The following is a 144,179-nucleotide window of genomic DNA, read 5'->3' as shown; positions in this document are numbered from 1 at the left end:
ACACAGATTCTACCCACAGAGACCCCAGGGGTAAGGGTTTTTTCCTTCTTATAAAAGATTATCTTATGGACTTTAGAACTTATTGTAATTATGTTTTATGTTTGCTCAGCTGCTCCCCCGTACCCCCCAGGGCACTGCTCTGGCAAAGCTGAAGCTAAGCTTTTCTCCTGGGCTCCCAGCTCTCTTGGTTGAGCCTAAACTCTCAGGGTTTCTCCGTGCTGATAGGCTGTTAGACTTGGAGTCGAAGAGTCCCAGCTCTCCATTAGGGACTTTCAGCCACAAAATTCCATCATCCTTTGGCCAAGGGGTGCTGGAATTCTGCCCGGATGGCTCCCCACTCCTGAGATGGATATGGTGATGAAGCCTACTTACCTGAGTTTAAAGGGTCTCAGAGCTGACACAGAACACCCTCGGCTCCTTAAATCACTGATGAGAAACTGAGGCCAATGGAAGCAGTTATTTGGTGATACATCCTGAGTAGAACCCAGAATATCTGGCTTCAATTTCATTTTATGAAGTCTGTTTACTTCATAAAATAAATGAATGGGAGATGGATCGGGAAGGCAGGGGACACACTGAAGGGCTGCAGAGCAGCCAGTCTTGGGTGAGAAAGGCAGCAAATTCAGAAGGGCCCTGCTGGGCTTCTGGTTTCAAGGTTGCCAGGCAAATTCCTGTTATGGGAATGACAGTGGAACCAGGCAGAGATGGTAAATTATCTGCAGACTGTCCCGTGAGCTGTAGTCTGAGAGTCCAGGCCACTCTCCATTCCCCAAGGCTGGGAATGAGATCCGGGCAAGGAGGGCAATTGGGAAGGAGCCCCACTTTGCCCAGACCTGTGAGCTTGGTTTTAGAGCCTCCTCTTCATCACTGCTCTCTGCGAGGTCCCCCCAAACTGCTGTGGCTTCAAAGATGAGACTTAAAGTGTCAGGAAGGAGCCAGGCTGAAACAGAATATTCTCCCAGGCAGATGGAGGGACTTGGAAGAGGAGCCTAGAGGACATGGAGCAGATCTAAAGAGGGAGGATTTGAACTAGGACAGGCTGAGTGTGCACATCTAAGCAGGTCCAATGCTGCAGGTGTCAAGAATGAGGGCTGTGGAAGACTGGAAAACGTGGTTCCTTCAGGGAATCAGTTTGTTGTGATGGGAGCAGAGGGAAGAAATGAAGGGGTCCTGATGGGGGTGGGGGTGGGAGTGGGGCAGCAAGAATTTACTATTTTAGGAAGCTGGTGCTGAATGGAAGCAGAGAGGCTTCTAAGAAGGGGTAAATGGGGAATCTTGGTTTTTACCAATATTATTAACATTTGAGACTTATAAGATGTGAGGGTTAGAGATGTTTGCATTGCCAAAGAAGGGACTTGGAGAAAAGCTTTTAAGATTAAAAAAGAAGTCTTTGCCAGTATGATTAGCAAGATGGACACAGGATACATTCTCAGCAATAGCCACCCATGAGATCTGGCCAAAGGACCAAGAGAGGACAGGGAGAGCGGAGTTCATCATCCTGTGTTCTGGGAACGCTGCCAGCTCCCCTTCCTCCCTGTGGCCTCCCATTTGTCTTGACTTTCAAGGCCCAGAGACTGAGAAGCACCTCTCGTAGAGATCTTTCCCACAGCTGCAAAGGAATGTGCAGGGAGTGGGGACTCTTGGACAGCCCTAGATTATTCCAGTCCTTATTACCCTTTAGCAAGGGGATTGATAACTGCCCTTTTATTTTCACATGGGGTTAAGTAAATAAAAAAACTTGGAATGACATTTCTGAAAGATTATCAGCTCCTCATATAAATCACACAAGGGACAGTCAGCCACTGACTGCCCAGAGTACAGAGCAGGAGAGACAAATGGAGAACTTGTGCGTTGGTATGTTAGCTCTTGTAAAGTCTTAGGAATGAAATGACAACCCCAGGTGACTGATGGAATCCCCTGAGAACCCCGCTGGCAGTGGCCTCCGAATTCCCTGCCTTGAGAATTCCATAAGGAATGAGCTTCAGTTTCCATCACAGCTTCCTCATTGTATCTTGCTGAGCACAATTTAAGCCCAGCAAGACATAGGAATGTTCCCTATGAAAACACTGAGATCTGAGCTTTCATTTCGGCAGATGGAAACGGGAAGATTTTGCCAACAAAAAGCTCTGTCTTTTGCTGCCCGTTCTGATAGAGACCAGCAGTGGGTATAAGCAGAACAGCAGGTTTCTGGGCGGAGACTCATGTCTGATCCCTCAGGCAGGGAAATGGTGGCCAACAATAGCTGGGCTCCTTGCCTGATGGCTGAAGGACATCTATCTGACCTTTGGGGAGGCGGTGGTAGGAGACAGGGCCAGTATGCAGTCGATGAGGCTGTAACATTGGCAGTCCCTTTCCATGGCCCCTCGTGGGGCAGCAGTTGCCACAGGAGCCCAGAGTTCTGGACTGAACACCTGGCTGTCACATGAGCTGTGTCTTGCATAATTTCCTCAAAATCCCAGAATGACAGTTCCCTTAGTAGTCTCCTGACCCTGTTTGTGTGTTTGGATGAGGCTCATCGATTAGAATCCCAGACGTGGGGGGTGGAGGGGCGGAGGGATGGATAGACCCAGGTTTGGGGGCAACAGAGTCATTTCCAGGCCAAGAGAGCATGGTAGGACACACAGACCAGTAGAGATAAGTGGTATTGTTATTCCCATTTTACCTCCATTGAAGTGGAATTGATAAAAGTACTGTAGTTTACCATCACTTGTATCAACGATACGCTATATGAACATATATAACATATGTTATATGAACATATGTCTGCTCAGTGATGCTGCTAGATGCTGGAGACTAGTGTGTAAAGAAATACATGCCACATGTTCCAGATGGTAGATGAGCATGTGGTCACACGCAGGCATGGCAGAAGCTGAATGCAAGCATTTCTATGGGAACCCCTGGGTTAAAATCCTTACTCTAGCTCTTTGGGCAGCTGAATGAACTTTTCTGTGCCTAGGAATCCCTGTCTTCATCTGAATCAAGAGATAATAGTGCCTTCCTTTTTGGGAAGTGGGGAGCAGGAGATCATCTATGTAAAGCATTTAGCATAGCACTTGCTCATAGTTCAATGTATATAAGTCGTTATGATCATAATTTATAATTATGTATTTGTTAGGAAAGACATGAGGATGCTAGTAGTCTCCAAGATCTTGGGTAATAAGTATGTAGAACATTCTAGGCATGCCTTGAAAACAAAGAACAACTGAAATATACTTTATTCAGATTGTCAGAGGCATTGCTTGTTTTGCACTTTCTTTCTCTGGTAAACCACCCAGTTTTGATTTGAGAAATGGCCCTTCTCCTTCCTCATTCCTCCTTCCTCCTCTCTCCCCAGCCACAGGCACTGGTTTCTCTTTCCCTCTGGATATGCTGAGCTCGTGGGGTCAGCAGCTGCTCATGGTCCTCTTCTCCAACCTATGGAGGAAGCCTGCCTACAGCATGGAGAGCAAGGGAGAGCTCCAAGGAGGCCCTGTGAGCCTCTGAATCCATAAGTGCTTGAAAGTGGTCATGCCCTGTCTGCCCCTGATTTGTGAGTCAATGGTACCCTTTTTTTTTTTTGCTTAACCTATTTGAAACCAGTTTTAATCTCTGTAAGTGAACAAATACTCTTGTATCGTTATCTGAATATATCCATAAGTTTTAGGCATATCCCAACTTCATATTCTAATTACTTACAGAATATAACAACAACAACAACAACAATAATAATAATAATAGTAACAATTCACCTGTTCCTGGTCTCTCTGCCAGCCTGACAAGAAACATTAGGTTAATCTATTCAAGGTAACAAGGAACAGCAAGGAGGTCCTAACTCAGGTTTATCTGATTGCACAATCCACATTTTCTGCCATGTAGAAACCTCTTTTCCACCCTGAGGTAAAAATGTTTTCCTCCTGAATACATCTGGACATTATGATCAAAGTCAGAGAATAAATAAAATGATTTAGCAAAATTGTTGGTCATATCCTCTTTTAGGATAAAGCTGCAAATGATGATTTCCTAACATCACCCATCAGACCTGCCAACCGAGGTGGTGTCAGTCACACCAAAGTCCTTGTTTCCAAGAGAAAAACCTGTTTTTATTTCCTCCTGGAAAACCTGAAATTATAGTGACTGCCATGCAGGGTAAACTATGAGAAAGCAGAGCTGGGAGTGATATTTGCATTCAAATAACTTGTACTTCAGCAGGGAAGATACACGCACTTATAGTAAACTAAATCTCTTGTAAATCAATTAGACACACCCTACCATCAGTGCCATGCTGGGCTATGGCACTGGGAAGGACCAAGTATCAGTGGGGACGGGTACATGTTAGAGGAAGACTTTGCAGAGGTGGAAGTATTGAGCTATCTTGAAAGCATAAGAAGAATTTCTCAGAAGCATGTGCTCTCAAGTGATCTAAGGGACAGAAAGGTAGATCTACAACATCCCGAGGTTTTCTTGCTTGCCTGCTGTCTGCAGACATTGTGCAGGGAGCCAGGGATACCACAGGGATGTAGAGAGCCCTGCCCTCTCAACATGTGATGCATGTGTCACTGGGGGTCAGTGGCTGGGGGGTGATGTGCAGAAGGAAGCCTGTGGCAGTGGCGGGTCCAGTCAGATTGGACCCGAAGGCTGAGTGGGGAGATTTCACAAGGGGGCACTCTTTAGAGGTTCCAGGGGTTGGAGGTGCGGTAAGATGGCTCACTCAGGGCTCAAACAGGGCAGGACAAGTTGTTGCCAGAGCGTTTTGAGGTAGGTTGGAGACAGGAGAGGTAGTGGGAGAATATGTGGGGATCCGATGGAGACATGCATTGAAGAGCAGAGTTAAGCTTTGGCATTTCCCATAGTTCCAGGCTCTGCTTGTCTCTCTGCCTCCCAGTGCCTGGCCGCAGCCTCCATCCCCTGCCCGTCACTTCGCCTCAGGTCTCCACTTGGGTAGCAGCTCCTTGATATGTGGATACCTCAGGTGACCCTGGCCTTCAGGTTTCTCTCAAATATCGGCAGCTACCTATACATCCTGAAGTGTAAAGAGAGCAGGTACTAGAATCTCTCCATGTGAATTCTGTCTTTATGATATCTCAGTATAAACAGAATGAGGTAGAGAGGATAGCTTTTCAAAATCCCTGGCTCACCTCTCCTGTATTGAAGGGCTCCTGTATGAAGCCCTTTGGCAAATGGGGTGGAGGGGGGTGTGCTTTGTGTATAGGAAATAAAGATTAAAACGCTAGGATTATACTTCCACGGGAAGGTGACAAGTTTTCATGGCTACCTGGGGCCACTTGGAGAAGAGGTGTGGCTGGGATACCTCCAAGAATTTTAAGCAGGCACTAGTTTTTTCATCAGAGACCCTTTCCTCAACCTGGCAGTTTATTCTCCCAAAGGGTCAAGTACACTGAGATCTGGGAGTGAAAGCAGAGAGTGTGATTGTAAAATTAAGCCACTGCCGCGTCAAAGAGGAAACCACTCTCCTTTGTCAACACTGCAACTCTGCTTTGTAACCTGCTATAGTATTTATGGTTGAACACCAGGGGGCAGAAGAGGATAAAAGTTTTCCTCAGAAGGACCCAGGTGTTGTATATTTGATCTTGAGACTCTTTCCAACTCTGTGATCTGTTTCCAGCTAACTCACAAGAGATTTTAGAGGAAATTGCAGTGTGATCTGTGAGGCACGGAGGTTATCCAGAGCAATGATTCTCAACGATTTCTCCTGGATTTGGGGTCACCAAGACCCTTTCAGGCAGCCCACAAATTCAAGTTATTTTCAAACAAAACCAAGACACATTATTTGCCTCCTTCCTTGATTTGAGCTCTCTCTGTACCAATGGTGCAAAAACAGTCGTGGTTAAAACTGCTGGCATTTGGGGCCTCCCCGGTGGCACAGCGATGAGCGCTGGGTTGCGAAGCTGCCCGGAGCCTCTGCGGCGCCGGTTCGATCCCCGGCTGCTCCCCGGCCACCAGAGGAGGGTCCCACATAGCGCGCAGACCTCTCCTGCCGCCCGCTGCTCCCCTCAGCAGTGTACTTCAGTCCTTCTGCCTGCTCTGCTCCCCACTCTGGCTCTGGTGAATTCTCTCACCCTCCCGTGCTTCTGACTGTACCCAGTGCTTGCATAAATAAATAAATAAATAAATAAATAAATAAATAAATAAATAAATAAATAAATCTTTAAAAAAAAAAAAAAAACTGCTGGCATTTGGCAGGAATCAGGATACCGGCACCAAACTGTTGTAGTTAATGTATTCATAATCACATTTGTAATAAAAACACATTTCACCTAGAATGTCCTGGATCAAACAGTAAAATTAATAATTTTTATTAAATCTCAACCCTTGAATTCATGTCCCTTTGGTATTCAGTGTGAGAAAAGGGGAGTGTGATAAGGTCGTTCTGCTACAGATTGAAATAGGATGGTCACACTTGTGCAAGTTGAATAAAATGTCCTTGTTTTGGTAACATTGTTTTTGGTTAAACAAACTGGCAAATGAATTATGGTTTTGCAGACTTCAGTATTAGAGAGATACTTTCTCAGAAATGAAGTAAGCTTATCCTTTTAAGGAAATACCTAAAGTATTGTGCTCTAGGCATAAAATTTGAGCTTTCAAGTAAAAATCAGAAATCTGGAAAACTTTATTTACCCCAGTGACCCCAACACTTTTACATTGAAGGCTTTTCTGATGGATTAGGAGATGATACTAATGAATATTTTGGTCGTTTTCTAATGAGATATGTCAAAAGTTTGAAGATTTGCATCACTCAGTGAATCACTCTTTTATTCTTTGCATGAGTTCAAAATTATTCAAAGCTCAGGATAGACCAGTGGATTTTAGTGTAATAGAGGACCGTTTTCAGATTCCATATTGTTACTAATACGTAAGACCCTAATACTTCGGCAGGTTGGTAGTATAGAAGATTAAGAGTAGAAGAGCTATTGAAATATCTCTCCCTTTTCTAGCTGTAGTATGTCCTCACTTAACATCATAGGTAGGTTCTAGTAAACGGTGACTTGAAGCAAAATGACTACTATGGGCTAATTGATATAAATAAGAGTGAAGTTCCTAGGGCATATTTTTGGTCACAAAAATGTCACTAAACTAAAGATCCAACATACGCCTAATATGAAACAACAATTTGTTCTCATTCTTTCATTTCCTAATGCACTTATTCCAGCTCTGACTAGGAGGTAGCCTCTCCTGGCAGCTGCGGGTGCAAGGCGGTAGCACCCCTGGACAGGACACCCTCTGTCACACTCCACACAGACAGTGGCTCCAGGAAACAATTGGGTATTTTTTTCCTTATCAATGTTAAAACGATGTTGACTGAACTGATGTTATTTGAGGATGTGCTATACTTCTCTGTGGGAGACTGGATTTTCCTCACCTGCTTTAACTAAAACAATATATATAATCATAGCAGAATGAATGCAGTAACAGATGAGTCTCCAATGAGTAGGCATTAATTCCAGGAGGTTTTGATTAGGCATTCAGGAAGTGGATATCTTGATTGTCTTTAATTACTGCAGACAAGCGTGGCTTTCTTCTTTGCCTGCAAGCTGTTTTCTTTTGAAAACAAAGATCTTGACCAAGATAATTTTACTTGGTTATCTGTGCTTTGCTAACAGTACTATGAGAACATCACCTTTTATTATAAATGTTTTATAATTTACAAATATCTTACAGTCAAGACAGGATTTATGCAGAAATAGTAAGTAGCAGAACCTTAACTGAAATTTTGGCTTTATGAGTCAAGGTCCTTTGCTGTCCCATTATAAAATAGTCCTCCGAGCGTGGCTAGAAGAAAGAGCGTGGAAATTAAAGGGGTCAATCAATTCTGCATTTGGTAAAGACCAAATCCGTCTCATTTAGGCAAGACTAGAAAGGGTAGGATTCTGGTGTGATAAGCGATGGAGCAAACCATTCAGATTCTTGATTCAAATGACAGGAGTTGTGGGATTACAGTGGGGGTGGAATCCTTTGTTTCAAAACCCAGCACAATGCTCCTTCCAGTTAAAACCTCAAGAGGGCGCTGGAGTATTTACTATTGATCGCCAAAGTGAAATAGCCTGATATTGGTGAGAGGGTGCTGGCTTGGTTTCAAACTGCTGTGTCTTCACTCTATCAGTTTGTTATATCTTTGTTTCAAGTATAAACAGACAAGCAGGATAACATCAGGGGAGCAAAGCTATGTATACAGTCAAAGTGATGATTGCTGCAGAACCTAAAACTAGTTTATATAAACTGAAATCTGTGTCTCCTCTATTTATTCTGTTTTCCTCCTATACATAGCTCCTTCCCTAAAGACTTGACAACTTTAACAATATCTACATTTGCGGACCTCTCTCAATTTTTAAATAATTTTTCACCATCATTATGTCCATCAAGCCTTAGAGCCTTACCTCTGTGATGACAGAAATGAGGGTTCCAGCTTCTCGCCTGTGCAAGGAGAGCGTAGACCCCTTTGAAGTTTTTCTGCCCCTCACAGTCTGTGATTCTGAGACTCGGACCTCCCCTCTGCTGAAAGTCTAACTCTGGGTACCTTTGGTGACTTTTTCACCCTTCAGCTTTGCTAAAATGGATGTGACTGCTCTTGGGATCTCAAAGTGAAAGAAAATACAGTTGCAGTTCCCACGGATCTGGCCACTGGTTGGCATTAGAAGTGATAACATGGAGTTTTTGAGTTAGAACTTAGTCAAACTTGCCTTCCTTGAAATGTATTTCAATGATACCAACTTTTCAAGCACGGTTGATTTGCAAAAAAGAAAATTGTATCTTGCTGAGTTTACAAACTCTTGGGTGGGAAACATGTTTTCAACTCTGAAAATGTGGTAGGTTACTTAGGTTACTTCTTATAAACACAAGGGTTTGCATCAGGAATAGAGACCACATTGCATGACTAAAACTGGAAATCGTAGGGAACAGATGAATCACGTAATACATCACTTCAACCGGAAAACAAGTGCATCCCACTGTTAGAGTTTACCTCAAAATGCTTTGGAAAATCTAAGAGAGCAGGGGGAATCCGGCCCAGGCCATGATTGCGATGTGATGTTCTAGCAAAGATTGCAGCCAGAAGACCAGTTATAGCCTTTTGTTCTTTCATGGGGGGTGGGAAGGATATGGGAAACAATGCTTTGGCTGTGGAGAAGATTCAAGGGAATAAGAATGAATCATCACTGGCTGTCAGGAAACACCAGGAGTTCTTTGAATGGAGCAAAGTCCCTGTGTGTCGGGGGAGAGGGGAAGAAGTGGGGGTGAATGAAGAGGGGATGGAGATTGGAGGCTGCCAATGGGACACTGAAGCATAACTGACTCACAAGGACCAAACCCAGAGGGATGAGCTTTGTGCTGGTTTCCCATGGTGTCCCTTAGGGAAGTTTTATTTTCCTGAACTGCCTTAGTGATTTCCTAATCAGCTGCCACAGCCCCCAGTCTCCACCCGTGCATGTCATCTGCATAAAAATGTGGAGAATGCAACTGACTATTTACGCATTTCCAAAAGGGCTCTGTGAAGTATGAGGCCACACGTGTGCAGCCTGCAACACACAGTTTCCAAGCTGCAGAGCAGGAATAGGCGTTTTGGCCCTAGCTAGGCAAGGGAGGCCGGAGGGTCAAGGGACATTAGAGCAGAGTCCAGGCCCGGAACTGGGTTGTAGGAGTGATTGCAGGCACATCCTGCTACTTGTGCGACCCTGGGACTTGGGATTTGTGCCAAATTCTCTATTTTCTTGTACTTATTTAGTTAATTAAATTAAGCACTTTAAAAAGCATCCTTATAATGATTTCTTTGGATCTTCTTCATTGTTTCAAAATAAAGTTTTTTAAAAACATTTTTTATTAAGGATATTTCAAATGTACAAAAAAAAAACTAGAGGAGAGTATATGAACCCACACCACTTAGCTACAATATTTAGCAATATTTTGCCTAAATTTGTTTCACTTATGTTTCCTCCACACCACGCCCCCCCCCCCAGTATATCATTAAGGCAAATTCCAAATACCGCATAATTTAAGCTGTTAAATCTTTAGACTATATTGCTAGACTTAAAAAATAACATTACCACTATCATATGTAATAAAATTCGTACATTTTAAAATGTCATTTAATGCCTCATGTTCCACTTTCTCCAGTTGTCTAAAAGACATCCTTTTTGAATTTTGAATTGTAGCTCAGATACATGGGTTTTTTTTTCCAACACCACCAAGAAATTTTATAGTTCCATTGTTTTAGAATGAATGAAACCAGGTTGAGCAATCTACAGGTACTTATTTGGGGGTTTAATTAGCACAGCAGCCCAGGAAGCACAGACTGAAGAAGCACTTTCAGTTGGTGTATTTCTGATTGGTGGAAAGTTCCAGAAGCTGTGACTGATCAAATTCCATCCCATGCCCAGATGGTCCGTGGTGGGTGGGTCCTGGTTGGCTTCTTCTCAGAGGAAGCTGTGTCTAGGTTTGCCTGCCTGTGCTTGGGCTCTGATTCTTAACCACCTCCTGACTCTGTTTTTGTTACCTAGACAAATGACTGTAAAATGTTTCATACTTCTTGTCAGTTCTCAGTGGACACTCAGTAGTGACCTACAAATTTAACTCACTTCTGACACCATCTGACACAACAGATCCCACCAGTTAGAGACTCAGTCTCACAGATTGCCTCCAGATGCCAATTGCTGAGTCCAGGTCATTTACCTGTGCTCCTAACCAACTAGATGGAAGTGTCCTATGACCCTTTCTTAGAACAGCTAAGAAAGTTTTTCTGAAACAACTGATCAAAATCAGAGAACTATTTACATATATTTACTAGTTTATTGTAAAGGACATTGTAAAAGGTACAGGTGAACGGCGTATCAAGAGGCACGCAAGGCTGGGTCCCTGTGTCCTGCATCCTACGCCTAGGAGCTTCTGTCCCCTGGAACTGTGATACCTCACCCTCCCACAGTCACCATCCAGAATTTTATCTTGTTATAAAGTTTTTGGAGAGCTTAAATTGTAGCCCCTTCTCACAGGTCAGTAGGTAGGGGTGAAAATTTCAGCCTTCTAATCATTTGGTCTTCCTGGTGAACAGCCACTTCTGAAGCCTATAAGGGGCCTCATGCTAAGTCACCTCATTAGCATGAAGTCATTTGTGCTCCAAAGTGGCTCCTTGGGAATGAAAAAAAGATATTATTACCCAGGAAATTAAAGGTTTTAGTTGCTCTGTGTCAGAGCCATGGACCATGACAAAATTAATTTTATTTTATATCACAGAGTATAAACTAGATTCCACATAACATATATTAGTTCCTCCTTCTTTTTTTCCCAAGCCATTTCTTTGTAGGAGAAATTGAGTCATAAGTTTCTGTACAATTTCCCACATCCTAGATTTGGCTCATTGCAGCCTTGTGGTATTTTTCTGAGGCCCCCTAGTTATTTTAATTGGGAAAAGATTTTCGAGACCATCATGTGGGCATGAGGGATATTCTTTGCTAGTGAATTGTCATTGCTTAATGGAATTTTCAGAGTAAACTGTGAGAAAATATAGACTTTTGTAAATGAGAAAGACTAAGTTTTTAGTGATATTTCTAATTTAAATTTAAGATTACAAAGTTTTTACTAACTTATTTGGTTTTGTATTTGTAATATGATTCTTTGCCAAAAAGTCTGGTTTCTTTGCTATTAGCATAATTACCTATTAGCTTCAGATTGCCATACATTTAAAGCAGGTTGAGATTTCTTTGCAATAATTCCACTGAAATAATATCATCTCTATGTCTCTGAGGATATGATAGTTCCTTTTTGCATAGATGTTTGCTTTCATTCCCCTTACTGTTTCTTTTTTACTTTTTCTTAAGTATGTGGTGAACCTTGACTGTTGCTTCAAAGACCAGAGATACTGAACTGTCAATATTACTAATAATAGTAAAGGTATAAAATCAAAGAAATTGAGTCAAAATCCTGTAATCTCACATTCAAATAGGAAATATCAGTATGAGCTCATTTTTTCTCTTAAACAATAAATACAAAAAACAAAAAAATTTCCTTGCTCTGTCCCTTGAGAAACCCCAAAAGCAAAGGCAATTCAGTCACAATAAGTATTCAGATTGTGCTCTCCAATTACCATTCCCCACCAAGAGCAACCAGAATTCTTCCAGAAAATGTGGGACTCAAAGTCTCAGGTAAGCCATTAGACTATAAGTCGGGGACTAATTTTTTGTCAAAGAAAAAAAAAACAGTGAAACCTCTTAAAATAAATGTATTCTGATCAAAAGGACACAAAGTCACATTTAAGAGCCTACCAATAGCCATAGGTAGGGCAGTTAAGCATAAAATGGAATTAGAATGCAACTGATACCTGAAAAATCGAGCTTATGATTTAAAAAAGCATCTCATCGGTTATCTTTTGCTAGGATGCCACCTTATTACTTAAAAGCAATTTACTAAGAAGGACAGTATCACAGATTTATCTTACCTTTTCTGTACATACTGTATTTCAAGGTAACCAAATTATTGATGAGGAAAAGGTCTTTTTAGACTATAGTTGACCCCCTAAATGATGCAGGCGTTAGGGACACTGGCCCCCATGCAAATGAAAATTTTCATTGAACTTTTGACTCCCCAAAACTTCACTGATAAACTACTTTTGTCCAGAAGTCCGACTGATAGCATACATTGTTGATGAACACATCCCTGCATGTGGTATTATCATTGTTTTCTCATAATGAGGTAAGCTCGAGAAAAGAAAATGTTACTAAGAAAATCATAAGGAAGAGAAAATACATTTATAGTACCAATTGTATTTACAGATACCATAAGTTTACATTGTCTGTTTGCAAGAAAATCTTCCAAAATGTGAACCATACAATGTATATTTCCCACATACTTTTTTCCCCTCTCCTTTGAATTGTGTTAAAATAAAATCAAGCATCATGTCATTTTCATCCATAAACCCCTTCTGAAGAAAGCAGGGTTTTATATAGATTTGGAGACTGGCTGGGTAATAGGTGGTGAGGAAGCAGAGTAGCACCCTAAACGGAAATGATGTCACAAGGGAAAGTTTGGACAGGAGATAATCATTGTATCTGCAGAATCAGGAAGACACTATTCTAGATGGAGACAAGCTTGGACAGATCAGGAGGGAAAGGCTATGGAAAATTTCAAATACCCAGCCTGTGGATGTGAGTTCTTGCAGAGAAGATTTAGCTAGAAGTTTATAGGAGGTTTCAGAGGTGATATTAGTCAAGCAGTGTTGGTGTGAGATCATTACCAGTGTTGGACCAGTTGTGAGCCCATGGGAGGGGGGACATTATTATAATTCAGCACAAGGTCCCAAATTCCTAGTGAAGGTAGAAATGGAGAGGAGGGATGGATTAGGTGCATTTTCAAGGCCAAAAGAACAGGATTGGGGCCTCCCTAGTGGTGCAAGGGGTTAAGATGCAGCATTATGAAGCTGTCCACAGCCATTGTCCACGAGTTCCATCCCTGGCCAGGGAGGTGACCCACATGACACAGCAGACCTCTCCTGTCTCCCTGCTGCTCCCCTCAGCAGTGCATTTCAGTTGATCTGCCTGTTCTGCTCCCCACTCTGTCTCTGGTGAGTCCTCTCACGCCTGCATCTCTGGCCTGCACCCCAGCTCTTGTATGCATAAAAAAATAAATCTTTAAAAAAAACAAACCCCGACAGGATTCATTGCCTGGCTCAGTGGAGTGATAAAGGAAAGAAAAGAGATGGTACAAGGCTCAGGTCTATGCAGCCTGGAGACAGGAAGTGTCAGTCATAAAAATCACAGAAAGTGAAAGAATCTCTTTGGAAGATTATAAGCTTTATTTTAGATTTAATAATGGAAACTCCAAATGTACATATAGTAGTCTGTGAGAGATATGGGGTTAAAGCTTGGTGAAAGTGATACTAGGTTTCCACATATCTACCTGATGTTGATAGTCAAGGTCAAGTACTTTTATTAGTTTTATGCATGAAGAGAAGAAAGGAAAAGAGGGCAGAGAAGACAGGAAGGGAGAGAAAAGAAAGGGGTCAGGCGAAGGCAGGGAAGAGAGGAGTAGAGGAAAGAAAAGGAAAAGAGAGGAGAGAAAAGAGGAAAAAGTCAGGAAGAGGAAGCATCATAACTAAGACAGAAAAAAGATAGAAGTAGCAGGAGAGTAAAATAGTCTCTAAAGTCAAAGAGGAGTGCCTTTCTACATTGAGGTCAGCAGCAAATTTCTGGCGGTTGGAAAGACCCATGAATATGCATGATGTCATGAACTGTACATTCACAGCACACACAAGGCCACATTCAATTTGTTGACCTTGAGGGCAGAGCACAAGGCCTGCTTGTTCCCTCCTAGCCCTTGCTCTGAAGAGAAGAAGTCTGTACCGGGAGAACTTACATTCTTGAATCAGGCTAGTTGTTAGCTGGGTCATATAATAGGCTATTTTTCAGGAACTGAAAAATTCATGTCAGCTTACAGTGATGTTAGTAAGTAGATGGCAACAAATTGGTTTGGGAGAAAAGAGGGTCCTCAATTTGATGTCGGGGATAAATTGACAAAGTCAGAACTCATTAGTTGAGAAGAACCAAAGTAGCTTAGAAGGAATGAGTTTATCCCCAATCTGTATGTGATTCAAACAGGGCTTACTTATGTGATGCGGGTGCCTCCTTTGGTGATGTCAGGGAAAATAAATCTAACATAGAACCATATAAGACAAACTGAAGACCTATAAATCTCATTAATCTTGAGAAATTTCATCCCAACATTGTATTACAAATACAAATAGAGGAGAGATACAAATACAAGCAAAAGGAGTAAGAAAATTGGAATTTGTCTTCATTATCACCATAGTCAAATGGAAGAGAGGTGATGGGGCTGTAGAAAATTGGTAGTGACAATTTAGAAAGAAATGGACTTCTGCAGAAGAGTCAATTTACCTGATTATTTTGATCATTTAAATTTTCTTGTTTAAATTGTTCCTTTTTCCTCTTCTATAGACTCTTCTGTTAACCTGTGACTTGATCAGATTCAGGTTTAAATTTAAGGGACAGAAATTCTTCCTAAAATAATGTTTTCCTGTTGTAGAGTACCATAGTCCAGTTTTTCCTTTAGTAATATCAAGATTGGTCAGTGAGTTCAAATAACCACAGACTGCTATTTCCATCATGAAGTTATAAATCAACTTTTAGCCAAATGTTTTAGCAAACACTTGACAGTTGTTGCCTAGATCTCTTGTTTCACAAGGAGTTGCAAAATGATGATTCTCTGATTATCTCTCTCCCACATTCACTGGTTGAAATTATAGGTGACCTTTGACCAATATGAGTTGGCTTAAATTCTAAATGAATTTACTGAATGAATAGATGATCTATAAGTCAAATTAAGTCTAAGAACATCCTGAAAATTCATCTGTAAAAGAAGAAAAATGGCCATTTTCTCTTGAGTGCTAAATTTGTTCTCTGAGAACCACAGATGCCCAAGTAAAGACTTCTGACAGTTGATCTAATAAAAAGTTTGTCAATATGTGCTCTCCATGCTTTATGTGGATAAAACAGAACAAAGAAGTCTGCCCCCCTGGGACTTGTATGATTGAGGAGGTACAGACCAAGGGATATGTGGTTATGAGAGATCATTGCACAGTAAAGTGCTGTGGAGTACCCCAGAGGTACCACCTACTAGGAAGAACAAGAAGGCTTCTTAGAGTTGAAACCTGAAGGATAAACAGAAATTGACCTTGTGAAAAGGGAAGAGAAAACTTTCTATCAGAGTGAATAACTTGGAGGAGAGAGGAAAAAAAATAAAAGAAGTCTGCTAAAGGCAAGTCATAGAACAAAAGAGATTGGGTGTGGTGGTTTCCTAAGTGTCAAAAGATAAGACTGGACAAAAAGGGAGGAGTCAGACACAACTGGGTTTTGAAGGCTATTTTAAGGAATGTGAACTCTATGCAAAGGGCTAAGAGAAAAGTGGTGGGCGGCAGGAGTGAGGTAATCAGATTTTACATTTTCTTTTTTTTTTTTTGGTTAAAAATTTATTTTATTAATGCATACAAGAACTGGGGTACAGGCCAGAGGTGGGGGCAGTGAAAGGATTCACCAGAGACAGAGTGGGGAGCAGAGCAGGTAGAGTGACTGAAATACACTGCTGAGGGGAGCAGCGGGCGAGCCAAGAGAGGTCTGCTGCACCATGTGGATTTCTCCCTGGCAGGCCGGGGGATCGAACTCGTACTGCAGTGGCTGCGGATTGCTTCATTGGTTGTGTGTTAATCCCTTGTACCACCAGGGAGGCCTAGATTTTACATTTTAGAAAGTTAAATCTGGTTAAAGGACAGAGAATGGATAGAAGGGTGGGAATGAGGATTCTGGAGACAGAAAAGAGCTAGAAAGCTGTTGAAGGCATTCTAGAGAGGGGAAATGGTGCTCTCATCTTGGATAGAGTAGGGGATGCAGACATTTTAGGATGGATGGTGAAGCCTTTCTTCAAAACAGGAAAGGAGGACCTGAAGTAGGTGGCTATTTGTGTGGACCATCCTCACTCCAATGACAATTTCTCCACACATCCCCCCTCCATAGCTTTTATTGGGAAAAATTTAAAAAATCTTTAAAATTCCCCTACTCCATTTTAGGAATGGACTGCAATGTGAGGAAGGGGGAAGACTGGTGGTCCAAGGATGAGGAGACTGAGTTCCGGTCTTTAAGTGCTGTTTGGATTGTTTTATCAACTCCGTTTTATCCTAAATAAGTTCTTCCATTTCTTTAGTTCATTTTTTTCATGAAGATTGATTTTCTTGAATACATGTTTCTTGGTGTGAGCTTAACATTGTGGATGAGATCCCCTGTTTGATTCACGTCTGCTTGTATGATCTGCCTGGGAAAAGGATAAGAGTTGTCTATGGGATTTGCATTCTGGAAAAAGGAAGGGCAGAATGGGTCAGCGGGCAGAGTACCTTACTGGGTGTTCTTTTGGAAGTTAGCATTTAACACTCCTTCCTAAGACAGTCAGCTACCTGCTTTGCTGTATCTAATGTGATCGAACCTCATCATTGCTGACAGACATCCCATCATTGCTGCCTGGCTGCTGTTGCTTATAGTAGCTATATCCTGTCAGTTGCCCCAGGCCCCTTTTTGGGGCAAGTTTATACATCCTTTGTGTGTATAGCACCCTGGGTCTGTTCCTACCTTTCTCAATAGTTTCATAAGAGTCTGGACTAAAGATTTATTTTTCAATTCAATTTTGTCAATCATTCTTGAAGTTATTTACAACCAAATTAACACCAATACTTAATTTTTAAATATAACTACTTTTAGGAATTTAGAGGAAACTGTAGCCTGTACTTGGTCTACCGTTTTGAAATCTCACTTCTGGCCAAACAAGTGAGGTAGTTGGAAAAAATCAACCCTCTAAGATAAATCTTTATTCACCCACCATTGCTGAAAGGAAGATAAAAAGAGCATGTGAAAATTTGGTGAAGGAGCAGGGACAATTAGTTTTCTAACCCTAAGCTGATTTCCTGTCCTGTTAATACCTGAATGAGAAGTTACACATTTGCACCCAAAAGAATACTTTTTGGTCACTGGGAAATAGGTCACTTGATGTCAGAAATACACTAATGTCAGAAAAATATCTCTTTGGAGTTTGAAATTACATAATCCCCATGAGCGAAAGTCAAGCCCTTGGATCTGGCAGAACTATTCTCTCTTGGCTGGAAGCACTTTGGATCTAGGCAGCTGGAGAATTTATGGATGCCTGAGTCCAATCCAACTGACCCAGAGCCAGCCAGGTGCAGATATTAGAGTGGGAGAAGAGATGCCACGAAGTGGGGGTGGAGCCTACCAGGCTGAGTCATCAGTGCAGGGAGGGTTTGGAGGGCTCCAGAATTCTCTGCAGGCCTTGGTGGTGAAAGAAAATTTGGGCTTTGATCCTCTGCAGGACAGGCCCTGTTGAGAGAGATTCCAATCTAAGGCTACTTTCAATTTTATGGAGAGGGAAAGCATTGCAAAGTCTTGAATTCGGAAAGAAACTTTTAAAGCTCTATTTTCTTTTAAACAGGAAGTATATCCGTCTATTCAGGTACAATGTAAACAGGAATTAATAACCTATTTAAGAAATCATTGCTTTGTTTCCTTTTAAAAAAAAAACAGTATGGAAAGATTCAGGAGGACTTAACCATTTTCTAAATTTTAAATGTGCGTGGCCTACAAAGGGGTGTGGGTGGGTGTAAAATGGGACATTTTACATTTACATCTATCTATCTACATTTACATCTTCTATCACCCTCCCTTCATGTCACATGGCAGTAAGTAGTCAAAAGCATTTTGGGATGTGGCTAAAGTGATGTTAAAGACACATTGAGTCTGAATTCAGTATAATATATTTATATAGTTTTGTAGGCTATATAAATTTGTAGGCTATTTCTAGGTGTTAATTATTTCCAATTCTCTGAATATAGGAATAGTTCCCAGAAATGCTCTTTTTTAAGAAAAATTAAAATATAACTCATACACTCTAAAGTAGACCCTCTTGAAGCAGACAATTCAGTGACTTAATATATTAAGTTGTGCAACCATCAGTCATCTAATTCCAGAACATTTTCATCACTATTCCAAATAAAACTTCATTATTAGCAACTCTCCATTCTTTCCTTCCTCCATCATCAGTCAGTTCCTAATCACCTAATCCCTTCCTAATCTATTTTGTTTCTATGAATTTTCTTATTCTGGGCATTTCATATAAAAGGAATTGCATCATGTTGCCTAAATCTGACATTTTTTATTTAGCATAATGTTTTTAGGGTTTACCCATGTTTTAAATTAGTACTTTATTCTTTTTTGTGCCTGAAGACCACTCCATTTTGTTCATCCATTCAGCAGTTGGTAGACATTTGGGTTGTTTTCAGAAATATTCTTATTGACCCAAGAGTAATCTTGCCAACATGACAGTCCAGGGTCAGTGGTAGACCACTGTGAGCACTGTTAGGCTGTGAGAGCTGTGGAGGAGAAAGATGTCTGGAAGACCATGTCAGAAGCTACCATGCTAGAGAAATGACAATATCCATCTATTCTATAGAAAATGTTATTACAAAATTGTGAAGTAAAGAGACTCTCAAAATCTTTTCCGTCAGAAAAATAAAAATGTATTATAAAGGTATATCAAGTAGTTCATTAAAATAAGTTACTTTTGTGGATTTTTGTAATTATTGATTTTTTAAAACAATGTGATTTGTAGTCTATTTTGTTTTCTATAAACACTTTAAAATATAATTTTACACTTGTCATTTGACATTTCTTTTCTCAAAGAAAATCCCTAATCATACACACACACACACACACCCCATACACACACACACACACACACACACACAAGCTGCAAGTCCTTCAAAACCAGATCCAACCTGCCCTCATGCAACACTTTCAACCCAATTTCTTTCTGGTACCACTTAGAGGTGGTCAGAGGCTTGTGTAAGGGATTTCCTCCTAGCAGTTTTACAGCAAGTTGTTCTTTTCATTGTTTTCCAGACTTTTATTGTCCATTCTTTACCTTCTCAGCTGGGGAGCCCTTTCACAGGGAACTAGGTTCATACAACAACTTTTGTTTTTCTGAACTTATAAATTTTCTTACATAGTAGTTCACTTTTATACAATATTTGATTTCTTCCCTCAGGTGTAATCCCCATAAATCTCCCACCACCACATCACCTGTGAACGGACACCATAGTCCCTAGTGCTCTTACTTCCCGTTTCCACCACTTTCCCTCTCCCTCCCCTGCTTCATACAACAAGGTTGTTAAATGTGAAAAACCATGAAGCAATGCTGCAATGGTTGGAATACTGTTCACCAGAGAGTCCCCTTTCTTTCCCTCTAGGGGAGTCTACGCCAGCCATTGGAAGGAGCGTGGACTTGGTCATGTGGCTCCCCTTGGCCAATGGGATGCAGCCAAGGGTGACCACGTGACAGGGCCTGGCAGCTGCTACTGGGGCTTGCAGGTTGCTGGGTGCGGTCTTGCTTTGGATGTCAGTGGCCAATCTGCGTGGGTCCTGGAAGACCTGCAGTTCCGACGGACATTCTGAAATCGATGTTCATTGTCAAGAGGAGCTCCTGCTGCTGACCTGCTGACTGTGAGTGAGAAATAAACGTGTTTTTTTTTTTTTTTTATTTTGAACCGTGAGATGGAGCGTTGTCGGAATCATCGAATTGTAGCAGGGACTAATAGCAATACAATTGCACATCGCCCATCTACACAGCGCAGCTAAGGTCATTTATCGCTCAGGAAGTAGCCGCCCTAGCACTCAAAGTGCACACTTCTGAGATTTTTAACAGTGGTTCCCAGTCCATCACCTGTCTAGGTTCCCTTCAAGAAAATCCATTTCTGGGTTAAAGTTATGTCTCCTTTCCCCCTGCTTCCTGCAACTGTAATTTTAAGTACAAGTTACTTTCTTGTTTCCACTCTCTTTAGTAGTATTTTTTTTTTTACATCAATTAAACTGCTTCCAGATGCAGCCCACTATACTTCCCCAACCTTCTCATTTCTAGCCCCACTTTGGCAACCCAATCAAAATTCTGATGAAATCTGGGAGATCTGATCAAGCAATTACTCTTTCAGAAGTCTAGCCTAACAGAATAATCACACAAATATATAAAAATGTATGTGCAAGGATGCAAAATATAAGAACAACTTAAAGGCCCAACTATAGGGACTTGGTTAAATGAGGTATATTGACATAATGGAATACTCATACTGCAGCCATTCACAGTGATACAGCAAAAAGGTGTTCATTGACATTGAAAGGGGAGGGTGAGCAAACAATGTATAGTATAAACTCATTTTGTGAACACAAATGTTGCTTGAGAATCAATTGAGGAAAAATAAAGTTCCCAAGAGGCTTAAATGGCATGTAAAAGGTCTCAGAAAAAAGCTAGTGGTGAAGTCAGAATATGATTTTCAGTGGAATATTCAACCCAAGTCATTTCAGCGGTTTCTGAAAAGTATGATGATGGCAGCAGCTACAAAGTTAACTCAGAGTTAAAAAAAAAAAAAAAGCCTTCAACCTGAGCATCTGTTTGAGTCCTCTGCCAGCACCATTTAGGTGGTTGGTAGAAAAATTATGGAATGCCTCACAAATCTACATGTGTCCTTGTGCCATGCTAATCTCTGTATCTTCTGGGTTGCATCTGTATGTTGTTGAAATAAGAGGATCTCTTATTTTCTACTGTCATGAACTCGCTCACTTTTGTAGGGATAGGGGTGAATCCAAATTCAGTGTTCCCCATCTGAAATGAAAATGTTAAAGTGACAAAATCAATAAAATGAAAAAGACAAAATATTGGAAGACAGACAGAACAGTAAAATTTATAGAGCTAACGTTGTTAAACAATCTCATAAATTTAAAAGATTCCAGGATAAGATTGTCAAAACCAAAGGAGGTTAAAGCAGCAGCAGAGAGTGGAGTTGGGCTTTCTCATAGCAAGAACTTCTTGCAGGGTAGAGCAGCCCTACCTGGTTTTTGGTTTACCTGTGTTCTGTGGAGCAGAACAGAGAAATCTGAAGTGGTAGAGACAATTGTGTTCATTGCTTACCAATCCTGCATTCAGTAAATCAGCTATGGTGGGATTATTTATACCACAAAAATCAACAATGCTGTAACTCAAGACCCTTTCCCTTAGAAAATGGGTAACATTTGCTTGCATATCACTGAGACAACCACAGAACTCTTCGGGGAAAAAATCCTGGGAACATCAAGCAGTCTTAGAGGGAGTTCAAAACCATACAACCCCCCAATTACTTCACATCACTGCCTCTGCCCACTACAGTGCCCTGGATCACCCCCAAAACCCACCTCCTCAAATATGGAAGAGGCATTTGAGGCCTGAAAGTAGGGTACTTTCTAAAGGAGAAGCTAAGAATGAATGAAAATCTGACTTCTTCCATCCATGGGGCATGCTGCCTCTAAACACAAAGGGAAACTTGTGCTGTCCCCTTAAACTTACAAGGAAAATATCATGAAAATTAGAAAAACCCTTTAATAACACTTGAGCTTGTAGAAGAACAAATCTCACTTCCTTTCTACTTCTTCAACATCTGCAGCTCTTTCTTGAGTAGAATTGCAGATGCTTTTTGTTCCCTTCTTTCTTTGTTTTTATAGTGTCTGGAGAAATAGTTCAGTCTTCAAAGTAGAATTAGTAAAATAATCTGGGTAAGGTGTCAATTCTTCCACTTTATCCAAATCATCAACTCCTTCTGTATTATCTTAAGTTCTCACAAGGCTCCGCACCTTAGCTGCACTTCTATAAAAAAGTAGTGACATGCTTCCCTCATTCTGACTGGGCTTCCATGGGGCAAGGGTAGGGGAATGGGGAGAGAGTGACTTGGAAGCTATGTTGAAATGACATCCTTTTTCACGGTCCACTTTACATAGTTAATCCTTTTTAATGATGTCTTTAAGTCTTGTATCTATGTATATTTGTTCGTGCTGTCTGTAACATCCATATATGAACAATTAGAAGCTCCACTTAATGGCTATAACATGTTGAGAGAAATAGACAGAGGCTCCAGATCCTGAGAAATCTTCAAAAAAAAAAAAAAAAGATCAACCCTGTACTTTTTGTGAAAAATAGTGCTTTGATATCTCCATTGTAAAAGCATCCATGAAGAAAAAAATTGGAATATATGGAAGTATAAAAAATAATAGGAATAAGAGTCCTGTCATCCAGCCATAATGGCTGTTTCCATTTCTGTCAGTTTTTCCCTAATGTCTGTTTATGTGTGCAGGCTTGTGTTTACTCCAATACAGAGCAAGAGATAGAAATGGGCAGACTTTGGGTAAAACAAAAAACAAAACACGACAACCAGACATCTGGCATGTTTTATCTGGCTCATGTAATGTATTTTTAATTTAAATTAAATTTTAACATGTAAAAATGAAGAATTTCACATTAAATCCAGATTTAGGATTTTTCTTGAAAAATTGGACCTCCATTCCCAAATGGCAGGAGCTGAAGGGAGGCAGTCACTTTCAGAAGGAGTGTGTGCTTGCCAATTTGAAAATTGTCCCAGTGCAGTTTCTTTTATTTGTTTATGCTGCCTATTTGGACCCTGCAGATATTTAATTTCGATGCCCTTGAAGCTTAGTGTTGTTTTTTTTAATCATTGCCTTCATTTTTATAGACAATTTTATATTCAGCTCTTTTTCTGTTAGCACTATATTATTAGTTTTTCTATCTGTTTTCTCCCTGATTATACCAGTGCACATACACTGGTACATATCAAGAGCATAAACATATAAAGTGGAATATATTATTTGGAATATATTCTTCCAGTTTTTTCCCATGCACATATCCTTTTTAATAGAAGGAATCATGGCATAGATGTAATTTTGTATCCAGCTTTTTCACTTCCATTACTCATCAGCTATATTCAACTTAGTTGACCTAGTCTTTCCCACCCTGGTTGGATATTTAGGTTTTTCCTTTTTTTCATAGTTATGTTCTATGTCATAGATGTTCTAATGAATATCTTTAGTGTGGAAAGCATTTTTCTATATTGAAGATACTTTTGCTAGAATATATTCCTATAAATGGATGATGTAATTAAAAAATACAACTAATTTTAAGGCTCTTGATATATGCTGTCAAATTGCATCCCAACAGGGATGTCCAGTGTTTGATATATAAATACATCTGCATTTTGCAAGAATGTTTCCTGACATCTTTAACCTCTTTAAATATCTATTGTATATACATATATTAATATATATTCATTACTGCTTTGATATAAAAGCATTGTACCTTCTGACTTTAATTTGCAGTCTTTTCCTCCCCAAGAACCTGACTTTGCCCTTTGAGGATAGCAGAATACCTAGAAAAGAGACTCCCTCATTCAAAAGGAAAGCCCTGCCACGCCCAAGTCCCTGGGGCTGGAGGCAAGGATTAAGGTAGAAACCCAGAAATCCCTAGCTGAGGCAGAGGCAGCCAGGAGTGGAGGCTCCTGAGGACAAGAGATGGTAGAAGGGTGGGGGCCATGGAAGGAAGCCCTGTGAAAACCAGAAAGGTTTCGACAGTGGTCTGTGGTCCAGACCTCATAGCTAAGGCCCCAAATAACCAAATCCACAGGATACAGATGTTTTATCTTTAGGTGTATACTGTTTTCAAATCCAAACACCTAATGAGACCTACAGTCTCACTTAACATTTTCTGCCACAGGTGATTTCTTCATTTCTTTGTTCTTTTCTCTTTAATTCATTCTACCAGCTTGAAACTCCTTTTGTAAGAGGATTTGTTCAGAACCTACTGTCCTGAGTCGAAATATTTATTTAACTTGCAGAAGCGTGGAATCAAACTAGAAACCAAGGACCATAAACCTGGACTGTGAGACATGAATTAAAAGCATCCCAAATGGGAAGAAGTCAGCATAGCTAATCAGACAGCAGAGCCAAGGGCAGCTTAGGGAGTGACCAGCATTCACTGCTTGGAGTTATTTATTATTAACATGGAGTCAAAAGTATTTTCATGTCATTTTTTCTAGGAAGAGTTCATGAAGTCAATGCTTGAAGGGAAAATAGAAATATTAAAATATGAAACCTCATATGAATAAGAAATATGCTTAGGTCTGGCAATCTGTAGTCAAACTTGTAAAAAGCAGTTGTTTCTAGATTGAATTTGAAATTTATTTAGTTAAAGGCATTTTTATTAGTTTCCATGCCTGGGCTTTAGAATTTGCTTCTTGTGATTTTATTGCCAGGGAAACTGAGGGGGTGGGAATGTGGAAGATATGTTTTCCCTAACTCACAAAATGCCAAAATAAGTATTGCGGTCTTTATCAGGGCCAGCACCCTTACTGAATCCTAGCCTGCTTTTGTATAGTCTGTGAGGAGCTAAGAAGGATGTATGTGTGTATATTTGCCTATCTATCTAAGCTTCTTCCACAAAGGTATTAATTTCCTAAAGGAAGGGAGTTCTTTTTTTCATGTGTCCTTCATCTGACTTCATAGTAAGCACTTGACAAATGCATCTTCAATAAATTATTACCCATGTATATAATATTCATCAATGTATTGTTGATATTATTTAGACTGGGCTCAATTACAACACACATCCAAAATTTATAATTAAAAATTTATATTTTAATGACTTTTCAAAAGTATATATCATCTAGAATGTATGCCTATGTATAAAACCAGTAGAAATGTGAAGGTGATGGGCTTCTCTGTTTCATTTCTCTAATCGCTGAGATATAATTAATACATTAACATTGTATTAGTTTTAGGTGTTCAACATGAACACTTGATATATGTGTATATTGTGAAATAGTTAAAACAATCAGTTGAGTTAATTAAACTTCACATAGTTTTCAGTTTTTTTCCTGTGATGAAAAACTTTTTAGATCCATTATCTTAGCAGCTTTCAAAAAAGCACTATAGTGTAGTACATCCCCAGAACTTATTTATCTTATAACTGGATGTTTGTGCCGTTTTGATCACTTTCACTCATTTTTTCCACCCCAGCCGCATCTTTGGCAACCACTGATATATTCTCTCTCTCTATAAATTTTGTTTTTTCAGATTCCACTTATAAATGAAATAATACAATATTTGTCTTTCTCTGAGTTATTTCATTTCGTATAATGCCTTCAAGGTCTTCCCATGTTATCACAAGATTTCCTTCTTTTTTGTGGCTGAACACTATTCAACAGTATATGCGTGTGTATATATGTATGTGCGTACACACTGTATTTTATTTATCTATTCATCCATTGATGGACACTTAGGTTACTTCCATCTCTAGTCTGTTGTAAATAATGTTACAATGAACATGCAGGTGTAGACACCTCTTTGACATAGTGATTTTATTTCCTGGGTTAAGGTTCCAGAAGTGAAGTTGCTGGACTATACGGTAATTTTATTTTTAATTTTTTGGAGGAAACTCTATATAGTTTTCTATAATGATGCATCAATTTAAATTCTAAAACACATAAATGTAGGACCATGTTATTGTTAGAAAGTTAGTTCATGACAGTAACTATTCTTGAATACTTAAGAATTATTCCAGATAACTGGGGGGGTTGTATATTGCCCAAGGAAACCGGTGGAGGACTACTAGAATGCTCTGGTTCGGGCTGAATTCATCAGGAGGAAGAGCACCTTTTTCTCATACTATTACATATTTGCTTGCCAGGACTTACACCCACCTAAACACTGTCATTCTTCATTCATGCTGTTGAAGGTGCTGTATAGGTTTGAAATATTTATATGTAAATATATAGCATCACTGTTATTAGGGTATATTGCTAGATATTTGTTTTATGTCTCCTCAGAGGAGGTGGAATATTTGCTGAACTAGCAACAAAGAACTCAACCAGGCAAAGAGAAGCTCTCTGTTGATCTAAGAGAACTCAAATGTTAGACCACTGCATGTCTACCTTTGCAAGATATTTTTTGAGCATTTTTATTTTATTTTATGTATTTTTTACATCATTTTTCATTTTTGCACAATGTATGCATTTTTGTCTTGGTTATAGTCCCCATAAATTCCCACCCTCCTTGTTTGATCCTACTAAAACAACCCCCCTTGTTTTGATCCTGCTCCCCACTCCCCAGTAGTTTGTCTCTGGTTTATAGCTGCTTGTTGATTTTGGTTTTAGCAAAATAGGAAACCTTCTAAGTGTCTGTCATCTCGATTTCTCCCTGACACACTCAGTTATCTGATTCTTACATTATCCTGAGATTAAGACAAGAAGTCTACACGACTTTCCTGTGTTTTATTCATCAGAAAATAAAACTGTCTTTCTCAGATTTGTATTTATCAAAACGTACTGTACTTCATGGTGATAAATCAGAAGAAATACTTGAAACTTTTTGGAGTCTTTATAAGTGTCTTGTGGCCTATGCATATATCTTATTTACAATTATTTTTCTTGACTTTGATTGTTTAATCCATTTGACTTTGTAACCTAGTCTCTAAGAAATGCTTCCTGTTTGGTGATGCTTCTGTATTAGCAAGGAGTTGAAGTTGACAGTGAGCAATGTTGTATGTAGGCATCAGCAGCAAAAGTACAGCCTGCTTGCAGCCAGGAGTTGGAATAAAAGCAAACAGGTAAGCTGTTGGCCTGGGCCTGATTCAGCTTTCAATGATCCCAGCTGATTTCCTTTTCACTTTTGGAAATTCTGCAGAAATTGTAACTGAATGTTTCTGGGCTGAGATAATGGCCTTTGTCTCCAGAAATTCTTTATGCAGAGGGCTCTTTGCTTTCAACTATTTTTGCAAAGTAATGACCTTGTCATCTGTATAAACTTGAACCATAGAGGACCATCTGTTTTCTCCATTGATAGCAAATAGTCCACAACATAAATACTGCTTAGAATACATTCAATAACCGAAGGGATGTTCAGACACTTATAGAAGAGTTTACATTGTAAATGTCTTTCTGTGTTTATAACCTTTTCAAACAACTCTGTGAGACACAGACAAATATGATCCTTATTTAACAGATGAGGAAATATAGTTGGAAGAGGTTAAATATTTGAATCAGAATCATACAAGAGGTCAGTAGTTTTAAGACTGACTTTCATTGTTGTCTTCTTGAATATATTTGGTCTCCTAATTCTTCACCAGATGGTAGTAAATTCAGTGATGTATCTTATGGAATTGTAGCTCACATTGGTTGTACCTATGACAACATATCTACCTGATCATATCTGATTTGGTTTGGAAGACATCAAGGGATATTAAAAAATTTTCAAAATAGTCAATATCTTCTCTTTCTAGAATAGGCTTCTGTCTTAATTACTGAGACTTTGTTTAGATAATGAATTGTTTTCCATAAATAGACATTTCTTTTTTAAATTTTTGATTGGAGTGTTCAACGAAGTTAGAAAAGCCATCTTAAAAAATAATATTTCAAAATCATGAACATTGCTAACTTAGTCCTACTTTACTCATATCAGAGCTATCCGAGGAGAATAAGCTATTAATAACAAGATATTTATAGTATAAATATAGCACAAAATATACATTGATGTCTGTAAGTTATAATCAATCACTAAATGATTTATTGTCAATATCATATCAAACATCAGTCAAATCAGAACAGGCATGCTTAGGGCAGCCTCAGATATCACCAGATTTGTTTATATTAGGAAGGGAATATATGGTTATTAGATTTAAATTGGAGCGGCATTTAGCCAGTGTGTAGGAAGCAGACAATATAAGAATTTTATGTGATAATCAACTGGCTTGGAAGCATTGGATATTGTCAGACTGCCCTAGATAAGTAAGGTGGGTAACATTTAGATGAGGGCATGAGAGAAACATGAGCAATGGAGTTTGTGATAAGATCCTAGTTTTGAATTATTAGGCCCTCTCATAATAGAAACTTGTTCTTTCTGCACAAATCCTATGAAGGGGTTAGCATAGGTAGACATGTCCATAGTAGGGGTTAGCCTGGTTTTTAGTTAAGAATGGTCATTTGGCACTTGGATCCAAAAAGTATGCATTGACATAATAATTTCAGTCACCCATATAGTTGATAGCACTCATTTAAGTATGAAGAGCATGAAATATAATTTATTATTTCAGTGTTGGTCTTTTCTACATTGAAGGGGTAAATCCTGTGGTTGTCCAAGAGCCATCTGGAAAATCTCAAAGATAGTTTAAATATGAAAGAATTATAGCAGTTTTTAATAACATTTGTGGTTTAAATTTAGGAAAGAAAAAAGGAATTTATATGTGGTAGGCGGTGCTTTAGGAATAATGATGCAACAGCTATAGGATTATTTGGGGTGTAAACAGTCTGTAGCCAAGGAAATTAGTTAGGAAAATATTGCAGTGGTCTAGGAATGAGGTGACAAAGGCCTCAACAAGAATCTGCATAGAGAATGGAAAAGGGACAGCTATGCAGCAGCAATGAAGTGAGAACTGGCAGGATATAGTGACTGTCTGAGAGAGAAGGCATAGGAGAAACCAAAGATGACAACTGACTTTTGATCCCAGGTCACTGGGAGAAAGAAGGGAGCCCTCGACAGAAATGGCTTTATAGTACAGTGGAGCTGAAGTGAAAAAAGACGAGGGAAAAGGCAGGTGTAACTTGTAAAGGAGAGAAGAAAAGATGTGTCTTATTCATTTGTTATCACTTTATTCCACACTGGAGCGGAAATCATTTATAAAATTACATCAAATATAAATAGATGAGGGAGTTGCTAGATGACAAAAATAAACACAGGAAATACCACATTCAGATATGATGTTGGCACAGACTTGCATGCTGTAGACACTACACTGCACTGTACTAGGGTGGCGGTGCACATGCGGCTCTAGATGGCAGAAGCGCTACCAGCAGACATTTCCCAGTGTCAAGAAAAATGACTCTGCTATTCAGTAGGAGCACAGCTCTTCATAATACTGACACTTGAATGTTTTCCTGCGTTCACATAGAGGTCACAGTGATGTCACAGATGATGTACTCTCCTATCTCATCTCTTGAGGGATTTTTGAGGAAGCAAATTTCTCAATCTCTGAATTGCTGCCAGCCTTCCCCTCTCCCCTGCTCCTTGAAGAGTATTTTAACTTTGCTCACTTAATTTCTTCTCCACCATTTAATGTCTTTCTCCCCCTGGACTTTGTTGATGACTAATTGGGAAGAAAGGGGTTTACATGGACAGCCAAGTTATGTGTGAGCTAAGGTTGGGAGAGGGAATATTTAAGGAATGTTGGGAGGAGATATTGGCTGGGAGGAACCGTGGGGACTTGAAAGCAGTACAAGGAGAACAACGTGGTTTTAAGAGGCACTGCTGTTGATTTTGTAGTGGTTGAGAACTGCTAATTAGGGATTGCTTTATTTTTGAAATCTTGGATGTTGGAGTTTTTTTCAGTGGATTCTGGTACCCTTCTGAGACTGGAGGATGGGTTATGGTTCCACTGTGGATGTAAGAGGAGCTTCCAGGTGGGTGAAGGGGCCTAGAGTCCTGCATTCTACTGCATGCTAGACTGAGGTCATCCCTGCAGAGAGGAGCTGAAAGTACAGTTTTGCTCTAATGGTTAGATCAGGGCCATCATTGGTTTTAAAGCATTGGGCCTTCGGGGCCCAAACTTCAGATTTGATCTACTTGGAGATGCAAATTAAGGGATAGTGCACTGGTGTGTGTTTCATTAGAGGTGGTTTTATTCCAAACAAAACAAAACAAAATAAGAAGTCTCAAGAAATGAACTTGAAATTGGTTTCTAGGTCAGCATATAGGCATGCCTTCTTTCTGAAGGAAACTAATAAGAATATAGGCTGGATCCATGCTCTGCATGGTTGGGATTGTCCCAGTGGCACATTTAATTATAGGATATTTCTTTGTGAGGGTTACAAAAAATAAGTGTTTCTATTTTTAGTCTCTTCTTCCCCTGCCCTCTCCCTCCCCAAAGAAGATTCTGACTGATTTCTTTTTCCCTGTTTTCTAAGCAGCGCCCTACCTTTGGTAGACCAGTTCATCTGAGGTTTCAGAGAACGGAGAGTAGGACAGTGGAGGACAGTATGTAGGCAGGGAGGACAAGTCAGGATTTTTTCCTAGGGATTTAGGAATTAAAAGACTGTAGGAACTGTAGGATGTGATGGTCCTACAGTGCTGGCATTTTTTCTGGTAACCTTACAATTTTTACAACATTATTGAGATATAATTAGCATATAATAAACTGCTCAAAATTAAAGTGTATTCTCTGATATATGTACACACCCATGAAATGTTCCCCACAATCAAGATAATGAACTTATAGATGGGATTTGAGAACATATTGCTGTGAATTGTATATTGCATTTGCTGTGTTTAAGAAACACAAATCAAGAATCTACATTATTCTAAATTACTTTTTGGTTGCTGGACTATATTTTTTAACTAGAGCTCCACTTAGATTCTGGGACATAGATTCAGTCAGATTACATATATAGATGTTAGTTGGTTGTTCTTTAATATTCATCAATTGAAAATATAACTTCAATATGTAATTTTGTGGCTGATGGGTGACTTGAGAAGAGGAAAGAAGGTATTATAGTCCAACCAGCATCCATGGTTGCTGGAGGTTGCTTGAGTCAAGGGCAAAATTTCTCCAGTGAAATGATGGGTTATGTACTTTTTGGCAACTTCCATTCTTGTAGTTGAACTTTGGATCTGCCTTTGACCATAGAGAGTTGAAAGTTGCTATATTTAGCAAAAACTTGGGGTGGAGATGTTCTGGGTTATTAATTAAAATCAGATCCAAATGCTTTGGCAATCAATAGGACTGAGGGTAAAATCTGATCCTTCCATGAAATTAAGAAGCCTGACCAGGATAGTTCTCTGGATAAAACCATGGCAGAACCAAAATCATCCTCAGAAAATAATTCTGGTGTATACTAACTCATAGATGAGTCATTGAGATTCCAGGACTCTGATGTTCTGAAACAAATCATTTTAGATCAGAAAAATTTTAAACAATACAGTATCAATTTCCCACCAAAATCACAGAAAAGTTTAAACAAAATTCCCATAAAACTTCTGTTTTTATGCACTTTAACTTTTTCGTTTGCTGTCCAGTAGAAATTAATTGTAAACTATCCCCACACAAACCATTTAATTTGACTTGCTACATCAGGACACATTCAATTGCAGAGATGCTGATTCAACTGACCCAAACAATAAAACCAAATTTATTATCCCATATAAAAAATCCAAAGGTGGAACAGCTCCAAACTTGGTTAGTTTAGTTACTAAAAGACATCATTAGGAATTCAGGGTCTTTCTAGTTTTCCACCATACCTCATTAGAATATCAACCTCATCCTCAGGCTGACTTTCCTCCTAACACAAGATAGCTGCAGAAGCTCCAGCCATCCTATTCTTAACAACATCCAGTGGCAATAAAGTCATCCCTCATCCTTGTTTACCTTTGTAAGGTATAATACTTCCCAGAAGCCCCTCACCTGACTTCCCTTCGTGGCTCATTGGCCAGAATGGTGGCCTGTGTCCATGTTCAAATTAATTAGCAGCAAGCTGAATGGGACCATCTTGACAGACCCAGACCAATCACAACCTGTGTCACCAGGGAGAGATGGTTCCTGAAAGAAAATCAGTATTCTGCTTACATGGAAGAAGGGGAAGCAGCCATATCTGTCATGCAGAATTATTGAAGTACTCTGACTGAATATTGGAAACATATGCTAAAGTTGGTTATTTTTTATTAAGATTTATTCTTAAAACAATCTTTCTGGCAAATATTTATGAGCAAGTATAATAGTCTATAAATACCATCCCCAGTACATTGTAGTAAAGTCACATCCTTTACATAGAGAATATTTGTTTCAATACGTAATAGCAGGCCATAGTCATAAAATTCAAGTTCAAAAGAAGGAGGCATACAACAGCCAGTATCATTCTCAATGGTGAAAAGCTGAAAGCATTCCCATTAAGATCTGGAACAAGACAAGGATGTCCACTCTCACCACTGTTTTTCAGTATAATACTGGAAGTCCTAGCCAGAGCAATAAGACAAGAGAAAGACATACAAGGAATCCAAATAGGAAAAGAAGAAGTCAAACTATCACTATTTGCAGATGATATGATAATATACATAGAGAACCCCAAAAACTCCACAGAAAAACTAATTCAACTAATCAATCAGTTCAGTAAAGTGGCAGGATACAAAATCAACATGCAAAAATCAGTAGCCTTCCTATACATAAACAATAAATCTGAAGAAGAAATAAAAAAAATCCCTTTTATTATTGAAACAAAAAAAATCAAATACTTGGGAATAAATCTAACAAAAGAGGTAAAGGGCCTATACAAAGAAAACTATAAAACACTGTTAAAAGAAATAGAAGAAGAGACAAAGAAATGGAAAGACATGCCCTGCTCATGAAGTGGAAGAATAAACATTATTAAAATGGCCATCCTACCAAAAGCAATATACAGATTCAATGCTATTCCCATAAAAATTTCAATGTCATTCTTCAAAGAAATAGAACAATTATTGATGAAATTCATATGGAATCACCATAAACCCCAAATAGCCAAAGGTCTCCTGAAAAAAAAGAAGGGAATGGAGGCATCACACTCCCAGACTTCGAACTATACTACAAAGCCATAATCATCAAAACTGCATGGTATTGGAACAAGAACAGACACATAGACCAATGGACTAGAATAGAAAATCCAGAAATAAACCCACAGATTTATGGTCAACTAATCTTTGACAAAGGAGCAAAGAATATGCATTGGAGCAAAGAAAGTTTGTTCAATAAATGGTGCTGGGAAAACTGGGTTGCTACATGCAAAAGAATGAAGCTTGATTACTACCTAACACCATGCACAAAAACCAACTCAAAATGGATTTAAGAACTAGACATAAGACCAAACCATAAAATACAAAGAAGGAAATATAGGCGAAACACTACGTGATTTGCACATCAAAGACATCTTTACAGACACATCACCCAAAGCAATGATAGTGAAGGCAAAGATCAACAGCTGGGACTACATCAAATTAAAGAGCTTCTGCACAGCAAAAGAGACAATAACAAAAACAAAGAGAAACCCCACCAACCGGGAGAACATTTTTGCACACAACACTAATGATAAAGGACTGATCACAAAAATCTACAAAGAGCTGATGAGACTCAACAAAAACAAAGAAAATAATCCAGTCAAAAAGTGGGCAGAAGAGCTAAAAAGAAACTTCTCTGAAGAGGAAATGCAAATGGCCCACAGGCATATGAAAGAGTGTTCAACATCACTTGTAATCAGGGAAATGCAAATCAAAACTACAATGAGATACCATCTCACACCAGTGAGAATGGAACATATTAAAAAAACTAGCAACAACAAATGTTGGCGAGGTTGTGGAGAAAAAGGAACTCTCCTGCACTGTTGGTGGGAGTGCAAACTGGTCCAACCACTATGGAGAGCTGTGTGGAGATTTCTTGACCTACTAAACATAGAGCTTCCATATGATCCAGCAATTCCACTCCTAGGCATTTACCCAAAGGACACAGAAACATCAATTCCAAAGAGCACCTGCACCCCTATGTTTATAGCAGCACTATTTACAATAGCTAAGCTTTGGAAACAACCCAAATGCCCAAAAATAGATGACTGGATCAAGAAGATGTGGTACATATACACCATGGAATATTACTCAGCATTCAAAAAAGATAAACACATGCAATTTGCAGCAACATGGATGGAGCTGGAAGGGATCATGCTCAGCAAAATAAGCCAGAAAGAAAAAGAAAAATACTGGATGGTCTCACTCATAGCAGAAATCGAGAAAACTTAAATAAGGGACCAGGAAAAAGAATATAAGAAAGAAAATATCAAAATCAACAAACAACTATGAACCAGAGACACTCTGGGGGGGGGGAGGAAGGAGGGCTTGGGGTCAAAATAAGGGGGTTGTAATTGTACGGGGAATATAAAAATAAAATTAAAAAAAAAAACAAAACAAAAGAAGGAGGCATAAAACATCTTGCTTTTGCAGTGATTCAAATGGTTATCTGGTCAATTAGAAGATCAGTTCTATCAATCCTAATCCTCAGGGAGCTATTAAGATATAAGCTCTGATTTGGGGGAAATTCAGAGTAAGCCAATAGAGTAACTATATCTGAAATCTACCCAGTCCTTTTATAAAACACAGGGTTAAGAAGTCCAGGCTTATAATTAATCTTGGAGAAAACTGACCCAATGTTTAGTGGAGATATTGAATTAATTAATTAAAATTTGAGAGAATGAGAAAACTTCCTTATTTAAAATAAGATAGTCCTAACTCTGGGTCTTCTAGGAAGGAGAGGTACATTTGGAAGGATGGAACGTGTTCTGTTAGTCTTTTAGCTCATTTGTTTTAGCTCTTATTTAGTCTTTTTTACCTCTTTATGCTGCCATATAGTAATGCTCAATGACACTTGATGAAAGAAGAGAGAACTTGGTAGATATTTTTAAGTGGTAAAGAAGATATATAGTTAGTGATTTCAAGGCAGGGAGTCAAGAGGAAGGCATTGCTCTCAAATCTGCCTGACTGTAGAACCTCAAGCAAATCATTCTAGGTAGAGAGACTAACATCTCTAGCATGGATGTGGTATTTTACCATCCTGAAGGTAAGTATAGACCAGTGCCTTGGCGAATTCATTAATTTCTGAATACCAGTGATTGTTATTCCTTCTTAGTAGAATGAGAGCATTGAATGACATAATCTTTATTGGATCTACATGTTCTTAATATCCTGTGATTCAGGAGTTCCTTAGGCTTTTCAGAGAAGTGGTGGGAATGGGAGATGGTGGGTGTGGCTGCAAAGAGGATCATGCCATTGAGAAAGCCTGGCCAGTCACTATGGGGGATGTCAGGGTGCGTTCACACAGGGTGATGAGGAGATGGCATTGTGGACCCCGCCTAGGCTGCAGGAGCCCAGCCTGTCTGTCTGAGATGCTGAGTGGACAAAGTCTAGGGCTGGAAGACCTGGAGGTCAGTCCTACTGGGAGACCTGTGGGGCTACACCCTGAGCCCTGTGTCTGCATGGGGAGAAGTGGATTTGTAACAGGGTGGTCCCCATGAAAGGGGGAGGTTCCCTGCCCCTCCCAAGGGAGGGTGGAGCTGAGCAGGAAGAGGAGAAGCTGCAGAAGAGACTGAGGAAAGAGGCAGGATGGAGCCAGGAGACCTGGAGGAGGCGCATGGAGCCTAGAGACACGTGAAGAAACTGTGCTTGTCTTTTGGTTGTGGACTGGGTGACACAGATGTGGGTGAGACCCGTGGGGAGTTGACAATGGCAGCTTTTATCTTGATGTTGATTTTGCTCTTTTCCTTCCGGGCTTGTCCGGTTGTTTGTGACCCTTTTCTGTGGGTCCCCACTGGAAGATGCTTTAGACTTGTGGCAGGCCTTGGGGCCTTGCTCTGGGCCAATCCCATTTGGATGGACTTTTACCCACGAGGGGATGGGTAACTTTGGGTGCTTCATTTAGAAACTAGATTCTTTGCCTTACCTGTATTGTTTCCTAGTTTTATTAAAGTTCCTTTTCATTAAAGTCTCCTATGTTTTGTGTTGATGCGGCGGATGGCAGAACCCATTTAGAATAGGCAGGTTTGCGGGGTTTTGGGCTGCCCCTCTCCCTGTCCTATAACACTATAACAGATTTGGCGTCCAACGTGATTTAGGACAGAGCCATCCGTGGTTAGTCAGCCCCATGGGGAAATTGGGCTTCCCTATGGCACTGGCTACCATAAGCGCAAATGTGATTTTTGGTTTCTCCGGTGTGTTTGTTTCATATGTCGATTTGCTGTTGAAAAACTGGCTTGGGCTTTGTGAAGATCTGTGTGTCTGTGTCTAATTTGTTTGTAGTGACTTGCTAAGAGATTTTAATTTGTGGAAATTGTTCTGTGCCAGTTTTACTCAAAAGATTAGGCAGTACATTGGACCATGTGGCCAGATCAAAGATGGCGTCTGAGGCCACTTGGCTGGCTCTTGTAAAATTCAGAGGTTCTTGTTGCTAGGACTTTGGAACTTTTTTTTTCCTTTCTTTTTGTAATCTCTGCTGTCTCATTAGCATTTCTAAAGGCAATAATGGTTCTTCAGTGGTATGTTGCTTTGTCTTTGGCTACTTCCTGCTCTTTGCCTGATGCATTTTGCCAGCCAATTATGGAGCAGTGGTGTTTAAATTAGCAAATGTATGCCTGGGTATTAAGGAAAGAGTAGCCTTAAGCAGTAACTGGTAATTGCTGGTAGCCTTGATGGATTCTTGGAGATAACTTGAATTTTTGCAAAGTCTGGATCAGAAAAATTAACAAGATTTTGTCTGAATCTAAAAGGATTTGCTGCTGTGAATTTTGTCTACACAATTTGTTTTGGGCATGTTTGCCATTTTGAATACTGGATTTGTTCAATTGCTGGTGTAAGACAAGATTCTAAGTTTCTGCTTCCTACTGAGGAAGGTCTGTTATGGAAAGCACTCTTTAGGGTGCATCATGTAACTAACTGTACCGGGTTTTCATACTGGTGTTGTTGTTCCTCCCTAGTGTGGGGGAGGTGTAATCTGTGCTTAGATGTGTAATCTGCTCTTTCAGCTTCTGTCCCAGAGTGGCTAACAGAAGTAAGGAGATGACTCCTTTTAATTGAAAGTTAATTACTGATAATTTGATTTTGCTTTTTCAGGTTCTATTCCAGGAAACCCAAGGATTGCCTGCTTGGTGGCTAACAAGAGATGACTCCTTTTGCTTAAAAGTTAACTTTTATTCTTTCAGTTGCTGTACAGAACACCCCAGGATTGACTTCTAATAAAAAGTCTTCAACACTGAAAACCCTAAGGTGATAAACAAGGTCATGTAACTCTTGTGATTATTAAAACTAGGAAACAATACAGGTAAGGCAAAGAGTCTAGTTTCTAAATGAAGCACCCAAAGTTACCCATCCCCTCGTGGGTAAAAGTCCATCCAAATGGGATTGGCCCAGAGCAAGGCCCCAAGGCCTGCCACAAGTCTAAAGCATCTTCCAGTGGGGACCCACAGAAAAGGGTCACAAACAACTGGACAAGCCCGGAAGGAAAAGAGCAAAATCAACATCAAGATAAAAGCTGCCATTGTCAACTCCCCGGGTCTCACCCACATCTGTGTCACCCAGTCCACGACCAAAAGACAAGCACAGTTTCTTCACGTGTCTCTAGGCTCCATGCGCCTCCTCCAGGTCTCCTGGCTCCATCCTGCCTCTTTCCTCAGTCTCTTCTGCAGCTTCTCCTCTTCCTGCTCAGCTCCACCCTCCCTTGGGAGGGGCAGGGAACCTCCCCCTTTCCTGGGGACCACCCTGTTACAGATTCAGGAGGCTGGTGGTAAAGAGGATATATAGAAAATGAAGGAGTATTCTGTGGTTAGCCCGAAGAAATGAATTGCTGAAAGTCAGTTTAGAGAAAGAGATACAACATTTAAGTCTTGGTGAAAAGTTGCCCTCAACTGTGTGGACTGGGAAAATGACTCTTACAAGGAAGTTTAAAAAAAAAAAAAAATCTGAGTTCTAGACATAGTCAGTTAGCCAGCTATGTAACCTCTGAAAAAGGATTTCACCTTTTAGCATCCTGCCAGGGGAACAAAGTTGCAATTCCCACTTCTAGTTTGTCTTTCCGCTTCCACAGGAATGGGGCAGCCGGCTGCCGCTTGCCTGGCAGTTGTGTCAGGGAAATCCTGTGTAAGAATAAAGCAGCAGCAGTCTGTAGAAAAGCTGACTTTTTTCCTGCTGTAGGTTACACCAAATACCTTATATGCCCCGGGCAGTCTGGCCAGCAAAGGGAGGAGGCAGATAGTGGCGATAAAAGAGGAAGTGCTAGGACTGCCCCAACACTGGAGGGCCCCCAGGGGTATCCTTTCCACATCCTTCCCTCATCATCTTATAGGGTGTGGCTTCTGGGACTTTACCAGTGCCTCTAAATCTTATCTGTTTTCTCCTTTTCCTGCCCCACCCCTTCATGCCCGGACAAGAGAGTGAAAAATGAATGGATGCCCCTTCACCCCACCCTGCCGGATTGGACTGCCCTGAGCTACAGCAACAGGCCTCCACCAAGGGCACCAATAGGCATGTAGCCAGTTACTCCCTTAATAAGGCCACCATGCAGAGACTCTGGACTGGATAAAAAATCCCACCCTGTGGCTGTCTGGGCTGTTCATGAATTAGCAAGGGACCACATGCCTCCCAACCACAGATTTGAGTATTTCTCTGGGCTCTGTGCATTTGGATATTTTGAAGCATGTTACATCCCAAACTTTTAGTTTTTTTTTTTTTTTTAAACAAACAGAAAGAATGAAATCCTTAAGATATTCTAAATAGGAAGATTCTCTTATTGGCATCCTGTCAAATTCTTTTCTCTGGGGGAGGCCTGCTGTTGAGGCAGGGTGGGGTGGGTTCAAAAAGTTTGTAATATATTCTGGCTCAGAGCCCAACATTGTTGAAAACTGCTCGGAAGAGGCTCTGAGCACTTAGCATTTTGCCTTTAAAACTTTCTTTGTTTAGATGTTCAAATTTGTTTAAATGTTTTCTCAAACAGAAACAATAAAAGAGCTTTAATAGAAATTTTTTCCATAAAACAAATTCTTTCCTGCCCTAGCTTGACATGTTCACTCTAAAATCACATTCATGTCTTTATTAAGCATGCAAAAGAAATGAGACACATAGTATTAAGCTGAGTTTTAAAATACTCCAGTCTTTTATCACAATAACAACAATCCCTATCATTTACTTATTTTGTTGGCCCTGCCTCCTCTTGTGTTCCCTTAGTAGTGTAATCGCCATCTGAAAAGTAAGGACCCAGAGACTCAGACTCCCCAGGAGCTTACCTGTTAGATACCAGCAAGTGTTGGAGTTTAGGTTTGAATGCAAATCTGGGTTTGTTGCCTTCAAAGCCTGATCTCTATCAGTTGTGTTGGTCAAAGTTCTACCCCAGCTCTCTGGTAGGGAGGGGAGTCCTGCATTATTAGTGCATACAGAGTTCCTGTAGTATAAATATCCCCTCTATAGCTAGATACAAACTACCAGTTTGACCTCACTGCACAGAGTTAGGAAATATGCACAAAATAAACTGGCTGCATTTTCTGCCTCCAACTGAGTACTTCTTACCTTGCATGTTATATTGTCATGCAATAAACTTTGGAGCCTAGAGCAAATTTCTGTCATCCACCTTGTCACTATTGAGTGACTACCCTTCATGGTCCCATAGTTTTATTCTTGTAGTTGCCTTCCTGAAATGTTAATCCAGTGGGCACTGCCCACATGGATCCGTGAGCATTTTCTCACCTGCCTTCCCTTCCAGCCAGTTTGAGGAGAGTGCTATTTTCCTTACTTCATATAATGTAAAACAGATGCTCAGAGAGAGTAAGAAATGTGGCTGAAGGTCATGGAGCTCACAAGTGAGTGAGGTGTGGTCAGACTAAGGCTAGCCTTGAATCCTGTAGTTGAAGTTTTGGGGAGGAAGTGGGAAATAAAAGAGGGTCTGGATACATATAATGTTAGATTGTAAGATTAGACATAGTTGGGATTTTATCAACAGAATGCAAGTATGGGTATAAGTCACCTGTATCTAGGTGATAGCAAAAGTCGAAACGATTGCTAGTGTTTTTAAATTTTTAAATCTGGATAATCTGGGAGAAGCAATTGCGGTACAGTGAAAAGCAGGTGGGAGAATTGGGGGTCCAGATTGAACCCAATGACAGTGGATAGCTGTCTGAATTTGGTGGTGTCCCGTGACTCTTTCTAGCTTCTATCTCATTTTGAAAACTGTTGTATAGGCATGAGTGGAGTCAGTGTAAGTGAATGAATTTATGATCTAAATGATTATAGAATGCTGATTTGGAGGTTGAGCAGACATAGTTCAACAAAAGAACTTCCTTTGGTTCACATTCTTTGATCTTTCAAGGAAAAGGTTAAAAATGGAGAATTATTATATAGGTATTATATAGGTTGGGATTTGATGGTAAAAATGACACATAATTTCAAGGACTTTAAAAATAAAGTATCTTTAAAAATGTATCCAAAATTAGTATTTTTTCATGGAACTGAAAAGTTGAAAGTATAGATGAAAATCTAGAACCACTCTTCTCCAGATGAACTTGGTCCAGTGTTTTACTCCAATTTTTACTGGGGGCTCTTGCTGATTTTAAGGTTAGGACAGAAAACCACCTGAATGCTAGACTAAACTGTTGCATGCCCCTCCCTAGGGCTATCACTCTGAATTCTATCACTCTAAATGATAGGTTTATCTAGCCACAGACATATGCATCACAGGCAGTATTGAGACTTAATGTTTCAGGAATTAAATCCTCTACATTTTCCTTTGACCAGAGGAATGTTAAGAAAGAAAACTATGGCTCTATTTCCCCATGGATGTGATAAAGTCTGAGACTTGCAAAACAGCTTAAGCAGTACAACTTGTGTAAGAATTCTTTGGGTGCAGTTAGTATAAACAAAGGGTCCTTGGCACGAACAGAGAACTAAGCAGCTGCAAGAGTTTTGCTAAAAAAACCCAAAGATTAAATACTCTCAAGTGAGAGAGAGGAAATACCCACTATAGTGTCTGATATTTCCTCTTTCTTTCCTCCTTTTGTATAGCCTTCTAGGATTAAATATGCCTATCTGTTACTAAAAAGACCAGAAGAATCTCCTACTTAAGAATGACCTCAGTATCAGCTTTTTCCCTTTATCTCCCTAAATTTAAGCAAGCAGAGGGGTTGAAGGTTAAGTTACAATAAATAAATCATTTACATTCCCTTGCCAGCATATCTGCTTTCTGTGAGATCGCCAATAAAAGAAAACGGATAGTAATTTAATTCCCATGAGAATATTATAAGTTAATAGGAGTGATGGATACAGAAAGGAATTGCTTTTAAATGAAATAACTAAAGTACATAGAGGACTCTGTTAACTGTGGAAAGCATTGGTCAGCTATAGTACAATGTAGTACATTTATTTGTAGTCTCGCTATTTCTTAAGCTATAGCTATATCCACGTGCCAAGTTTCTTAAGACATAAACACGAAATTAATTGGACCTTGTTTCATATTTGTATATATTTCCACTGGACATATCTTTCTAAAATAGTCCTTGTTGCTTCAACATAATTCTCAGTTCAACGCTGGGAAAGGTACAATGCATAATTTCATTAGGTAGCTTGTACAAATTTTAATAGAATATACTAGAAATACAACTGCTATTATGTTGCAACATAAAGAATTGTTAAAATATGGCTTTTTGACCTAAAAGCAAATCTCTGTTTTATTAGAAAATCTGACATAATAGACAATTGATTAATGCATAAAATTGAATGCCATAATGTGGAAGGCTACTTTAGATTATTATTAAGTGATAAAAGTAAGATTTCAAAAAGTATGCATCAAATGCCACAATTTTTGCAAAAATATATACACTTGTGTAAATTCATATTAGCATGTACATGGAAAAGTATATAAGGATATATCTTAAGTGTTAGTAATAGCTCTAACTAGAAAATGAAATTATTAAAGGAAAATATGTAGTCACTTCCATTTTTTATAATAAGCTTGTATCACATTTGAAATCAGGTAAGACCATTTAAAAATTTGTACATACAGATGGCAAATAGGCATATGAAAAAAATACTCAATATCACTAATAATTAGAGAAATACAAATTAAAATCACAATGAACTGCTACTACTCATATGGCTAGAGTCAAAAGTAGTGACAACATCAAATGCTGGAGAGGATGTGGGAATGTAAAATGATACAATCACTCTGGAAAATAGTTTGACAGATTTTTGTAAAGTTAAATGAACACTTAGCATATGACCCAACAATTCCACTCCTAGGACAAGAGAAAGAAAACTTATTTTTACACAAACAGCTGTACATGAATGTTTGTAATTGTTTTATTCATCATCAACATCTGGAAACATCTCTATGTCCTTCAGCTGGTAAATGAATGAACAAACTGTGGTACACCCATGAAATGAACTATTACTCGGCAGTGAAAAGGAACAAACTATGAATATATGCAGCAGTATAGAAGAATCTCAAATGCTGTGTGCCTATTGAAAAAAATCCAACTCAAATAGGTATATGATTCCATTTATGTAACGTTTTGGAAGAGACACAACTGTAGGTTGAAGAACAGATTAGTGTTATCCAGGAATTAGGGGTTGGGGGGGAAAGTAGAAGCATTAGGAAAGGTTTTAGGGAGATGGAGCTTGTCTATATCTTGATTGTAGCAGTCATCACATAATTCTAAGCATTTGTCAAAATTCATAGAACTGTACACAAAAAAAGTGAATTTTGTTGTATGCCATTATAATAGTAACTGGGGAAAAAAAGAAACATGGCTATTGAAAGAAAATATCTAAAGTTTTACTTTTTAAAATCTCTTTACAAAAGTCTTGATTTATACTGCAAAATTTTGGGGTCGAGTTAAGAGAAACTACTTTAAACGGACAAAGATAGATGCCAAGTGTGAATTAACTGTGATATGCTTACTGCCTGAGGAAGGACTGTGAGTTTAGAACCATGATTTTAAACTCTTTGGAAATGCCAACTGTTGGAAGTGTAGGTCAACACCCAGTGATTCAGAATGGGCTCTGCAGAGTGTGGAGAATGTCCACTAAGCGTTAACACCAGCTCGCTCCCCTTCATGCCTTTCCCCACCCATCAATTAGTCACATGCAAAAGATAGCTTGATTGTGTTTGTCAAAATTTTCCTATGCTCTCTCCTTCTGTGAAGACTGTGAGTAAAGAAGGCACTTGAGGAACAGAGCCAGGTGTTCTCTCCTCTGACAACTTTGGGGACCCTGACTGCCTGTATCTGCTTAGGCTCTGAAATGTAAAATGTAACCTCTTTGGTGAGAGCATGAGAATAATCTCTTGAGCAACTAGCAGGGTATTTGGCAAAATAAAAGACTTGTTTTCAATTATATTGCCTCTAATTTTGCAGCATCTTATGAAAGGTAATTTAAAAACAAAGAGGGGAAACGAGGAGGAAACAGTGAAAACAACACAATAAAATCTACTGATCTGAGAGGCTGAGGTTTTTCTTGGTCTTACCCATTTTCCAACTCAGCCTAGAAATGAGGCTTACCCTATTCACATGGGTTGATAATGAGTCAGGCTTGACATATTTGGGTTTGTGTATCGAAAGGCTGGAACAGATTGTTTCGTGTAAATAAGTCTTTAAAGTGGCATCCTAAGTAATAGCTATGATGTACCAGATGTTCCATGACGTGACCACATAACAGCATACCCAAGAGTCTAAACTAAGGAAGTACCTTTCCCAAATGCCTGTCTACCATTTTATTTCCCTTTTTATATTAGAACATCTTTCCCCTACTGTCAGAAAGTAATGCTGGGAATCCAGCTTGCTGCTAACTTGATTCTATTTGTTATTCTGTTTACTGTGGCTGCCAGATACTTCAAGTAGGGCCTAAACGGAGGTCTTTTCAACCCCAACTATCAAGTTAATACTCTTGCATCTAAGGCAAGTGAAGAGGGTCTATTAAGCCCTTCTAATACACTTTGTCTTTGAAGGGCTACAGCCAGAAATCACAAAAAAGTGTGCATCACTAGTGCTTGAACTGGTGTGGGAGAGCATGTGCTCCACAGCTCTGTTTATCCCTGGAGTAGAATGGGACAGGAAGTGTTGAGGGTGTGTGGGGAGTCAATGATTGGCAATCTGGGAATTGGGGATGCGATTCTGTTCCCACTGGTATAATGATGCTAGAATGAGTGATTGAATCTAAGTGAGAGTTTTGTCACACTAAGACAAGGGGATTCAAATGCGTGATTCCTTAGGCCTCTACCCATTCTAAAATTCCATAAGTCTGTGAGATAAGGGTGGAAATGTATGAAGCCCAACTAGATTAAAGCAGTAATTGAGTGCAAGGATACATAATGCTGCTGATTTAAAAATAATTTTGGTATAGATTCCACGGCTTAATATCTATGTATCCTTAACCAAATTTCTTTCTCTAGGCCTCAGTTCATCAGACTTAAAAAGTGACAATATTCTTTTCAAAGAGTTGCTGTGAGGGTTAAATGAAATAATGCACACTTGTCTGATCAAGAAACATTGGATAAATAGTATATATTGTTATTTTTGCTGCAGCAGCAACTATGAGCAGTACATAGTGAATGATAGATGCTTCCAGAACTACCTAGAGCTGTGGGTGGTGAGGGAGAAGGAACGGCTGTGAGAAGTGACCAAGGCACCAACCAGTCCTGGCATCAAAGTCCAGTGTTTAGTTCAAGATGACCCAGAGATAAAGACTGTGCCCCCAGATTCCACAGTGCACATACTACCATTTACTGGCTAGTGACTTTGGACTTGTCACCCAATATCTCAAAGCCTTTCCACGAAAATACTAATGCTTATCTCTCAAGGATATTGGAATGAGCAACTTAAGATAATGCATGTGAACACATGCACTGTAAACCACAAATTCCTCTGCAAATGACGCATTGTTACTAATGAAAAACCAATGACAGAAGTCTTTCTAAAATGACACATTTCTCTGGCTGCTAAAATACTTTGCATTTTTTTTTTTTAGGACTCTGGTTTATCTTTGTGAACATCTGTCACTGACAAACATTCCTGTTTTGGTTCTTTACCATCTTAACCTGCTTTCACGTATATAATCTCTCCTTCCTACGTACATAACCTTTCCTTTCCACGCCCTGAAAGGTACATAGGCATTTGTCTCCACCCTGACTTTGTCCTTAGTTTTAAGTAGTGTCTTCCTTCACAGCTGCCATGGTCTGACCCCTCTGCTCACACTTATGTTCACTAAGTATATGTGTGTATGTATGTAGACACACATGCATACACACATACAAATATTTGTGTTTACAAACATGTGTATACACATATTATTTAATTATTATGGAAGCACATGTAACAACAATATCAAATATTATCAAACATTCATCTGCCTGGCACATACCAAATATTTTATATACCATTTTCCTCTATGTGAACATCAAAGTGTTCAGATTCATGAGGATACATGTTGCCAGTATGTCATTATTTTGAAGTGGTGAGAAAAACTTTTAATCTGTGCTCTTAGAGCTTTAAGTCATTGGTGGGAGCTGGAATAGAAAGAAGGGGTTAAACAGGAAAGTGAAATAGCTATATCCAGGAAATTTACACTCATCCACAGCCAACGGGAACATCAGAAAATAGATAGACTTTGAATTCTTGTGCCTTCTAGTTTAGCGCCTATAATTATTTGGAATTACTTACCTCTGGATAGTCTTTCAAACATCACCTATGCCCAGAGCCTAATAAGAAGCTCACCTTATCCCCTCATGCCCCTCCCACCTGTATATCTGGGTGTGAAGTTCTGTGGGGAGAGGAAAAGCAATAAGAAGCTGTGGAGATTGGGTCCCCAACAAGAAGGTTAGGTGATGCTGGCTCTAAAGCATCTTGAAGGTTAAGGGGAGCCTATGAGCTGGGAAGAGACACACTTGGGTGTTGTAGAAAGTTTCCTTAGCAGCAGCTGGACTGTGCTAGACTGGACATATGCATTAAAGTCAGGACCGTATAGACTGTTACTTGATGACAAGGAAAGGTACTGAGGGCCTGTACTTAAGTGATGGCAGGGAGGATAAGAAGGGGACAAGTGACAAAAGAGACTGGGGGCAAGGAAGTAAATAATTCAGTAAAAGTTTATGAACATTTGCTATGTGTCAGGTATTAGTTTAAGAGATAGGAACACATCAGTCAGTCAGTATAATAGAGAAAATCTTGATCTCTGTGAATTTATGGACTGTGGTACTTGTCCAGTTATTGAATGCTAATGAGAAGGGAAAAGGGGAAGTCAAATGGAGGTGACTGAGGTTTCCAGTTTGAGAATCTGGGGAAATGGTGGTACCATTGACAGCAATGGAGGGCAAATAGTGGACTATGTTGGTGAAAGATGACGTATTCATTGTCAATCACAGTGAATGTGGAGAATTAATGTCTAATTAAAATGCTTTTCTAAAATGAAATGAGCTTTGGATTTAATTCTTGTGTTTTGTCACTAGCATCAAGGGATTATATACATATGTCCATACATACACACATACATACACATATACATACACACGTGTATGCCAAGTTACAGAGTTTCTCAATTAATACAGAGATTGAATATAGCAATTTATTCCAAAATTTAGGAGGCAATTGTTTTCATAAATCTTATATGAGAAAAGTAATTCAAATAATAGGCAATATCTTTGAATATAGTTTGACAGAAAGGTACTGGAATGTATATCAAGTTAACTTTTCTCATAAAGCCCTTCCATAAAATGAAAGCATAAAATTAATCTCAGTCAAGATATATTTTTTGGACTCAAATATCCTCTGTGTCCAGGAAATTATTTCCAAAGACTGGATTTGGGCTAATTCTTGATCATATTATCTACCCATTATCTGACAGAGCAATAGTCAGTATGGCTCATTAAAGGAAGTTCTGTAGACCATATAGGTACACCGACAGAGTTGGCATGGTATGCTGCTGGGAAAATCTAGGAGGCTTACTTTTTTATTCTTTCCCAGGTTAGGGATCATTCTACTTCTGACAGAGATGGTAAGATTGTATCCCCATCACCACCACCAAATATAGTGAATCTGCTCAGAATTTGAAAGGATTTGTTTAAGCTCAATTGCTCCGTACCATGAACTATGGGAACAGACCATTTTGTCCTGAAAAAGTAGTGAGTAGGCTCAGTCAATCAGTAACTTATAATTTGGTTTTGCTTAGGTCTCAGTGACTGGTATAAGTTATTTATAAGGTGTTTGTAGACCAGTGGTTTTCATTCTTGGCTATGTTTCAAATTACCTTGAAAACTTTAAAATATGCTCATACCCAAGTCTGACCCTGGGGGTTCTAACTTAATTGGTTTTTGAGAGTTAAAAAATTTCCCAGGTGATTCTGATGTGCAGCTCTTGTTGAGAGCCCAGCTGTGGAACAGCTGGTTTGGAACAGGACCACCTGCCAGAGAGCCTTGACAACATAAGCTAGCTGGAAAATTAAGATCTAAATAAAGTAACCTAGTAGAGATATTCTTATTTACTCTGACTGCATATTAAAACTAGTGCTTTTTATGTGGTATACTTGCTGTCACTTGTCCTAGGATAGCCCTCACTTGTAGCTGTTTTTGAGGTCTGTTCTAGTTTCTTGGTAATAATACCATGCATCAGGCCAGGGGAATGGGGTTCCTTTTCCACTTTACTTTGGTAGTGGAAATGCACCCTAGCCAGCTCAAGGAGTATTTTTATCAGGTTACATATCCACAATTAAAATAAAAACAGGGCCTCCCTGGTGGCACAGGCAGTTGAGTACAGTGCGTGGAGCTGTCCGCAGCCTCTGCAGTGCGGTTCGATCCCCGCCGGCCTCGGAGCAACCCACATGGCGAGCAGACCTCTCCTGTCTCACTCGCTGCTCCCCTCAGCAGTGTATTTCATCAGTCTGCCTGTTCTGTTCCATGCTCTGTGTCTGGTGAGTCCTCTCACCCTCCCGTGCAACTGGCCTGTGCCTGGGTCCTCATATAAATAAAACAAATCTTTTAAAATAAATAAATAAATAAATAAAAACAAGGGCAGCCATGAGACATGGCCCACTGTACAACACTTAGAATTTGTTCTCACCCATGTTTATCGTGGGGCCAGATGTATTACGGTATGAAGAAGCATGAGTAACATCTGATATGGACAGTCTGCTGCTTGGGGATTCTCTCTCTCTCTCTCTCTCTCTCTCTCTCTCTCTCTCGACTCAAAGCCTGAGGAGATTTTTGTAAACTTCACATTTTTGCTTTTCTTCATTTATTGTTGTTTCATTGTTATTTCTGATGTTCATGTTTACCGGATATCTAGATTATTTTGGAACGCACAATCATTCTGTATAGTTCCTGCACCTGGGTCCTGGACAGATTCCTGTCACCAGATGACTGAAGCACAGCTGTATTTATGTTTGATGCAGTACTTGGGGCCATCAGATCCTAGCTCACTTACTACTTACTAGTGCTGCTGCCTGAGCAAATCACTTAAATTCCCAGAATCTTGTTTTCCTTGTCATGTGGGTTTGTTGTACAGAACTCAAATAATATGCTACAGTGTCTATTACATAAGTGCTGAATAAATTATAGCTATTATTATCGCCAGCTCTAGATTGTAAACTTCTTAACAGCATAGGGTCATATTTCCTTTATCAAGTCTAGATATTTATAATTCTCTAAGCATGCATGAGATGTTAGTCAAGAAAGATTATTTAATTCCAACTATAGAAATAATAGAGAAATTTAGAACTAATTACCTTTATGGTGCAGAATTAGCAGTATTATCTACGACTATGTGTGTTTCTTCTTTTTTTTTTCTCAATCACTCTATTATTGAGCAAAGCAACTGGACCAGCAAAGGATCAGATCCATAATCTAAGTTGATTAAAAGATTTTGTTCTGGAGTCAAACAACTTGGGTATGAATTCTGTTTTCAACCTTGCTGACTGAGCTCTTGAACAAGTTGCTTAATCCCTCTCAGCTTAGTTTTTTTTATCTGAAAGTTGGACACAATCAATGGATTAATGAAATAATCCATAGACAGTCTTTAACTAGAACCTGATACATTATAAAGTTTCAATTAAGGCTTGCTATTATTATTTCTGGCTGTGCTACTATTGTTCTGACTCATGCGCTGACTTCTAGAGGAAGTGACAATGGCCAGCTGGTCACATGCAGCAGAAATGAGGTGACTCAATTTGGTAAGAAGCACAGGATGTCTAGGAAAGAAGCAGAGATGAAGCCAAGGACAACAGCCTATGGAAACACAGCCCTACTCATTACCCGATAGAGACAGCACACAGTGAGGTAACTCCTGGGCAGTCACTCAACTCATTAAAAGTTGACCAGCCATTATTTATACAACATTGTATTAGATACTGTGGGAGCCTTAAAGGAAGTGAAAAGTAGAACCTTTAAGGACCTTTCAGTCTGGATGAGGAGAGAAGTCTTTGTGAAGAAAGATGGATACTGGTGTTGTACAGTTAAGTTTTAACTAGTCTAGTTCAGCCTGTGCATGCAGGAGTTACAGAAAGAAAGTGTAATACTGGTCTTTCTGTACCATTCTTTCTAGAAGAAAATAATGTCATTTGCAATACCTTCAAATACAATTAATAGTAAAGATATCTACCAACATAAAAGTCACATCTTCTAATTCTTTTTTTTTCCAGCAATAAGCCAGAATATAACAAATATATGGATTATTCAGGAAAAAAATATAGGAATTATGAAAGATTTCTTTACACCACTTTATCCCAATCAAATCAATACTGGTTTACTAAACAGCCCAGAAGACTGTGTCCCAGGCACTGTGCCAGACCCAAGAGATTTGGTGTGAGGAGGATACAGTTTTACTCTCAAGGGCTGGCTCATATTCTAGTGGCCACGTGGGACTATCAAAGTCCATCTCTTTACTGATGCTCTGCTGGTGGTAGAAACAATCAGAAATGGAGATATGTAGTAAGTAAGCATGTATAAGAAAAAAGAAGACACAAATATGCATTTACACGAAAACTACCCTTGAGGTCTTTTAACCAGTTGAAGGGACAGATAGAAACAGATTATTTATTCTTTCTGGTGAGATGGTGTTACAGCTACTCAGAGGAGAGGTTCTCTGTAGAATCTGGAACTGAGGCAGCTGATATGATGTGAATGTGTGAATTGAATATTGAAGGGAATAGGAGATCATCAGGAGATGGGAAGGGTGTTCCATACATGGAACAGCAGAAACAAACACAGGGTCAAGCTTCTATGTGGTTGGGGAAATATAAACAGTTGAGCATTGCTAAAGATGGGAGTAGGAAAGACAGAAGGTGACAGACAGAGGCCAACTCATAGGGGCCTTTCCAGCCCTGCTGGACAGCTTAAAATTCACTCTAAGTGAGGGTGATCCACCCTCCAAGGTTCTTAGGCATAACATGGTCATATCTGTGTTTGAGATACATGTAAGAGAAAGGATATAGCAAAGTTCAGTTAGGAGTGGGTATCATTGTATATAACAGTGGCATAAGCCAACAGGTTTGCTTTCCCATATAACCAGATGTATAGATGCCGGCAGTTACTCCTGGGATCAGACTTTCATCTCCTGTCTATTTGTTTGTTCTGTCATACTGTTGTCCTCATAATTGTCACTGAGCCATCAGAAGGTGGCTCTTTGTTCAAAATATCACATTCATATTTAAGGTATAAATAATGGAAAAAATGCAACAATTCCTCTAAATCACCAATGTTAAAACCCTCCCAGAAAGCACCAGACTTTAGGCAAACTTGGGGGGGGGGGCGTTTAGGTCAGGACCAGGACTAGATAGCCACAATAGCTTCAAGGGAAGCTGGAAACACAACAATTTCTTAATTTATAGATTTGGCCTACAAAAATGAGCAGGTGAGAGATGAGGAATCTCTGAAATAATAGTTTTTAAAAAAAGAAGTGAATATTGTTATCATTAAATGAAATAAAAACTCCAAAGTTCTGAGTATTGGATCTAGTTTTCCTGGATGTGGGTTTGAGGTGTCATCCCCAGGGAATGTTCAGCAGCAAGTTGGGTATAAATTAAAAACTCAGTTGAAGGCTTAGGGCTTAGATATATTTGGAGGTTGTTGGCTTGTAGGTAGGACACCCTATATTTTAATGACCTCCAAATATGTCCCAAGCACTAAGAATTTCTGAGCAGTGCATGGTTTTTCTTAGACCTAACATAATTTCAATGAAGCCTGTGGAGACATGCTAATTTTTACAACTCTATTTTTTCTACATGCTAGCATACCCACCCTGGGATTTAATGGCTAGTAAAGTTATGCAAAGAATCACTGTGTACAACAAGAACCAGGACATTTTTCTGCCAAGCCCACCTCCAGTGCAAACATGTACACACACCAGCCAATGCTATTCATAGAACTTGCTCTTGAATACCAACATCTATTTGCCACAATATGGAGCAAATGTGTTTTCATTCCCTTCATTAAAATAACAGGATGTATCATCATTCTTGACGTCTTGGTATTTATACCAGAAACATAGCTAAAGTGTGTTGACAAGGTGTCTGGTACCATCTCTGGCTTGGGTTGAAAAGTCTTGTATCTAAGCAATCTTACCTCTCAAGCAATGCTCAGGTCTACTGTGAAGAACCAACGAAGAGGGATAAATACCACTACAGAAGAAGTCCTTCATAACCCCCAGCCTGAAAGGGGCCTCTCTGTTTCATTAGCCAGTCTGGCAGGTCACGGAAATTCTACTCTGGAACTGTGGATACAAGAGAAGTATTTCTTCAGTATTTACTTTGACCAGTGAAATAACTATGACAGATTTTTTCTTTTCCCCAAGACACAAAGTGACATTTTAAAGGAGAAACCACTCTTTTGGTGCTGTAACGTCATTTAAAAATAGTATGAGAATAAGAGCTCAAAGGAATGTCTACTCAGGCACAGCTGTCCAAAGCCTCATATTTCAAGGAGAATTCGGCCACTTTGTGCAGCCCAGGATCAAGGACTGCTCATTTCAGCCTCTTCCCTGTTGGATCTACTTCTTTGTACTCAGATAGCATCGATTAAAACAGTGATATCCTCTTAATTCAAGGCCCCCTTTGGCCTGTTTTGCTATTTAATGCATGTTGTGTTGCACAGTTGCTCCTTTTTTTTTTTCATATTTATACTTTGTTTTCTCAACCAAGTCATGAGCTCCCTCAGGTCAGGGGTCACATCTTGTGCTCAGTTATTTCTTGCAGAGTTGTGTCTGTCCTGGTAAATTTGCAGGGAAATAGTTGTTGAATGGATGAGAATGACCAAAACCAGAGAGCAGTGCTAGGTGAGTTGCTAGGCAGCCTGGTAAAGAGGATTATAAAACTCAGGTCAGATTAGCAGGAAAGGTGGTGTCAGGGAAAGAATGTTTCATTTGAGCCAGCAGAATTGGATCTGAACTCCAGGTTGGCTTATTTGGCTGTACTCACTCAAACATTTCTTTAAGCTTCCAATGAACCAGGCTGGCTTTGCAAATAAATAGACAAAGGCCCTGCCCTCAAGAGACAGTGATGTAGTAAGGGTACAGGCGAGGATCAGGGATTATGGGAGCTGCAGGATTAGAGATATGATAACGGCAAGCACAGGAAACATGGAACAAGGAAAGAGGGATTTATACCAGAGGTTGATTTCCAGGAAAGCTTCCTGAAGGAGAAAGTTTGTCACTCAAGTCTTGAAGCAGGAGTAAACATTGGCTTGATGAGACTGATTGGGAAAACATGATAGAGGGACTAGCATGTGAGCATGTTTCAAACTGTAAAATAGGATGTTGTATTTGAGAGCCAATCTTTGCTGAGGGGTGGCTGTGGTCAGAGCTGATGTTAGAGATAGGCTACAGCTATGCAACAGGTCATGGGGCAACATGATTCAGTACTGAAGAACAGAGGTTTAGGAATCAAAATTGAGTTCTAATCCCAGGTTTGGTACTTAGCAGCCATATTACATAATGGATTTTTCTTTTAAGCCCTCTAACCCTTAATTTCCTTTGCACAGTGTCTAGCTGTATCACTTATCTATGATTGCATGACAAATTATCCCAAACTATAACAGCTTAAAACCACAACACATATTTATTAAATTCTCATTCTTTGAGGGTTTGTAATCCCGGGTCTGGGTGGGTCCAGGTGGGCCCAACTTCATAGGTATCCTCTGCATCAGGGTCTTTCATGAGGCTGCAAAGTGTCAGCTAGGGCAAAGGGGCATCATCTCAAGATGAATGGGGGGCGGGGGATCCACTTCCAAAGTAACTTCTGTGGTTTCGGCAGAATTTACTTCCTTGCTGATGATTGGCCAGAAATTGCCTTCAGTTCTTTATCTTGTGGGTCTCCCCTACATGCAGCTCGTTTCATCAGAGACAGTGAGTCAGCTGGCAAGACTGATGGAGTCTTTCACTTAAGTGTCTTGTCATCATTATTGCCACATGGGTTAAAAGTCAGTAGGTCAGCCATCACTCCAGGAGAAGGACTCATACAAGGGGATGAACACCTGGATATAGCTCTTCGTGGGGGCCACTATAGGTAATAGATTTATTACCACTCCATAAATGGAAGCTACTATTATGTTCACTTGAGAAATCTGGAAGTCAGAGAACCAGTAAAGGTTTTATATCAAGGAGAAACTTTAGGTGACCTTGGTCAAGCCAAGGCACCAATGACCTTTGAGCAATTTCCTCCTCAGTAAAATGAAAACACTCGTCCCTCAAAGAAAGGAGACCATATATGTGCAAGCACAAGTACATTTTTGTAACACCAAATATACAATGTCTGTCCAGTCTGAAGCCGCAATCTGCTTTGGGTCAACTTTCCATTTTGTGTTTTCATTTTGTGTGCAGTCTCACAGTCTGATATCCTAGTAAAAATTTAAAAAGGATTTCATCCCAGTGTGCCCATAAGGATTTGCATAGCTGGAACAGACACCCCCACAAAAAGAAAATCTGTCTTTTGAGCATTTCTTTAGGCATTACTAAGGGTTTGCTTTCCCCCTTCTTTTTAAATATCTTTGCTTCCAAGGACCCCATGGGGGATTCAAGAGAGAAAACAGACTATCTGGGAAATGTCAAGGTCTTAGTAATAAAGATGGCAATAAAATCTCATCCGGCTCCTGACACTTTGCAGAGGGGATGTTTATGGTGGATGGGGTTCCCCCACACCAGCGCAGCTGGTTTTGGGGTTGTGTGTTTCCAATTCCACCACGCGTCTCAGGTTACCACCTTCACTAGCTGCCTGCAGCGAGGGCAGCTTGACGCACACTGCAGCGCTGATACCACGGTCACCTCCACCCGGGCTCCTTGCTCATTTTTGCTTGGTCCCCAAAAGGGATGCTTCTCCAACGCCCCAAGCCGAGCAAATCACACATAGGAGCGTTTTCCGATCTTCCCAGGTGCGGTTTTTCCCGGGGTAAGGTGAGCTGTGTTCTTGGGTATTTTGCCCAGGTCGCCCTGTCCTCCCCGGGGGGGGCCCCAGCCTCTCGGGGAGGGCGGGGGGACGGAATTGGTAGCGGGGCGCAGTTCTCCGCAGGGCGTCTCTGGGTGGAGCGAGACGGCCGTGGAGGCTGCCCCGGCTACAGTGCCTCTTTGCTTTTCCGCCGGAGGGCCAGCACGGCACGACGCAAACCTTATCTCCATCACCACACCCTCGCCCTGCCAGTCTGGCGGGGGCCCGTCGCCCCAGCCAGCAGCTGCACCCGCAGCGGTGGGGTCCCCTCCTGCGCGCTGAGATAATCTCCTGCAGCGCCGCCGCCTTCGCACTTTGCATGCCTCTAGGCTTCGCGGGCGGGGCTCGCCGGGACCACTGGGCACCCCCGACAGTGAGGTGGGGGTGACCCTGGGAGCTCTTGGGGAGCAGAGAGAGAGGAGAAGCAGCAGCTCGGGATTGCCTGGGCCGGCCACTTTTACCTCGCCAGCCCAGCCGCTCCTGCAACCGCTGCCTTAGAAATCTTTTAACAAGAACCAGATGTGGCGGCCGCTGTCGAACTTTCTCAGAGCCGGTGATTGGGCCCCGGCTGAGGGCCGCAGCCAGTCAGCGCGCCCGGAGGACCCCGAGTCCCGCCCCGCCCGGGCGCCCGCGGGGATCCAGGTTGGAGGTTGGCGCGGCCAGGCCAGTGCACCCGCGGGCCGGGCCGGGACGCGCTCTGCTGCGGGGAGCGCACAGGGGAGCGAGCATGCGGAGGAGCCCCGCGGCCGGGCGGCCCGCGCCCTGGTCGCCATCGCTGCTGCTGCTGCTGCTGCTGCTGCTGCTGCTGCTGCCCTCCCGGGCGGCCGCGCTGCACTCAAGCGAGCTTTTCCCCTATGGCCAGTCTCTGGGGGACCAACTCCTGCAGGAGGGGGACGACGAGAGCTCAGCCGCGGTGAAGCTGGCGGTTCCCCTCCACTTCTACGAAGCCCAGTTCAGCCACCTCTACGTAAGTCCAGCCCCTCCTGGTGCAGGACCTGGTAAATTTCTCGCAGTATTTTCCCAGGGCTTAATGCAGCGTCGCGCTTGCTCAGCCGCTGCCCTCGAGGTCGCCTGCCCCCCGACGGTCCCAGAGCGCCCCGGGGGTGGCTCCGATGCTGCTGCCTGGTCCGCTGCTTTCCCTTACCTCGAGGGGATGGGGGAGAGGCTTGTTGGCAGCCTCCTCAGCGTACCAGGCAGAAAAGAAGTTGGGGTTCTTGGGCGGTAGACGGCTGTGTGTACATCTGCAGGAATGGGTGTTCCCGCCCTGGATCTAGCGGTTTTTTCCAGGGTTGTGCGGAAAGTGAGATGTGTTAGGAGTTTTAGGACTCCTGAAACGAACGCACCGAGTTGTGGGTTAGAAGCGGTGGTGGGGGGCGCGGGACACCAGCTGAAGCTAGGCTAGGTGCAGGGTACCAGAATTCCGGGTCCCAGCGGGTGGGTCAGGGGGAGTTTCCTGCCTCTGGGGGTTCCTTTCCCTACTTGGAGAACAGAGTGGGCGCGCACGGCTGTGCTCGTGGGGACCAGCCCTTGGGCTTCCTGCTGTGTGGGGACCTTCACATTGTTGTCCCCCTCACCCCCAGGTGGGCACCAACGGCATCATCTCCACCCAGGACTTCCCCAGGGAGACCCAGTATGTGGACGATGATTTCCCCACAGACTTCCCGGCCATTGCGCCCTTCCTGGCTGACATCGACACGAGCCAGGGCAGGGGCCGCGTTCTGTACCGCGAGGACACCTCAGCCGCGGTGCTGGGCCTGGCGGCTCGCTACGTGCGCGCGGGCTTCCCGCGAGCTGCGGCGCATTTCACGCCCACCCACGTCTTCCTAGCCACCTGGGACCGAGTGGGCGCCTACGAGGAGGCCACGCGCGGGGTACCACCTTCCGGAGAAGTAAGTGATCAGGAATGCTTGCCCCCTGAGCTTATTGATCATTGAGGGATGGTGGGCTTGCATTCTGGCTCCCAGGCGCTGGTTTGGACTGTCTTCTGACCTGCCCTCCTCGCGCTGAACGCGGTGTATCCTTTGGTGCCACTGTGGCATAAGTGGCTTGGAAGTGAAGAAAACAGTTGTCCCCAGGCCTTCTCTGAGGTTCTGAGAGGGGGACACTATAGCAGAGAGAACTTCTTAGGGGTTATGAGGGCCCTGGTACAGATGCAACAAGCTCTCAATTCCCAAGGCTCTTTACAATTTGGTTGTTTATTTTTAGAATCACCTCTAAGTATACAAGGATTATTTCTAATTATATGGCCATTGAAGGGAAAACATCAGAAAATGCAGGCAATTTAAAAGAACAACCTCTCATTTTCCTACTGCTCAGAAGTAACCACTGTTAAACATTTTCATGTGTATCAGAGTTCTTTTTCTTTCCATATCTGTATCTCTCTGTCACTGTCTATTAACAATGATGGTTCTTACTGCACATACTATTTTGTAACCTAAGCGTCTCCCACTGGTGTATTGTGAATATGTTTTAATGTCAGTAAATGTATTTCTATAATATCATTCTATAATATCATTTATAATGACTACATAATATTGATTACAGTGGATTTGCCGTTGTGCCCAGGGATCGTTCATGTTCTTTAAAAGTTTTCATCATTACAGATAATTTGGTGAAACACTTTTTTTTTTAAGGTGGAGTCTCTGCGTATGTCCTTAATTGACCTTCCCAGAGGTGGAATTCGTGGGTCAGAGAGGGTGCGTTTTTAAATAAAGTTCTTGACAGCTTTTATAAATTGTCCTTCAGGTACCAGTTTACGTGCTTCCTAGTTTACAGGAGATTGTCCTTGATTTGTTTTATAACTTCTACCTGAGTAAGTAAAACAACCCAAGCTCTTAGTCTTCAGGCTTGGCAGAAACATTGAAAATACTCCATATGGACATCAGGTGGGGCCAGGGCACCTTGGCAAATGGTGAACTGCCTCATTCCTGGAGAAGGCAAGAGCTTCCCCCTAATAAAATTAGACCTGAATCTAAAATGGCCTACTCCAAGGGTTGAAACTCTTACAGTTTCTCTCTATTTTAACTCATCAAAGTGTTCCTTACCCCTAGTAAGAGGGTACAAATCATCTCTGAGAAATTAAGCAGCTTGCCCATTCTCACTGAGTAGTTGAAGGTGTGACCATTCTTGTCCTGCATTTTGTAAGAGGAAAATTTCCTAGTGACTATCCTCAGCAAAGAAGACCTAGAAATAGAAATCATTTGTATTTATGATTTTTGTAAGTTTTTTAAAAAGATTTTATTTTTTTATGCATACAAGATCTGGGGTGTAGGCTAGAGGTGTGGATGGGTGAGAGGATTCACCAGAGACAGAGTGGGGAGCAGACAGGTGGATCTACTGAAATACACTGCTGAAGGGAGCAGCGGGCGAGATGGGAGAGGTCTGCTGCACCATGTGGGTCAGCTCCCTGGCCAGGATGGAACTCATGCTGCAGTCGCTGATGGGATAGCTTGATAGCACTGAGACTTAACATCTGCGCCATCAGGGAGGCCTTGTAATTCAGTTATTTCAGGCAATATCTAGTTTCATTTCTTGAATTTTTGTTATTGCATGGGTTTGACATTTCAAATATTCAGTTCAACAGAATACTTTCAATTCAAACAAAATATTGAGCATCTTCTTTGTGCTAGTGGGAAGGTTGGTGAAAAGTGATAACTGCATTCATTCATTCATTCATTCATTTTTGTTATGAGTTTTAAAATTTTTGTTTATAAGTTAATAACTTGGTTAAAATGAAATATCATGCCTTTATTATATGACCTATACCTATTGCACATAACAATTTAGAAAACAGAAAACATTATAGTTTCACCAACCAGAAGCCACCACTTCTAATACTTTATCATTCTTTCTTACAGTCTTTTTTTCTAAGTATCTTATATGTGATATTTTCATATGTATGTGTATGAATATTTGCATTTAAACATAGTTGATATTCATCCAAGAACCTTTTTTTGCACAATTAAGTATGTGAGGACTGGGGAGGCATCATTAGAGGACATACTCTTTACTCCTAAGAATTTTGTAGTTTAGGGCCTCCCCTGGTGGGGCAGCGGTTGAGCGCTGGGCTGCGAAGCTGCCCGCAGCCTCTGCAGCGCTAGTTCAATCCCTGGCCGCCATCGAGGGTCCCACATGGCACGCAGACCTCTCCTGCTGCCCGCTGCTGCCCTCAGCAGGGTACTTCGGTCCTTCTGCCTGCTCTGCTCCCCGCTCTGGCTCTGGTGAATTTTCTCACCCTCCCACGCTTCTGACTGTACCCAGTGCTTGTATAAATAAATACATTTTTTTTTAAAAAGTGATTTTAAAAAAAAAAGATTGCCAATTCTTTAAAAAAAAAAAGAATTTTGTAGTTTAATATAATAGGATCATCGATTATTGTTTAAGGTCATCAGTATAGTCATATCTTGACTTAAGGAAACTAACTCTGGTTGGGGAACTGTTTCTGGGAAGGTTTCAGTGAGAAAGTAGCTTGGAATTTGAGTTGAGCAGAGTGGAACATTCCCAGTAGAATGGATGGCATCAACATTTCACCCATGTGCTATATACAGTGTAATGTGTTTGGCACCTAATGTGACACATTACTAGTAAAGAAGCAGCGTGGTAGAACATGAGTTTGGGAAGGTTGTGGGGTGGGGGAAAGATCATGATTCTGCTAGGAGTTTGGACTCATTCTTTGGCAACCTTTAAAGAATTTTAAGTAGAAGTTTTTCCAGGGAACTCCTTTAGACTCTATTGAGAAGGTTTGGGCTCAAAGGAAAGACTATTATTTGGACATTTATTACTTATACTGTTTATGTAAGCTATATTACAAATTCTTTATTTTATTATACTGTCTTTATACAACAATCCTAGACAAGACTTACTGTTTTCATCTCACAGATAATAGCAAATAGAAGTCCAAGTCATTGTTTAGAATCCTGCTCTTAGTGAGGCAAAGTCAGGTTTAGAATACAGATTTCCTGACTCTTAGTTTTTTGTTGCTGTTGTTGCTTTTACTCAGACTTTATATGCAAGACCCATTTCCTTGGCACAGGTGATAGCGGTACACACAATAACTGTGTCTTTTCCAAAGACTTCCAATAAATCAGGCTTGAGTTTTATTGTCCCAATGTGATCTTAATACCAGAAGAATCCTTGAAACCATATTTTATTTAAAAGGAGAATGAATGTGGTAGAATCTGATGCCAAGAACACGATTGATGTCTTATTACTTCAAAATTAGTATTCCAATGCTCTGAAGAAAATTCAGCTGCATCTGTTTTACTTTTCCAACAGAGAAAAGAAGACAAAGTTGAGCTGAATGAGATGAATCTGAGAGATGAGCAGTTAGTTGCACAGAAGCTCTGGGATGATGAAATAACACTAGAACCTTAAGATGCTAATTTTATCAGGTTATTTGAAATCAAAAATTATAATGCAAAGTGACTTTTAAAATAATTTTTCTCAATTTCAGCTGTAGCATGGGAATGATACCTTCCTTACCCCACTTTCAGAGCACTTGTGCAGATGATGATAACAGCTATTAAAACATTTTGGAAAGAGTGACTTTGGAAGCAAGGGCCCAGTCTCAGTTTTATTATTATTTTTTAAAGATTTGCTTATGCATAGAAGAACTGGGGTACAGGCAGAGGTATGGGGATGAGAGGATTCACCAGAGACAGAGTGGGGAACAGAACAGGCAGATTGACTGAAGTACACTGCTGAGGGGAGCAGCAGGCAAGTCCGGAGAGGTCCGCTGTACCATGTGGGTTGCTTCCTGGCCAGGGATTGAACTTGTGCTGCAGTGGCTGCGGATAGCTTCATAGGTTGCATTTTAACCCCTTGTGTCAACAGGGAGCCTCTCCAGCCTCAGTTTTAATTTCTTAATCTGTAAAATGGCATAACAATGCTATTTTACAGGATTTTTGTGAGAATTAACTAAAGTGACCTTTTAAGTAGCCATTATATTACCTTCGACTTAGTGGGTGTGAATCCCTGGTGTACCCTGCATTGCCTTGGTAGGACCAGATTCTGGTTCTTTTCTTTCTGTCTTGTAAGGATGCTGTGATGCATAAAGACTCTTTAGATATAAAGTTTTCTGAATTACAGTTGCTGTGTGGGCCTTTTCTTTTGAGGGGAATGTGGGAAGATTTGTAGATTCCATTTGTCTTTTACTTTCCTAATGAAAATCATTCTTCAGACATTGCCATATGCTAAGTTGGCTTCTGAATTTGTTTCATTTACAAAGGAGATGAGGATTCTGTTGTAGAGCGGATGTTTTTCCAATTACCCACGTTGAAGAAGGGTCTTCTGAATCCTTTAAAGAGTGCTGTGACTTGAGTTCTTGTTTTTATAGTTCTTTGGAGATAGATTATGGCAAATAGTAATTTATTTTGCTTGAACGGCTATGTGAGTTCTGCATGAATTTCTTAAACCTTGGCATACCAACTTTATGTTGCAAAGTTACTGGAAATTTGAAGATATCAGAGAAATGGCATCTTTATCATCTAAAGAAATGTCAGTTGTTGCCCTTTCTTTCCATGGATAGTCATGGTGGGTGTGAACAAGATATTGTACTTGATATGGCAGGAATGTCAAGGTGTAACTACATTTTAAAACATCTATTAAAACATAGTATTTATCACTTCAGTTAATCTGAGATGCCTTGAATTGTCATAGTTATTGACCTTCAAAGAACTTATTGACAGGAGATATAATAGGGACTATTGTTCACTTTAGCTGTATGATTGTCCAGTGGAGGTGGGGAGTAAGTATTGTTCTGTTGTTACTGAAGTTCAAAGCATGGGGGTTTTAGAGAACTGGGCTACACAGTTCTGTGTGGTATGGGTGATGTTTTGTTGATGTGGAATTTCAGTTGGGCTGAAAGAGTATATATTACACATGGATCTTGAGAACGGGAGAGATTGTTCAGAGCTAAGACATGTCTTAGGAGAAGAATAAGGGAGGAAGGAAATTGTGGGGCATCAACATGAGTGGAAGATTGCCCACTGGAACCCTCCTCGGGAAACTGAGGCACGTGCACTTGTTCCAAAGGATGATTGTCCTTGACAGAGGGGCCTGGAGCCACAGAGAAAATGAGAGGTAAAACCAAGACTTTGTTGTTTTGACTTTTGGAGTTGAGGTCCAGCAATAGGGAGGTCTGCTGTCTGTCCGAAAGAATTTTAGCTGAGTCTCAGATATAGCTATGATGATGTGGAGAACAGACATACATGAAAATTGGTTAGAGAAATGCTGAAGTTTTGCTAAAGACTAAGTGTCATGAATGATAAATTATTAGGAATGTGGTAACTAAGCTTTGTATTTTTGGCAGGATCTATAGGATTTACGGCAGAAAAACGAACGAGGACAAATCATATATGTGACAGTGGTGCTTTCAATAACACGAGTTGGGGGTTTCTCCTAAGGAATGGAAGTTAGTGTTCACACTAACACAGAAACCACAAATCAGTGCTGCTGGAACTAAGCAGCGTCTTAGTTTCCTGTCCCCTGACAGGAAAGAGAACTCTGACCCTATTTCTTAATTTTCATTGTAATTTTTGTAAGTCACCATAGGCAGACCCCCTGTCGACAGGAATAGCACTGATCTAATTTTTTGCCAGATAGTTCAAATTAATTAAATGAATTGCAAAAATTAGAAACCTGTAGAGGGTCATGTTTTATATCCCTGGGCCTGACTGGGCACCACTGACTGGTGATGTTTCTGCTAAGGGATCTGGCTTTTCTCTCTTTCTGATAACAGGATAGGGGGGCCCTTGCAGCTGCTGCCCACCGGCCCTGATCTTCTCTGTGCTGCTGCTCCTCCTCCTGTGGAGGCCCCTCTCTCTCTCTGGGATGCTGGGGGAGTTGGGAAGTGGTGACCTTTTTTGTAGGGTTTGGCAACCCATCTGAGGTTTCCCTTTAGAAGCAGAGCATGTGCGGTTCTTGCAAAGACTTGTCTCTAAGAATGTGAAGACCTTTCCGGTCTGGAAGCCAGTCAAGAAGTGCTGGGGAGAAGGAGCCCTTCAGCACTTCACCAAGTGGGCTCTTTAGCGACCACATGCAGAATTTGGAGAGAACTTTACAAGTTATCATTTGGCATGTGGGTGGTTTTTGAACAGCCAGATTTCCTTTGCCTTTTGCTTTGGGATTCTAAATTCTATTTAAGATTCTCTTATTTGCCTGTTGCAGTGGAGACAAGGAGACCAAATGGTTATCAACTATAAGGAATGCCTGTCTCAGACACATAAAAGACATTGAATATGTTTTTATTGAAGTGAATTTGTTGACTGACTTGAAAGAATGAATAAAATAAAGTGCTAAACACCCAGACCCCATAGTAAAGACCAGACTTTCCCCTTCACAGCTGTTTACTTTCCCTGCCTCCTCCCCAACCCCCTTCAACTCCTTCACAATCTATAGGCCTCCCTTATCTATAGATTTTCTCTAAACTTAGAACCAGGGTTTTTTCCTATCTGACATTATTGTAGGTAATCAGTGCCAGGAGTTTTGAAAGCTTAGCTCTTTAAAACAGGGCCCTTCTTCGTCGTCCTGTATTTTCTTTCCCTAGTGGAACTTTATGTCTTTTGACTTAGTTAAACTCTGAAGTGATTGAATCAACATGAATGGATGATGTGGTATATATTACGTATGGACTGAGGCAGAACAGCCTTGTTTACACTTGGCAGAAGTTATCACTTCCTAACTTGGAGGAATTCTAGAAAACATCCCTTGCCTTTTGTTTTTGAAAAGTCAAGCTTTGTGGATGAAACAATCAACAGCTACAACAATAACAAATACAGGACCCCTGTCTTTAAGTTTGTTAACTTAAAGGGAGCAAACTAAAACAAAGGAGGCAAGGTGTCTTTCTTGAAAATTATCTTAACATCTGAGTGCCTTTATCTTATATGCAGAAGCTCAAAGCACTGAAGTTAAACACTGAAAGGAAGAATTAACTTGCAGATGGAGCTTGAGTACCAAATGGAGGGAGACCCAGGACAGAACACAGTTCAGGGCACATTCCTCTAGGTTGCTGTTTTCTCTAGTAAAATGTGATGTTCTTTTCTGTGCCTGATTTTATTTCGCTAGCAAAATGGGAAATGAGGCTGCTTACTAGCAAATAATATTTCTAAGAGTCACATTATTTAAAACAAACAACCTCCCTAGACCCCACTAAATTAGAAAAGGAGTGGGTTTTCATGAGGGAGATGTTCTGAGTCTGAAATAGAACATCTTTTTAAGATTGTCAAGCCCCATGAACAAATCAGTTTAGAGGGAAAAAAAGATACCTGGTTATAGGTTAAGGCAAAAAAGTATCCTTTTGAAACTACAGCACAAATTAAACTTTAAGGAGTGAGTCTCTGGGGACCTGGGTGTTGAGTTTGTGGCTAATCCAGACTCCTGGTGTCTCTCTCAGGTCTGCTCTGGCTCCTGCTGTGTTTATTAGTGTTCACAGGCCGCCTCAATGACGCCTCCTCACCCCAACCCTGAGGACTTGGGCACACACCCTCCTCCGTGGCCTCTGCCACCACCTCAGTCACTCTACAGTTCAGGTGGTGGCTGTTTGCCTGTCCTAAGCTGCCTTTCTGGGTAGTGTCCCATCCTTTCCTTCCTTAGCACTAGCATCATGCCGAGTACTTCGTGGACCCCTGACTATATGAATTAATTAAAGTACAAAGGGATTAATGAATGAATGAATTTTTTAAGCCTGTGGTTTTTTTAGTGGTGCATATTAATCTAAATGGAGAAAATGATTACAGTGATAACATAGCTTATAAAAGTGTAACCTGAGGAAGAAATTGCAAAGAATATTATGTATAAAAACAATCCAGAGAAATGTTAAGAAGGGGGAACCCTTTTGTACTTTATGATGACTTGCTTACATTCTGTTTTGTTTTTCTTTGTTTTATTAAGAATGTTTCCTTTATTTCTTTTCACAGCTGAATACTTTCCAGGCAGTTTTGGTATCTGATGGGTCTGATACCTACGCCCTCTTTCTTTATCCTGCCAATGGTCTTCAGTTCTTCGGAACGCGTCCCAAAGAATCGTACAATGTCCAGCTCGAGCTTCCAGCCCGGGTGGGCTTCTGCCGAGGGGAGGCTGATGACCTGAAGCGAGAGGGACCTTATTTCAGCTTGACTAGCACAGAACAGTCTGTGAAAAATCTTTACCAGTAAGTAACATAGGGTTTAGGCCCTTTTCTGTTGGGATATGAGGACCCTAAGGAGTTATTCAAACTTTAGAGGCTCTGAGCCCCATTAAATACTATCATGGTGACTTACAAGGAAGGCATCAGGTCAGAACCAGGAACTCTTTTAGACCCTGGGAAGAGCAAGTTCACCAAAATATAAAGGTCCTTTATTTTTCCTGCCCAATTTGGTATAGATACAGGAAACAGAATTGTGTGTGTGTGAGTGTATGTGTGTGTGTTTGTAGAGCCACTGAGGCTTGCTGTGGAAAACATTGGTCTTGGAACCACATAAAAATATCCAGTAATATAACTACCCATGTTGAGTTTTTTCCAGGTTAATGATGTCATAAGAGGTGATGATGGGATTTAGTCTTTAGACAGATAATGTATTTAAAGTTAAATTAGGAGTAGTGCCATTTGAGAAAAAAAAAATCAAACCAATTGGTAAAATTTTGGAAGTTTCAGGATTTCTCTATTGCTCCATGATCAGAACTCACACTGACTGGTTCCCCATGAGGTAGCCAGACTGAGTACAAGCCTGGTCCCACAAGTGGCTTGCTCTCCCAGTGCAATAACAAGCCCCTTTGTGTTTTGACAGGCCACATCACACCAGTATCTGGGGTGAATATTAGAGAATATCTTTACTTTTATTCCTTTTGTGAACACAGGCCTAGAAATCAGACAGAATGCAGTGGATACTTAGTCTTTCTCAACTGCTTCTGTGTCATTACATTGCTCCTGGGTACTGGAACACCCTGCATGTTTGCATGTCTACTCTGCTCAGCTACCAGAGCTAACCCTATAGCCAGATAAGGTTATGCAGAGCTGACATGTATCAAGAACTAAGTGCTTGCCAAACATAGTGCTAAACACTTCTAGAACTTACCTTAATTATAACTCACAGAATTCTTGAAGGTAAGTGCTTTTTTTTTTGTCACCATGGGGTAAGCCTATAAGGGAATTTTCCTTTCTAATCATCATGGGAGAGTTTTAGGAGCTTTTTCTCAGAGCTGTCACTCTTGCTGTCAACAGCCTTTCCAGGTCTGCAGCTGAGTTACTCCTCCTTGAAAGAGAATTTCCTTTTTCTTAGAGACAAATCTGTTCCTGCCTTTTCCTGATCACTCACTGGTTCCTCTTTGAGGAAAGCTTTCTTCCTCTTGGGAAGACTTCCACTGCCAATTGTCTCTTCAAGGTCATTACTAACTCCTCCTTGGAAAAAATTTTCTTTTTCTTGGGTGTGGAAAGAGAGACAGGTGAGTCTGCCATTCCATTTCATTCTTCTTAGATATCTCCTGCGCTTTGGTTTTTCTTCTTTTAGGGTCTTTGATTTGTCTCCTCATGCTTTTCAGGAGTGTGACTGCTGTTTCCTGAAGATGTGAGGGCCACTGCAGCAGCCATTTCTTTTCCTTCTTTAAGCATCTCCTGTTTCTCCAACTTCTTAGTAGTTTCAGCAGCCATTTTCTCTGTCTGAACTATTGCCTTCTTTATGACATCATACTCTTTCATAGAATCTCTCCAGACTCATAGGACAGCTACTTCTCAACTGTTCTCAAAGCTTCTTCCTAGATACATCTGTGGGTACCTCAGAGACAAGGCAATACTGCATTCATTTGCCAAGGCTGGAAGATGTCACCTTTGTTCTTGGCAGCTGTTTGGTGGAATGGAAAATGAGTCCATATTTTGGGGTATTGCCTGTTATTTTCAGGACTCTGGAAACTTGGTTCCTTTGCTGGGCCCTGGAATCACTCAGACACCAGGACTGGCCATCCTTCCCCATTCTTATGACCCATATTGGACCTCTTTAGATTTCCTTCTAGGCTGCCTTTTAATCCAGACTCTGAAGAAAATTTAGCTCCTTTCTCCCTCTCTCTTGGTTTCAGCCTCTTCTGTGAAGTCCACAGATTTTCTACTCTTCAGACATTGTCAAGAGCTCACAGTGGGCCATACACTTGGAAGAAAAGATGACTGAGGCACAAGACCTATACAATAGTGAATTGCATTCTAGTAGGGTAGACAAATAGATCAACAATTTCAGAGCATTGGAATAAGTTCTAATATCTACACAGGGTGCGCGACATGGTGGTGGCAAAAACCTGTAAGGTCCCTAAGATCCACCCCGCCCCATACACACACACACACACACACAGAACTTCCATTACCTCCTGTCACTTTATTTTTGATGCTTCCAAGACACCTCTGAGTTGCTGATGGAAGTAGAAAAAATATGGCAAAATAACTAACAGTGGGATTTTTCCTGTTATTTTGTTGCAGTAAACAGCATAATGTTGCTCAGATTCTCATTTATTTCAAAAGTAAATTCTTAAAAGTAAAATTGCTGAGGAAGGATATATGCACTTCAGCATTTTAACATATATTAACAAATTGCCCTTAACAAACATCTCAACTTAAATCCTCACCAGTCATATTGAGCCAATACTGACAATATCTGTTTCCTGCAACTTCTATTTTTTTTTAATATTTGTGAATCTGGTATAAAATGTTGATATTTTCACTCTAACGTCTTTAACTACTAGTAAAACTGAACACCTTTTTGTATATTTAATGGTTATTTCTCTGTTTTTTTGGTGACTTTCTACATCCTTTGCTATTTTCTAATAGGGTTGTACAAAGAGCTCTTATAAAATAAGAAAATAATACAGTAAGGATATTTATCCCCTCATCTGTTTTGAATATTTTTATTCACTTGCTCATCTTTAGAGTTTCCTATAATCTAAGAGTTTTAACTTTAGAGTTGTCAGTTTTTGGTCTCTTTTGTGATTTCAGGCCTTACTATTCTTTTTAGAAAAGTCTTCTTTACCTTGAAATCACAGAAATGTTCTTTAAGTTAATTCTATTTTACTTTCATTACTTCAATTTCAAAAATATACAGAAAAGTAGAGGAAATAACTAAATGAACACCCAAATGCTTGTCCCCTAGATTTGTAAGTTGTCAGTGTTTTGCCATATTCTTTTTTTTTTTTTTTTTTTTTGCTTAAGTATTCAGGTAAATTCCAAGCTTCATGCCACTAACTCCTAAATGCTTCAGTATGCATTTCTAAAGAATAAAGTTATTTTCCTGGTCAATAGAATCTTTGTCTCCTGCAAATTTGTCTCATAATTATAAACTCAAAGGTCATACATTATGTAGCTTACAGCCTTTGGTGTAACTATTTGGCAGATTTAAATATAAATACACAGATTCGCATCTTTTCAGATTGTACTTTTCTGCTACCTAGAAAATACTAAGTGCTAATGTCTAGGACCCCGTGCTAGGCATTTTATGTGGTTTTCTCACTTCATCTTCCTAAAAGCACAGGGAGGAAGTCACTGTCACCCTATCTTGTAGCCTTGTTTTCCTTTCTGGGAAATAAGTTTTTTCTATCCCTCAGCTTTCCAAATGACCTTGGATTTTAGGATAAAACTCAGATTTGTTATTTCCCAAGTATGTACAATGACAAAAGCAAAGACAGTGATTTAATTAGGTTGTTTTATTTAGTTTTTATCTGCTGTAATTTGTATTTTCCTGCTCTTTGAAGCTTATTGTTTTCTGTCTCTAACTGCAAGAAGAAATCTCACAGTTGCAACACCTCCGATGTGATAGTAAACTCAGTATCTTCAGATCATTAGGATTCTCTCCTACCTTCTTTAGTATTCGTTATTTGCTTGCCAGAAAGCACCAGCTTGCCAAGTATACATAATATATTGTTCAGAGGATTACAAATTTTGCTTTCTTTGCTCCTCTTTTCCTAAATTAATTGTAGCAGCAGCAGCACCACACCCACAACACACATACACGTACACATGTCCGTGCACACCAGAGAGGGGGACAGAGGAGGAGGGAGAAGGAGAGAAGTGTTCTCAGAATTGTATTGAAAAATATTGCTGTAGAATCCCATCTGAACGTGAAAAGTACCTACCTAAATGAACAAAGGTCTCTTATTTTTATATGGAGTCATTAACGCAAATACCATATTGGCTGATTGCTCCCTTTTTTGATTTAGTTATAGACATAAATAGCAGTTGTACAATATTCAGCATTTGTAAATATTGTAAAATGATCAGTGGAAATCCAGTTAACATCCATCATAGACAATTATAATTTTTTTATTTGTGATAAGAACTTTCAAGATCTACTCTTAGCATCTTTCAAATGTACAATATTGAATTACTAACTGTAGTCACCATGCTGTACTAATAGCTAAGATTTATTTATTTTAGAACTGGAAGTTTGTACCTTTTTATCCTCCATCCATTTCACTCACACTCCCCTTCCCCTTAGCTCCCATTCTCTGGGAGCCACCACTCTATTCTCTGTATCTAGGAGCTTTTGTTAATTTTTTAAAGATTCCATCTATAAGTGAGACCATACAGTTTTTGTCTTTTTCTCTATCTCACTTATTTCACTTAGCATAATGCCCTCAGTCTCCATCCAAGTTGGCAAGAGTCCCTTCTTTTTTATGACTGAATAATATTTCATATATGTTATATACATATATGAGTAAATACATACCACATTTTTGTTATCCATTCATCAGTGGACTTAGGTTATTTCTATACTTGACTGTTATAAATAATGCAGCAATGAACATGGAATTACCTGTATCTTTTTGAATTAGTGTTTTTGTTTCTTCAGATAATTATCCAGAATTGGAATTGCTAGATCATATACCAGTTCTATTGATAATTTTTTGAGGACTCTCTGGACTGTTTTCCATAGTGACTGCAGCAGTTAACATTCCTACCAACACTACAGAAGGGTCCCTTTTCTCTACATCCACATATTTGTTTTCTTTTTTATAATACTAATTCTGATAAGTGTGAGATGATATTTCATTATGGTTTTGATTTGCATTTCCCTGATGAGTGATGTTGAACATCTGTTCATGTACCTGTTGGCCGTATGTCTTCTTTGGAGGAATACCTGTTCATGTCCACTGCCCAGATTGGTTGCCTTTTTACTATTGAGCTATATAAGTTCTTTATATATTTTGGGTATTCACCAGTGATCAGATATGAACTAAAAGCTTCTGCATAGTAAAAGAAATAATCAATAAAATGCCCTTTCAAAGTTCTTTCATTTTATTGATTATTTCTTTTGTTTTTAGTTGGATGTAGTCTTACTTGTTTATTTTTACTTTTGGAGTCAGGTCTTGATACCAGGGACTTTACTGCCTTTGCTTTCTTCCAGGATTTTTGTGGTATCAGGTCTTAGGTTCAAGGCTTTTATCCATTTTGAATTAGTTTTTCAGTATGGTGTAAGAGTATTCCGTTTTCATTCTTTTATATGTGTCTGTCCCCTTTTCCCAGCACTGTTTAGTGAAAAGACCGTCCTTTCCTTATTGTATATTCTTGAATCCTTTGTTGTAAATTAATTGACCATATATGTTTGTGGGTTATTTCTGGGTTCTCTATTCTGTTCCATTGATTTATATGTCTATTTTTCATGACAATATCATACTGTTTTGATTACTATAGTTTGTAATATAGTTTAAAACCAGAAAGTGTGAGGCTTCCAGCTTTGTTTTTTTGTCAAGATTACTTTGGCTATTCTGAGTCTTTTGTGATTCCATATAAATGTTCCTTATTGACCGACTTATAAGGAGATCCTCTGTAGCATAGGAAACTTTCATCCTGATATTTTGGGCATAATCCAGAGAAGTACACCAACTGGTGTTTCAAGCTAGCCAGAGCCTTGTTTGTTCAAGTTTTTTTCCCCTATTTTTTAGAAATATTTTATTTCTAAATAAGCATTTATTTCTAAATGCTCTCTTCAGAATATACCATTGACTTTAAAATAATGGATCACTAGGATATTTGGAAGAATGAATGGTGTCCATTTTCTGTTCTAGTAGAGAAGACAACTCAACTCTCTGGTTCCGGATATTTCTAAACACCTCTCACCTATGACTTAGGTCATTTTCATTAAGCTGTTATTTTCCTCTTAACTTTTTTATGCCTTTGCTCAACATTTTTTTAGGGAATCTTACTTTATTATTATTATTATTATTATTATTATTATTATTATTATTTAAATATTATTTATCATGCATACAAGAACCAGGGTACAGGCCAGATGCGTGGGAGGGTGAGAGGATTCACCAGAGACAGAGTGGGGAACAGAACAGACAGACTGACTGAAATACACTGCTGAGGGGAGCAGCGGGTGAGACAGGAGAGGTCTACTGCGCCATGTGGGATTTTCGCTGGCCTGCCGGGATTGAACTCATGCTGCAGAGTCTATGAACAGCTTCACAGCGCTGCACTCAACCGCCTGCACCTCCAGGGGAGGCCCTTGCTCAACATTTTTTAGACTTGGACATTTAGATTTCTTTGAATTTTTTGTATTGACTCATCATTCTCTGTGAATTAATTAATATGTGTGTCTAAATGTGAAATGTCTTAACATTCTGTGAACTAATGATAATTCAGATGCTGATGAGGTATAGTGACATAATATGATACAGTATGAACTTTTTGACATAATATGAGGTAGATGTTTAGTGCATGGACTTACTATTGGTTCTGAATTCCAACCCAAGCTCTCTTAATTACCAGTAGTGTGACCCTAGGAAAATTGGCTAGCCTCTCTAAACCTACTTTCTCTATAAAATTGAGTCAGTGCTCATATCTTGCAGACTGCATTGAAGGTAAGTACTTGGCTTACTGACTGCCATGTAACTTATTCCCAAGAGCCTGTAGTGTTGTTATTTAACTGTTTGACAAAGATTTTTAAGCATTGTTTTCTTACATTAAAAGTAGAGGTAGAATAAAATATTCCCACATTCTATTTATTTTCAAATAGCCAGGTTTTAAATAAGCATGTGGGTTATACAGTAGATTTCTGACTTGATGGTCTAGTATTCTATGGACACACACAATCTTTGAAACCTATTGTTAAATAAGGTATTTTACATTAAAATTCCAGTATAATCCTTTCAATTATCATGTTAAGTCTGTTTTTATTTGGTTTAATATTCAAGTTAAAAACTGAATCTGATCTTTATAGTCTTTCAGTTTTAAAATAAATTGCTCGTTATAGGAAGTGGATATAGGAATGGACAATTTTGTTACAAGTCATTGTTTCCTTTTAATTTAGACTCAGTAACCTGGGGATTCCTGGAGTGTGGGCTTTTCATATAGGCAGCACCTCCCCACTGGAAAATGTCAGGCCTGCAACAGTTGGAGATCTTTCCAAAGCCTCCTCTTCAGCTCCCCCGGATCATTTCGTCAGCCATGCTGCAGCCCTAGAAAGGGACTACACTGAGGACAATTTGGATTATTATGATGAGAATGAGGAGGAAGTTGAATACCCCCCGAGTGACCCAGATGAGACATCAAATGGCCATGGCAGTATTGATGTTTCCTTCCATCCCAAAGCTGATTCAAGGCCTACAGGAGGTGGGATCTCTCCCTCAGGTTCTGATCTGGCCTCCCCTTTGCCACATTTAACACCGAGTGAGTGGCCATTCTACCCTGAAACACAGTCCACTATCTTGGACCCTCAAACCAAAGAGGGGAGACCTGTGGAGGAGATATATGCCTCAGAATCTAAAGGCCAAGCTGAGACTTCTAAACAGCCAGGGATCAGAAGATTGGCTCCATCAGAGATAGAAAGGGTTTCACTGGATCCACCCCAGGAAACTCCACCATCCTATGCTGAAAACACAAGCATCCAGTCCTACCCATACGGAAGGGCACTGCCCTCAGAAGTGGGAGTTCCTCCAGCCCGTCCTGAAGGAGAGTCAGTTCTTCCAAACTACCCTGTGCCAGGTCACCCTCCACCTCTGGGTCGCACTGATGGCATCGGTTCCAACACTGAGGGTAAGTGGGTTAGACAATGGGGTGCTAAAATTTTTTAAATGCTGATCTCTCTGGCAAGTAGATGAAAAGTTTAGCAACGGGAAGATTGGAGCTGATTTTAAACCCATATTTCAGGAGATAGAGTATCTTTCCTTTGCCAAGTAAATCTTGGCAGGCAAATTTCATTTGCAGTCTCTTGACCATTAATAATGTTTTTTTAAAAATGGGCCTCATGAAGTGATGGGGGAAGAGCTGGGTTGCTTGTGCCAGTTACCCTCTCAAGTGTAATGAAGTATTTCAGTCTGAAAGTTCAGCAAAGGTAAACAGTTTTGAGGCTTTATACACATTACTGTGGCGATGGGGGGTGGGGTTACAGCCTTAGTTTTAAGTGGCTGGTTGCGCTGGCTTAGATGAACATTCCAGATTCTTACGTGGTTATGGGACATCCCGGGTACTCCCCTTGGTTAGATGCACATTAGTGTTGCGAGGGAGAGGAGAGCCCACTGGGAAAGAAAAACGCTAAACACCTGTGTCTTGTCATTTCTGGTTCATGGCTGTGCAGCTGTGGTATTCACCTCCCTGGAGACTTCCCTCATTTCATGACTCACTGGCCAGAGTGAGGCCAGGCGAGCAATGCCTACAGGAGGCAGTGGTTAATCAACGCGGAGGCAGGCCTGTCGCCTCCTCTTATTTGAGACTTGTCATGTCAGCTCTGTCTTTCCAGTCAGGGGTATAAACATGGGAATGGGATACAGACCACAGATTCATTCCATTTGTTCCAGGGACTGCTTATCTGACCTCTAGTAGGAGGAAAGAGGTCAGAGGTGAAAGCATTCTTCAGGACTTCCTCTCTTTTTAAATTTTTTTTCCTTCAGTCTTTCTGTTGGCCATTCTCTTTTGTGTTAAAAAGCATGTCGACCTACTAAGAGGGCCTTGTGGGTTCTTCTACTGTGGTATTAATCTACAGGAAATTCTTGAAGTGCTTATTTAGTGAGGGGAAAAACTATTGTGTGACTAACGTGGCATTATGTAATGATTAGTGGGACAGCGCCGTCAGACTTAGGTCTGAACTCTCACCCCACGCCTACTGGGTGATCAGAGATGACTTATTTCCCCTAAATTTCCCCTAAATTTGTCAAGAGGATTAAATGAGATTATGCATGTAGTTAATGTCCGAACTACTTGGTTCTTGATAAGTGGTGTTGGCTGTTACTAATTATGGAAGATTTAATGCAATGGGGGATGGGTAGAGAATGAAGAATGGGCTTGTTAAATAGATGTGCCTTAATTTGTGCCTAAAGGCCATGTTTCTGTCAGGGTGGCTATGTGAATTTTGTGAGAAGGCTTTGGAAACTTCAGGCCCTTCTGACAAAATCCTGAATTGCATGAGTTGTATGTAGCTAAAGAAAATGTAAAGACATGTGTCAAAGATTTTGAGGTAAAGATGTGTTCCTGAATGGTCTTTTCATTTGTGGGAGGTGGTTTCCTGCCCTGGGAAGAGGCTGGAATATGAAGAAGCAGATGCATGGAGTGATTTATTAAAGATTAAGAAGGGTGTAGAGGCAGGAAGGCCACAGGGCAGGATCTCTATGATCAAGCAGATGGGTGAAGGAGGAGTCCTGGAGCCCTCGGTGGCTTCTTGCAGGCTTTTATTGGGCTCTACTAGGTACACGGCAGGCAGGCAGGGGTGCAAGGGGGCCGGGAGGCTGGTAGGCCTCCTAGCCCCCAGCAAGTCTTCTCTCTCTCTGGGCTCTGAGATGCTTTCTTGTGGCCTTTGCTTCTCTGCTCCTTTCCCTCTTTCATTCTGCTGGCATCCCCATGACACTACCCTTATAAGCTCAGTCTTTCAGCCCAGTGTGCCCACCTACATATGCCCATACCCTACTCCAGATGCCCGCCATCAGGCGTGCATTCAGGACCACTGGGTTCCATCATCAATCCCCATGGCAGGAGGGCAGAAAAGTCTGATACTTTACTTACCGTACAAAGGGGCTACACATACTGCTTTGAGTTGTGAGAGGCTGAGGTCGATGGAGTCACCCTGGAGAAAGTGAAGGAACTGGCCACCAAAAACAGAGGCAGCGGCCACCACCCTGCTGGGGCATGAACTCTGATATTTGTCAGTGGCCACAAAGCATCTACTACTGATATCTTGGAAAAATATGGATATGAAAAAGTTGGTTAGTACACTAAGATATTTAGGGGGAAAACATCTAACTAGAAGTTTTTGGACCTTGGGAAAATAATCAGCGACCTCTCTTAGCAAAGAGGAAAAGCTTGAAAGCAGGAAGGGAAAATAGGTGAGCCTCTATTTTCACTTCGGGATGCAGGACGATTGTAAAGTATGGACTTATACAGTTGTTAAATACTTGGGTTTGTATTGGTGGCTACCTTTTTCCCCCAAAACAAAATGTGGTTACTCCAGAAATCTATCAGGCAAAAGCAAATTCCTTCTGGAAAAGCTGGTGAGCAAGGGTGGCAGAGACATGCCCAGCCATCAGCCATCTGCCTGATTTTTCCTGCTGATGAAATGGAGGGCTGTGGATTTTGATCTTAGGTGGCCTTAAGCTTGATTCCCAGCTCTCTGGCTTGGGGTAAGACATATGCTTTATTTACTCTCATTTTCTTCAGCTCTAAAATGGAGAAAATGTAAACTCACTAAATAGTTTTGAGAACTATACTTGGGCATGGGAAATTCCGTGTCAGATTTTAGCTTCTCCTTTAAGTATCATAGGAGTCATCTTGCTAAAGCAGGAAATTAAGATTTAGGTAGAAGCCAACAAAATTCATTCCCTTTCCTTTTTATTTTCCACCCTTTGGGATTCTTTTTATCAGGTCATATCTATACCTGATATATATATGATTCAGGTCATATCTATACCAAGCAAGAATGTCCTGATCACTGTAGTTCTGCCTCAAGTCTAGTATTTACTTGGTTCTGTTTTCATAGACCAGAGAACCAGCAACAGAATGACAGAGGTGTCTTTTTCCTCCAGGGATTTCTGGTAGTTTTATTGTCAAGCCTGTAAGTCACTTGAGTGCCTGCCATGTACCCTTCTCTGTCCTGGGCTGTTGGGGGAGTTTTTATTTTTTTATTTATTTTTATTTTTAATCAATATTTGCTTCCCCCCACCCCCTCAGATTGAGTCCCCATAGAATTTCCTTCTCCATGGCATCCGTGCACCATCACCACAGTCCCCTGTAGTCCCCTGTCCCTTGTTGGGGGAGTTTTTACTGGCGTTTATTGAGTGGCCACTGGAACTCTAAGTGGAAACCTGCTTCAGATTACGCTATTCGTGGCTAGTCCGCCAAACAGCCCTATGAAGACATCCTTCCCATCTTACAGAGAAGGGAGCCTGGAAATGCTAATGACTTGTCTGAACAAGAGGTAGATCAAGATGGCGATGTTGTGATGAAAGCATTAGAACAAACTCTCAGGGAGTACAGTGGGGTGCTGCCAGAGAGGGCTCCAGCTGACTAGACCAGGGAGCGCCTGTGTTGTGGGCAGCAGGAATGAGGTTGATTTACAGGGGCTCAGATATTCTTAAACCTGCTGAGTTCACAGTCTGCATGGTGAATTAGAAGGAGGGACACTCGGCTTTCAGACACCTCAGGTATTCATACTCCACCGTGGGGTCCTCATCTTTCTACTGAGATGGCAGTCATGCTGGGGGGTGCCCTGGGTATGTGTAAGGGCAGGAATGGGCTACTGAGCAGGTTTTCTGATCCAGCAGACCGGGTAAAGGAGGAGTCAGAGTCCTCAGTGGTTTTTGCAGGTCTTTTATTGGGATTTAGCGGGTACATGGCAGGCAGGAGTGCTGGGGGGCCGGGAGGCTGGCAGGCCTCCCAGCCCCTAGCAAGTCTTCACTCTGTCTGGGCTCTCTCTGGCGTTCTCTTCTTCTCCTCTTCTTCTCTCGGCTTCTGTTCGTTCTTGGCTTCTGTTTTGGCTTCTACTGGTGTCCCCGCGACGCCGCCCCCAAAAGCCCAGTCTTAGCCCAGGTGAATCCCATCTACCTATGCCCACACCCTACTCCAGGTGCCCGCCATCAGGCATGCATTCAGGACCACAGGGCTCCGTCATCCACCCCAATGGTGGGAGGCAGAAAAGCCCGACATCCTCTCCTCACCCAACTGGAAAGGGTTTCTCTGTGGCCTCTAGTCCAGTCTACTTCGGCTTTGGGAAAGGCTGAAGGAACATGCTGCTCATGCGGTTTCTACTCTGGGATGATTTTGAGCCAACTTCCAGGTGTCAAAGCCCCCCTCCTGGGTGCACTTCCAGATGGCTGAGGTTCTGTGAACAGGAGCCCTCCCCCCATACCTGTGAGGACACCTGCATGGGGAGCCTGCTGGTGTAATGACGTGGATATAAACCGATCCCCAACCCAACCCCTGCCTTAGTATCTGTTTGTCCTCTAGAACCGGAGGGAAAACCATCCCACTGTTTTTCATTATGAAGTTGGATGTTGCTTTTCTTATTAGCCTGTCATTTTGGGGACATAGGGAAACTTTGAAAAAACTGTCAATGAAAATGTGAGTTCTTGAGGTAGCAATAAAAGTTGTTAAAAGTGGTGGTGCAGGCGGTTGAGTGCAGCACTGTGAAGCTGTCCGCAGCCTCAGCAGCACCGGTTCGATCCCGGCAGGCCGGTGAGGAGCCCACATGGCGCCACAGGCTTCTCTTGTCGCGCCTGCTGCTCCCCTCAGCAGTGTATTTCAGTACATCTGCCTGTTCTGTTCCCCACTCTGTCTCTGGTGAATCCTCTCACCGTCCCATGCATCTGGTCTGTACCCCGATTCTTGTATAAATAAATAAATCTTTAAAATAAAAAGTAAAAGCCACTCCAGCTGGGGGGCAGCCCCCCGCAGTGAGCCCTTGACCCCCCCTTTGTGTTCATACAGTGAACCCAGTCTGCTCCATAGAGCCAGTTACTCCCACATGTGGCTGGGCCAGAGCCTTCAGTGGAAGAGAACACCCCACCCCAGTTGAAGACAACTGCTTAAGGGCTAAAGACAAGTGCTTAAGTGTTTCTGGAAAAATGAAGATGAAAGGATGGGTCAGAACAAACACATTTTTGTGAAAAACTCCCAGCTAAGATGAGTCTCAAGTACTTTAGCAGAGGCTTTACTTTTATGTATCCCTACCCCATTTTTCTTTCTATTAAGGATATGAGAAGAGCAAAAAAAAGTATTAAATGGATAAACGAAATGAGTTTTTAAAGCTCTTAACATGGGATTCCTTTTAGCACCTAAGTTCTCTTAATGAAACTCTTGCAGACTGAGCTATTCAAATTTGACTGTCTCCTCCCTCCTCCTGTGCCCTGAGATGCCAGCAGACTCTGGATTTGACTCTTCAGACAGGAACTCCCAGGCAGGGAGCAGTTCTGGAAGACTGCCTGCTCTTGTGGATAAATTCAAGGGAGAGGAAGCCCTAGAGTCAAAGTGGTGTTTCTCAAAGTGTGGGCTCTAATTCACTTACATCTAATTCACCTGGGGTGCAGTTTGCACTGCTGATTTCCAAGCCTCTCCCCCACCTTCTGAACCATTATTTGCATTTCTAAACCAGGTCCCCTAGTGATTCCCAAACCCACCAAACATGCTGGTGTAATGGACAGACTGTGGGATTCAGAGCCAGACGGGCATAACATCTTCATGTTCCTCAGTTTTCTCATATGTAAAATGGAGATAACATCTCCTTGCCAGAATAGGGGTAAGCGTGTGAAAATACATTCAAAACAATGGTGTGAAGAGGCATATAAATGACCACTGAAGCAAAAACAAGTGCCTGTTTTTGGATGTGCTCATTGCACCTGTTTTCTGGAGCCTCTGGGTTCAGACATCGATTCCACAACTTCAAGTAGATGAGCATCTTTGAATCTGCATGCAATTCCCACAGAAATGTGAGAAGTCACATTACCCAGTATCTGGCTTTTTGCTGTGGATGATCCCCTGGGGATCACATTTCTAGGTTCAGTTCCCATCAGGAGTTTCTGAGCTTTGGGTGATCTCCATTAAAGGATCTTCCTGTGGCTATTTGAGCTATGCCAAAGTGAGCCATAAACATTGTGGGTTCTCCGCTGACCAGGAATGAATACAAGAGGATTGCCTGAAATTCCACCTGCTCCAGGAGCTGCTAATTAGTCAGATGAAATCAATTAACTGTCAGTGATCATTCTCTTGCTCAGAAACAGGATTTTGTGACTCCTGCATGTTGTCAGCAGGCATAAAATTCCCCTAAGAGTGACTGACACAGATTTCTGGGATCTACCCATAGAGTCTTGAGTTGGTAGGTCTCAGGTGTTCATGCCTTGGGAATTTGCATTTTTAATAGGCCTTCCAGGTGATGCTGATTCTGTGGTCCCAGAACCCATGGGCCAAATGTACCTCTCGTTGGTTGGCGCTGTATTGAGCTGGGGATGCTATCTGAGCTGGGATCAAACTTCCCTGACTCCTCTCAGCTGTTACTAAAATGGTCCATAAACTGGCTTTTCCAGTTTCTCTCTGTAAACGGCAGCTCCACATTTCCAGTTTCCTACTCCAAGATGCAGACATCACTCAGGACCCTTCTCTTCCTTTGCTCCCTACGTCCAATCCATCAGCGTGGATTCTGTCCACACCATCTTCAAAATATTCCAGATCTGGCCCTTCTCTCTGCCAGCACATCCTACTACCAAGCACCGACTCGTTCCCTAAGGACCCTAAGTCACATTATGTCCCTCTCCTCTCAGTCCTCTGGCAGGTGAATGCCTAACCCTTCCTGTTGTCTGTGAGGCACTAGGAGAACTGGCCAGAGCTACCTCTTTGTCTTGTCTTGCTGCCCTTATGCCTCCCCTGTTCCCTCCACTTCCAGTCCCTCCTGGTATTCCTGCCTCCGTGTAAAGGGCCAGGAAGGACCACTGAGCAGGTTTTCTATGATCCAGCAGACCGGGTAAAGGAGGAATCGGAGTCCTCAGTAGTTTTGAAGGTTTTCATTAGGATTACCAGGTATATGGCAGGCAGGGGTGTTGGGGGGCCGGGAGGCTGGCAGGCCTCCCAGGCCCCAGCAAGTCTTCACTCCGGCCTCTCCACCCTTCTCTCTCTGCTTCTGCTGCTTCTTTCTCAGCTTCTCTTTTGGCTTCTGTTTGTTCTTGGCTTCTGCTGACATTCCCGTGACGCTGCCCTTAAAAAGTACAGTCTTAGCCCAGGTGGATCCCATCTACCTATGCCCACACCCTACCTACTCCAGGTGCCCGCCATCAGGCATGCATTCAGGACCGCAAGGATCCATCTATCCTGATGGCGGAAGGGCAGAAGAGCCTGACATTTTTCCTTACCCTACAGTCCATTAACCTCCCCTTGCCAGCTGTACCCAAAGGTCATCTCTCAAGGTCTTTCCTGACTGTGTTACTTAAAGGCGCAAAGTCACCTGCCCCCTCTAGCCCTTTTCTCCTTCTCTAAAGTTTCTGCATAGCTTTTGATGCCGTCTGCCATACTAAATACTCCATGTTTGTTGACTGCTGCTCACGGGAAGGTAAGAGTCAAGACAGGAATTTCTATCTCTTTGTTCCCTGCTATATTCCTAATTCCTAGGCCAGTGTCAGGCCTGTAGTGAGTGCTCAATAAATATATGTTGAATTATTGAATGAAGATTACAAGAGGCATTTACCTTTCACTTAACAAGCTAACATTTTAAGTGTGCGCCTATTTGGGGATGCAGGCACAAAAAAGGGATCCTGCGTTCTCCTGCTGTGGAGTAACCAGCTTTCCTGTCGTGGCTGGCACTATGTTGGAAGACAGCATGTGTTCTTGGCTCAAATTCCATCCTGAGAATAGAGTATTCCACAAAAATTTGTTTAAAAACATCCCCACGCCAGCTTACCAATAACGAATCCATTCTAATCATAGCGTCAGTCTCTCATGTGTGGGAGCCAAACCATTATTTTTCAGAAAAATGCAGTCTGCATGCCAGTCAACTTTGAAAATCTGCACAGTTGCATTTCTTAGTTGCTGGCTGCATTGCTTTGCTCCTCTTACTCATTAAAAAGCTGTGCCCATCCCTATTTAGCGAAATTAGCCTAGTTCCCCACATCTGTGTCCTCTTCTCCCCTACCCCTAGTTCACTCTTAGAAACAGAAATTTAGCTGAGAAAAGTCTTTCCTAGACCAGTTAGAGGGTATATAATAGAAACTATGTCTTTAATTTTGGATCAGAACAGGGTTAGAGTTTGGTTTTATTTTTATCTGAATTTCCTGAAAATGCTTGTTGCCCTTTACATCCGAATCCGATTGCCTTCACCCCTTGGTGCTCAGTCATACATTAAGAAAAAAATATGGTCTCTGGCAAGGGAGGTGTGAGAAGGGAGTCATCCTGAATTTACAGATGAGGAAAGTGAGTGCATTTCTGTGATTTCTGCAGAGCTGCCTGAGCCAGGGGGCGATGGAGCCTTAGAGCTTGGGAGCCTCTGACACCCCAGCCCTCTTGAGTTGGGTGGGGGAGTCCTGATGGTAGCTGCCGCCATATGCACACTCACGCCCTTGTAGGCATGCCAGTCCCTCCTGGTGCATGCCAGTCGCTCTTAGTTGTGACTGTCAGCTGGAGAAACCCAAGACTGACAAATTTACATTTTTTTAAAAAAATCAGACTTTTTTCCAGAGCCCAATGGTAGACAGTGGTATGTAGCTTCTCTCACGGCATCCTCTATCATTTTTCAATCATTATTCACTTTTTTTTTCTGGCTTGAGTTTTATGGCACATTCCTGTTTTTAAAAATGTTCAGGGTTGTGCCTAATTTTCTATTTTTATCAAGCTGGAATTTCTCAGCCAAGTCATCCAGGCGCTCTACCAAATCTTGTCACCTACTTCATTCTCACTTGAGTCAAATGATCTGTCCTGCCTCCCCTCTGCCGCCCTGCCCCAGCTTGCTGCCTTTTAAATTTTTTTTTGGACTTAGTGCTGTGGTAACTTTGGTTCACAGCACCACATCGGGTTCAGAGGTATAGGGTCCTTCCTCTTTAGATGTGTGCTTCTCCAGGATTTGTACTGTCCGGTACCGCCCAGAAGTTCATGCTCATGCCACTCTCGCTTCTTACTTGGGCTTTTTTATCAGTGTGCTGCAAAATCCATTTGGATAAGCTCTGTATTCTTTTACTGCTAAGCCTGATTTATAAAGTATGACTCAAACCTCACTTGCTGAAGCCTCCACTGATTAACCCTAAATACCTGATCAGACCCCAACCCTGCTTTTGTGATAGATGTGCGTGCCTTCCACGGGAGGGCAAGAATGCAACAGAAAAGAATCCGAAGCCTGACCTCCAGGGTTCAAATCCCAGCTCTGCCACCTACTGCCTGTGTAACTTCAGGAAAGAAATTTTAATATGTGCTTCAGCCTCTTTGTCCACACAATGAGTATAAAAACAGTCCCTGCTCTTATACAAATTAAAAGTTAAAAAAGTTGAAGTTCATAGAATAGTGCCTGGCATACTTTTAAGTACTATTTAAATATTACCTCTGTTATATTTTAACATGCTGTTGCTACACGTTTTTGTGCTGGTTACCTTGTTACATATCTGGTGCTACATCTTCTCACCATTGTTTTTTTTATTCTAGAATATTGGGTAGACATTGATCTTTCACTTTTGACCTTTCTCTCCTCCTTCACCCTTTTCAGACTTGGATCTGGGACACAACTTTTTCGTTTTCCGTAAGGGGGGGATGTGTATCTTTCTTGAGAGCTCCCAGTTGACAGCAGTAGCAGAGTCTAGCGCTCCAGTTCCCTGTGATCCCTGTTTGGTCGATTGCTCCTGAGGATGGAAGGCAGAGGTGTACCAGCCGCTCTGCCTCCTGGTGGCGAGTGTGGGAATGGCACCTCCCTCAGTGTTGGGCAACTCCCTCAGCTCTTGTCCTTCAGGCCCTTCTTCCCAGCTACCTTCATTCCCCCATTGGCCATTTCCTTTATTGACAAGGGTGTAGGCTCCAATTCCTTTCTTTCTCTGTAGCACGGAGGACCCACTTTTCTTAATAGTCAGGGTAAGTGGAGGTAGAAGGGACCAGTACTGGCCCTTTGAGCTTATCCTGTCCCACTGTGGCTTCCTAGCAGAGCTGTGACTGTAGCCAGGTTCTCCTCCACTGCCGGAAGCTCCTCTTAAGCCAAATAGAGCACTTTAACAGCTGGGTTCCCAGTTCCTTTCCCCTCCCGCTCCACTTCCTCCCTACATACTTTTAAACAAGTGTATTCTTTAAGATCCTCTCAGGAAAAAATACCTTCTGGGTAGTAAGACAAGTTATCTGCTGTTCTCTCTAAGTGCAGGGTTACCTAGGAGAAGACAATGATTAATATGAGGCTACATTTGCTAGTTTCTCTCTGTTGTCCTCTTAGGAGGTCATTAATGTTAGATTGAACGATAAAAAGTTGCTGATATTTGACCATCCTGACTCACAAAATGGCAGCATCGTACAGTTCAGCCTAACATGGTCTCAGTGCCTGGCTTGGTTATTGTGTCACTTCACAGAGGTGCAGCCTCCTCTGAGTTCCCCAGCTTTGCAGTGAGATCGGATGGGAGCAGCCAGCAGGATATCTTGCCAGAAGACAAAGCAATTCCCTTGGGTGGAATGTTATTCCTGTCTTTTAAACATCAAACACCCATTTTTTTTTAAAACCATGTGTTCATTACAATCAGAGCTGGTTTTATGGAGCAGATGCAATGTCCCTGATGGAATTTAGTGGCAGTGGTGCTGGAATCACAGTCTTTTCAACACAAGTCTATTTTACTTTCCAGTCTTCACATATAATTCTGCCAACAAGGAAACCTGCGAACACAACCACGGACAGTGCTCCCAACATGCTTTCTGCACTGACTATGCCACCGGATTTTGCTGCCACTGTCAGTCTAGGTTTTATGGAAATGGGAAGCACTGTCTGCCAGAAGGTGAGTGGTGCAGGCTTGGGGGGCTGCTGGTTTGCTCCCACCTGACACTATGAGCTATGCTTGTGGACCTTGAGTCACCACTGCTTGAATTAAAACACTGACAGCCTGGAGTGCTCCATAAATGTGTGAGGGATGCATATGTTTGCACTGATCTTCCACTTTAAGGAAGAACCAGAAATGGTTCCTCCTTTTTGCCAGTTCACTGGAGTTAGCCTGGATGGGACAGAGGGAGGAGAGGAGAAAAGAGAGTCAAGACAGGTATGTTTTGCTGATAGATAATTGGTTGGTTAGGGAGTCGGGCAAATGACTGGCTGAAGATCAAGTATGGGGAGTCAGTCGTCAGTGAAATGATCTGCTTGTCCATCGCCAGCCCGATGGTGCTCAAGGTTTACCTGACTCACTATCTTTTAGGGACACCTCATCGAGTCAATGGGAAAGTAAGTGGCCACCTTCTCGTGGGCCACACGCCCGTGCACTTCACCGACGTGGACCTGCATGCTTACCTCGTGGGCAATGATGGCAGAGCGTACACGGCCATCAGTCATATCCCGCAGCCTGCCGCCCAGGCTCTGCTCCCCCTCGCTCCAATTGGAGGCCTGTTTGGGTGGCTGTTTGCCTTAGAAAAGCCAGGCTGGAAGAATGGCTTCAGCCTCACAGGTGAGTAGCATCTCTGAGTGGCCGACAGCATATGATGGCTGCCGTGGCATTGCTCCTGCAGGAGGCGGAGGGCCCTTTGGGTTTTTATTTGGTGAAAAAGGGTTTACTTGTTCAGCGTTCTAGGGCCACAGGTGTGACAGTTCATCTGGAGGTAGTTGGGGGATGGTTTGGCCTGCAGGACAGTTTTTCAAAAAGGGTAATTTCTCCTAAATGTCCTGAGTTCTGAGAAATAAGACGAATTCATTTGCAGCATTTGTGACCTCACCCCATTTTGTTGCAGCTTGTTTGTCACTTTGTTTAATTGAATTATTATGCTAGTATGTTAAATGAGGGTGCAAAAATGGTAATTAGAGGGCACCTGGGCTCGGTTTCCTTTCTCAGGAAGAGGGATTTTACTCTTCTCTCTCCACTATGTCTCTGACCTCTAATCATAGAGGTGCTGCTTAGACTTTAACCTGCACACATATCACCTGTGCTCCTTGTGCACATGCAATTCTGTTTCAATAGGCCTGGGGTGTGTGTGTGTGTTTCTGCTTTTTCCTGGCAGCACCCAGAAGCTGTTAATGCTTATCTAACAAGTTCCCTCCAAGAGCAAAGGTATAGAGGATAGTTTTCTAATGAGTTTATCTTTTATTGCACATGAAAAAATATGCCGAGAGAAGTTTTTCTCCTACCTCCAGCAGTAGATTTCAACTGTTGTTTGTGGAGTCTTGCTTTTAATCATTTGAATAAAACCTTGGGTCTAAAGGAGATAAATAGAAACACCCAGTAATATATGAATTTCAGATACACTTTGGTTACATTCTAAAGTACTATTTTCTAAAATGTAAGGGGCATACTTATCCTAAAAACATATTTATCTGAAATTGAAGTTTAATTCAGTGTCCTGGTTTTGTTTGCTTGTTTTTGCTAAGTCTGGAAACCTTAGCAAAATTTCATGGTTGTTACCAAGAGTTTATTTCTCAAAGAAAACAAATTCCTACAAAGAGAAGTGTGAGATGAGACAGGAGAAAACCACACTCTTTAATTGAAAATTTGGGAAACCTACAAAATCAACAGCTGATAGTACTTAGTCTTGGATATCAGTTCATCCCCTCAGGCACCATCTCAACAGTGCTAGAAATTGTGGGGAGGAAGTATGCTTTGGTAGTTATTACTGGAAGATACAAGACCACTTGTACCTCTTACTGGAAAGTTTGCCCCTGAACTGATTTTTTTTTTTTCTTCCTCAGGTGCTACCTTTATCCAAGACATGGAAATTATTTTCTATCCAGGGGAAGAAAAGGTTCAAATCACTCAAAAGGCAGAAGGGCTTGACCCCGAGACCTATTTGAGCATTAAAACCAACATTCAAGGCCAGGTGCCTTACATCCCAGCAAATTTCACAGCCCAGATAGCGCCCTACAAAGAGCTTTACCACTACTCGGACTCAGGTATGTGTGCTCAGCTTTTCCATCTGTAAATGGGGGCAGCACATACTCATGGGAGAGTTATAGGATTACTGAGTTACTTACTTGGGATTCTAAGTTACTTAGAATGGTGTGTGTACATAACAATGAGCTCAACATCATTTTTTGTATTACCGAATACACAGGGTTAGAAGAAGCCTGGCTGCCACAGCGAAGCATATCGATATTCTACCCAACACTTTCAAATAATAATGTAATCAATATCTTTGTCAATGGAGGGTGGGTAAGGATGGTGTAGGGTGATGGTCAGGCTTTTATGCCGCTGGACTCTGTGGCCATCAACTGCAGTCTTGAATGCAGAAGGCGCTGGGGTGTGTGGGCGCGGGGCACGCATGCCTGATGGTGGACACCTGGAGTGTAAGTGGGCACTCCTGGGCCTGGAGGCGGAGGCTATAAGGGCGGCGTCGCACAGAAATAGCATGAAGAGAATGGTTAGGAGAGGACGAGAAGACGCAGAGAGCCCAAAGAGAAAGAGTAAGGATTTGCTGGGGGCTGGGAGACCTGCCAGCCTCCTGGCACCCCTTTCCCTGCCTTGCCAGCCTTCTGGCTTGCCCCACAATAGTGGGTGTGGAAAGAGGATTAAAGCCTGAAAAAGCCACTGAGGGCTCCAGGACTCTCCTTTGCCCTTCTGCCAAAATGGATAGGAACCCGCCCTGTGCTTGCTGGCACAACAGATGGTATAAAAATATGTAATCTTTAGCCATTCTACTTTCTGGGCCACGGAAAAAATAATTGATTGTTGGAATTTACACTTACCATGTAACCTTGTTTTCGCCTCCTTTTTAAAATCACAGAAAGATGCTGCACGACATTATGAAACTAATGTTAGCCTTGGTGTCAGAAAGTAGTATAAGTGCATATCTTAAATGTTTAAAATAGGTGGGAAAAGGTCACTCATCTGAGAGACTTTTTCTCACCATTAGGATGAGTGTAACACCTTCCATCTACCTGACGTGGCTGACACTGTAAACTGAGGTGCCTATAAAACCTTCCTGAAGGCAGGACACTGCGCAGCCCCAGGTGCTGGCCTGCGGCACAATGCTTCGCTGTCCCTTGCCTTCTGCTCCTTGCTGTCCGACAGTGAGAAAGCTGGCAGCCGGCAAGAGATGCAGGGGCGAGAATGGGTGGAGAGAACTGGAGGCTGCAGGAGCAGCTGAGGGTCCAAAAAAACGGGCCAGACTTCCCAACTCGAAATAGGAGAAACCACCCCTTCCTTTCCCTGGAAACCTTCAGACCTGAGGGCGGGAGGTTGGGAGTCATCAACCGCTGTGCAATGTGGAGAGGATGCATTGATTAAAAACTTGTGCTATAGAGTTGGGTTGGCTTGAGTTCAGTTCCATCTCTACCACCTAACAGCCCAGTGCCTTGGATGACTTCGCAGCCCTGGAGGATTAGTGCATACCATTGCAGGGCCACCTCGGGGGCGGTGGTGGAGAATAAATAAGGCTGGGTATCCAGGGTGTTCAGTGTGACTCAACACTGGTGTTCATTCTGCTCAGGTTCTTGGGATTGCCTTGCAGGTTGCCCATATAAACTGGTTAACTTCCCAAGGGAATTAAATGAAAAACTGCAGAAAAGCTGACCATACATGAAAATCTCTAATATTTAAATTCACCAGTTTGGTCACATGATGTGTCTGTTGCAGTGGTGACCTCCACAAGTTCCAGAGACTACTTTCTCATATTTGGTGGCATCAACCAAACACGGTCCTACCGCATCCGACAGAACATCACTTACCAGGCGTGCCGCCATGCACCCAGGCACCAGGCCATCCCTGCCACCCAGCAGCTGAGTGTCGACCGGGTCTTTGCCTTGTACACTGATGAAGAACAAGTGCTTAGATTTGCTGTGACCAATCAAATTGGCCCTGTGGAAGGTACACTTTCCTTTTTTATTTTTGTTGGGCAAAAACACCTACGCTCCTTTCTTCATTCCTTTTTGAATAGCCTTGGAATGATTCTCAGAAATTTTGAAGGGCTACTAAGTGCCAGGCTCTGTGTTAGGTGCTGGGTATAAGGATGAATAAAGCAGGTAGAAACATAAGGAGAACTTACAGAACAGTGTCTCTGCCGAGGTCAGGACCAGGCCATAATAGGCAAGGTTGGTTTGTAGCAGCAACCGTGTGTGCTAGTGAGTCTTGGGGACACACCTGTGAATAGGTTGACACCAAATTAGGAAGAGAATGATACCAGTAGTTGTTGTAATTGCAATAAGCACTGGGTGCTATGAGCTTCATCTGGAGATTCAGGGAAGGTGTCCCCAAGGAAGTGACATTTGGGCTAAGAGTTAAAGGATGTGAAGGACAAAGGTGAAACAAAAAGCCAGTGCCTGGAGGAAAAAAAATAGAACTGCATATCTGCATGTGTGGAAAAACCCACAGGTAACAACATACTGAATGAAGAAAAACTGGATGTTTTCCCTCGAAGATTGGGAATGTGCAAGGATATCTGTTTTGTCACTTCTAGCTGAGGCAAGTAGGCATGAAATATAAGGCATTATAAAAGCAAGAAGCAAATGGTCTCTAGTCTCATGGGACATGCCTTATAGATGGAAAATCTAAGGAAGTTATTTAAAAAATGACCACATGTCATTAGAAGTAAGAAACTGGTTTTAGCAAGGTTATAAGAGATGAGATCAATATACAAAAATGTAATTTTTCTATAATAGCAATGAGCAAAACAATTCCATCTCAAAAAGAATAAAATTTAGGAATACAGTTTTTTAAGAGTAGTTTTACACTGAAACCTAGAAGTCATTTTTGAAAAAAATTAAAAATATACTAAACTGGAAAAATATTCCATGGTAGTGGATCAAAAGAAGGTAATGCTTTCTTAATTGATCTATAGGTTCATTACTATCCAATATAATCCTATCAGCTCAATTTATATGGAAATTTAAGGGACACAATTAACCAAAATGATCTTTGGGGGGAGGGGGGGAGATGGAGGACTCATATGTACTCATCTCAAAACTTAGAGTAGTCCAGATAGTGAGGTGCTGGCATGAGGATAGACATACAGATCCAGGGTATAGGTGTGAAAATCCTGAAAACCACAGTTGGTCAATTGATTTTTTGATCAAGGCTCTAAAAAAATTTCAGTGAGGAGACTTCTTTAACAAATGGTTCTCAAACAACTGGGATGTCCACCTGTGAAGGACAAAGTTGAACCCCTACATCATATTGTATATTAAGATGGTTAATGTTAGAGCTAAAGTTTTATAAAAATACAGGGGTGATTTTTTTCTGACCTGGAATTAGGCAATGACTTCTTCGATATATACCTGACAGCATAAGCAAAGAAAGAGAAAAAAAAAATTGGTGTCATCAAAATTAAACCTGTGCTTCAGAAGACACAACAAAATGGACATACCATTCACAGAACAAGACTTGGGTCTCTAGTGCAACTCTAGTAAAGAAAAAAAAAAAAAGACAGTCTGATGAAAAGATAGACAGGAAATTTGGGCAGATATTTATGCAACGAAGTATACAAATATCTAAGGAGCATATGAAAAATTCTGAGCTTTAGCGTTAGAATAGAGGGCTCCTTCCATTTCCTTGGGCTCACTGTGCGAGTGTCACTCCGACACTGTAATCAGATATGGAAGAGGACTAGGCCTCTCTACTCTGCCGACACGACTTGAAATGAGAATCCCAAGTTTGTTGGTTGGGTTGGTTGGTGTGGGATGGTTTTAGGACAGTTGGTTGGGGGAACAGACAGTAAGTGTCCCAAAATGGGATACTAAGGTAGTGAATTAATAGCATGAAAATGTAAAGTTGATTTTAGAGAACCGCTGCAGATTACTCAAGGAGAGCTTTAAACAAAAACAACTGGAGGAAACATCCTTCACCTTTGAATGTGCAGTTCAACCCTCTGCTGGGTGTAGGCGGCTGATCTGTAAAAACAGCAATCAGTGGAAGAACCTCCAGGCCGTGCAGTCCCTTTCAGATTCTGGAATCTTTTAGCGAAAAGATAGACCTCTGGGTGTATTTTTCCTAGAGACATACCAAATGAGGGAACAGGGTCAGAGAAAGCCAGCAAACTGGCAGGCACTGACTGGCTAACTTGCCTTTAGAATGTGGTTACTTCCCCTTCCATCCTACTAAATAATAACGGACAGTTTACTTGGTGCCAAGTGCTATTGTAAGTCATTTAATTCCAATAAGCCCTACCCAAAAGGGGGATTTCTAGCCCCCCTTTACAGAGGCTGAGGTCTAGACATGAAGTCAGTTACGTGGTCATCGCAAGAAAGCGGCGAGCTGCATTTCACACCCAGCAGCGACTCGGTTCCAGAACCCACTCGTAACCCCCACAACACTGATCCTCCCCACACTGTGCTGGTCTTGGGATTGCCTCCCAATTGAGACCAAATTTTAAAAGTGGGAATGTGTGTTTTTGCCCCTCACCCTGCTTTATCCGCCCTGCACGAAACAGGAAGACTGCTCATTCTACCCGAGCGGGAGAAAAACGGGGGAAAACAAAAGACCAGAAACAAAAAAAGAAGAAAGAAAACCTCTCTTTTCTTTCTGCTCTGGGTGTAGCAGTATCTTCTCAAGAGTCTCACTTGCTCCGGAGGGAGCCATTATCTTGGTAGGATGTGTGTGAGGCAGGGCCGTCCGCACCTGAGGTGGGAGCGCTGGTTTCCCAGGGTCAGGAAGGGAGTTGTTGTCTTCCAGTGAGTCATCAGAGCCAGGCCCCTGCCTGCCGCCAGCCCCCAGCCTTCCCCAAGTGTTTGAGCTTCGAGTGTGGGTTGGCTGTTTTGTATGGGGTCCTAGACCAGGATCCAGGAATGCTTCCTGTCCTTGTCCCCCTCCTGGGCTCCTTGTGAAGGGTTGAGACGTTGGGCAGAGAGCCATTTAGTGAAGCTGAACGGACTGTTTTTCTAAGGAAAACCGCTCTTCCCCTTGATTAGATGAGTAAATTAGTTCCAGATCTCCGTCAGAGCAATTTAAGAGGGTCAGGGTGAAACAAAATGTCTTAAGATACTGCTATTCTCTACTTACTGTAATAAAAGAAAGGCTAACAAGCCAGAGAATGACTAGTCAAAAAGTTCCAGAATTATTTTTTATTTATTTCTTAATTTTTTAAAAAGATTTATTTATTTATACAAGCCAGAATTATTTTTTAAATAATTTTTTGGAAACCTAATTCATTGAACAGGGCCTGTGTTCAGAAGGCTGTATGCTTCGCTTGGTTTAATGCTCTGCTATCACCATCTTGCTGCTCTTAATAACTTTTGAACAAGGGGCTCTGCAAATTACCTGGCCAGTCGTGTCAGGAAGGTACTTAAGTCAGTTCAATTAGGGATGTTTTCTCCTCAGCTTCAGGTACGTTAGCATATCCTGTCAAAATTTGCAAGTCATCTTTTGTTCAATTTTTCTTCTTTTAATGCCGAGCAGAGTGATAAGCCCTTCACACCCATGTATGCTCACTAATCTTTACTGGAATGTACCACTGTGAAATTTTGATGCTGGAAAGCATGAACAAGAAGGCTCAGCATTGGTATTTATTACATTAAAACATCTTGATGTTCACTTACCGCTTTAGCTGGGTAGAATGACCATTTTGTATGAAATCTTCTCCTAAAGTGGAGAAATAATGAGGGAGAATCGGGTTCTTCAGTCAGGCCTACCTCCATTTCTGTTAACTGGTAACACATGCCAGGGACTGACTCAGGAACTTGGTCCTTAGAACAAGTTAAGCCAACGACCACAACAACCCTGGTGTTGTGTCTCAGGCCAAGGATCCAGAGGGAAGGGCTGCATGACAGGGAACTAGGCTAATGCCGAAGTTTTTAATTTTTGAGTTCATCAGGTTTAAAAGTGCTGGAGCAATTTGCTGGTGCATTTTGTTGGCAAAGATTCTGTTACTCCATCCAATGATATTGAGGTGAGCCAAGGACAAGCCCCTATTACAGGAATCAACGAATACGAGAATATTCCATTGTGGGAACGCTCTGTGGTGTTGCTTATAAAGTTAATGATAGGAGTTTGCCAGAATGCCGGAGTGTCCCATCCGGGACTCAGCCCAGGCAACCCAGGCAGACTCACAAAGAAAATCAGGAGAGTCCTACTGCGGGCACTGGGTTAGTGCTGGGGAGGTGTCCAGACTTCCTGAAGGACTAGAAGCCCAGCTTCTGAGGCAGGCAACAGCAGCCAGCACTTGGGTCTCCACCAGGTGTCATTTTGAGCAGTGTTGCCCACATGAAGTAAGAGGTGTGGGGATGTGGGTGAGAGAGAAACAGGGAACCCAGGAGGAAAAGGAAGTCAAAGCAGGTGGTGCTGCTGGAGTCCGCCTGAGATGCCGGGATGCTGATTCCTAGGTGTAGGGTAAATAATTGTCAGGCTTTTCTGCCTTCCCGCCATTAGGATTGATGATGGATCCCTGCAGTCCTGAAGGCATGCCTGATGGCAGGCACCTGGAGTAGGGTGTGGATATGTGTAGGTGGGATTCACCTGGGCTGAGACGGGGCTTATTAGGGTGGTGTCACAGGGACGCCAGCAGAGCGGAACGGAACCACCAGAAGGAGAACAAGCAGAGAAGCAGAGGCCATGAGAGAACGCTGGAGAGCCCAGAAAGAAAGAAGACTTGCTGGGGGCTGAGAGGCCTGCCAGCCTCCCAGTCCCCTGACAACCCTCCCTGTTGTGTACCTGGTAAACCCAGTAAAAGCCTGAAAAGCCACTGAGGGGTCCAGGATTCCTCCTTCACCCATCTGCTCAAATCATAGAGATCCTGCTCTGTGCCACCCTGCCGCTACACTAGGGCAACGAGAACTGTTAAGAGCCTGCTGGGCACAAGGCTGGCCGTCCAGACAGGCACTCGGGGGCTTTATGAAGTTCCTTTGGAGGTAGTTGTAGCTGAGTGGTAGAAAACGTGAACTCTGGATCTAAACTGCTGGCTTTTTGGCTCCGCTTGAGCCATCTCTACTTACTGTGTGACCTTGGACAGGTTACTTGACCTCTCTGTGCTGCAGTGAAGATGAAGATAATGCCTTTGCAGTGAGGTCATGAGGATTCAGTGTAAAGGGTTGAGAAGAACAGTGCCTGGCAGATAAGATCTCAGTAAACGTTGTTATTATACTATCTAAAAGTAAGGCTTTTTTAGGGATGATTTCAGATGTTAACAATCATTGCTACCTCATGGATGGTTGACTGTGGCAAGAGTAATTCTAAAGAGTCCAAAATCATTCCTATTCATTTGATCTTACAAAGCTTTTAAGAAGCATGATTTTGACCCCCAAAACAGTGAATTTTATTGAGACACTGCTTGGTTTAGAGTTAGAAATCTTGGTTATGCGTCCTAACTTCTTGGCTTTATGAATCCAGGAAATTTTTTTGATGTCTCTCATTTAATTTTTCCTTATCTGAAAATTGCTGAGGATGAGGACAGTCTGCTTCACAGAATTCTCTTGAGAATCACAGGAAATGATAGCGCAAAAGCACTTTTAAATAAGGATGACCTGTGTTAGATATTTTTCTCCCTTAGACATAAGCCCCACTATAAGCAAGGTTAGTAGTATATAGAGTAGGCAAGTGGTATATAGAGTAAACTTCTAAAAGGTTAGTTGTATCTAGAAGCCATTCTGGAATTTAAAGCTGTGATACAGATAAAATACATTGGCTCTGGATACTGAGAGTTTAGTAAGGTCACCCAAACACAGATGAGTATATGGGACTCCTCAATCTCCTTCCTTTTATTTCCTTTCTACCCACACAGATGATTCGGCCCCTGCCCCAGTGAATCCTTGCTATGACGGGAGTCACACTTGTGACACAACAGCTCGGTGCCTTCCAGGGACAGGTGTAGACTACACCTGTGAGTGTGCATCTGGGTACCAGGGAACTGGACGGAGCTGTGTGGGTAAGAACCATTTGCTCTGTTTTTTTCATGTCCTTGTGCATAATATGTTAATGGATGAAAAGAATCTTTCTGATCCCCATTGATCAGTGAGTTCAGCAGCTGTTAGCCTAAACACAGTTATTTAAAAACTAAAGCATATGTTAGATTTGAGAGGATAACTTGAAGGTACAGACATTTGGGGCTGGAACTATGAAAAGAAAACACTGTTGTAATTCCTGGATGTTTTGAGTTCTTAAATTTTGTAGTTTTAAGCCTATGTTAAGTATTTCCTACATTTACTAAAAAGTATATTTCCTGGTCACTTTTAAATTTCAGATACTGTGTTTATTTTACCTATTTAGCCTCAAAATGCAGCAATAAAAATTTCTTTACATTTTGAAAGAAAAACCATTGCAGTGTTTTTCTTCTAAATGTTTGTAATTGTGTAAAGAATTCTCAGCATATTCAAAATATCTCCAGGTGGTTCACACTTGAGTATCGTGAAATGCTATTTAAGATGATCTACAACATGCATCTCTATCTGGTGCTTAGAAATCCTACTTGTCAACTTGTATTTAGTCCTCCATTAGTCTGAAGCCTCAGAGTGGGCGAGAAAACAGTTTTATGAGCTTCCATTTGTGAGCCTCTTGTTTAAGTAGAACTTTTCTTGTTAGATGTAAATGAATGTGCAACAGGCTTCCATCGCTGTGGCCCCAACTCTGTGTGCATCAACCTGCCGGGAAGCTACAGGTGTGAATGCCGGAGTGGTTATGAGTTTGCAGATGACCGACACACTTGCATCAGTGAGTAGTGCCCTAGCAGTCCTCTTTTTAACCAAAACGGTACTGACCCTGACTCTTTATTCATTAATCTCTCCACTTCTGCTCTAGAGAAACTGCTGTATGGTCTTCTAGAAAACAGTTTACCTTGAAATAACCCAAAGTTATTCTCTGTGTGTGTGTGTTGCTTTTTATTTTATCATTGTTGTTTTCCTGTAAATAGATGTTTTTGGTGTTGGAGTATGTTCACCTCATACTCATCCCTGTGTGTATTGGCATCAGCCTGATCGTGTAACAAGACTGAGCCACTAATAAATACCAGCAGCTCTAGGTAGACATCAAATATTTCTCAAACTAGAATGAAAGGGATTTATAACTCAAAGATGCTTGTCCCACCTCACTAGCTATAGAGCCTCATCTGGAATAAATATACCTTTTCTAAGTTCCAAAGAATATATTTTGGACCTAAAAATCAATCCAATGAACTAGAATTTCAGAGTCATTCCATTGATAGAACCAGATAGTGATAGAAAAAAAGTAATTTTTAATCCAATGGGATAAAAAGTAGTAGTTATCATTAGAAACCTCTGTGCAGACCTCTGTGCTAGGAACACCTCGTACCACCCCCACCCCCACCCCGCCCGTGGGCCTGAGCCCTTGCACATCCTGGCCTTTTCTTTTCAGTGATTGCTCCCCCGGCCAACCCCTGTGAGGATGGCAGTCACACCTGCGCGCCTGCTGGCCAGGCCCAGTGCATTCACCGCGGGGGCAGTTCATTCAGCTGTGCCTGCCTGCCCGGGTACGCCGGGGATGGACACATCTGCACCGGTGAGTATCAAGGCCGCCTTGGCTGCGTGTCCCCACACAGCCAGCACCTCTCTCAGAAAGGATCCCTCCCTTCTCTGACCCACACAGCATTGGAATTGCTGAAAGAGAAAGAGAATGGATATTTTTTGAGTGACAAAGGGGGAGCCAAGGGTGCTTTCCCCGAGACCGGGTTGATGAGTGTGTGTGGTTGTCCCTGGTGGGGACAGTGCTGGAGCTGGGGCAGTCAGTGCCAGCGTGTCGCCTTCTGCTCCTTGGAGCCTGTATGGCCAGAGGGACTTAGTGGACATTGGGTCGTCTTCTAGGAAGTCTCTGCTTTTCTATCTCCGGTTAATGGTTTGAGTTTTCCAGTTCCTAACTTTTAGTTGCTACTATTTCCCTGGTGGAAGGAGTATTTTAAGCCATCTCTAAAGACACATACAAGTCTTTCTATTTTTTTACCTTCTCTCTCTCAGAGAAGGGAGTGTTCTAGAGCAGCCCCGATATTGAACGGGTTCCTGGCTGTGGGTCCTCACCTGCGCGCTTAAAAGGGACTTATGAATACTCCACTACAGACACACACAAAAGGTTAATAAAAGGTTTATTTACAAGGGAAAAGGAAATAAGGAAAATGTACAACTCAGGGAGAAAATAGGGAAATAAAGTCTTTAATGCGTCCTACCTGATCCGACGACCTGGAAACCCAAAGTCACTCTCAGAGCTGGCTGGACGCTGCGAGCTAGCAGAGAGCCAAAATGGGGGACCCCCAAAGCCCACGTGTCTGCCTTTTATATCAACCTGGCTGCTTAACCCCACCCTCAGGTCCCAGCTACCTTCCCTTTGGTGATGATGGGATTTGGAGTTCCCAGTGTCTTTGGCTTTGGCCTGGGGTGGGAGTGGAGTCCACAAAGCCTGTATGGAATTAGCTTTAGGACATCCTTTTCCCCCTAACAGGAGGAAGAACTCCATAGATATAAAAGGATAGTAATAACTAATTACCCAAACCTTTTCTCCCAGAAATCAAACTACATTTAATACTTTATATAGAATTTTATAAAATCACCATGCCTGAATACAGTGCTAACTGTTCAAATTTAACTTACAAATAATGCCTGAGGTTGCTACATAAAAAGTAGGCCTAACTCTGGGTAGAAACTCATGAGACCGGGATCAGTAGTATTTTAATAGATTTTATTGTGTTAAACAGTTCTATTTATAGTAGTGTTTTAATAGATTTTATTCAATAAATGGACATTCACTAAACATTTCCTAATATGCCCATGACCTGTGATTGAATTGAAACTCAATTTCATGCTCTCAGTAGCACACACAAATTGTGATAGAAAGAAGAGACACTGGGAATGATAGACGGATGGGAAAAGGGTTTGGAATAGAAAGAAGTCTGTTTGGGGAATATAAATTTTCTTCTCAAGTTACTGCCCATCCTGCTCCTGTGCACTCAGCCTGCTGTATCGCTAGAACAGCCCTGCAGCTCCTGGGAACTTAACATCTAAACAGCCCGGGTCCCTTCTCCCTCCTCGCTAGAGGTTTGATTCCATTTGGTTGAACTTTTCCCTAATCCCTTCTAGAACATCCTTCTCCCATTCCTTTTTCCCCTTGGTTTCAGCAGTGCAGGCTGACTGCACCAGCAGACTGAAGCCAGTCAGTGACAGAACAAATGTGTAAGGGCAGCACAGCCGTCCACGCCTTCCCAGCTGCGGCAGGCCACGTGGCTTGGTCTGACCCTGGCTCTTTGTTTCCACTTCTGCTCTACAGATGCTCCCCTGTTCCATTTCTTGAAAACAGTTTGTATGGAGATGACCCAAACCTGTGGCTCACTTCAGCCTTGGGTTTTTGTTGTTTCTTTTCCCCCAATAACACCCCAGCTTTAGACAGAGCTCATGTTTCTCAAGTTAGAATGAGGTGGGTTTGTGCTTCACGGACCAGCCCAAGATCACCATCTGTAACTGATAATCTCCGTGGACGGAGGGTGCCCACCCCACATTTGGGGTCAGGGTGAGGTTCATCAGCTCCTTGTGTGTCTGGTAAACTCATGGTGGGAATAATGCTTTTCCCACCCTTCTGGAATTTATCATTCGTGACTTGATTTAACATCCTACTGACTCAAAGAAGTGAAAATGCATAGAGAAAAGTCACCTTTGTCTATAAGGTGTCTTTAATTATTTTTCATAATTAAATTTTATCTGGCTACTCCAGTCAGCAGACATGATGCTTTTTTACAGCATTTAATTACTTAGGCTTTGATTTAAAGCAGCTTGGTTGAACTTAATTTGAGTGAAATTAATTGCAGCTTAGGTGTGGTGTTTATAATTAGAATGTTAATTGACATTAGGTGTGGCTTTCCCTAATTTATCCTTCTGGAATCATTTTCTCTCCCTTCTTGTAACTCTGGCTGTCCGGTAAGACTTTGGATGCTTTCTGGGGTGATGTGAGGCCCTTGAAATTGGCTACTTTTCCTTGTTGAGAATTTGAGTATTATTCCATTAATTGTCCTCTTGTTGATTTCTGCCCTTTCCAAAGGTCCCTCTTTTATGTCTAGTTTTCTACTTTTAGGGATTCATTCTGGATCCCACAAGCTTAAAATATGCCAGACCAATTAGTTTGTTCTCCAGTGTATTAGTTATTTCCTGCCATGTAACAAATTAGCCCCAGATACAATGTATTAAAACAATACAAAGCCTGTTGGACTGAGAGCTTGGGGTCTTGCTGGCTGTTGCCTGGAAGTGACCTTCAGCTTCTTGTCCTCTCCAACAAGGTCATTTACTGTATGAAAGCCAGTGCAGAAAGGACACGGGCGAGATGGAACTGTCATTACAAAATGACATCCCGTCTATATTGTCTTAGGATCTTGGTTAAAAGCAAGTTTCTCAAGGGAGGTGGGAGTCACAAGACTGAACGCTCAGAGGTAGGACTCTCTGAGGGTCACCTGAGAGCCTGCTTCCCCCAGGCAGTTACCCAGTAGCTGCCTTCCAAGCTTTCAGCTTTGGTTCTCCATCTTGTCTTAAGTTGCTGCAGGAATTAACTTTTAGCCAAGTAAAGTTAAATCTTTTCCAGCTTCCCCGTGATCTAGATTTCTAGATTGATTCCAAACCTGTAGTGGTGTGAGCTGAATATTATATTTTTCAGCATATTTGTCCTTATAGATCTTGGTGGTTTTGTAGGGTGCAAGAGCAGATTTTCTTGAGTCAGGACCTTTCTGGGGAGGAACAAGTATGAGTTTAACTGGGTGCAGGTGCTCATGACCCAAAGTCATCATTGCTCAAAAGGACATGAGGGAAGCAACTTGCATTGATTTGCTCTCAGGTTTTCTGTTCTAAGAATGTAGATGTTGGGTGAGGTATGGTAAAGTAAAGTGGCCTGGGCACAGAGGAGGGGAAGAAAACAAGGCTTGATAGAAGTTTATTGTCCTCACAAGGAGGGAGGTCACTGCAGGCCACTCAGGTATGTGGGCACAAGCAGTGGGTGCTTGACTAAATAGGTGATGACCAAGAGTTTGCAGGCTGAAGCCTTTATTGGAGCCTGGGGCTGGGTTAAGGTCTATTGGTGCCAGGAAATTTCACTGCTGAAATTTAAAAGGAAACTAGCTCTGGTTGGGCAGGGAGGGGGGTAGCAAGAGTCCAGTAGGTTGGGTTGGAATCACTGAAGGGACTTCAGCTGGTTTTGGGTGTGGGCTGAGAATTAGGAAATTGAGAAGAATGTTGAAATACCAAAGCATGAACTCAAAATGGAGGTATTTTTAAAAACACATTTTCCAAACTGGTTCTTTACCAGCTTAATGGATGATGAATGGAGAATTGCAGTGAGATGGAATCATCCTTCACTAGCTAAATGGTAAAGGGCTATACTATGCCTTGACCACTGTTGTCTTGAGCTCAGTTTGTAAAGACCCTAACAGTGATTGTTGGGCGGAAAAGGCAGCCACCTCCTCCGATGATACAAGGAAGCCCTTCGCTCACCAGGGGCTGAAAGTCTTTCCACACGCCTAACGTCTTGTGAAATAGGAAAGAGTTGTTCTTCACACTCAAGCTCCAGTTCTCCCGACCCCTTGGATTCATACTCTTGAGGAGAAGCCCCAACCTCCTCTGAGCTCAGGGGTGGTTGAATGGACCCCACTTCACATGCCCAAGGTCCTCCCAAGAAGTGCCTGGGACTGTACCTCAGGGAGCCTCGTCCTCCAGCTTCTTGGGGACAAGGATGACTCACTTGTGATGCTGCTTTCAGTCTCTCCAGGGACTTTCTCCTTATTGCCCATTCAGAGCAGCTACTGTCTCCCCATGACTTCATATTTGTGGGGAGGGTGGCCGCTCTTCCAGGGCTTACTGAATTCCTAAGCTGTAGACTCTAAGAACATAAATAACTTGGTAGCTCTGGGGAATCCCCTCTTAGTTCAAATATAATCTCAAGAAACTGGTCCATGGGTTCTAGAAATAGGCCCTGTATCTCAGGAATTCCTGCTTCCTCTCATTGCCTGTTGTCCCTGTTACCTTTAGAAGTACTTCTAGCATCTGTATCATGAAAAGCTTTAATTTCCTGTATTTGGCAGGATGTTAATTTTTATAGCTTCAGTTTTACAGCCAGTTTTATAGCTTCTTCCAGGCCCAGGAGCTGAATGATCACCAGCTGTGCCCAACTGGGCATTCAGGTTACACAGATAAAGAGACAGAAGCAAGGCCAAGTCAATTTAGAACCCACATTGATTAGATGGCAGATAGGTTTTTGTTATTCTAATTGTTTTCATTTGGTTAACTGAGGCGCTGACCAGAGCACCTTGTTTGCTCTGACCTTGCAGATAAGTTTCTAACTACCTTCCTCCTTTTGTAGGTAGAAAGGAAGCTGACCGAGCCGCTAACCACTCAGCTGGGCAGAAAACCTCAACTCATTAGGTGGCATTAAATGTGGTTGTTTTGAACAGTCAGGAATTTTTTTGGACTGAAGGGAACTAATTGACATTGACAAAACTCCCCTGATACTGAGGATAAACAGAATGCTAACTTGCTAATTATAGTGTAAGGGATCCCTCTTTTGTGAACAGCTGTTCCTCTTACTGGTTCTGGGAAACCCCTGAGTCAAGGGAGGTGCCTCAGTGAGAGTGTGGCCATAGCAAAGGTGTCAGGTAACCCTCCAAGAGACTCACCCTGATCACGGGAGGCTGGGGGAGGAGGCTTCTTTGCCCCTCGTTCATTCATGTCCAAGTCAGGGCCGTTTATGTTTCTGGTTCCTGGATCCAAAGTGTCCCTGCCACGGGCTTTGGTGAGGTGATGCAGTTCACTCCTGAGACTGCCATTTTTGAAGGTTCACACTATCATCCCATCCCACGTTTATTCCTATTCACACAATTCTACAGTGTTTTCTGAGTATTATCGAGGAATGTGACTCTTTTCAGCTAAGCCTTGATCAGACCTCCAACCTCCAGCTTCCCTCTAACTGGGGGAAGATTTGCTGTCTCCAGAGCTCACTTATCTCAAACAGTGGTCTTAATGATGTGGTTTTGGAGTGCGGGGTTCTTGGGTTCACTCTGGGAAAGGCTTCACCAGAGCTTCCCTTTCAGTGGCACATGGTGAGTTTCCCAGGCGAGTGTCTCCACGAGACAGAGACCTTGGTTATAGTTAAGGAACAGGTTTATTAGGAAAAGGGGACAGAAGAATGAAGGACACTTGCATAGACACAAGCGGGCAGAAAGAGCTGTCCTGAGAGGGACAGGTTTGCTGAGAGGCCTGCGTGGTCACAGGCGGGCGGCCTTGAGAAGAGCTGCCTCCGCTGAGGGAGGTCAGCAGGGGAAGCCCCGGCATGGGACAGGTCAGGGGCAGGCCGGAAGCTGCTGTCCTACAGAGGAGACAGTTGGTGAATGGAAGCACCTGCATAGTCACAGGTGGGCAGAGGGAGTACTGCCCCCTGTCAGTGCAGAGATTGCACTGATACAGTCTTTTTCTCTTTGGGAGGGCCTCACTCCTTTGTGGAGTGGCCTGTTTCTGGATAACAATGAGAATCTGATAGGGACCTGATATTCCAGGATGTGCCCAATCTCTTTATCTTTACCCTCAGGTCAGAGTGTCTGCTCCAGAAACTCCCACAGCGTCTGATACCTGCTTGGGCCTTATGCCTTGTGATAAGGCACTGGAGCCTAAGGATCTTGATTTCTGTAGCTGGGTTAATGGTCACATTAATCCTCTCTACCCCCACCTCCTTGTGTGAGTCAGGTTTTAGTCTTTTGATGCCTCCTTTAGGTTTTCTATTCTCCCATCATTGACAGTTCCTCTCTCAGTTTGCTTTGGGTGGGGGGAGGTACTTGCCTAGCTGCTGTTAGCATATGCTGATTTCAGTAGATAAATATAAGTTGGCTTTTGTTTGAAGTTGGTTTTTTTTTTTTTTTTTTTGGAGAAATCTGGAAGTTAATCTTTAGGGTATCTTGTGGAAAGTGAAAAAAACCTGACCTGTTTGTACAGCTAAGCCTGAAAGTTTTAGATTTTCTTGCTTATGTATTGTTTCAAAAACTTTCCATTTCTTTTAAAAGTGGAAAGTAAAAAAAAATTCTAAATTAGTTGGGCCCTGATTAGGTAAGAATGCATGCTTCTAACTTAGTCAAAAAAATATTTGGTGGCTCGTCAGCTTCTTTGCATCTGTAACTCTAGAGAGAGATCTTGCCAACAATGAAAGGAAAAAAAAAACCCATTGTTGCATATATTTATCTTTATTGTAGTGTTACTGAGAGGAAATGGATGATTTATAGTCTAAAATTTGGTCTAAGAGTAACAACTTCCTGGAATTCACTGTAGATGAGAGATAACCTAGAGGTAGGCGTGGGGTATTTTCTCTTTCAGTGACCATGCATCTGATTTCCATGCTGCACATTCTTCATCTGTTATTAACTCACAGGGCCCTCACCTTTTAACTTAAGCTTGCCTGTTAGTGTCAGCGTTTTTCTGCTCTTGACCACAGGCCTCCTGAAGTGCCCCTCACTGATGCGTGTGTACTGAGGCCACTCAACAGCAGACTGTAGGCAGTGACATCATGCTGTCTTCCTTCTCCCCTCCCTGCCCTCTGCAGATGTTGATGAATGCGCAGAAGACAGATGTCACCCCTCGGCTACCTGCTATAACACCCCCGGCTCCTTCTCCTGCCGTTGCCAACCTGGATATCAGGGGGATGGATTCCAGTGCACACCTGGTAAGGGCTGGAAGACCAGAAATAGAATGGAAGGAGACGGGAGTGGTTTCTCTGGCACTTTACCTGATTTGTCCAGGTCTGAGAGCTAGTTGGTGGATTTTTTTAGGCTCTGGTTTTTTTAAAGCTTTATTTATTTATTTATTTATTTATACAAGCACTGGGTACAGTCAGAAGTGCGGGAGGGTGAGAAAATTCACCAGAGCGGGGAGCAGAGCAGGCAGAAGGACCGAAGTACACTGCTGAGGGGAGCAGCAGGGGGCAGGAGAGGTCTGTGGGCCATGTGGGACCCTCCTCCGGTGGCCGGGAAGCAGCCGGGGATTGAACCGGTGTTGCAGAGGCTGCGGGCAGCTTCGCAACCCAGCGCTCAACCACTGCACGGCTCTGGATTTTTTTTTCTCAGTTACCTTCTGCCTAGTTTACTGATAGTTCACTGGTTATTAGCTTTCTGGGAGACTAGGGGCATCACCCATCTATTGTAGTTGCTTTTCTGGCTAACTACTCAAGATCTGCTTTGCCTTGATAGATGGATTTAGGTGACGTATCAAACTTATTAAATGAGAGCTACTCTGAACTGCAGCGGGGTGGGGGTTTTACTTGTTTTCTCAGGAGTCTCTTGGGATGTTTGGATGGAAGCTGTGGGCTGCTCCTCATTTTACTCAATGACAATAGGACCTTGAGGGCTGAGGGAGGGGCTGCTTTACAGTATAGTCAAACTAGAGATTGATAGGGTAAAATGCGAGAATCAGGGAGAAATTATCACTAGGTCGCTAGAGGAAAAGCTACTTGGAGAATACTGGCTTCCAAGATCCCAGCCTTGCTATTTTCTCCATGTCATGCTGTCTTCCAATTACAGAGGGAAAAAAACCTGACAGGGTGGTGAAAAGTGGATGTGTTGCAGTATTTCTTACTTCCCTTTTCCTTTCCTCTGCCCTGGTACCAGAAGACCCCGCCTCAGGACTGAAACCCTGTGAACACCAGCGCCGCAGCGCCCAGGCCCAGTACGCCTATCCTGGTGCCCGGGTCCACATCCCCCAGTGCGACGATCAGGGCCACTTCCTGCCACTGCAGTGTCACGGCAGCACTGGCTTCTGCTGGTGTGTGGACCCCAATGGTCACGAAGTCCCAGGCACCCGGACTCCACCCGGCTCCACGCCACCGCACTGCGGACCACCAGGTGAGCCAACCAAGAGAGAAGCCTGAACCAGCTGAGGCCAGGGGCTCAACAGGCAAATTGGCACTGAGGGCAGGGTGGGTGGTAAGCCCTGCCCAGGTCATCTCAGAACTGAGCACCATCCTTTCACAGCCACCTCCTCTGAGTATTATCGGGCAGGAGGACGGGCACTGCAGGAACCCCCAAATCTGGATGCTTTTAAGTGGGTTTTGCCATCCATTGCATCAAGACAAAACATACTCTAGTGTGTAAGACCTTCGATGGAAAATAACTTTAGTACAATTAGTGTGCAATCAAGAGAAGAGAAAGGATAGAGTTAAAATAGTTTCTAATTAAAGACCCTAAATTATCCATCCCTTGTGGGTAAATCCTCAGCCAAATAGGGTTGGCCACCCAGAGCACTGAGGTCCAAAAGCTTGTCACAAGTCTAAGGTAAGGGGCCTGCTCATGGGGATCCCTGGGAAAGAGGTAGAAGAGGGCAGGCGGGTCTAGAAGAAAGAGAGCAAAATAAAAACCCAAGTCAAGATAAAGACTGCCATGGCCGGCCTCTCCACAGGTCTCTCACTCACCTCTCTGTCGCTTTCACCTGTCTCCTGGTCCCCCAAGGCCCTGGGACAAGTCCAAGGCCAAAAAGCAAGTGTGGCTTCTTCACATGTCTCTTTGCTCCATGCGCCTCCTCCAGGTCCTCTTGATCTTCCTTACCCCAGACTTGTCTAGCTTTACCTCCCCTTTCCCTGGGGAGCACCCTGTGACACGAGGAACAGCTTTCGCTCACATTCATGTTACAGAGACAGACATGTGAGACTGAGGCTACAGCTCTGGATCGCTTATGGCAGCTTAGGGGAAATCTTTGAGCTAAAATCTTGGCATGCAGCCTTGCGTCCAGGATATGTGCCTTTTCATATAACTTCATATCCCTTAACTCTGCCTTCTGAACTGCAGGAAACAGTCTGAAGTCTATGTTAATGGCAATAGGAAAAATAAGTATAACAGTTCTGGGCAAATCCAGGTAATCTGCCCTAAGTTGATAACCCCAGTTCACTCTAGCCAGGCCCAACTTGTTACCAGAGAATCACTCTTGACCCGGCCACCTTCCCGAGAGATTCAGGGGCCTCTTCTGGTGGCCTGAATGCTGGACATGTCTGCTAACCTGGTGACCACAGTTCAGGTAGGGGGTGTGATTATCAAGGGCTCACAGTTCATGTCAGCCACAGGTTGCCAAGGCAAGTGTCTCTGGAATTGTTCAAAGATGGGAAGAACTTCTTTAAATACAGAAGAACTTTACTATGAAAAATGTAGTTGTTGTAATACTCTTTTAGCCAAGATGATTCCTATATCCACAAGCTTGCTATTCAAAGATCCATTTTCATTATTGAAAAGGGTTCAATAGATGTTAATCTTGGCTTTTAATGAGAGTAAGAATGGCTGGAGAATTACTGGCAGTTTCAGGCCACTCCGTGTTAACTGATGGCCAGGCTATTGCTGGTTCTAAGGCTCACAGACAAATTCAGAATGCTTGATCTAGATGTATGCGCAGGTTTCCACAGTGACTCTCCTAGTTACTCTGTCCCTATTTTTGGGAAATGTTTTTGCAGGTCTGAAAAAATACAGAGAAATCCTGTTCCACTCATGCCTACTCTTTAAAGTCTTAGTTCTAACTCCAGCTGGAATTTGAAGGCATCAGATGGTTGGGAGGTGCCTTAAGGCAATGGCTCAGAATTATATTAAATTTATTAAGACAAGCATGTGTTAAGGACAATGATTTAAAAGGGAGCCAAGAGAATGAGAAGTTAATGACTAAAAGAGGGACTCGTTCTTTGGTGCAGACTTTCCCATGTCCCAGGCATCTCCTCTGGCACTGGTTGGGCCTTGGCTGCCACCTCTGATGAGTCTCATCTGCATAAGGGGGTCAGCATGCAGGGGAGAGAACATATCGTGCCCAAGATCTCAAAGTATCTCAAACCCTGCCAGCCAGAAACAGAAGAGAAATAGATTCGTGGCTGGCCTGAGAAGTAGTTACAAATAGCAAGGACCGGGAGGGATGCCCACACGAGTGACAGGAGGCACCATCTCCCGAGGCTGTCTGTGCTGTGTCTGCATCCCCAAGAGATGTCCCTCAGTGGGTGGACAAAGGATCCTCTGAGTTCAGAATGTGGACCCGGGCAGCCCTGGGAATTTGTCCAGAGATCCCTACCTTGCCGTGACTAGCAAATGTTTGAGGAAATGGCATTTTTCTTTCTGGATTCTCTGAGACACAACTGGATAAGAAAGTCAGACTCTTGTTTTCTCCGTGGTGTTTTAAAGAGAGATTTTCTTTTCATGGGTCATGAGCTATAGAGGCGAACTGGAGGGCACCTGCTCCCCAGACCTGGGGTGTTTTTTTGGTGAGTTTGGACACTGAGGCTTTTGTTTACCACCTTCCTGCTTTCCTAGAGGGAGTTGTAAGTGCTGAACCCAAATGAATAGTTTCCAACTTTGTTCTTGGAAGACATTGGAGGCTTTGACCAAAAGAGACAGAAAACGACTTTGTGTTTTAGAGGGTTCTTCTGGCTGCTGATTGAGCTTACAGTGTGAGGTGAGAAGGGGTTTGTAAGTAGGGGAGCCAGTGGAATCCTGGCACCAGGTGATGGGAGCTTGATGAGGGGAGTGGAGAAGACTGGTAAAAAGTGAAGATACTCAGAATGTAAGGTGAAGGTAGAGCTGACATGAAATAGCGATGTGGAAAGTGAGAGCAAGAGTCAAGGATGATTGGGCCTGACCAAGGCAAAGACAGAGCTGCAATTTACTGATCGGGAAAAGATGAGGGGATAGCAGCTTTGAGGGGCGGTACAGGGACCCGGTTTTTGTCAGCTCTTCTCTGAGACATATATCCAAATGGCGGTATCGAGATAACTTGCCATATGATTCTACACATCACAGGCTTTGAATTGCAGGAGTTAAAAAAGAGAAGCGCCTTCCATTTAAGTTCCCTTTGGTAATCTTTTCAAGCTGGCCGAACAAGTTATTTCTGTAGTCTGCAGCAGTCCTTGGGACTGCATCTCGGTCCCATGGAAGCTGTCTTCAAGAAAACTGCAGGCAGAGAAACTGCTGTGCGGGAAAAGTTAACAGAAGTTTAAGTATTGTGGTGAGCTGTGGAGGAGATGGAACGTGCTGGAGAAAATGGGACAGAGCAAGACGGTGGGAAGCTGGAGCCTGCAGAAAAAGATTCAGCTTTGAGATCATCCAGGAGCAGGTGGCCAAGGCCTTCTAGGAACTGTCTCTCAGTGTTAAGTTGCTTGCCATTATGCCACACGCATTAGTACAGTGTGGTTTCCCAACGGACAGATGCTAAGCATTGCAAGATGGCATCCAGTCAGACGTCCTAAGACGTTAACACCAGCCAGTCTCCAGATAATCCTTGCAGATGCAGGTCTTGGGCTGGAAGCAAGTGGGAAAATAAGAACTGACTTTAAATATCATGCAGGCCATTGAGTCCCCAAGGACAGCCCCCACAAGTGCTGTCAGGAGAGGCCTGGGATCCAGGAGGAGTGGTGTGCATGGGCCTCTGTGGCCTGAGTGAGACCGTCCCCCCTCCCAGGCTAAGTGCACCCTGTTCTGTCCTGATGCAACGGCCCTGATGACAAATCTTCTCCATTGGGACAACCTTCCTCTTGATTCCCAAGGGGAACTTTGAGCTCTGCTCTACTGTGGTCCAGAATCCAGGCATTTGGCTGGGGCCTTGTTAATGGATAGTAGGAGGAAGGCCAGGTGGCCAGGGAGGGGGGAGTCTTGATCTGCATGCTGCATTCTGTCCTTGGCTCACAATCAAAGTTTTTCTCCGCATCTGCTCAGAGCCCACCCAGAGGCCCCGGACCGTCTGTGAGCGCTGGAGGGAAAGCTTGCTGGAGCACTATGGCGGCTCGCCCCGGGATGACCAGTACGTGCCCCAGTGCGATGAGCTGGGCCACTTCACTCCCCTGCAGTGCCACGGGAAGAGTGACTTCTGCTGGTGTGTGGACAAGGATGGCCGAGAGGTGCCAGGCACCCGCTCCCAGCCAGGCAGCACCCCTGCATGTAAGCACCCAGGACAGCCCTCAGCTGCACCGGAGGCACTTCTGTGGGGAAGTTGCCCACCAGGGGAAGGTGGGGAAGGTGGGGCACGTGGGGCACAGGAAGTAATGTGTTGGAAGTGTGCTGATTCGTAATCTGGTCCAGCCAAGATCCCAATTTGGATTTAATATAAGCTTTTGTCTTTAGCAGTTTCTGTAATTAGAACATCTGGAACTCAGCTAACTATATAATTACTCCCCCTCCCCAGCCTGGGGTGAAAAAGAACTTGTGTCACCCTGAGGTCCCGAAGAAAAGCTGACACAATTCTAGCTGTCTTTTTCCTTTAAAGTGAAAAAAAAATCTGCTTTGTTCAGAGGGAAATGTTTTGTTGTCTTCCTCCATAATTGGCACTGATTTACATAATTGATCCTTGGGAAAAAAAATCTAGAAATTAGAATTTCTTTCAAGGAACATCTGGAGTACATCTGTCTAGGGTGAAGAACTTTTGATGTTTTGGAGGCTCGGGTATGTGGGAAAATAACTTTTCTTCCCCTCTCCCCACTACCCTGTATCCCTTTCTGTTCTCATACCCACCCCCTTACTCTTTCCCATGCCAGGTATACCCACGGTTGCTCCACCCACGGTCCGGCCCACGCCCCGGCCTGATGTGACCCCTCCATCTGTGGGGACCTTCCTCCTCTATGCCCAGGGCCAGCAGATAGGCCACTTGCCCCTCAATGGCACCAGGCTTCAGAAGGATGCTGCCAAGACCCTGCTGTCCCTGCATGTAAAGTGGACTTCTCTTGTTGGGGAGCGGGGCTGTACGGGGCTTCCTGGGGGCCCAGAGTGGCTCATCTCTCTGGGCAAGGGCCTGAGGAGGGAGGGCCTGACACCATCCCTGCATAAAGTGGGGATCTCTGCTCCTTGGGAGTCATGGCTGACCAAGGTCACTCTCTCTAGTTGATTCATGGTTTCAGGTAAGTGCAAAGAATTTCAGTTGTCAAGATATGGACGGAGATCTGCGAGAAAGTGGACAGCAGCATAACCAAGTCCTAGGTTCTCTCCATGCCACAGACATCACTAGAAATCCTGGAAATCAAAATGACTGGAAGACTCTATGCAGGGGGAGGTTTGTGTGATCAGTTGAGAATCCCAAGTGGAAATTAATTAATGGCCGCCTCACTGTTGTAGCCCCTCCCTTTTTGGTTTTGTTGATCAGTCTATTTTCTTTCCTGACTTCTTCAGAGATGAAGATTTGGGTGGGACAAGCCTGATGCTAGGAAAGGAGCAGACTGAGCTTTCCCTCGAGGGTGCTTGCCACTTGAGTCACCAGCCTCCCTATTGCCAAGATTCTCCATTTTGGAAGAGGGATTTCTTCTCTCTAAAACGGAGAATTCCCCAGAAAGCACTGAAACTTATAATAAACATCATTTCTTTAACATTACTTTGTTATAATCTTGATGAGAAAAAATATGGCCGATGCTGAACAAAATAACATTAGAGAACCTTTCTGTTTAATTTTTTTACTGAAGTAACATGAGGATGTGTTTTTAATGTTGATTTGCTTTTAAGTCAGTTTCCAAGAACCTATCAACATTAACTGAGGACTTAAGTGTTCTCTCGTTAATGAACTAATTCCTATTTGGTTCCAAAAATGTTTTCAAGCAGCTAATAATCAGCAAAAGGTGCATTTTTCCCTTCCAAGATTTGAGTTTGTATGTGTTTCACAAACGGTAGCAAGCTGTTTTGTGAGTTTCTCTAAGAGGCAGAAACTAAGAAATTATAATTACTCCACACCAACCATCTATTCTAGTCAAGGGATGACTCCACTGAATATCTGAACTTGTAGGGGCATAGGTAGTGGTGGTAGTGATGGAAATAAGAGAAATGGAGCATGAAGTATAGGTACATCTTGGGGAAATTTACATCAACTGAGACTTTCTCCGAGGAACTTTTAAGTCTTTATGTGGGTTAGTAGGTCCCATGATTCCCTGGGTTAATGGAAGCCCCTGTGGATGTGTACTGTTGCCAAGAGACATCTTTGCGAGCAAAATTGTATTTGACCTTCAGATCCCGCCATCCAAACTGCACATTTTTCCAAAGGCCCAAAATTCGACTTCATAGTGTTTCTTATCCTGACTCCTCTTCCAGAGGCACAAGTCAAGTAGCCCCAGGAGGCTTTGTTAGGCAACAGGGAGCTGGCGCGTCTCAGGCAGCCAGATGGCCCATAGCTGTTGGCTTTGCACACTGCTGGGCTTCTCGAAGTAGCAGTCTGCATCAGAAACTGAATGAAACAAGTACTGTGTGGAGTTTTGGAAAGAAGTATCAGACTGATTCACAACAAATTTATTTAGTCATTTATTTAGCAACATGGAAAGAGGGGTGATCTTTTTAGTGAGGTTGGGTGATCGCCATCTCCCAACTCTTTAACCCATCAAATTTCAGACTCTTTTTCATGAAAATAGTAGTAGTAGTAGAAGCAAAGATGTATAAGTGACTGTACCTCATGTGAAGGGAAAGATACACTCATAGGGGAGGGGAAAGGAGATTAGATTTTAATATATGTCGGAAAATTTTAGAAAGGCTCCTTTAAAAAGGACTGGCAACATTGAAAGCAATCAGTTTGAGCCTAATAAAATATTAAGGACTTTGGTGAGATTGATGTTTGACCTCTAATCACTAAAAGGGCTGATTTTTTTTCATTTTATCACCTTTGTTCTTACCACCACCACCAATAGTGCTTATCAGAGCAAACTAAGTCTTGATTAGGACCCTTTCAAGTATTTAATTTTCATAAGTAGCCATATGAAGTGTAGGTGCTGTTATCTTTGCTTTGTAGATGAGGAAACCAAGGCATGGAGGTTAAGTACCAAAGTCACACACACAGCTAGTAAGTATCTGAGCCTGGCTTTGATCCCAGGAAGGCCACCTCTACAGTCCACATGTCTAAACTTTCCTTAGCTGCCTGAGAGAATGCCATACCGGGCTGTTTACTGTAGCCAGCCTTAAGTGAACTATGGGAGATCCTAATTCTTCCAACTCTGTGTTTTGGTCCATAAAGGGCTCGATAGTCGTGGGACTTGACTATGACTGCCGGGAGAGGATGGTGTACTGGACAGACGTTGCTGGACGGACAATTAGCCGTGCCAGTCTGGAACCAGGAGCAGAGCCCGAGACGATCATTAACTCAGGTTAGCAGTTTCACCCAGAAGATACTTTCAATTGATACTATCTCCCAGTTACTTGCCTTTTTTTTAATAGCAAAGTCTCACCTATTTTCATCTAACAAGGAAGATTAAGTTCTATGCAAATCACTTTACTAAGCTAAACAAATCAGCCCTTCTGTAAACAAACATGTTCATTCATAAGGAATGAGGTAAATTCTTACTGTGCGCTCTTTCTCTTGAAGCCCTGTTTCTCAACAGAAAGGACTCACAGATGGGACCCCTCTGGTAGCGCAGCAGGGTTGAGGCGCAGCCTATGAGGCTGTCTGTAGCCACTGCAGTGCAAGTTCGATCCCCAGCTAGCCAGGGAGCAGCCCACATGGTGCAGCAGACCTCTCCTGGCTTGCCCGCTGCTCCCCTCAGCAGTGTGTTTCAGTCAGTCTGCCTGTTCTGTTCCCCACTCGGTCTCTGGTGGATCCTCTCACCCCCCACACCTCTGGCCTATGCCCCAGCTCTTGTATGCATAAATATTTAAAAAACCAAAAAAAAAAAAAAAAAAAAAACCACAGAAAGGGTTCACAGGAAGTAAGAATTCAGGGAGTGGCCACAGTTTATGCTGCCCGGTCCTACACAATGGATGCCAGGTGCCATCAAGTGGGCAGGCCTGTTATTCTAGAGATAACAAGAAAGGAAATTTTTCTGCCATGTCTAAACTCGGTTCTTCTGACTTTAGAGATTCTCTGGACACTGTTCAAACAATAGATCACCTAATCGATCACATAATAGATTGATTACACTTCACGTTTAACTTCCATACCCTGCAAATGCGCCAATTCTGCCTTTATCTCCAGGTCTCATGAGCCCCGAAGGACTTGTCATTGATCACTTCCGTAGAACGATGTACTGGACAGACAGCGGTCTGGATAAGATCGAGAAGGCCAAGCTAGATGGCTCTGAGCGCAAAGTCCTCTTCCACACCGACCTGGTGAACCCCCGAGCCATCGCTGTGGATCCAATCCGAGGGTCAGTTGGGCTTACCTATTTCTATTACCTGTAGATATTGATCTGAAGCCCTTAGATTTTACATGGGGTGTGGGGAGGTCAGAGAGTAGAAGCTCAATTGCATTAACATTATTTACTGAAGATCTAGGTGTCAGACATTGTTGTGGGCAAAGATAAGGTTCAATGTATTCTTTCACAAAGCCGACATTCTAGTAGGAAGAAGACAGACTGTAAACTAAGAATAAACAATTATTTGCAGTGACCACTGGTTCAGACATGCATGGTGCAGCCTAAGGAGACAGCCAGCCTCCTAAGCTACCAAAAAAAAAGGTGAATTCAGATAGAGAATATGGAGGGGCTGGCACTACTTTGGGTCAGGTGATCAGAAAAGGGCCTGTCTGACATCCCAAACTAGGTGAGGTAGACCTTCTTCAGCAATGTGGTAGGAAATCACAGTATTAAAGTCACAATAGGATTCACGTCCATTTAAACAGTTTAAGGAAGCAACACTCAAGACACCTAGCATTCTTTTCTGGCCCCATTTCCACTGTAGCCAAAGTCAAGCGAAAAATGTTTGCTGTTCATGAGTTACTACAGTTAGTTACAAAGTGGGACATGGTCAGTGTTTCAGTACTTGTTAGAACTGAGAAGGATTTTATCTGAAGCAACTTTTGCCATAGCTAATGGGGCTTCTACCAAATGAAATTCAGAGAATTTCTCAAATCAGTAAAGAAAACTTTTAATTTGTACCAGTCTTTTTTAACTCATATAATTAATGAAAAGCCTCCGATGTGGTTCTGAACTTTGGGTTCTACACACTAAGGAAAATGTATCTTTCTCTATTCCATTTAATTTATTCACAGCAACTTGTACTGGACAGACTGGAATCGAGAAGCTCCTAAAATTGAAACATCATCTTTAGATGGGGAAAACAGAAGAATTTTGGTGAACAAAGACATTGGACTACCAAATGGTTTAACCTTTGACCCTTTTTCCAAAATGCTCTGTTGGGCAGATGCAGGTAACACTAGTGATGGAACATAATTACAGAATGCTTCAGATTTGTGCGTATGAGCCCTCTAACAGATTTTACAACAAAACCAAATCCCATCATTTAGAACTTCTTGCTTAAATATATACCACCACAGTATATCAGCTATGCCTTTATCTGTGAACTTATGAAAGAATGCTTTGTAGTGACTTTTAAAATATATTCCTTGGGTGTTCTGGGAGGGGACAGTGAATACGCAGTAAAATTTGGGAGTCTGTAGTACGTCCAACTCTTTTGTATTACCTGCCCTTCCCCCACATGAACACTTGCCATACTTTTTATATTGAAATATCTTGTAGAACAGATTTTTTTTTGGGGGGGGGCCATTATAACATTTATAAATATTGGTTATTCTAACAGTGAGCAGGCTAGTATGCTGAAGTCCTTTCTTTGAAAGTGATATAGCAGGATTGGCTTCCTTCAGAAATTTGGGTTGTCAAAACCCAGGATTATCTATTTGTGTTGTGTGATTTCATTAGCACAACTGAAAAGATGTTATGTAGCCAAGTCATAATCTAAAAGGAACTGTCATGCAGATAGATGTCTAAGCAACAGCTACATTTTAAAAAGTGTTTGCAATTTAAATCAGGGTTCTATTAGAAGTGTGGAACTTGGGGAAATTCTTGGCTTGTTTTACTGTAAAAATCTCAAGACTGCTTCCTTTACACTGAAAAAATGAGCCATGTAACCATTTTACTTTTTATTCCTACCTTGAAAACGAGTCTTTAAAAAATTCAGGATTTTAGTTTAAAAGCAACCTTGACTATTATACATTGCTTACAGATACCCTGTTTATGACAATCATCTCTAATGCCCTATTTAAGTAAATGTGACTAAATTGTCAGATTTCTGTATGCTCAATTTTACAATAGAGTAGCATAACAAACTGAAGACTATTAAATAGGAAATTTTAGTTTCTAATTTGACTGTAAATGGGAATAGAATACCATTTCCTTTAAGAATTCTACCTGCAATTATTTTGGCAGAGCTTTTTACTTTCATAGTATGAAGGTTCTCATTTTTTTCCTGATGTTTTAAAAGGAACCAAAAAGCTGGAGTGTACGCTACCTGACGGAACTGGACGACGTGTCATTCAAAACAACCTTAACTACCCCTTCAATATCGTCAGCTATGCAGATCACTTCTACCACACAGACTGGAGGAGGTGAGCCTAACACACTCTGGACAGGCCTGACAAGGCAGATTGTTCTGGAGGACAAAACCCTTGTTTTACCAAATGTCAGTGACTTAAGTAATTAAGCCCTCTAGGAAGTTTTCACTTCATTATCTCTTCAGTAGAAAACATTCAATACTACTGCTTCTAGAGTCAGTTTTATATTATTCAAAAATTCAGTGGTATTGCTTACATATAGCTTATCAACTATCCAGAAAGAGTACATTGATGTAAATTTCACTTTCATAGAATAAGACTACCCTTAAGTGGTATGACGAAGTATACTACTATGTAGATAATTTTTTTTAAAACATGACATTGCAGTCTTTGTCTACTATGGAAGAATTGGGGGACATAAAAACAATCTCTAAGGTCTTCTACCATTGGTCTACCAACCCTAGTGGTCTGAGGCCCAGGAGTCAGTATTTTAATGGCTCAAGTGATTCTACTGTGCAGCTAGGGTTTTAGAACCACTGATGTGGACGAGTGAATCTCATTAAGACACATTTCTGGGTCCTATCCTGGAAAAATCTGATTCTGTAGGCCCCACAAATTTGCATTTCTAACAAGATCTGAGGATAACCTGAGGACCACTAATAGTCAAGTTTTCTGAATCTAAATGAGTCAAAACTCACTTGGTAAACTTAAAAAATGTTTTCTAAAAGGTTGGCACAGAATAGTCCTTTGTTGAAACTGACAACATCCAACCTAAAATCCAATGTACTCACTCTTGCTTTCTTTACCAGGGATGGTGTTATATCAATAAATAGAGACAGTGGCCAGTTTATTGATGAGTATCTCCCAGAGCAGCGATCTCATCTCTACGGGATAACTGCAGTCTACCCCTACTGCCCAGCAGGTAAACATGCTGCTCCTCTGGATAAATAGGGTAGATAAGGATTCTCCTTGGCCCAGTTAACAGCCACTGCCACCAGTAAGAACCACTTTAACTTTTCCGAATTAATGGCCAAACCGTGGGGGCAACCAATCTTTACTACCTAAGTCTCCTTAGATTAACTATACACTAAATAATGTGCTATTGCAACTCAGTTAACAAATCCACTTTTTCCCTCCCTCCCTTCCCACGGCAGGAAGAAAGTAAATACGGTATGTAAAGGACTTGGAGTTTACAATAAGAATCTGGAGCTTAAAGAACATTTACTGAAAAACAAAGGTGAAGAAAGTGAAAAAGGAATTGGCCATTAGAAGTTCCTGGACATACAGTGCAAAAAGACTAAGTATATTTTGTGAAAAGTTTATACCTCAATCCTTACTACTGTATTTTTAAAAGCAAGTTTAAAAAAAAGTAATAGAACTTAATTCATGCTGAAAGCAACTTTACAAACATTTTATCATATTTAAAAGGTCAAATTCATTCAGTTAAAAACCAGTGTACACCCTAAATCTAATTTTTGCCTTAGATTCTTTCTCACCAAGAAATTAAAGCACATGTGATCAGTACAAAATACAATCGTAAAGATCATAAACCTCAAGAGAAGGCAATGCAGAACTGATGGGAAAGATCCAACTTAGTTTCCCAGCAAAAGTTCTAAGACTTTTTTTACCTCTACATTTCTATTTATATTGAAAGGTGCTAGAATATTTCAATTTGTATTTTCTGATCCTGTAAGTTCCTTTATAGAATTACCCACAGAAATCACTACCTGTATAAATACCAAAGATGTAACAGTTCTCAATTTCTAGATTACACCAATAAAATATTTTAAAGTTTTCCTATGATTTGTACTGTCTATGGCATATACCTGTAACCACAAAGGACTTAACAAATAACAGTCAAAAATAATCCACTTTCCCAACTTTATTAAAGAAAAAGCAATGATGGTAAATCTCTAGAACATAGCCAATTTTCTGGGATTCCTCCCTTGAAAATGTGACATTTGATTTCCAAACATGCCAGAGTGTACACAGTTCCCAATGGTACTAAGTAGGTGAGAAGCTGAAATCCTAAAAATGTTCATCTTCCAACTTTCCCCAGTCTGTGGTCTGTCTTTGGATCGGCAATAATTGCCTGAACAGCTACTATGGCTTCATTAATTTTTGTCTGTAGCTCTCTGAGCTCTTCTATATGCAGCAATCGCAGAATTTGAGCAGCTTCATTAAGAACCGCATCTGTTTTATAAGAAACACTGCATTAATTAATAACTGGATACTTAAAGACCATTTCCTCACACAGGTCCCCATCTCTAAAAACTGAATTAATCAAAGTCACTTACCTCCTGTGTCAAAACCAAGGATATGCTTGTCTAAAGCAACAGGTAAGCCCTTTAAAAAAAAAATAATTCCATTACAAATAAATTTCTCATTTGAAACTGCAAAGCAGTCAGCTATTTTAACCTTGCCTAGCAAGGGAACTGAGATTTTTCTCTTTAAACAAATGGCCTTTTTCATGTACTGGGAATTTAGCTCCATCGCCCATCCAAATCCTTTATATGAGACAAATGAAATAGCTCAAGTATCCATTCTCTGGTTTGCTCTAACACAAAACAGGTATTTTTAAGCGTGCATGCAAAACTTAAATTCATAAAAATATCAGAAGAAAACCATTAATAATTTAGAATTTATTAAAAAATACATACCTCTTTTGTTTGGTTTGCTTTAGCAACAGCGTCCTGTGTCAGACGCTCCTGGACCAAAATGCGAATTGCCTGAGAAAACCAAAAATGCCCTATTAGCTGTTATCTTTCCTTTTCTGTGATAGAGAATAAGGATGCCCAGTTTAATGAAGTTAGCATTACTTAGTTCATTAACTACACAATTAATAAAATAGCTATTTGTAATAAAAGTTATCACTTTTAATGAAGTAGTAATGCTCATTTTTTTGAATAGGTAATGCGCATACATGGTAAAATAAAAACAATACAGCCGATACATGGTAAATAGGTTCCATCCTACATTTGACCTCAGACATCCCTCTAGAAGACAGTCATTGTTACCATGTTCTTGAATATCCTTACAAGAACTCAAATTACAATCATGCTCAGACATATGTAGACAGACGGCCTTTGGCACAAAGGACAGCATATCCTATACACAGTCCTTGGTGTTTTCAATATAGCAAAGTGTTTTCAAGTCTCCATCACTAAGGTATTAGCAGATAAGTGGATGCATGTACCTGTACACACCTAAATAGTTAAGAATTTAAATGATCAACATTTCCTTTTAAATAATGACAGAAACCAAATGCTACATTTGAAGAATATTAAACCAGTCTAACAATAATTGCAAATACAGTAAACAGCCCAGCTGCCAGCTAATGAATGGATTCTCAAACCTAACAAATCTCTTAAGATAGAGCCCACACTGCCATGTACTGCTTAAATGCTTCTTAAAGGTAACACAAAGGGGGCCTCCCCGAGTGGCGCAGTGGTTGAGCGCTGGGCTGCGAAGCTGCCCAAAGCCTCTGCAGCGCTGGCTCGATCCCCAGCCACCAGGGAGGGTCCCACATGGTGAGCAGACCTCCACTGCTCCCCTCAGCAGTGTACCCCGTTGGCCTGCCTGTCCTGTTCCACGCTCTGGCTCTGGTAAATTTTCTCACCCTCCAGCGCGTCTGACTATACCCAGTGCTCATATAAATCTTTAAAAAAAAAAAACCCACAAAGGACCAACATGCAGTTATGATTAGAATTCTACAAAGCTTTTTGGTTACAGCTGATTTATAATTTTTCCACAGGGTTTTTAAAGTCTAAGGAAAGCACCCCAAATATGAGATGCATTGTCTGTTTCTCCTCTCAGTTTATGATGAAAGCTGACATGGCCACTGAAGAACTGTTCCAAAGCAATTTACATGATTGCCTCAGTAGGGAACAAGTTTTTAAAAGAACTAAAGTTCACCAAAAACAAATTTTTGTCTCTTGAAATCCATTCTGAGGTGAGGAAATCCAAGTTAACATTTAGATTCAGCATAGAGAAAGTCCTTACACTTTGTGAAATTGCCACCTATTCACCACTACTCTTATGAGTAAATTTAATTATTCAACTTACTACAAAGGTAATTTACATGCACAGGTGTAGTAAAAAGCCCTTTAAATTTCATAAACTCAATAATTTCTGAAATAATCTCCAAGTCTGATATCTTAACTCTCCCACCACTGTCAATCAATGTGTTAAGTCCTCTGAAATATTAGTATATATTTCCTCAGAATTATGAGACCTCTTTCAGACCACTGGGTTCCCTGAAGTAAACAAATGTAAGTGGCCTACCCAGAATGGGGGACTTTGAAGCCAGAAACAATCATTTCTCAAAGAGATTTTGGGGTATATATTTTTGACCTAATTCACCATTACTAATTTGGCATTTCCAGACCACGAATCTTTAAAAGGACTGATTAAACACTAGTAAAATGATACAAAAGAATGGATGAGATCAGAGTGGCTAGATCAAAATCCCGGCTCTTAACATTTTCAAATAATGCCATCTTGAACATTATCTACTCTGAATCTCAATTATTTCATATACACATTGGAAAAAAAAAAGACTACCTCCTACCTCTGGGATTACTGGGAGGGATGAAAGATCATCTTTGCAAAGTATTTAGTATAGTGGGAAGCACACAGTAAGTATTCTGATATCAGTTATCAAAACAGATAAAATTTGCTTTATGTACCACATAGTAATTCAATCATAAATTCAAATATCAAACAGGCTAATTTTTAGAAAATAGGTGTTTAGGAAAAAAAAAATAGACAAAGAGCTAATGTCAAATCAAGAGAATGAAACTGACCTTAAGCATTACCAGGTAATCATCATGACGTTGAATCTGAAGGAGGTTAGCCAAAGCCATCACACCAGCCTTAAAATCTGGATTAGTTACTATAAAAGATTAAAAATAGAAACTTACAGCTACAAAAACATGATTTTATATATATACAAAAATATTTAGATTTCTAGTAACAATAGATCTAATATTTAAAACTCTGAACAAGGCCTGTGGACCAACCATCAATCTACGTCTTGCAGCAGGGGAGGAGTGAGTGATGAGAGCAGGGGACAGACGCACTCAGGGGAGCCGGGTGGTGGTAAGAGGGTGAATTATTGGTGGGAGGGCCACACTTAAGGGGAACAATAACTATAGACAGATGACCCACGACGTAAGAAAATAAAATTAAACTGTGAACAAAAGTAGCGTAGGTAATAGTCAATTAGGTAAAGTGATGAAATAAATGGTTTCATTTATCAGCCACACCGAACAATCCAATGAAAGACCATATTAACTCACACTAGGTTTTCCTTTAACATTTTGCAAAGCCCATTTATGTAGCACTTTTAATTAACATTTCTTCCCAGAGCTATTAAAACATAGAACCTGTCAATGAACAGTTTTCCCCAAACCTTTCCTCTAAGCAGTAGTTTTGCCGTGTCCAAGCAGCTTATTAATTCATAAGGACAACTCACAAATTATAGGTCACAATCAGTGAGTGAAAGACTATTTAACATATTACAACCTAAGTAATTAGTCTTCATACTTTCAGAAGAATGACTTTCTGAAAGACATCTGGGAATTAAAATAATGAAAAAATTTTACCACTGTCTCGGTGTAATCAGTGTAAAAATATTTTAAGCTCACAAGAAGGCAAACAATTACCACCATGATTAAATACAAATCAAAACCCTAAATAGCTATAAGCAGATCAAAGAACAGCATTTTAACATTCAGCTACACAACTATAAGACGAAGGAGAAAATATGTTGTAACTGGCAGTCCACATGAAACATTCTTGAATTACTAAAATTAAGTAAACCCAGATTTGTTTTTTAAAATGTAAAAAAGCATTTAGGGAAAAAATGTGTTGACCAATTTTATGCATTAAATACATACCATCCAAATTGATCAATGGCTCTGCATTTTTAGCTGCATTATCAGCATTTTTTGTATTATCAGGTGATGAGTCCTTGTATTTTTCAGCTGTAGAAATAGGTAAAAATACAATTTGTAGAACTTTAAACAAACACTATTTATTTACTGACTTTGAGCCAAACTGTATTATAAGCATAAGACAACTCATCCAATTAAAATTACTTCCTGGGCCTCCCCTGGCGGTACAGGGGTTGAGCGCTGGGCTGCAAAGCTGCCCTCAGCCTCTGCAGCACCGGTTTGATTCCCAGGCGCTGGCAAGGGTCCCATATGGCGCGCAGACCTCTCCTGCCGCCCACTGCTCCCCTTAGCAGTGAATTTCGTCACTCTGCCTGTTCTGCTCTCTGCTCTGGCTCTGGTGAATTCTCTCACCCTCCCGAGATTCTGACTGTACCCAGTGCTTGTATAAATAAATAAATCTTTAAAAAAATAAATATTATTATTTCCTGGTGGTGCAAGGGGTTAGGATGCAGCCACTGCAGCACGAGTTCAATCCCCGGCCAGAGAGATACCCACATGGCTCAGCAGACCTCTCCTGTCTCGCCCACTGCTCCCCTCGGCAGTGAATTTCGGTCAGTCTGTTCTGTTCCCCACTCTGTTTCTGGTGAATCCTCTCACCCCCCACACCTCTGGCCTGTACCCCAGTTCTTGTATGCATAAATAAATAAATCTTTAAAAAAATTATTTCTTGCTATGAAAAACAGAAGACCATGTGATTATAGCTTGATTAAGCTAAAACAATTACTGGAATACCTGACACAAATATTTTTCATTAACATTTCTGAAGTAATATATTTCAAATACTCTTTAAAGTGTAGGAGAAAAAGTCTGCTTTTACTGCTTGGGGCAAAAGAACAGAAGAAGGGCAAGTATAAGTTATATGAAATTAAATACAGACTCACTAAAAAGTAAGTTTCTGTCTGCCACATCTTTTCAATAGAACCTAAAACCTTCTTTTTTAAGAGACAAATCAGTAATTTAGAGCTTTTATGATTTCTGCCATAAGGTTTCTGAAACTTAAGCCTGAAGTACCAGCAAAAAATAGCTGGGGCCTCCCCTGGTGGCGCAGCGGTTGAGCGCTGGGCTGCGAGGCTGCCCACAGCCCCTGCAGCGCCGGTTCGTTCCCCGGCCGGCCACTGGCGAGAGTTCCACAAAAAAAAAAAAAAAAAAAAAAAAGGGCTGCTTTTTTTGCCAAACATTCATTAAAGTTGATAAGCACATCTACTGTCTACAGGAAACTGTGTCAGGTACTATTGCAGGCAGAATTATGACTGGACTCCCTCCCACAAGAGATGATCATGTCCCAATTCCTGGAATCTATGAATATGTCACCTTACATAGCAAAGGGTAGATGTAATTAAATAGGGACCCTGAAATAGGAGCATTATCCTGGATTTCCTAGGTGGGCCCAAAGCAAGCACAGCACACTTATTCAAGGGAGGAAGATCAGACAGAGAAGAGGATGTGAGAATGGAAATAGTCACAAAGTGACTGAAGATGCTATGTGCCTGGCTTTCAAGATAAAGGGGCCAAAGAGAATGCAGGAAACTTCTAGAAGGTTTGAAAGACAAAGAAATGGATTTTCCTCAAGAATCCCTAAAGGAACCAGTCCTGCTGATTACTTGACTTTTCTAAGACAGATGCTGGACTTCTGACCTCAAAACTGTAAGATAATTGTTTTAAGTCACTAAGTTTGTGGTATTTTATCACAGGAAATTAGGAGAGGTATCATATACAAAACAGAAGTTGAGGGTCAGCTTACAAATAACTGGGGAAAATAAGATATAAGCACAATGGAAAATGGCAAATAAAAGACATAGTTAAAAGCTATGTAAGTTCAAAAGGAAGTATGACTGCTGTTAGGTGACATCTATGCTGGATCTTACAAGGATGGACAAGGTTCAGATGTGTAGCGACAGAGTGAAACAGCATATTAGCCAGAGGAAAAGTGTAAGCAAAGAAAAAAAAGTGTACAGGAAGGGAAAAAAAGAGATGCAAACAGAAGAATTACTCTAGTTTGGCAAGGATGTTAAATATGTGAGTATTGGTGACAATCAGAGTAAGGGCCCCTGGAATTTTTTTGCAGAAAATGAGACAGCAATGACGATAGTGCATAATAGGAGGTGTTCTTTGGAAACAGAGCAGCGTCATCCAAAACACACTTATGTTTCAAAAAGTTAGCCTGAAGGGTCATGTGGATGATAACAGAGGGTGATAGTAATAAAAGACTAGTTTGAAAGACAGTTCAAGAATTTCAGCAGAAAGTGATAAGAGTCTGAATTACAGCAACAGACATGGGAGTGGATAGAAAAGACGCAACAGACATGGGAAAAGAAGGGTGGGGACAGAATGGGAGGAAAAGGGAAAAGCAAAGGACAGCAAAAAGGCTTCAAAAGCAAATGATAAAGAGAGCTGAAACTCATAGTCCATAGAAGAGATGAACAGAAAGCACAGAGGATGGAGGTAAAATTGGATACTGCATTTAGATGTTAACAGGCCTTTCAAAATGAAATGGTATGAGAGAAAACACAAGCATATAGCAATTTTTTTTTTTTTTTTGGTACTCTACTTAATCAATACAGCAATATACAAGTATCAACAGTAAAACAACACAGACTTGTTTCAGTCTCTTGTGAAGTAAACTGCTGCAACCAAAACCCTGAAATCCTATCTCATCAATTCTGGAGCACTACTGACAACTTAAGTTGAAAGACTAAAGTACAGACTGTGAAAAATGAGAAATTTGCCAAAGTAGTATTACTTTGTGAGAAGACATTCAATCAGTCTTTTTTAAAAGACCCACTTCCAAATTTCTAAAAAAACAAAACAAAACAAAAAAACCCTAAATAAAAGATACTGCCTTTAACTTCTTATAATAGAGAGTCTTGTTTTAGAAAAATTCTTTCCTAGACAATTTAGAAGTCGTGAAGTAGAACAGAAGCTGGATACAGGTTACAAAGAAAAAGTATTATTTTAAATAGATGCTGAAAAGGAAGCTGTGGACATAAAATTAAAATGAGCCCAAAATAGAATATTAGCAAAGAAGTACAAACTGGTAAGGTCCCGACATTTTTAATACTCTTTTCCTGCCGTCCCTCTTCTCCCTCTCTTTAAAACACACATTTTCCACAAAACATACCATTATCTCCATACTCAAGTCTAACTGCTAAACCAAGAAGCCAGTCAATTGCTTCTTGTCGATCTTGAATCTTGAAAGGACAGTTAACATCTCTGAGATACTGTGAGGGAAAAAAAAAAAAATCCAGTTTCATTATTGCCATAAAGTCAGAAGAAAAAAATGGTAGAGTTGAAAGAGACCTTAGTTTAGAGCGCTAAGAATTCCTTGTAACATTTATATCATTAAACTTTTGAGATATTATTATACAACCCAAATGAAGGAAACATAACCACCTTTAAAAAAAAGTATCTCCATCATGCTTTCAGAAATTTTACCAGATCCCAGGAAGGGGATCACTGATCTAGAACAACTTCCTTGTTTATAATCTTATTTATTAAATAAGAAAATCTAAAACTTTCTGAATCTATATTTTCTGACTTCAGGTCTCAATACTCAGAGCAATTAAATAGAAAGGACTTCAAAAATTAAATTTCAACAATGTTAATATTCAAACTCCTGGAACTCACTTGTAAAAATCCTTTTGGGGTAATAAATGAATCAACTTTTTTTAGATATAACTCATTTTGTGGGCCTCTCTTGTGGCACAAGGTGTTGAGTTGCAGCACTATGAAGCTATCAATAGCCACGGCAGCAGGAGTTCGATCCCTGACCAGGGAGCTAACCCATATGGCACAGCAGACCTCTCCTGACTTGCCCGCTGCTCCCTTCAGCAGTGTATTTCAGTCAATCTGCCTGTTCTGTTCCCAACTCTGTCTCTGGTGAATACTCTCAGCCCCTGCACGTCTGGCCTGTACCCCAGTTCTTGTATGCATAAATAAATAAATCTTTAAAAAAACAACTTATTTTTTAAAATTTTATCTCCCTGCTTCAAAATAGAACGCCTCCTTCACAAGACTGATCATACCATCAAAATACAAAAACTGTCAGTAATAAAGACATTCAAAAGATGTTTCATGCTCTAAAAGTAATTCCAAGTAAAGTTCCAAATAATGGCTTAAACAATGATATCATAATTCCAAAGAGACCCCAATTTGAGGATGTAATATTTGGATATATAAGCTCCAATATATTTATCTTTAAGTTACCCTACTTTACTGTCACTTTTGGTGTTTTTTTTCCTCTTATCAGAAACATGATTAGTCTTCAAATAGCCTTCTATATGTGCAACTTTGTGTTATCTTGTACACATTATGGACTATAAGAAAGATATCACATAAATACAAAACCCTAATAACATTATTTCAATGTCTTAAGAAACTTTGAAAAAACACTTTTTAAGAGCAAAGGAAAAGGAAAATAATTCAGTACTACAGTAACAGAAGTAGGGGCATTGTTAGTAAAAGCGAATAGTACTTGCTATGGGCCAGGCACCTCTCACACATGTAAGAAGGTATGTCACTAATTAACAACACATACTACCCCTATGTGATTGGTACCACTGTTACTCCCATTTGATAAGAACATCAAGAAACAGTAAATAAACTTGCCCATGATTCCTAGTTAATGAAACCTCTACAGAAAAAGCTAGTTACCTTATCACTCTGTTCTAACAAATGAAAATTAGTCACTTTTCATATTTTCAAGAAAAACTTTACTCATGTAATATAGCCAATGAAAGTGTCCAATATAATATTTTAAAACGATTTTAAGTGGAAAATAATTCTTTTTGCAAAAATATTACTAAGGTTTAAGTCAATGTGAAAATTATTCTACCCACAAAAATAAGCTCCACACTTTTTTTTAGTATTATTTATGTTGTACACATCACTGGTCATCTGTGTCATGTTAAATATAAGTATAAACAATAACCCTAGTTGTCAGGCATGTCAATAATGCCTTAACAATAGTGTAAGTGTATTATTGGTATATTTTAGTTGATACAGAAATTCTGACTCTGGTTATTTTTTTCCATTTATAGAATATTATTCCTTTAAAAACCTCACAGGGTTTGTGAACAGAATCATTTCCATTCAATCTAAAACCGTGATAAGAATATAATATACATTACAGGATAATAACATTTGCTCTTAAAAGCAGCATGGACAGGAAAAATGAAGTCCCTGAAATGCAGCTTTTCTAATACTGTTCATCTTTTTATTTATTAAAAGGACAAAGTAATTTTAAGGTTGTCTGTCTTCATGCAATTTTACAAGAGTTCTTTATTCTCTTATTTTAATTTCTAATTCATTACCTTTTCAAAAAACTTGGGCCAGTCACTGCTGTGGATGTTTCTTAAATTACCTCTGTCTTCAATCTTGTAGTGTCTGATTTTCTGGTCTTCAAGCCAAACAATAAAGTTTCTAAATTCTGTTTCATCTGCAACAAAAATAACATGTGAGTCACTTGAAGCACTAGATAAAACACTCTCTTCCCCACAAATACAGTCTTGTGGAATTTTTTTTTTAAAGATTTATTTATTTATACAAGAACCGGGGTACAGGCCAGATGCGTGGGCCGGTGAGAGGATTCACTAGAGACAGAGAGGGGAACAGAACAGGCAGACTGTTGAAATACACTGCTGAGGGGAGCAGCAGGTGAGACAGGAGAGGTCTGCCGCGCCATGTGAGATTCTCGCCATCAGGCCGGGATCAAACCCGCGCTGCAGAGGCTGTGGACAGCTTCACAGTGCAGCGCTCAAATGCCTGCGCCATCAGGGAGGCCCTTATGGAACTTTTTAAAACTCAAAAACAGTAAGTTAATTTAATAACTCAAAGTAGGAGGTGAAAGTGCAAAGTCTGGGTTACAGATTTAAAATGTTTAGTTTTCTGGCATGAATTTAACTTCTAGCTCCATTCATGTAAACTTGGGCTAATCACCTGAATTTTCTATGACTCAGATTTTTGAGCTACACAATGGGAATGGGGGGCACCCTTGGAGGCATAAGGGGTTAAGTCTCTTCACTATGAAGATATCTGCAGCATGAGTTCACTCTCCTGGCCAGGAAGATGACCCACATAGTGCAGCAGACCTCTTCTGTCTTACACGCTGCTCCCCTCAGCGGTTTATTTCAGTACATCTACCTGTTCCTGCTCCCCACTCTGTTTCTGCTGAAGCCTCTCACCCCTGCACCTCTGGCCTGTACCCCAGCTCTTGGATGCATAAATCTTTATTTAAATAATATTGTTATGAAAATTAAATGATTTGAGAATTGATTAAATATTCAATAAAACATCTGGCACCAAGTGTTAGTTGTTACTATTCCGATTTCTTGGGGGAAGGGGGTTGGGTCGGTTTAAATTTATAGCTAAGTAATAATGAAGTACATGAAGTTAAACACTGAAAGATTCTGACGACTACTATCATTTATTGTTATAGTGCATACCCGAGAAAGTACACATGTCGTTTCATTTAATATTCCCACACCCTGTAGAGGTAGATAAACCTCTATTTCACGAATGAGAAAACTGGGGCTCAAAGATTCAAATCCAGGTCTAAGATCTACTGCCGCTGACCCTTTTTTAATAAAAGACAAAACAAGAAAAACAAAAGTCTATGAAGTGATATGCTTCTACAGGATATCAAGAAAATCCTATTAACTTGCGTAGCTATCCTTTTCAATTTGAAATTCAAGTTTCCATTATGAAGTCTTAAGAATCAACACATGGTGTGTTAGCATCAGAGGCTGTCCTTGATCACTTTCAAACTTACTCCTCTACCACAGGTTAAGGAAAATGAGCTGTGGGCTGTAATTGAGTAAGAGTGGGTGCCAATGTTAACGCTTTAAAAAACTCGAATGCTGCCAATCCTAAATATCTCTGTATTTACCATTCAATTGCCCCGCTCACCTGTTACCACTGTTTTGCAAGACCCACACAACGAAATTAGCCTGACTTAGCGCTTATCCCAACACTGCCCCGCCAGGACTTCATTATGGATTGTCTGGATCTCAAACTGCTGGATGGGCTCCGACAGCTCCCCACCCCCCACCCCCCCACCCCCCCTTCCTGGCAGGCAATGAACTAGTCTTCAAGTTACTCCGCACCCTCCTCGGATCCCAACACTCTGCTCCACCGCAGGTGCTAAAGGTGCTCCGTTACCCGGGAAGTGGGGAGCCGAAAAGCAACTGCGCGCTGAGGGGGTAGGTGGGGGGGGGTGGTATTTGGAGTTTAGCAAGTGCAGAAAGTGGCGAGGCCGAGGGAGGAGTGAGCGAGGGAGAGAGGAGGGCTCGGCGGAGAGCAGAGCTACGGGAAACCCGGAGGAGCCGGACCCCGGAGCCCCGGGGGGCGACAAGGCCGCGGAGGGTCCGGGTAGGGCGCCCGTGACCCGGCGCTGAGGAAGCCGCCGCCGGCGGGGTGAGGGATGCGCCGCCAGGCCGGGCCGCCGCCGCCTCACCTTTGCAGTTGAAGCCGGCAGGGTTGTGGTAGTCGAGGGCTGTCAGCTTACGTCGAAACATGGTCCCCGCTTCTCGCTCTGGTCCCCCGGGCTTCGGCCGGGAGAGGAGAGGCGAGCAGCAGCGGGCGGCTCAGGCACCGGCAACGCGGCGAGAGGGCGGGCAGACGCCGCGACGCTCGGAAATGACGGCGGCTTTCGCCAATCGTGGCTTAGGAACGGCGGATGCCGGCGAATGCCCACCAATCGGACACCGCCAAGGAGGCGGGGCCACGTCGCGGCACGTCGACGCTCAAATAAACTTTATTGTCAGCTTTCTTGTTGTACAATAGACAGAAAGCAATTGAGAGAAGCCCGTTTTCTGCTGTCCCAGTCAGTTTTATTTTTAATTCACTTCTTGATATATCATTTCGTGATATTTAGGAGAATGAATTTAGGAATTCTATTGGACATAAACTCTCATTGGCTCATAGAATTACTTTTTAGTGTTTTCGCCATTTATTCATTCATTTGTTTATTGTGTGCTTCCTACATAATAGGTGCTGGTCTTTAAAACACTGCTAATTCAAGGACTTTTAGCAAAACCCCTTTCAAACTAGTTGGAAGTGATCTATAGGTAAATATACAAATGCAAGACCCATGTGGTAGTTCCACTGATCACCAGTTAGGAGTCTCTGAAGCCAGAAACTGGCTTCATTCTTAGTCACCGCCAACAGTGGGCCATTAACTCCTACTATGTTTCTCATGTCTCAAATCCCAAATCCTTCACCTCCTCCAATCCCACTAATGCTACCTCAAATCAGGGCCTCATCATTTTCGCTTATTCTCATGATCTGTTTTCTTGGTGCCGGTCTAGCTTTCTCTGATCCATTTCTCTACACAGCAATGCTAGTGATTTTCTAAAACAAAACTTGTTCATAACTTTTTAGTATTTAGTATATTTTAGTAGTTTTCTGTTGCCTTTTAGAAATAATAAAACGTCTTAAGACCTTCCCTGGCCCAGTTTATGTGTTTTCAGACATGGGAGAGACAACAGTGAACAAGACAGACCAGGTCCCTACTTTCATGGAGTTTAAAAGGCTAATGGGGAAAAACAATAGTACTATGAACTAGGATTGAAGATGTTGAAGAGTTCATCATCCAGTCAAAAAGGTGACTTATTCTAAGTGCAGAGGATGCACAAAGTCAAGGGGTGAGAAGCAGCATGTCCCAGAGAGGCCAAAAGGTCAGAGAGAATGACATTTGAGACTATAGACAGAAGCACAGGCTTGATCATGAAAGGCTTTTCTTGCTATGATATGGGGAACTACTGATATTCTTGGGAGTAAGGACTGTTCATGTTTTATTTCAACAGATTATAACTATACACTTTAGCATTTGTGGGGCATAGAATTGAATAAAATATTTTCCAGAAGTTTAAGTATCCTAGCAACAATAGATATGTAAATAAATAGTTATAATCAACAAAATACTTATAAAATATAAATACTTAAAATGATAAATTCTGAGATGTATAAAGCATGCTTTCAGGTCAGAGTACAGCTTTAGGGAGGCACTGGGAGACAATCTGTATTTTCCAATTAAGATACTTACAGAGTAAATTAAGAAAACCAGCTTCAAGTGTGTCTTGTTGAAAAAAAAATTGACCAAAGCTGCAGCCATAATCACACACTCATATAATTAATGAAACACTAACCCCCAAGAATATACTATAAAACCATCAAGGAGGGAAAAATATTAAAGGAATCCTTATGTGCAATTGCAGATAATACATTTCTTTAAAAGAGGGGGGGGAGTGGTTCTTAAAATTTGTTTTGTAGAATTGACCCTTTAAAGCAAAAAAACAAAACAAATGAAGTGGCTTGCTCCTAACTTCTATTTTAGGGCCCTAAACTATCTCTGGTCATCAGCCCCGACGATTCTCATCTGTGGGGAAATAATTAGAACTCAAATAAGCAGACTACGGAATGGACCCATCACACATGAGCAGGGGAGAAAACTAATTTTGAAAAGAAGTTTGTAGGGCCTCCCTGGTGGTGCAAAGGGTTAAGCATCACACTATGAAGCAATCCACAGTCTCTGTAGTACAAGTTTGATTGCAGGTCTGGCCAGGGAGCATGCCACATGGCGCAGCAGACCTCTCCTAGCTCTCCTGCTGCTCCCCTCAGCAGTGTATTTCAGTCAGTATGCCAGTTTTGCTTCCCACTCTGTCTCTGGTGAATCCTCTCACTCCCCACATCTCTGGCCTGTACCCCAGCTCTCGTATGCATAAATAAATCTTTAAAAAAAATAGAAGTTTGTAGTTGGTCACAACTCTTTTCTGTTTAAAACCCTTAGTCTTCCCCTCGGATTTGAATGAGTTCTTTAGCCTATCTCAAATGAAGTGATAACAGGAAAATGAATCTTATTCAATAATTCCACTTGTGAAGAACAAGTCCTTTATGCATTTCACAAAGGGGAAACCAATTTTATTATCAAATGACCTGACTGCACTTTGGATGCATCTGTGAACCTGCACGCAAAAACTTCTGCCCTCAGGGAGCTTCCCTCATCTGGCAAGGGACAATAAACAATACAATTATAAATACATAATATTTTGTATTTTAGAAGGTGATAAGTCCTATGGGAGAATCATAAAAAGATAAGGGGAATAAAGAATGGAGTGGGGGTGGTGGGGGAAATGGGGTATAATGCAAGTTTTAGTTTTATACACCTCATTGAGAAGGTGGAACATGGAAACATAAAGGAAGAGGGTTAGCCACATGAATAAGGGAGGGGGAATGACAGTCCAGAAGGAGCATTCAGTGCAAATGAGAGATGAGAATGGTTTGTAGATTGTTATAAATGACTAAATCAAAATAATAATATTTTATGGCACATGAAAATTGTGTGAAATTCAAATTTTAGTGTCCATAAATAAAATGGCACTGGAGCACAGCCATGCCCATTTGCATACTAGCTGCTTTGGTGCTACAGATCTTAACAGCTGCAGTGGGGTCCGTATGGTCCATATGATGGGGACGGAAATATGACAGGGGCCTAAAAGATTTGCAGGAATGGTGGTTTTACAGAAATGTGGAGGTAACAATGTCAACATTTCCAGGAAACACATTATCAAATGTGATATCACATTATCAACACACAGGTTGCTCTGTGAAGGTTCTTTTCACAACTTGCAACATTTTAAAAAAGTTTTAGCAGTCTTACTACATTCCTTTGTTCAAATTACTCTTCCAAAGACAGTGAACAAACAAATTGGTAACAAGAATATCTACAAAAGTCTCTATATTGCACAGAAGAACAAGTTTGATATTCTAATGAATGTTATCAATTTAACACCCCATTAAATCAGATCTTTTTTTTTTAACAAATTGCAAAAGAAGAGAGGGCTGTCTTCCTGGGAGCCTCCTGTAGAGAGAACAATTCCTTCAATTCTTTCTGAGACTCTTTTTGTTAATTATGAAGACTTGATTGTTTGTTTTTATTTTCTTTAAGGTCGGACTCTGGAATTTCATGATTCATCATTAAAGGCAAAAAGCAGGCCCAAAGCCAGGAGAGCTCAATTATAATGTTATAAATGGAATAGAAATGAATAGGAACTTCCTTAGTTATATAAAGACTATGAGCATTTACCTGCTATACCAGATACTTCAGGGGGAACTTGCCAGACAGTAAAAATAACAGAAGAAAATAGAGGCAAGAGGTAGAGAAAGGAAATTCCTGAAACTGTCTTGTGAAGCCTTATATCCAGCTGTTCCATTACGTGAGCCAATCAGTTCCTTCTGGTGCTTGAACCAGGTTGGGTTGGGGTTTTGCCACTGAGAACTGAAGTCATCCTAACATGAGGATAGATTCCAGAAGGAGTTAAAAGAAATTATACACAGACTTAGTGGAAGATTGATGGGTTAAAGGTGACCTTTAACCTTTACATCAAAGATTTGAAAGAGTGGCTATATGCATAGAAACAGGAGCTCTGGTAGAAATGAAACAGCTGGGGCTGATGAAGAATCAAGTTCAGGACCTGCTGAATTTGAAGTGATGATAGAAAAAACCCATGAAGAAAGCCAAATATGTCAGTTCAAAATATGCATCTTTGACATAAAAATTATTGTGAACTGAAGGTAAGAAGCAGTAAAACCAGGAAAAGCTCCCCTCTTTTTGGCTAAATGCAGCTTATAAATTCTTTATGCTGGAGACAGACTCTTTTATTAGCCTAGAGATGCACTAGAAGAATCTGCAAACAAAACTTACTCCACAGTTTTCTCCCATATTTACCTTCTCACAGTTTGCTACCCTCAGGAGCCCAAAACTGTTTTCCTTTGTCCTGTCATTTTTCTATCAAGTATATTGTTCTTGTGGACGATGATATATAAACTGGAATTCTAAGCATCTATTTTGAGTTACTTTGGGTTTAGGTTTCTTCCATGTGATATGTGTTGTATGTGTTGGGAAACTTTTGTTAATTTGTCTTTTCTGCTACAGGGGTCTCAGTCAATAACTCAGAAGTAGAGAGGTGTAGGGTAAGGAAAAATGTCAGGCTTTTCTGCCTTCCTGCCATTAGGATAGATGACGGAAACTTGCAGTCCTGAATGCATGCCTGATGGCGGGCACCTGGAATTAGGGTGTGGGCAGAGGTAGATGGGATTCACCTGGACTAAGACTGCGCTTTTAAGAGCAGCGTCACGGGGACACCAAAAAAGAAGCTGAAAGAGAAGCCAAGAGAGAAGCAGAGAAGCAGAAGCAGAAGCAGAGATCACCAGAGAGCCCAGATAGAGTGAGGATTTGCTGGGGGCTGGGAGGACTCCAGCCTCCCGGCCCCCCAGCACCCCTGCCTGCCGTATGCCTGGTGAACCCCAATAAAAAACCTGCAAAAACCACTGAGGACTCTGACTCCTCCTCTATCCGGTCTGCTGGATCATAGAAAACCTGCACTGGTCCATTCCTGACCTTACAAGGGGAAATTATGGTTTTTCTGCATCCATAAACATTGTTGAGATTCAGGGATGAGCCTAAGTGAGCGATCCAGACTAAAGATGGATGGAGATGTCAACTGATGAGTTATTAGCATGAAGCTGGGCTTGAAACCAGTAGAGTGAGCTCCCTGGGAAACTGTCTAAAGGGGGCTGTTGACTGCATTTTATGAGAATCCTGTATTCATATTTAAGTTGGGGTAGGAGGAAGAGACATGGAAAGTGACTTTCATGAGAAAAGCAATTAGAAGAATAAAGAGCTAAGGAATACATCATGTCCCAAAGGGTAGGAGATTTGGAAAGGCAGGCAGGGGGCCAGGGCAACAGGGATCATCATTTGAGTTAACAGAATTCTATGGAGCCTTACCCTAAAAATGATAGAAAAGCCACCTTGGAATGTTTAAAAGCAGGAAATGAATAAGGCCAAGAGACTGTGATCTCATAATATTAACCAACAGACAGTCAAATTTAGACAACCTGCTGTACAGATTTCCTGGGAATATTCCTATTCCCTCTCCCCATCAGCCCAGTGAGCCCTTTGGCAAATTTGCTGACTCTCTAAGACACTCATGAAGGTTTGACAATTTTCCCTTTTTCTACTTTCCTGGAACTGATCTTTCTCCAGCATGCTAGGACATGGGCACCTGCTACTGCTATGGGGAACCGTCTGCTGCTGGGAAGTCAGGTTTTTCAGAGAAATATTGATGACCTAGTTAAAGGCATTGTCCTGACAGCGAGGCTTAAAATGCTGCTTCACACTGGGCCCAAACTTCCCAGGGGTGCTGCCTGCAAAGGAGAGCACTGGAGCTCAGTCTGCAAGTTTAAAGAAAGCAGGGCTTGGTGAACTCTCCTAGACTTGCCCTGGTTACCACGCTAGATATGTGGATGTTTTAAGAAAAAATCTGTTTTGAGGCAGAAACACAAGATTCTCCACCTTCTGCTTCAATGTCTCACAGAACTAGTCTGTGCTCAGATGACAGGTGAAATCCCACTTAGCTCACAGTGGATCAATTTAGGAGGAACTCAGACCCAAGTGAGGGGTGAAAAACCTTCATTCATCCATCTAGCAGATATTTATTAGGCATCTGTTATGCCACTGAGATAAGGATGACCTTCAGAAAGCTTACAGCCCAGTGGGAGACAGAAACAGCAGCAAGGCGAAGGAGGCCAAGCTGACAGAAAGGGGCCTACTTTAGACAGGGGGAGCAGGGCCTCCCGGGTGGTGCAAGGGGTTAAGACACAGCACTATGAAGCTATCCACAGCCACCACAGCACGAGTTTGATCCCCGGCCAGGAAGCTGACCCACATGGCGCAGCAGACCTCTCCTGTCTTGCCCACAGCTCCCCTCAGCAGTGTATTTCAGTACATCTGCCTGTTCTGCTCCCTACTGTCTCTGGTGAATCCTCTTACCCCCCCATACCTCTGGCCTATACCCCAGTTCTTGTATGCATAAATAAATCTTTAAAAAACATAGGGTGAGCAGAGGGGGACTCTTGGACCCAGTGACATTCAGGTTGAGGCATAAAATACGAGCTGTTATTTATGTCCAAATGAGGCAAAGAGCAGCGAAGCCATGTGAACAAAAAAGCCCTTTGGCAGGAAAGCGGATGAGGATGGAAGAGGGAAGAGAACAAGGTGGGTGGGTGAGAGGGTATGATAAGAGCAGGGAATAGGAGAAAGTGACAAAGATTCTCCTCTTGACAATACTCTAGCCAGGCTCCCCCGAGTCCTCCTCTCCATTAGGCCTCAACCTTGGCCTATAAAGATTTGACCAAACATTAATATAGTTTCTAACAGCTCAAGGCCATTTCCCTAAAGTGACCTGAGAAAACTCAAGGCTGTCAAAAAAAAAAAGTTACTATTTGTTGTAACCATCACCTGAAGATGGGTCTCTGCCTTTCAGGCTCTATGGGAGGACAGAATCCTAACTTCCACAGTTGGCAGCAGGCAGACACAGCTGGTAGAATCACATTTACACGGACCAGCCCTTTGTATCTTGCACTTTCCTCACTATTAATGCCCTGTTTGCTGCCCTCTCTGTTCTTCCATTCTCCCTTTAAATGGCCCAGTCGCTTGTACAAAATCAGATGGACTTTGGTTTACAAAAGACAAAAGTGTCTGGTTTACAAAAGACTCTTGCAAGACTTATGAGAATCTGCCTTACCACTTTAACTTGTGCCAGGCTTTGTCTTTGACTTGGGTCAGCAGGGCCTTGAAAGCCTTAATGAGAAGTTTGGGTTTTACTCTAAATGCAACGGAAAGCCAGCGAAGGTTTTAAACAGAGTGTGACCAGTTCTAACTTGGGCTTTAAGATCTTTCTAGCTGCTGTATGAGCAGAGTACAGCTGGTGAAGAGGCAAAAGCTGGGAGGCCAGTTAGGGGCTGCAGAGGTGAGGTGAAGGGTCACTGAGGTGTCAGAGCCTCCACATTACCTAGTATATTATGTAAGCGAGAGACTAGCTGTTGCAAATTACCTTCAGCGTGGGTGATTAGAAATTAGCTATCAGTGTGGGTGATTGAGAGTCATCCTTATGGACTATTCACCTTCAGGCCTCCCATTATTAGTCAGCATTGCCAGAAAGGGTTGGATAGCCATCTGAAGAATTTGTCTATTACAGAAAAACAAATTCTAAGGCTGAGTGAAAGAAAAGGAGAACCACAGCTGCCGTCAATCAAGACACATATTTTCCTCACTCTCCCGTTGTGACTGGTAATTCAAATGGATTTTCCGATTTTCCAATGAGATACTGGCCCCAATTCCATTCCTAGGCACAGGAAAAGCTTGTTTCCCTATAAGCTTTTTTCTTTTATATAGCTCCTTGGAAAATAGTGTCAATGTGCTACTACCTTGGGGTTTAATAATAAACAGGAAAATTTTGCTCTTTATACTCATTACCACTTGAACACTTCCTTTCTCACTTTTGTTTGTTTGTTTGCTGGCTCCTTACTGCTTTTGCTTTGGCAAATGAGAGCAGCAGGCACCTCCTGGGAATTTCATGTTCAGCACTTAATATTCAACGCTGGGCACGGAGATTAGCAAATGCCGAGGAAAAGCAATCTTCCCCATCCGTTCTTCGCCAGCTGTAAGCACACAGTCTCCCTGATGGCATTGGTGGAAACTTGAGACCTGACCTCATTGGTCCCACTAATGACTATGTAGGAATAAATAATTTTCATTGTTAATGAGGATTGGAGTTATTTCCCCAATGAGCCCAGCTTTCTGGCAGCCTATGGTTTCAGAGCTCAGTGGAATGTGTGTTTCTGAAGTTGCTGCCATTTTTACATGCTTTCCTTGCAGTTAGGAAATACTTGGAATTTGGTTTCCAAAGAGAGTATAAATCTGCTTCTGATAACTGGGTCTCTTTGATGGTGACCCTAGGGAATAAATTAGGCCCAGCCTGTCCTTTCTAAGCATTGCTGGAGAAGGTGAAATGAAATAGCCCACAAGTATGAAGCTAATATCTGCCTTTCACCTCCTTTCCACACAGGATAGAAACTAAATCACAATCAATTTATGAAACGATAAGTCAGTTATGATCTCTCTTCCCAGGGTTTGCCCCTGAATATTGGGGAACTTTTGAAATGCTGATGATGAGTGGGTAGCAGGTGGTGGGTCAGATCAGTGTCCATTGGCCAAAGGCCTCCCCTGGGATATTCTCATTTCTGTCCAGTCTTTGGTTGCCAGTGCACAAGATATGGCTGTGCTGGCCTGGTGAGTGCTGCCAGGCCTCCAAGTTTTCTGTTCAGAGAAGCACTGCCCTTCGTTATATGGGAACACCCCAGGTTTCCACACCATGGATGTGACTGGAAGGCCATTTCTGTCACCTCCAGGGCCCAGGAGCCACAGTGCTGATGGTCTGCTGCAGCCTGACCCAAGACTCAGAGGCTTAGCACCATTTACCTTTGAGATTAGAGATGGCCGACTGGTGGCCCACTTGTGCCCCTCAGATGTGCTTTGTTTGATCTGTACTAATTACTTAAGAAAAATTGCAGTAGAGTCAACACTTCTAAATCAAATTTCCCATATTTCAGGTTTCCTTCCCACCCTTTCCTGTCTCCTTGCTTTCTGAGCTTACAAATAAGCTTCCATCACTTATATTACCTCAAAAAGACAAAAAACCACCACCCCACAATATGCCTCAATCTATTACTTCAAGCTTATTTTTTCTAATTCTGTTTTACATCCTATCCTGTACAGAACTGAAGACTTGACATTCCCTAAACTCTAGTGTTTCTCGTATTATTTGTGAGGAAAGGCCAATTTTTAAATTTCTAGTCTATCACAGACCAATGTTTTTATACAAGACAATTAAAATGTAACACTGGAAAAGGAAATAAAAAAATGAAGTTATAATCATTTTTAAAGTATTTTTAAACAGAAATAAGACTGTTTCTGTTTATACAGTTTCTCTCCCTGGAATGCTATGCCCACGGCTGTTCCACCCTCCTTCTCTCATTCTCAAAGACCTCCTGATTTTCAAGGCCCTTTCTGCTATGAGGCATCTTCCCTGATCCTTCCTGTCTGCTCTGTAAGATGGAACACACCAGAGATCTACTGTCAGCCTCATGGCATTGTGTTATGATTATTGTATACTTGCATCCTCATGAACAAGCTATAATAACAGCAAAGGTGCTGTTGGATCAGTTAGCAGGTGTTATTTAGTGTTAGTAGCAGAGATGGGAACAAAACTAATGGCTCTGAGCTCAGTTTAATTCTCATGAATTCTCAAAATTTTGTTCTCAAAAGTAAAGATGTCAGACAAAGCCAAATACTGTGTATCACTTATATGTGGGATAGAGTAGGATGATGGGCACCAGGGCTAGAGGGTGGGGAGTTGGGGAGATGTCATTAAAGGGCACTAAGTTCTGGGGCCTCCCCGGTGGTGCAGTGGTTGAGTGCTGGGTTGCGAAGCTGCCCGCAGCCTCTGCAGCGCCGGTTCAATCCCCGGCTGTTCCCCGGCCACCGGAGGAGGGTCCCACATGGCGTGCAGACCTCTCCTGCCGCCCGCTGCTCCCCTCAGCAGTGTACTTCGGTCCTTCTGCCTGCTCTGCTCCCCGCTCTGGCTCTGGTGAATTCTCTCACCCTCCCGCGCTTCTGACTGTACCCAGTGCTTGTATAAATAAATAAAAATAAATCATGTGTGAACAAACAAACAAACAAATAAATAAATACATAAATAAAAAATACATGCCTCTTTGAAAAAAAAAAGTCTAAAAAAAAAAGGGTACTAAGTTCTGGAGATCTAATGCACAACACAACAAATGTAGCCAACAAAACTGCAAAGTAGCCAAGGGACTAGAACTTTATACCTTCCATCACAAAAAGAAATGATAATTATGTGATGTGGCAGGTGTTAGCTAATCATATTGCAATATATAGATATAGCAAACCAATTGGTTGTGTACCTTAAAGTTATACAATGTTATATGTCAATTATATCTCAATAAAATGAAAACAAAGCAACTTGAGTTCTATATTATAGGGAATCAAGAACAATTCGATTAACAAAAGAAGGCTACTGGTCTATTTATTATTGCCAAATGAAGTTTAACATTCTGAATTACTTTATCTTGAATGAATGCTCAGGCATCTTGAAAAAGTACATAAAATACTCCTGAAACTAGAATCTACATGTTCTTTGACCTTGGTTCACTTTCACCTAAGACTTAGTAATTCTTGATTCTCTTTCTGGCTTTAAAAAAGGAGTCAATAAAGTGACTCCAGAGAATCAAGAAAGCCAAAAGGGATATTACTAAGGGGTTTGCTGGAAGGATCTCTTCTAGCCCCGGGAGACTGTTCTTAGATAAGATTCCTGGGACAGTCCAGGAACCAGCCAGCTTGGAGTTCTAATGAAGACGGACACTTACAGCATCTTGCCTGCACATTCAGGGCCTCCCTGGAGTTGAGGGAAGTAAGACCATTTCTATTTTTTGAGGATTGAGCATTGTTTTTGAAGTTAAGGAACAACAAACCTTGTAAAGTGTGGTATATATTAAATGCATTTAACATACACAATAAACCAGACTAAAACAGGTATAGTGCACACACACACACAATTGCACATGTAGCTTCACGTGGGCATGAAGCTGAGAGTCTGCATATGAGGCTGTGCATACGAAGTCTGGGACAGAGGTAGGGGCATAGGAAGTCTCACAACTGGTGGCTTATGGTGATGGTCTCTTCTTTTTGCTCCAAAGATTGAGTATTTGCCTTCTAGGCTATTGTGGAAAACATTCACAGCCATTTTTCCTTGATAGTGAAACCTTTCCTGACAATCTTAATCATACATGCCTATGGTTTTAGTTGCCAGATCTATACCTACAGGTCTGTCCTCTTTCCTGAAGCCTAGGTCCTTGCATTTCATCTTTGCAATCCCATTGCACATTGGACATTTCTGAAAATAAAGCCTTTACTTCCTTTTAACTTCCTATTCCCAAATCTTTGATTCTGTGCTCCAAATCCAGTTCCTTGAATCTGACCAGTCACATCACGCCCAGTTCTCACTGCTTGGAACTCCCTCTAATCTCCCCTCCCCAATTGCCATTGCCTACTTCCAGTCTGCTCACCCCTAACATGGCATTTCTCTTAACCCAGAATGCTGTCCCTAACTCCCCAGGACAGTTTGGCCCTGATTCCACACTTTAATCTGACCCTGATCTGATCTTCCATTTTACTTACTGCTGTGGTCACATAGAAATTGACTGAGAATTGAGGCTACCAGAAGAGGTAGGGAGCTAAGAAGGAAGGGTGCCCACTGGTCTGTGGTGGAGGGTTATGAGTGCATTGGTGGTATGTGTGTTGTGGTAACATCTGAGGAGGTGTGAACCTGTACCTCTATCATATAGTGTTGTAAACCACTATTACCTCAATAAAAAAATCATATAATTGAAAAAAATCATAAATAACACAAATAAAAAATGAAAGTCACAGGCTGATACCATATATTGCATGTATATTATATATTTATATTAATTTATATACATTAACATACATCGCATATATGCATTCTATGTGTATATACAGCATACACATATGCAAAGCACATATAACATAACATATATTATATATGCAATGTATATATCACTTATAATTATACAAACTTATATAATTATAATTATAAAACTTAATATAATTATTTGTTATAACTATAAAAATATAATTATACAAAGTATATATTAATTTGTATATACAAGTATGTATGCATGCATTATTAATTCTTATGTGCATATACGTATATGTGAATTATTATGCAAAGGGCTTTTGTGTGCATGCATATACATATATATACACCTTCCCAACACACACATGGAGCAAGAGAGTGTGTTTGCAACAGTGCCCAACACATAGTACACATTGTGTTATTTTCTTATCACTCCCTGTCACACTCACTACTTGAACCACACTGAATCAGTGTTGATTTCTGCGGTGACCATGACCTTTCTTTTCTGCCCCTTTGCACATGCTCCTCTCTCAGCCTAGAAGACTACTGTTAGGTCACCGTCTTGGGGTGCCTTGGACTACCCTCTCTCCAGTTATTGCTGCTAGCTGTCGCTTCCATGTGTGAACTTCCCTCACTGCAGCACTATTTCACGTAATTATTTCATATGTGTCCCCAACACTAGACAGGAACTCATGGAGGGTAGGAATTATGTCTTATTACTTTATATTCTCAGTATTGGATGGAGAGAAGTGCTCTAGAAATATTAGTTGAGCAAGTGCAATCAAAATAACCTATAGTTAGGCTTGTCTAGCCACATATAGGTGTGGGCAAGACCCCCTCTAGAGGGAGGACCATGGAGAGGAGGGCTTGGTGTAGGGCTCTAGCACAATGGGAGAAGTCCCTCTCTTTTGTGGGGGCAGGGTGATGGTGGTGGTGGTGGGGATTGGGTTAACCAAAGACTATGTCCAGCTTTCCATGAGAGTGTGCTGGCCACACTCTGCTGCTCTGGTGTCTGCAACGTTTTATAGGTTCCAGTTATAGTTTTGCTCCTAATTTGACTGCATTTTTGCAAAACAACTGCTTGTAACTTCACCTTCCTTATCTATAAAACAAGGACCCAACTAACTGCCTTAACTAGGATATTTACCTGCATTCATGTCTACAGAAGAATGGATTACCTTTGGCTGTGTCTGCTCTGACAGGCAGGGTTTAGTTGTTAATTTGGAACATCTATGCTGGCCCTTAACTACATATTAAGTATTAATAAATGTAAGGTCCCTTCCTTTTTTTGTTCTTATATTGGATAAATATCAGTCATTTGCATAGTACTTCCTGATTTCTTCCTACATTGACATTTTACAGTTTTCCCCCTTAATGTTGTTTAAATGGATTCACTTTTTACTTGTTCTACACAAGACTATTCTTAAAATCATGAATTTGATATGCACATAGTACTTTTGAAGACCCATGAAAACAGGTACATTGCTGCTGTAATAGTCACCTGTGTCTTCTCTACAATCATAATGGGTCATGGTGAGGTGTACCACCCTTTGGGGAAGCTCAGGCCAGTGGTTCTCAAAGTGTGATCTCTGGACCAGCACTATCAGCATTACCTGTGCCCTTGTTAGAAATGCTCACTCTGCAGCCCACCAGATGAACTGAACCTGAGATTCTGAGGGTGGAGCCAGCAATCTGTTTTGACAAGGCCTCCAGGTGATGCGCTCCAGATGGAGAACAGCTGTCACAGACCATGGTGTTCTCCTGCGTGCTGACCTCTGACCTCTCCATGCAGGTGTTCCTAACTCAGGCCTTTTCTCAAGCCTAGCACAGTCTCCCATCAGCACCATTCACTGTTCTCCCAGACATGGACAACAGCCCAGCACACACCTGCTTTTCCTGCAGTTCACACTGCTGGCTCCCCACAGAGACAGCCTTCACTTGGAACAATTTCCTTCCCACTCCTATTGTTTCCCAATCTTTCAGGCATTGAGTTGATTAAATTCACAGAAAGAAATAGGTCAAATCCTCTGTTCCATAAAAACTAATTATCTTCTCTGTCCTCCTCATTTTGGCCTGTCAGGTGGAGGAATTCTTTTCCTCTTTTTCTCAGCACATTCCTCTTTGTTGTCCACGGCCATCTACACTGACAGTAGGAGGCCTTCAGATGCCAATTCAGGCTCTAAGATGCTGCTCTGGCCCCGTGACAAGAATCTCTATCCATGGAGGCAGAGGCGCAGGTATCTGTGTGTCACGTAGCTTCACTCAGTTACTGATATGCACATAAGCATTGCCGAGTCCATCAGCGGTTTGTGCCTGTTCTCCATTTACACTCCTCTGCTGATTTCAGCTGTTGCATTGTTTCAGCTTTCCTACCGGCCAGTGATGCCTAAACCCACCTCTCAGAGCAGCTCTAATTCTGCATATCCTGGGCTAGCCCCATCTTCTCTGCGCCTCGCAGGCAGCTTCCCTGACAAGTGCCCTAATTCCGGACAACACATTCTCATTTCCTTTAGGGCTACCTGTTAGCCTCAGAGTCCTCACATCCAAAACACAAATTTCCAAATGCAGTTCCATTCACTCCTAACCAATGGGAGTGTGGAGTAGGCCCAACATTTTATCTCAAGTCATGGGGGTACAGATTGGGCCCACCTCCCATCTACACTGGGCCTTTTAGGCAGCACTCACCATCTTAAACTGAGACCCCAAACCTTCTATCCCCAAATCCTTAGAACCTACCGACCACATTAACAAGTCCTAACTTCTTCATCACCTTCACAGCATAACTTTATTTAGTCCAGATTCTTGCCCTGAAAAAACAAAGTTGCAAGTTTTGTTTCTGGAGAGTTTCATCAAGATGTATGCAGACAGTTTACATTCCTAGACTTGCCTTACCTTGTTGAGTCCATTGATCCGAAACAATCACACCATAATCCTATCCCAGTTCTATTCAGGCCTCCCTCCCGATATTAAAATATCTGCCACCAGCCAGATCTCCAAGTTTTAACAAACCAGAAGTTGCCCTTCCTCTGTTCAGAAACTGTCAGGAGGTAAGCAATAAAGTCAGCCTGGCCTCATTAACAGGTTGTTTGGGCAGCCAGCATTCAGCAAGGCAGGCTTTGTGTTCTTCAGACCAGGCCCAACTATGGGATGTTAGTTTTTGCATTCAAAGGGAGGTTTGTTAGCTCACCATATTCAACAATGAAGAAATTCCCTATCTTCAGAAGTTAATGCTCGTGTACTGTGAAAAACTTGGCCAAGCTTTAGACGAGACCCCAAATGATTTTGTCTCTAGAGCAAAATCCACCTTTGCCTGCTTTCTGACAGCAAAACCCATCTAGAGATGTAAAATGCAGTACATGGTGCCTTCTGTGAACTGACCAGTAGAGGGTGCTCTTGAAATAGAATTGTTTGGAAGCCTCTTCCTGTCAGGGACTGGAAAATTCCCACACAGGAGGGAGGCACCACTTAATTATTGTAATTAATGGTAAATGCAAATGCAGCTTCCACAGGACACAAACCAGAACGTTCATGGAATGATAGAGGTGCTATTGGCGGGAAACCTAGCAGAGAACCTTCCCAAATGGCCCTCACACCAGGACTTAAAGCCACCGGTGGTGTTTTGCTTCTTACCAAGATTCCCCTCAGTAACAGAAATCCCCCCAGGCAATTATGAAACCTGCCACACTGAGGTCACACCATGTTGAAATGCTTTGAACTACTTACTCTGGGGTTCCCAGAAACTGAGAAATTTATTCTCAATACTCAACATCTAGGTCAGAGTTGGCAAACTTTTTTCTGGTAACAATAGATATTTTCACTTTTGCAGGCTACACAGTTTCTGCCACAACTTCACAAATCTGCTATTGTAGTTTGAAAGCAGGCACAGAAAATACAAAAGTGTGTGGCAATGTTCTAGTGAAAATGAATGTATGGACCTCAACATTCAAATTTCACAGGTCACAAAATATCATTCTTCTTTTGATACTTCAAAAGAAGCATTTTGATATTTAGAAGTGTGAAAGCCAGTTTTAGCTTGTGGTCTATACGAAACTCAATGGCTCTAGCACTTGGCCTGTGGCTTGACAATTCCTGCCCCCAAAAGAAAACAAAACATCTGTTTGAGGTCCTATGTCTGTGACTGAGCAGAGAAATGTGGGAAATACTGAATGAAATTCAGTATGAAATTTTATTTCAGTATGAAATTTTAATAAAAAACACATGATACCCATTGGGCGACAGAACTCATCACTCCTATGTGATTACTGACTGCAAAATTCATGTTTTGCCAGAGAAACTCTGTTGGATGAACCCTGAACTAGAAGAGTAAAAGTGGAAACAAACATACCAGGCTGCGAATCCAGGGACTTCCTGACTGAGCTCTTGGACATACACGTGACTTAGCTTCTCCAGTTTCTCTTCCCTCACCTGTAGAATGAGGAGATAATATTATTTACCAGGTAGGTCATTAAAGGAGTATGTCAAGCACATGAAACATAGTAGGCAATAAATAGATGGTTTTATTACCCAAAAGATGGAGTTGAATCCTAAGAAATGCCCCCTCTGTCTATGAGACCAGGGTATCATTTTTTTTTTTTTAGGCTGGGAAAGTCTAAGATCAAGATGCCATGCCGGTAGATTTGATATCTGTTGGGGTTTGCTTCATGGTTCATAAACAGCTGTCTTTTCACTGTGTCCTCACATGGTTGAAGGGGTGAGGGGTCTCTTGTATGAGAGCTTCATCCCCAAGATCCTCATCATTTAAAGGCCCCACCTACAAATACCATTACATGTGGAGTCTAGATTTTAACATAGGAATTTGAAGGGGATATATACATTCAAGCTATAGTCTATAGGAACACATTGTGAGATCCTTGAGAGCAGGGTATACACCAAGTTCCTCTTTTTCTGAGTCAGCTCAGTGCTTGGCAACTAATGGTTGTTTCATTGGGAAGCTATGGACTCCTCAGAATATTCTCTTCCTACTGGTCAGATTCTGATTCTGCAGGAACTCTGCCTTTCTTTGTGTTTGAGCTACCGTATTTTTTTTTTTAAGATTTATTTATTTATGCATGCAAGAGCTGGGATTCAGGCCAGAGGTGTGGGGGGTGAAAGGAGTCACCAGAGACAGAGTGGGGAGCAGAACAGGCAGATGGACTGAAATCCACTGCTGAGGGGAGCCACGGGCGAGTCAGGAGAGGTCTGCTACGCCATGTGGATTGCTCCCTGGGGGGCCCAGGATCCAAGTGCTGCAGAGGCTTCGAATTGCTTCATAGTGTAGTGCTTAACCCCTTGTGCCACCAGGGAGGCTGAGAGCTACTGTATTTTTATAACTGAGTTACAGATAGCCAA

The 144,179-nt window shown here is 41.7% G+C and overlaps 2 protein-coding genes across 2 annotated transcripts; one reads left to right on the top strand and one right to left on the bottom strand.

Moving 5' to 3' along the window:
• Positions 1-55,119: 55,119 nt before the first annotated feature.
• NID2 (nidogen 2) lies at positions 55,120-114,466 on the top strand (the record flags this gene model as incomplete). Its single annotated transcript, XM_084240270.1, has 20 exons — positions 55,120-55,359; positions 55,973-56,281; positions 64,307-64,539; positions 71,654-72,378; positions 83,106-83,255; positions 83,667-83,912; positions 85,145-85,345; positions 87,027-87,257; positions 93,097-93,240; positions 93,894-94,022; positions 94,683-94,826; positions 101,868-101,987; positions 102,928-103,161; positions 106,990-107,211; positions 107,805-107,974; positions 110,249-110,378; positions 111,203-111,374; positions 112,217-112,374; positions 113,446-113,569; positions 114,325-114,466. The coding sequence occupies 20 exons, from the start codon at positions 55,120-55,122 to the stop codon at positions 114,464-114,466; spliced, it is 4,224 nt and encodes a 1,407-aa protein (XP_084096396.1).
• A 961-nt stretch (positions 114,467-115,427) lies between these two features.
• RTRAF (RNA transcription, translation and transport factor) lies at positions 115,428-126,983 on the bottom strand (the record flags this gene model as incomplete). The annotated part of the gene is made up of 8 exons (XM_084240948.1): positions 115,428-115,708; positions 115,813-115,861; positions 116,176-116,244; positions 118,321-118,409; positions 119,416-119,502; positions 122,591-122,690; positions 124,782-124,906; positions 126,923-126,983. 8 exons carry the CDS (start codon positions 126,981-126,983, stop codon positions 115,554-115,556), a joined length of 735 nt encoding a protein of 244 aa, XP_084097074.1. The 3' UTR covers positions 115,428-115,553.
• Between the last annotated feature and the right edge of the window lie 17,196 nt (positions 126,984-144,179).

Source organism: Talpa europaea (genome assembly GCF_964194135.1).
Source record: "Talpa europaea genome assembly, chromosome: 8".
Lineage (NCBI taxonomy): Eukaryota > Metazoa > Chordata > Mammalia > Eulipotyphla > Talpidae > Talpa > Talpa europaea.
This window is presented reverse-complemented; position numbering and strand designations above follow the sequence as displayed.